We start from the raw sequence: 143,370 nt of genomic DNA on the forward strand, positions 1-143,370 counted from the left end.
AAAGTGGAGAGAGGGGTTTCCTGGGACGCGATATCACATAAATATTTTTAAGAGCCAGAAAGAAACGGACCGAAATAAGTTCAAAACACTCCTGTGTTCCACAATAACTCGTGTCGACGACTCAAATTCCACCTCCCTCCCGTTCCACACAAAACTTGGAAATGCAAATAAAAAACTACCCGTGTTCCGATTGTTATTGAGTGATCGCTCTAAAGTCGATATTTCTCAATAAAAATACAAACTCCGCTCAGTTTATCTGGAACGTAACCGGAAGGAGAGATTAAGGGTGTAGGAACGCTGCTTAGTGTTTGGCCTACATATCACTACAGCCGACCGTCGCGGCAGCCTTCTCCAGAAACCGGTGTTACTTTTAGTTTTGTCGCCAGCGCTTTCGTAGAAAACTCGCGCGAATGTTAACTTTTCACAAGATTTACTACCTCAATCATCAGCTAAAACGGGATCTTCTATCTGAACCATCATTCATATCACCTCGCACGGATCATCGCCACAAGGTACGCATTCCATACTGCCTAAGCAATGCATACTTTAACTCGTTTATACCCAAGACGGCGAGCGATTGGAACCACCTGCCCACCTTGGTTGCCGATATTTCTGACACCTGTTTATTTAAAAATGCCCCAGAAAACTATGTGTTTGACTAGACTGTTTTGTTACCTAATCTGATATCTATTTTGTTCAAGCTTACGTTTTTTCTTTCTTTGCTGTATTACATTACATTTTGCATTTACTTTTTGTTTTCATTTTGCTGCATTGTCTTTACTTTTTTATCCACTCCCTTCTGTAACGCCCCACTGTGGCCCTGAAGGTATTGTAATAAATAAGTAAATAAATAAATACATAAATAAATAAATAAATAAATAAATAATTAGTTTTGCCTAGTAACGTTCGCATTCAGATCAACCGCAACTACGTTCCACCCGTTCTACGTTTGAGAGCGCTCCTGTCCGGGTTTATTTTTTTCGCTCGTGATTCGCGGGTTTCATTTCTCCGCGGAAGGAAAGTAATCTAGACGGTATACAAAAATAACAATACGTGAATTAAAGATTTTAGCCGCTAGACAATTTCATAACTAATATTTAGCCAGAAATGCTTTCGCTACATTATTATTATTATTTCAGTTTACTTAAATACTGAACTGAACAAAATGTAAAAAATAGTCTGATTTAGTATAGAAAAAGGAGACCAGTATGGTGAAACTTGCGTTCATCTAACATACATCACTGTACTATTAAACCTTGGCCGCATGTAGCACCTTTGGTCAAAATTTGCCGTCTGTGTCACCCATCGTTGTAACATTTTCTACTATGTAACAAAATTCAGGAAGCTATGCATATATTTTCTTATTTTAAGAAATAAAGAGACCGCGTGCTTAGCTCATAAGCCGCGTTGTAGCACTCTGGTAAAATTTGTGGAGGTCCTACTTTTCGGTGGTGTGCAGACGATAGTTTGTCTCAACATGCGGAAAGATTTGCTTAGAGATTTGCTTGTGCTCATAACGAGCCATGCGCAATGGCTCAGAGGCAAACTCCTTGAGCTCTAAACTCTTGAAAAAGGCTGTTCTGTTATGGAGAAAAGTTTGCGGTTTCGTATTTGCGAAAAAGAGATATTCCTGCGTTGTCTCGGTAGCCAGTCAGATACGTGATGGAAGCCAACAGTCAGCGAAGCCCAGGAGCGTGGGGGAAATATTTTTGAAATTTGTAGTTCTCACCAATGGGAGATTTATAAAATCAGAAGAAATAACAAACACATTCAGCTCGACGCGAAATTCGACCTAAGAATTTCGCGTCCGCTACTATGGTGAAATGAAAAACTCCCTAGTATCGCGGTCAGCTACGGAAAGAAAAATGATAGAAGTAACGTCAAGAGACTGGAAGCGGCCAGAGTGGGTGAGGGAACGATCGCAGGTTGATGACATCCTGGTCGAAATCATGAGAAAGAAATGGGCTTGGGCAGGGGATGTAATGCGAAGGCATTACATAACCGCTGGTCCTTAAGTTTAACGGAGCATATTCCAAGAGAAATCAAGCGTAGCAGGAGGCGGCAGAAAGTTAGGTGGGCGGATGAGATTAAGAAGTTTGCGAGGATACGGTGACCGCAACTGGCAAATGAGAGGGTTAATTGGAGAGACATGGCTGAGACCTCGGCCCTTCAGTGGGCGTAGTCAGGCTGCTCCTGCTGCCGATAATGATGAGTAAGTCAAGCTGATGATGATGCTCTACCGACTGAGCTACTATGACGGCTGTGCCACGCAGGAACGTGGTCGAACGGTGAGGGTGGCCTGTGCTACCGCCTCTTATGCTACCTATGGCATGATGACTGCGAGGCCCTCGATAACTATTTAGCAGAGATGGGAATGGAAAGAGGTGCTCATTATGACATACATGACATAGATCCGTCATGTGTCTCGTAACGAACATCTCTTTCCATTACCATAGTATGCTGAATAGCTAGTCAGGTGTTTTTCTAGCAGATAGCGCGCGCATGTCTCCTAGCGCTTCCACACATTACGCTGACCGGCAAACCTAAAGCATGCCGCAGTCTTTTCTGCCAATAAGCATCCCACAATCTTTTGTGCTTGACTGTAGACACACCATAAACTTAACTTCTGACATATTTCCAAAAAGCCTATGGAGAAATCGGCATAAATAATGCAAAAAGCATATGCACGATAAGGGGGAAAATGTGAATGAACAAGACATGGAAGTTGAATTATTATTTGCTAATGTCTGGGCGCTACGTCTCTTTTGCGTACACATGCTTTGTTTGTTTCGTTCAACATTTCGTGGCACTGAGATCACTTTTTACTACGGAATACCCACGTGCCCAAACATGCATTCTTTTCTTTTGTGGCGCTCTTTAGTGCGTGCATGCGCTCGGAGTTATTTAATATTTACTGGCCCGCTATATTCCGAAAGGAGCGCCTTCACAAAGCCAGCTGAGAAGAGCCATCCGGCATTCCGCACGCACCAAGAAAGCGACGCTCTGGAGAGCACGGAAAGGCGGCTTTTATTACTCGGAGAGGATCGCAGCAATAGGGGCAATAAATCACATTCCTCCTAACAATGCGATGCGGACGCGGCACCCGTCAGCATGGAATTAAACTCCTGCGGGGGACCATATTACGCGACTGTCGGAGGCTCCTTAAGAAAAATTTTGTCATGCCCACTGTTTGCCGCACAATGTTTCGTCCTCCATCATTTCTTCAAGGGACGTGATCAGTGCATAATGTTCATCCAATGCAGAGGAAATCGCTGGTCTTCTGTACAAGATGCGCGTTGGACACAGGGGTTTCACAGCTTGGCTTGATTTCCTTCCTAAAAAAAGCTGTCTATATGTACAGATCGCGCTGAAAGTGCGGCCAGTTATCTCACAGCTGAATGGGCCTCTCGAACCTCTGAGCAGCAACTTAAGACGCCTCAGCTACGAGGGTGAATTGTGCTCCCTACACGATGAAAATGAACGGCAAGTGAGTTTTTAGAGACTTTTGTGATCGTCTGACAAACTTTATACCATCCGTTCATGCTCGCGGCTCCGTTAAAGGTTTGAACTCTGCAGCAAGAAAGCGGAAGTCCGACCGTGTTCAAAAACTCCATCAAGAATATCGCAACCGTGGCTCGTTTTGTGTTCGTTAAACTGCAGAGACCGATGAAAACCTCAGTAGGTGTGGGGTGTTGATCGACATAGCGCATGCACATGCTTTCCTGCTCAACACCCGCTACGTATAGCCTTCCGCCTCCAATTTTAGCCAGCTTCCGCTCCGTACGTACCTCCACAGTAAGCCAGGAAGAGCTGTAATATTCTAGCAGGCGAAGCCGGCAGTTTTGAGGTAGCTTTGCGAGAGCTTCATAGCTCATCTGATCATTTCCCGGCGACATTCTCTCGTTTGACTCAGCGATAGCCGTGTTTAGTTCTTTTATGGTGGACGCTTGGTCCATCGCAGGTGCGGTGGCCTGTGGGAGGTACGTTTAATTTATGTTTGGGGTCGACAGCTGTGAGCCCGCTGATTCCTGCAGTATTCCTCAGAAGCCACCTCCTCTGTGACTGCCCTCGTTTTGAGCGAGAGCGCGGTGTCCTAAGTGTTTCTCTGCTCCGCTTGGACTCGCGTCCTTTAACAGAGTCTAACGTTCTGGGGCCTTGGGCTCAACCTTCCAGACAACGGAAAGCGGTGAAAGCGCTCCTGACTTTCTTAAGGGACTCGGGGTTGCATTCCCGCCTATAATCTTTTAAGTTTTCAGTGCGCGCCCTCTGTCCCTGTGACATGGTGGTCGCTGGACACTTAGAAAACTCATTTCCTTGCCGCTCTTTTTCCTTTTTTCCCCTTTGTTCCCCTCCCCAAGTGTAGGGTAGCCAACTGGGCATCGCCTGGTTAACCTCCCTGCCTTTCCGTCCTTTTTTTCTCTCTCTCTCTCTCTCTCTCTCTCCTCCGGAGATTCTTTTAAGGATCTGCGTTCATGCAGATATAGTGCGGCAAAAGGGTGAATCTGGTGAGGAGGCGTGCGCAAGCTCGAACAGGTCGCCAAATTCTGGCAGCTGGTTTTCGCACATCCAATGTTGAGCAGAAGTCGCGCAACATTTGTCGACTAAGTTTGTGTAAGTAGCGCCCAGTGTCATTACGCCCGTCTTCAGGCCCCAAGATCATCAAGGGTTTCGTGCGCAAAGATTTCCTTTCGGCACGCCTGCGGATCGCACCCAGCCTTTCGCATTCCTCATCATTTAACGGTGCTCCGTCACTTTTGGCGGTAATTTGTGTGCTCGTTCCAGGCAATGAGCTAATGTGACGATTAATTCCGTGGTTTGTGTTGCAGCTGTAATTACCCTGCTCATTGCATTCCTGTAGGCATCCCACACTGTAGACTTCGTAGACTTGATAAGGTTCCTCCTTGCGGACGCCTGCGCATTACCAGCGCATATGAGAATTGGGTAATGATCACTGCCACATGTTTCTAAGTCACTACGCCAGGAAAAGTTTTGAGCAGCTGCACTTGTTTCGAAGGCCACATCAGTGCAGCTGGCAGTCGTCACACCTCGGAGGCAGGTTATGCTGCCGTCTTTTAGGGGCTCAACTGAATACTTTGCGAAAAGGTCGGCATGTTTCTCGCCTCGCGCATATGCGTGTGAGCTGCCCCAGATTTCACTGTGAGCGTTAAAGTCTCCACAAGTTATATGGGCCGAAGGAGTTGTCGATATTAAATGTTCAAGCCTTGATGTGGCTTGAGTGGCTCCAAATATACACAAGTGAGAGTGTAGACTTGCCTACCAATTATTTTCAGGGCACACACGCACTATTTGCTGCTGTGAGGCCGGACTTGAACCAAGGAAGCCGGAATATCCTGACGGAAGCTTATCAACAACATGCTGACGTCATCTGGTCGCTGCGAATGAAGGAGGTGGTAGCCGTTCAATTGGAACTGGTCTCCAACACGCGATTCTGATATCGCAATAAAAGGAAAGTAATACGCTCGCACCAGCTTTCGAAAGTCTGAAAGTTTCGACAGTAGACCACGTGCGTTCCATTGAAATATGGTGAGTTTGCGGAAGATGTTCTGAATGGTAAGATGAGGTGAGGTTGTTGTTGCAGAAGCCATGATCACTGCTGTGGTGAGAAGCGCACCTGTGGGCCGTAAGATGCTGACACCAATCGCTCCATTGCCAGAACAGCTTCTACCTCAGGGAGACTTCTTGACGAAGAGCTTGCGTGGACAAGAGCCTCGCTGAAAACTGCATACGTATCAGTAATCCCGAAATATCTTGTTCTGTGCCAATTTGTAGGTTTTGGTAGTTCATCCTGTCACCTTGCGTTGTCTTAGGTTTATGGCGGGAGTTGGCATTTATCGCGTCTTGTGTGGATACTAGGGTTGACTTCAAAATAGGCGAAGAGATCGAGGGCTCGCCACGCTTGTTCTTAGCAGCAGCTGCGTAGGAGCTTCCAGCTCTCTTGTCTTGTTGAGTTTGTTGATCTTGGTCTTGGATAGATGCAAAACCAAATCCAGGATTAGATGGTGGTATAAGCCGAAAGTTGGGCAAGTTAGATGACGTTCATGATGTAACAATAGCGCAAAAGGAACGCAAGGGACGGAAAAGAAACGACGCAGACAAGAACTATTTGCGTCGTTTCCTCTCCGTCCCTTGTGCTCCTTTGCGCTATTGTTACATCATGTTAGGTGGTGGTTCATGATGTTTGGAAGGTTTTCCCGGTACTTATTCCAATGGGCGTGCAAGCATAGCGGCTTTCTTTTCGGGACACCCTCCATATGATGCAGGGTGCGGGCCTTTGCAGTTTGTAAGTTATGTTTGCGCTCTCAACGCACATTGCTAGTGTGAGTGAGGGCCAGCGCATACTTTGCAGCGAAGGGGGCTGTGCAGTGTCTGGAGATGTGTCCATGTCTCTGGCATTTGTAACAGTGCGTTGCTGGTCCAGAATATTCAGTTACAGGTCGAAGTGCAAAAATCCACAGTAACCCGTTTAGGCAGCGGGGAATCTTTGGGGAATTCCAATTTTACGGAGCGGCGACGTATTTTTTTTTTTATGTTACCACCGTCTTCACGAATGATAGCGGCGAGTCTCCTTGCTGAGACAACGCCTTGCTCACGGAGGTACTCATGCAGGGTCTAGTTTGAGTAATTCAGAGGTACATTTTTAGTTTTCCCATAGCTTATCGTGTACGAGTATAAGACGGGGTCCTCTAGAGCAGATGGTTCGAGCAGATGGCGAGCAGATGGTTCGCGGCGGGCTGCGTAGATGCCGAGACCATCAAGCTTCCGTCCCTGTTGAGACGATGTCTAAACACCTTTTCTTGGACCGACATCACAACCGCCGATGATATGACGTTGGGGTTGGCTTTCCATAAGTGGCCTCCGTCTTTTGTGGGCCTGAACACGGCAGGAACTCCAGCAGCACGTTTTTTTTCTTTTAAGACATGACCGTAAGTGCGGTCTGGTCCATGTCCTCTGCAATTTCGCCCAAAGGATCGCCGGTTGCGTGATATGCTCGCGGTCTCATGTTTGCATCTTCATGGCCCAACAGTGGCCTCTGCTGCTGCTGCCACTTCTGCAGTGGACGCTGCGTTGTCATTTGCCAGAGTTGCCAAGGGGTGCATCATGGGGTGCAGCCGGTGACGGGGCGAGTATGGGCGGGTACAGCGCTAAGCGGTCAGGAGGCCGGCCGACTCGCTTCTTGCGGTGGACGAGGACCTCCAGATCGTCGCACGATGGATGCACAACACAGATTCACTCGTGTAGAGCACAGAAGCACAAACTGAAATTAGGGGCTCGGGTCACAGAGACTGGCCACTAATCATCCTCTTCCTGGTCTTCCCATCAGAAGGTCCTTTTACACATGTCGTCCCGCTACTCAAATAGGGTTGGTCACCCAGATCTTTCGCTGGGGAATCTCTGCACTTCCAGTCATGTGGTCACTCTTGATGATCAGGGCAGCCGCCGCCCCCCGTCCCCCCGCAGAAGACGGCACCATTGCCCTCTCGCAGTGGTCCTGGTGGCGAAGGCCCGCACTTCTGATGACGATGTCGATCCTGTCACCGTCTCTGCTTTGCTGGTGGTGGCGCAGCGAAATGCAGTACCGTGAGTAACCGGCCCTGGATGCATCGATAGTTGACTAGGGTTAACTGGAAGCACCGCGTCAGGCAAGGCCACCAGCTTCGAACCCCGGTGCTTCGTGGAAGTACAAATTACGGCCGCCGTTGTTGTCACATCAGGAAAAACAGACGGTTCGTTTCCAGACAGGTCGGATCGCGGTGGGAAAGTATTAGAGTTTTATAGCTTAGCGTGATCCGCGATCGGCTACTGTGATCCGCTTCCGCGAGGCGCTACAGAGCCACTGCGCAGAACGTCGCAAGTGCGCCAGATGGCTACACATGCCCGTCACATGCATGCGCTCCTGTCGCGACGAGGCCAGTCAGCGCGTACTCAGTCCGTCTGGAGGAGAAGGCTTCTTCCCCAAACGACGCAGTCAGCACCGAGCGGTCTCGCAACGCAGCGATAGCGTTGAAGTAGAGCATCCGCCTCGCGTGCAAGAGGTGCACGATTCGATTCCTGGTGCCGCCCAATTCTCCACCGGATTGAAAAAAAAAATCCACGAGTCGACGGAATTGCATAACCAGGCCTGGGGCGCGGCCTGAACTCAGTGACCAGAACCGACAACGAAAATCTCCCCACAGCAATATTTGGGCACTCTGGGGTACTACTTGGCGATAACCATCTCCGAACCAAACTTCAAAAGTATACAATAGCTGTATTTTACGGGCGCTCACCTATGCGGCAGAAATATGGAGGCTGACGAAGAGGGTTTAGCTTAATTTAAGGACTACATAGCGCGCTATGGAAAGAAAAATTATAGGGTATCGTTAAGAGAGCGGAAGCGCGCAGAATGGGAATCGGGATAGCTGGTGCAGGCATGTCATGTTCTGTCAAGCAGGAACGACAGGTACACAGAAAGGGACTGACAGGGTCGAGCGCTACTTCCATTTGATTATTTGCGTGAAAATCGCAGGTGCTTTATGCGTGTCCTCCAATACCAAAATGACAGCAGCCGCATGCATACATGTGCGAAACAGCAGTGCGATACTAAAATTATTTCGAAGCATTCTTATGTGTTGCTATGAGGACGTTAAGCCTCACCATTTGTTTAAAGAATTCTCCGTGACGGACTGAGGTTAGTTCTATCATCCGCAGTATTGTGCGATTTTCACTTCACGAAACTGAATGATTTGTCCACCATTTGTTATATTAAGCCGAAATTAAACTCACACTCTGTCACTGAAGAAAATACAACTTTCCACCCCTCTACACGAAACTGCGTGGTCAAACTAGAAATATTAAAGCTGGCACAGGCGCGAATATAAGTAAACGTAGCACGCGGATTGGTCGTATTGAAAATCACTCCTTTCATATCGCAATTGAAGAAACATGGCTCGCCCATGAGGAAGTGCGCCGGCGCCCCGTGCCACCATTCAAAAACCATAGCTGGCGATTTACATTAGGCAACGCGTGCAAAATGTAAGAACGCAACAGCGTGTTCCATTAACTTTTCTACGTGTCTGTATTATGCATGTGTTACGCTATTCATAATCGAGAATTAACGCAGAAGAGCGCCCGCCTCCGATTGCTGCGCATAGTAAACACTGGGGCACTGGCTCCCAGGACACCTTAATCGCACTTTCAGGTGCGTGGCGGTGACGTCGTGTTGCAAAAAGACTACTTTCGCGCAACATTTCGTTCTTAGCGATGCTAAACCTCTACCTATTTTTTTTTTCGTTGTATTAGTACAGAGTAGGTGGCGTCATTGTTACGAAGAGGACACTTCTGAACGTCATCCCTTCTTGTCATCTTTCGAAGCCGGCTCACGAAGAAAGAGCTTGTGCGTTCTGACGTCACAATATTTCATGACGACCGATGGACCAGTATCAGTGTGTTCTATCCTACCAAGCTGCGTGCGCGCAGCGACTGACGTCGCGCATCTGTGCGGCTTACAAGTTGACTATTTCAGTGTTTGCGTCGAATTGAAAACGATGGCTGCAGTCCATACACAATGTGCGGTGTTTTGACATGAATGTGTTGTCAGGTTAAAAGCCGCTGCAGCTGTTTTGAGCTCCTCAGCCGCCCCCCCCCCCCCACCCCCCCGTTTAAAAAGAAAATGAGCTAATTTCTCTTCATTACGGTGTCTCTCCTAGCCTGAGTCGCTTTGGGACGTTATACCCCATAGCATAAAACCAAATTAAGCCATCCATATATATTCATGCGCGGGCAGGTTGCCCACCACCCTTTAGGCAGGCGAGCACCCTGTCACGAAACAGGCTTCAGGCAGGCAACGGCTAAATTCGATGAGTGCGTGCTATAAGTGCAAGCGCACTTTTTCAAAAACAGTGAAGCAAGAAAGAGGATGTCGGATAACATAAAAACAAATTTATTTCATCTAATATTTCAAGTCTTGTGTTCATTTTAGTCTATAAAAATTCATTATTTTTTATCATTAGAAAAGCCGTTGCCTTGATCAACGGGGGATGTCAATGTCCTTCCACAGGTCCATAACATCGCTGCCGGCTGTCTTGACCCTTATACGCTCGAGGAGCCTTTGCACCTGCGCGGGAGACATGTGTGCCTTCCAGTCGCCCACGGCACCCTTTCGCACGAACTCGCCGGTCATCGGCGCCCGGACCAGCTCGTCCACGCTCAGGTCTTTCGGCGCTGCAGAGACGGGGTCTTTGCCGCTCGGCCCATTCTTCTGTAAAAGAGAGCGAAGGAAGGAAAATCAACAAGAACAGTGTTCAGCAAGAAACCAATAGCTACCCTCCTGGCGTTGCTAACGAAAATGCCCTGAGAAAATAAGACAGCTTTTTCACCCTCCTTAGCGTTGAAAAGTGAAAGCAGCTGTCCTAGCGCGACCTCTACCCAGGAGGGTGGCCATTTTGAAAACCAGTAGTACCATATGATTACAGACCATGGTAGAGGGAGGGCAGGCATATGGTTTTCTGACACACACACAAAGTGAACAATAGAAGGGAAAGACTCAAGGTGCTTGCCAACGTTTGGACAATGGATTGCCGAAACGTTGACTAGCAGGCTGAGGCTTCCCCCTCTCTTGTTCACTTTGTGTGCGTCCTATCGAAAAACCTCATGAAGAGGGGTTGCCTCTTCTGCGTGGTCGGCATCGCCGACTCCGAGCAAGGTTAAAAGAATGAAGTAAAGGCGTCCCATGCTGGACAAGCTCTCGGTTTTATTGTTTTTTAATTTACTCTTTAATTATTTTCATTTAATACCCAAAGCAAAAACATTAGTTTGCTTTTTACCCTCTTCCTTTACCCTCTTCCTTTGGCTCTCCCCACTGAGACCTGGCCTGTGCCATGCCACTGGGGCAACAACAGCCGTAGCAGTTGCTTAAGTCGACCGTTCTGCACTGCTCGCAACATCTTTGTGGAAGGTGCCGGGTATACAGGTCCACCGAAAACGCATCACCAGCTGCAACGTCACCGGAGTCGTAGCCTTGCTGGTCTACCGCCTTCTGTGCTCATGATGACTCTTGGACGGCGATGCGGCGAGGTGCGTGCCAAGTAGTTCGTGTTAGCTTAGCCACGGTCTTTAGCGGGCTCAACCAGCGAGGTCGTGGCTGAATGGTTTACCCACTACCAACGGGTGAGCCATTGCAATGAGTGGGACTCCTTCGCCCTGTTTGCCAATGACGTCTTTTCTCTAACCGACACGGCCCTAACGTGGTGTGACAACTACGAGGATTCTTTGACGATACGGGACCGTTTTGCAGAGGAGCTCAAGAAGTGCTTCGGCGACTCTGTCGCGAACAAGAAGCAGGCTTAACAAGCGCTTGCGCAAAAGAGCTCAGCTTCGCGGTGAGACATGTACGAAGTACATTGAGGAAATCATCAAGTTATGCAAGGTTGTCAGTCCTCGCATGACAGAATAGGACAAAGTTGGTCACTGGCTTAAAAGATTTGCCCAAGATATATACAATTTTCTTATTGGCAAAGCAAGTCGAGTCCGTGTCAGACGTTATCCTGCACTGCCGCCCGTTTGAGACATTGAAAATGCGTCGCATTACCCCGAGATTCGGACGTTTGGATGGCGTGACGACGGTGGCAGCTGTTGACGTAACATCGTCATGTGATCTGGCATCTACGATCCTCCAAATCTTTCGCGAAGAATTGACCAGGTCGCTGCAACTAACTTGGAGCTCCTCAGCGCTCCCTCCCGAATATCCTACGAGCCTTCTTCCACCGGCCGACGTTGACGCAGCGGACTATGAGGAGCACCGGGTACCACGAAGGCTGCAGCCGAGCAACATACCGCGACCACCCCCGGAGCACCCGACCCGCTTTTACCGGCATACGCCGACCACATATGACGAGAACGTCCAGTCCAATACTTCGTATGGTGCCTACTTTCCGGTGAAGCCTGTTTCTGGTCCCTGTCTTGTTTGTTACCGCTGTGGTCAGCCTGGTCACACCTCACAATTTTGTCCCCGCCGCCCCCCGTTACGGTTCATCAACCTATTTATTATCCATTGCCGGATTACCAACCTGTTCCTTAATGGCGCCCATCCTACCCGCCTGATTCCGGGGACCCATGCATGACCTACACAGTTGCAGGATCGTTCGCCAGCATCGGGTAGAAGTGTGACGCCACCTGAAGCTTCGCGCACGCGTCGACCTCCATCACCACAACACCGCTCCTTCTCGCCGCTGTCGGAAAACTAGTCGGCCCGACCGATGGGGCTGAGGTCGCTGGAAGTCAGCCGCCGGAAGTGATACCCCCGCCTGTAGTTATGTTACGGAACAAAGTGCCCGTGCTAGTGGATGGTGTACCTGTGATGGCTTTAGTGGATACCGGTGCTACTGTCTCCGTAGTGAGTGTTGCTTTGAAACGCCTCCTCGGACATATAAGAGTTTTATTTCAGTGGGACAAAAATGTCCAGCTTTGGGGTGTGAGCGGCGAAGCGTTGCCTGCGAATGGAATGTGCAGCGTTAAGGTTTCTTTGGAGGTGTAATGTTCAGCACGAGCACGGAAATGGCGGTGGCCGTCCGATCGACGCACGACGTCATTCTTGGGCTCGGCTTTTTGCAGATGTGTGGTGCTAACTTTGAATGTTACACCGGTGTGCTCAGCGTCGGCTAATGCCTAACCGCTGGCATTATGAACTAGTCGTGCAATGGTGAGAATGTGTTTGTTGTGTGTTTCCTGTGATACAATCGTGCCTTGTAGTGCCGGAGCTCCCATTTCGCTGGCTGGCCCCCCTGGAAACAAGCGCTGCGCGCTCGCCGACGCTCAAAGCAGGCCCAGACTTTCTCGGACAAGTCGCGACATGCAGCGTGACTCACCCCGACGCCGCGGCGCCGACACGGACCCTTCCTCCTCTCCTCCTCTCCGTCGGTGCGAACTCCTCCGCCGCTCGCCGGCTCTCGACCATTGGTCTAATTTGAACGGTGGCGAGTGATTGGAGGATTTGAACGGCTGGCGGCCGTAACCGTTACCAGCGGCTATAAAAACGGAGCCGCGCTGAACCCGAGCAGCAGACGGGCAGCAGAAGAGCCATCACGCCGGAGCTACGCTCGCCGCCGGGGCCGCCCTTCTTCTGTGTGCCTGCCCGTGGTGCTCTTGGCCTTGTATCATGTAAAAGCCCTTGTACATACTGTACATAAAGTTCATTTGACTCACCGTCGCCTCGACCGTTTCCTGGCTGGGATGCCCCAGTCCCAACAGGGATGGCAGCTGCGGGATCGACCGGCGTCAGCTACCTCGGCGCGGTGAGTGCCTGATGTTTTCCCCTCAATTCGCCAGACTGCTCTAGCACACGTGATTGTAGTCTAGAGTAGGGCTGTGTGTGTAGCACTGTGGAGAGCTTTGCTGTTTCGAGCCAAGTCGGAGCGCTTTGAAACGAAAGCTGGTGCAGAGGGAGTAAACGAGGCGTTGTTGGAAAGAATTACTTGCGCGTGTCGTACTAGTAGCGCTATAGTAGTGAACGGCAAGGGAATTCTAAGAAAAGGGCAAACTACAAGAGGTTATTGTGCGCGATGGAGAACTTCAAAGTGAAGGAACTCATCGAAATTTGTGAAGAGTTGGGCATTGATTTGGGCCCCGCAAAACGAAAGCATGCGATTCTTGAGATCATGCGGAAAGAGGAGGTAACGGCTGAGGAAGCCAATGAGGCCTGGGAAGAGATCACAGAACGCCGTGAGCACGAAGAGGCTGAAAAACAGAAGCAGCTTGAGCGCGAAGAGGCAGAAAAACGGAGGCAGCTTGAGATAAAACGGCATGCTCGCGCTAAGAAACTGATGGACCTGGAGCTTGAAGCACACGAGATCTTTTATGAGAGAGATAGAACATTGTTCGCTCTGCGTGAGACCAACGGTCATCAGCTGAGAGACAGGCCGCAGCCCTTCGTGATCGCCGAAGATATGGCGAAATATCTTGCGGAGTTCGAGCGCGTCTGCGAGAGAAAGCGCGTTGAGCGGAATGGTTGGGCGCAGAAGTTGGTAGCCCTGCTTTCCAGCGAAGCGTATGACGTTGTCAAGCGCCTGTTGGACGATGGCTTGGCGGACTACGATGAGCTGAAAAGCTTCTTACTGGCGAGATATAACGTGTCACCGCTGGACCTTCGCCAAAGGTACCTGCGAGAGAATAGCACCCCATCGTTTAACGATTTTCCGTACCAGTTTAAAGCCGACATTTTAGAGTGGCTCGAAAATGCTGAAGGGTCGGAAGGTCGTGACACAGAGGTAGAGTGCGTAGCTGTAGAGCAGAGCTGCCAGTGCGGCACAGAGGAACGTAGTCCGTACTTGGCAGATGTAACTGCTGCTGTAACAGTGGGAATTGTCCCGCATTCGCCAACCGAGAAAACCTCTATGCCATCGGATAAGGTAGTCACAGCATCGGACGATGCATTTACAGAGGTCTCGCCCATTGAAATTGTGGCGGAGTTACCGGAAAGCGAATCTCCTAGCGTGTCGAAAGCAGGAGAAGTTGCCGAACAGGACAGAGAGGACGTCCGTCTGGACATTAGTGAAAACACTAGCGCCGACGCAAGCGAAGTAGATGAGGACGGCACACCGTGTTGTTCAGCGCGTTCGGCAGAGATGCAGAAACCCGAAACTTACGATCAACGGAAGCAGGCGCATGGAGAGTTTGCGGACGCTGAGTTGTGCGTTAGTGTCTCTGGTGAGGAATGCAAAACGAGTCCCGTGCTTTCGCACTGCTCTGAGCTTTGCGACATTCCAGAAAGCAGCTGCAGTAGCGGGAACACCGCGACTGAGTGCACAGCCGACCCTCAACCGAAATTGGCTGAAACGCGTCAGGAGCATGACGAGAGCTGCGTGTCAGCAGTAATGTCGACAGAAAACACTGGTTCGTCTGCGCCTGAAGAAACTAAGGTGCTGGACGACAGTGGAGAACAGAACGTTCCAGACGACATAGGGGCGGTAGACGTCAGCCCGTCCGAGAAAGATGAGGACGAATGCGCACTCAGTGACGCTGACAAGGAAGAACGCAGTTTGGAGGAGGCTAGTAAAGGCGCCAACGACAGGCCTGATCTAGGCAGCACATATGAATCAGCTGACAATCAAAGCGACGTTGTCAGAGAGCAGAAACTTAGGCGACGGAAGCAGAATGTGCTTTCACAGGCGAAAGTGAAAGGAAAGCTCACGATAAAAGCTGCAACCGGAAGGAAAGGCACCGCCAGTTCAGGAATGTGAGCTATCGCCACAAGGTGATAGCGAAACAGGAGAAACAGTGCTGCCGTCGAAAGGAGAGGAAAGGCAAGCTCAAGAGAGAGAGCTGTCACCGAAAGACGATGGAAGGCAGGCAAAAGAAAGAGTGGTGCCGCCGAAAGATGAAAGGCAGGCATAAGAAAGACAGGCGCCGCCGAAAGGAGAGAAAGGGCAAACGCGCGAAAACGGGTTTCCACCATCGGAAGCGCCAGCGTCGCCGGCAAAATGACTTCAGTAAAGTCAGTCACGTTGTCAGCCCTGAAACTAGCGTCAGAACCAGAGCTAAAGAAATGTGCGAGGCATTACTATCGCGCAAAGCGAAGCGCATAAGTGTGTCGGGGCACATAGGTCTGGGCAGTAGGATAAACTGCAAAAAGAAATCGTGCAAACATTCGCGCGGAAAAGTGCACCAAGGCACCAAACCGAGATTTAAGAGAGCGCTGCCCGGGAGGCGAAAAATTAAGGAGCGGGATAAGTGCGAATCTTCCCGCCAGCACGGAGAGAGCAAGACGCGCAAAGGCGCGTACTCTCATGAAGACTCTCGCTTTCCGCTGCAGTCACGGGAGAAACCGCGCTCCCACAGAAAGCGGCACGCGCGCGCAAGGAAAACGCGAGTACGGCTCAAAGAGCGAAATATTGTACGAGGCCGCAGTGACAGGGGCAAGAAAATTGCCAAGAAGAAATCGTCTAAGCGCTCAGCCAAGCACAGTTATCGCGATAGAAAGCCGCGATTAGAAATGACGCCACTTAGTAGGCGTAAAATCAAAAGGCCGTGTAGAGGCGAACTACTCACCGAGCGGAAAGGCAAACGGATGCGCGAGAAAGTCAAGACTCGTGGAAGGTCTGACTTGCCCCCACGAACAGAGAGAAAGAAAGAACGGTCCCATCGGAAGCGTTGCTCACTCGCTATGGGACGTCGCGACTGGCGCGCGAAGCGCGAAGAAAGGGACAAGTTGCCAGTCTATGAAAGCGAATCGCTCTCGTACTGTAGCTCCCGTAGAAACTGGAAAGACAAGTACAGAGAGAAAGAAAAGCGCGTATACCGCGAAAGAGGCAGAGACATTTGCTACCGCGGTAGTAGAGAGAGAAAGAAAAGCGCGTCTACCGCGAAAGAGGCAGAGACGTTAGCTACCACGGTAGTAGAGAGAGAGAGAGAGAAAAGCGCAGCACAGCGAAAGAGGCAGAGTCACTAGTTTCCGCTGTAGCGGGTGTCGTTTACCGTCCGTTAGAAGCGAGGAAAACGCGAACGTAGACGCACTAAGCCGTGTGTTCTAAGCAAGGCTGGCTTCGCCTCCTCGTGACCTACATTTTGTCTCTTCGCGAACAGCTGTTAAGTTCGCTCGTAGATCGGGGAAAAATTTATGTCCTCATTTGTGGCCTCAGCTGAGTGCTCTTCAGGCCGAGTGATCTCAAGAGAGCAAATTTATTTTGCATTCATTTCATTCCGAGTGTTTCATGTGTTTGACACTTTGTTTCAGTTAATTACTTTAAAGTTCTTGTATCCCACATGTGTCTCTTGTAGAAGAGGAAACAAAAAGGGGACAGAAATATAGCCAGCAGAGTTTTGTGACTTTGAGTCTGGTGTATTGACGGGTGACAGAGGGCACTTGCTCGTGTTGGGCGTTGCCTGTTGTCGGTCGGTTCTTGGCAACATGCAGAACGATCAACGACCGATGCTGAGAAGCAAGCTCTTTCGAAGGACCGAGCGAAGCTGATCCAGTCACCTGGGCGACTAAGCTGCGGAGCAGTGATCCTGTACTGACGAGCCGGACCTGTTCATGGAAAGGAGCCTGAAGCTACCTGCGGCTGAACACCGGACGAGAACTTGGAGGAGCCTGGCGTACGAGCGCGCCCCGCATCCGAGCCACGCGGAAGTAGCTCGTCTTCGTGGCGCATTGTCTGGCGGCGGTGGTGCTGTAGTGCCGGAGCTCCCATTTCGCTGGCTGGCCCCCCTGGAAACAAGCGCTGCGCGCTCGCCGACGCTCAAAGCAGGCCCAGACTTTCTCGGACAAGTCGCGACATGCAGCGTGACTCACCCCGACGCCGCGGCGCCGACACGGACCCTTCCTCCTCTCCTCCTCTCCGTCGGTGCGAACTCCTCCGCCGCTCGCCGGCTCTCGACCATTGGTCTAATTTGAACGGTGGCGAGTGATTGGAGGATTTGAACGGCTGGCGGCCGTAACCGTTACCAGCGGCTATAAAAACGGAGCCGCGCTGAACCCGAGCAGCAGACGGGCAGCAGAAGAGCCATCACGCCGGAGCTACGCTCGCCGCCGGGGCCGCCCTTCTTCTGTGTGCCTGCCCGTGGTGCTCTTGCCCTTGTATCATGTAAAAGCCCTTGTACATACTGTACATAAACGTCCTTTTACTCACTGTCGCCTCGACCGTTTCCTGGCTCGGACTCCCAGTCCCAACAGCCTTCTTCATCAGCTGCTTGCGTACCGGTTTCCTGCCCCGATACTGCTCTCGGCATGTTTTATGCAACGGTGGAGCCCAGCCATTTGACCTACATGAAGAAGAATCTGTTGGTTCCTCATGCCATGATTTCTGTCACCACAGGTTGCACAAAACTGTGGACAGTGAATTGCTGGGCATAATCTGTAGTTATTCCCGAGGGTTTTGAAGCTTGCGTCGTACAGCCCCGACCCGCCAATGTCCGTTGCCTCGGTTACCGACGCCTTGGACGCGACAGTGCTAGAGTTTCGTGGTGAATCGCCGTTACTTCGCATTATTGAAAACTCGCTCTGAACTCAAGAGCGCTGTGCTCTGTTGGCTATCCTTCTGCGACACTCCTCTTTGTGACTTTTCACAGCCCGGTGGTTCATTTTCCATTTCCTCGAATCGTGCCCTCACAGGGTTGACACTGACGCCTCACCGAGTATGCCCGTCTAAACGGAAGGTGATCAATGACCAAGTTGAGATGTTAACCAAAGGTGTTATTCAAGAGTGGTCGAGTCCTAGGCTCCACCAATAATTCTTGTCCAAAATAAAGACGGATCATCGCGTCTTTGCGTTGATTATCGTCGCCTGAATGCCATCACTAGAAAAGCCGCATACCCCCTTCCTCCAATCGACGATGCCATTGAGTGCCTTTTTTAGGCGTCCTACTTCTCTTCTGTCGACTTTCGCTCGAGGTGTGGGCACATCCTTATGCATTCCGCCCACAAAGACAAAACTGCGTTTATTCCACTTGACGGCCTTTATGAATTTAATGTGATGCCGTTCAGCCTTTGCAATGCACCCGCCACCTTAGAGCGATTTATGGTTGATATACAACGCGGTTTGAAATGAGAAATATGCATGTGCTACCTGGATGATGTCATTTTCTAAAAGACGTTCAGTGAGCACAACAACCGTTTAGCTCTCGTCCTGGACTGTATGTGCAAAGCTGGCCTTGTTCTTAACTCCAAAAAGTGCCAGTTTGATGCATGTCAAGCGTTAGTGCTCGAACACTTCGTTCATAAAGACGGCGGCAGGCCTGATCCTGCCAAGACTATCTGCCGAGTCGTTCCAGCCATCCCAGTCTGTCAAGGAGCTGTGGATTTTCTTGGGCTTATGCTCTCATTTTCACCGCTTTATTCATTGCTTTGCGAACATCGTACACCCCCTAACAGGCCTCCTTCAGAACGATGTGACTACCGAGTGGACTCCTGAGTGCGACACCGCCTTCCGCGAACTAATATTGCTTCTCTCGTCACACTTAGATCGCCACTTAGATCCATCCACTCCCACAGAGATTTATACAGACGCAAGCGGTGTTCGAATCGAAGCGGTTCTCGCTCAGCACTTTGAATCAAGAGCACGTTATTGCGTATGCGAGTCGTTCCCTCAGTAAGCCGGAGCGCAATCACACGCGCACCAAGCAAGAATGCCTCGCTGTCGACTTCACCACGCTGTCTTTCCGTTCATATCTCAACGGTCGCCCGTTCATCATCGTTACCGACCATCATGCACACCGTTGACTCGTTAATCTGCGTGACCCGTGCGGGCGCCTTGCACCGTGGGCTGTCCGGTTGCAAGAGTAAAACTACACCGTCGCCTACAAGAGTGGTCAACGTCACGTTGACGCGGATTGTCTTTCGCTGTTTCACCTTACTGAGAGAGAGTCCGACATCGCTACTTTGGACCACTGCGTCGCGTCAGTGTCACCTGCTTTTCCTGATGTCGCAGCGTTCAAAGCGGAACAGCAGAAAGATTCAACCCTAAGGTCTTTCTTCGTGGACGCTGGAGACCTTTCCTGTGTAAACCACTTTCGTGCACGAGATGGTCTCTTATAGAAGAAAAACGATGCCTCTAGGGGGTCACCGCTTCCTGCTCGTAGATCCGAAGAGCCCGTACACGTCTGCCTTGGAGGCCATGCATGACGACCCTACATCTGGGCATCTGGGGTCGGCACGCATGCTCCACCGTGCCAGGCACGCTTCTATTGGCCAAAAATGCGTGCCACGACTGAGCGGTACGTCGCCAGCTGCACATAGTGTCAACGACGCAAGCGACGTACTATCGTTGCGTCCGGCCAGCTTCACCCAGTGATACCACCTGGAGCACCGTTCGAGCAAGTGGGCATAGATCTCCTGGGTCCATTTCCAAAATCTTACAATGGGAACCACTGTAATATGGATTGCGTGGATTATCTCACTCGGTACTGTGAAACTCCAGCCCTACCCTCGGCTACAGCGTATCATGTCTCCTCTGTTATACTTCGATCCATAGTTCTCCACTATGGACCTCCAAGGGCTATCATCAGTGACCGTGGTCGGCAGTTCACCGCCAACGCATTGGAGCAGCTTCTCCGTTCCTGCGCTTCACGTTTTCACAATTCATCGCCTTACCATACCCATACGAATGGGCTAACTGAGCGCACTAAACGAACGATCACTGACATGCTGTCAATGTAGTAAGTTGATTCCAAGGACAAGAATTGGGACAGCGTCCTGCCGTTCATCACTGACGAGTTAAATACTGCTCGCCATGAGACGACTGTCTCAACTCCCTTGCTCTTCTTGAACGGCAAACCGTTCAAGCTGGTATAAGTGGCCCATTCTGCTCTGAATAAACTCCTTCTCGAAGCAATACCATTACAGGTGGCACATTATAGCCAGACCTGCTTACTAGATTCGGCGCTGCCCCGGCCCGGATGCCCAGTATGCACGGCATATATCAGAGGTACGCTCTTTGAGCAGTAGGTGATGGTTGAATTCGTAAGTTAGAGATACTACCCCGGCGAGAGCGACGACGGCCGTACAGTTTAAAACAAGCGGTAATAGTCAGGTAACCTGAACTACGAAACTGCATGCGCTGTTTTTGTTGAGAGAAATGTGTTCACGAGAAATAACCGTGGTGTAAGAGGCGCTATTTAACTGTAACTTCACCGCCGCGACTGCGTGGCAGTAACCACGGATGTCCTTGCCATCGATGTTACGCGTTAGTGCAGCTGGCAGATAAGTATTTTTTTTTCTTCACCAGCGATGCGTTCCACCGCTTCATGTAGCTCGTTTATTCTTTGTACGTTTTACACACTTTTGCGCAATGATGGTCGTTTGCAGTGGTTTGAAACTCAGGTTAGTATTCTGTTACTGAAACTCTAGGTCCAAGCACGGAGACTGAAAGACAAGTCGGAGGTACGCATACACTGAAAATAAAAATCGCGATATATTTGGTTTAGGACCTCCATAAGCGAGAGCCTGGTCATTTTCTTATTAAAATAGAGGTTTTAGTTATGCAGTTCATGCATTGCCACAACTCTTAATGCCTTGTCATACGTATGTTCATACACAAGTGGTGGTTGCCTGTATAAGGTTCCCTAAACATCTTGCCTGGACGTTGCTCACAGTGCAATCCTTAAAGGGGTCCAAGCAGGCATAAGTATTCGATGAATATGAGGATCATTTATAATTTTAAGAAAACCGAAGTGACACCAATCACCGGAAAAAAAAGCCTTTTTATTTTTACTGAGGGCCACAGGCATGGCACAGAAATGTGCCATTGGGAAAACAATGCCCTAAACTGCGCCAAATACCTCTCTAAAACATTTCAGATTTCTCTCCAATGGGTCAGGCATTCGAGCTGAGAAGAGGTAAAAAGTCACATGATGCAACTTTGTTGCCTTTGGAGGATATGAAGTAGAACCAGTGCCTATCGCAAACAGACTAGCATTATCAAGGCGGATCGCTTGAAAAAAAAATTATTTTTCAATCTTGCGACAGCTGCTGGAGTTTTCGCCCAACTCTTTGCGGCGGTTGAGCGGCATTCGTTACTGCGCACGAAGCCGCAGGCTCATGGGCAACCACAGCGGTCGGACTTCGCGAGAGGATAAAGAAAGAACCCCAAATTAATGAGGTTCAGAGCCCGTCTAAGAACACCCAGCTAGTCGAAATTAAACCGGAGTTCTTCAATACGGAATACGTCACAGCCGAACTGCAGCTGTGAGATGTAAAAATGCATGTATTTTAAAACTATGCCTGAAACGTCTTTTATGTGCACGAGGTGGTCACGTGATCTTATTCGCTCGTTGTCGACGGCGATTGCTCGACGCATATGCGGAACTTCGCTACAACAGCTAGCGCTGTATGAAACTAAAGTACTTCCTTGGTTTCAAGACTGTTAGCTTCTTTAGCGTAGTTAGCCCAACGAGGCACTCAGCTCGTTATTCTTGTCTGCTCAAGTTGTAAAGAACGTTCCTTCTCATTTCTACAACTCCTGCTCTAGCGGTGGGACACTCAGATATATGTGTAAAATACCTCGTCTTTGGCGGCGAAGTCGCACGAGTTGAAAATCTTCTTCATATTGTTCAGTGCCGCTGCTTCCAGGATGCGGCCGACCAGCCCCGGTTCCCGGTGCAGCCTGTCTTTGTGCTCGTCGCCCAGGAAGGCGGCGATCTTGGCCACCGCTGCTGCAGTGTCCTTCTTGAGCTCCTCGTAGGTGAGGAATAGCACGTTGGGGTCCGCGCGGTGCGGGTACCACGAGAGCACGTGGTCGAAGTAGTCCCCGTACTCCAAGTCGCCCGTCACGAACAGCTCGAAGAACTCGTCGAATGTGCCGTGGCCGAAGCAGTAGCCGGGCAGATGCTTGGTGTGGTAGTAGTAGGAGACGCAGCAGTCGAACGGGTTGCGCGTGATGTACAGGTACCTGCGACGGAGAACCAGTTTTACGTGGATGTCTTGGGCTTCTGGAAAACGAAGATTGCTCCCAGTGCCCTCGAAAGCAACAGTAGTGATAAGACAGCCGCCCGCAGTGCTCAGTAGTTCTTGTTGTGCGACCGTGTGCAAGCATTCATCCGAGTCTCAAGACGCCCAAAGTGTGGACAAGCCCGCAAAGCCCACAAACAGCGGGTAATAAAATAATAAAGATACCGATTGCCCCATATCTGTTTTATTGGTTGAGAGTGAGCCCTTACAAAATTAAGACAAGCAAGAGCGAGACTACGAGCGCAGGCGTCCTATTCTTCATCCTTTGCCTCGTCTTCGCTGCGGCTCACTCTCATTAATCATGAACGCAACAACGAGCGCCGCAACATAGCTTAATAAGCGACGCATGTGGTTACCCTCTCTCCTCGGACGCGATATTTCAGGCAAACTTTCGCGAGAAGGGTTTTCGGTATCAGCATTCGGGGATCCACGTCCGGAAGCTGCACATGTGATACTAGGGGCACCGTATATATAGCAGAGGGCTCAAGATTAATTACGACTAGGTGGGGTTCTTTAACGTGCAATAACATCGCTCGATCAAGGGAGCTTCTCCATTTCACCTGCGTCGAACTGCCGCCGCCGGAACACAGGTTGTGAGCCTGTATCTTCTATATCTTAATGTTTCCCGCTGCTAACAATCTTCACCTGGGGAGTGTTCCGTGCTCACGTTTCTTCTGTCATATTACCGCTGTTTTTTTCCTTCCCGAGACTGTTTTGCTTTCCTCTCTCATTTTTTTTTTCAGCTGCTATCTCCCAGCTTTATTCTGTCACCTATCTACCTTGCCTGAGCTTCTGTGTCCTCATTCCTGTCTCTGTTTTTCTCCGTCTTTGTATCTTGGAACGACGGCGTGGCCAGTTTTGACTCTGGGCTCGTCTTTTGTAATGTCGTTTTTGTTCGCTTTTTACAGAAGTGTTTTCCATTTACATGACCTTTTTCAGCGTTTACCTACTATTAGATTATTATGACATAGCCCTTAGCCCTTCCAAATTCAGGTGGTCCAGGCTCCCTCTCATTTTTATCTTATGAGAGGACCAATAAACACGGAAAAAAAAATTCTCTACCGCGACCTTGGAATCTTCCGAACAACATAGCTAATGGACCATTGCGGCCAGTCGGAAATGGCCTTTGTTAGGGCCTGCCTATGCATGATAAATTCTGCGTAGTACCTGAGGGAACCTGCTTCAGTAAGAAGAACAGTGAGGAACAGTGAGGAACCTGCCTCAGTAAGCTAACGTGTGCACACCGTGCATCCATCATCATCATCAGCCTGACTACGCCTACTGCAGGGCAAAGGCCTCTCCCCTGTCTCTCCAATTAACCCTGTCCACACGATGCATTAGGAATCGGCAAACTAGGACAGATCTATTATACCAGTCTACGAAATTTTCGGTAAATTCAATGCCTATTTCCCGTACGTTTCAAGGTCTCTGGGACCTTTGGATTCATTGCGCATTTCACGTCCCAGTATGCTTCGATGTAATACTCCTTCAACTCTGTACTTACTTTAAAACCGAAGCAGATACGCAATAATACAATGCCACATCTGTCAAAATTTAACACTATATACCTCACTGAATGGGATACACATCCAAAAAGAATTTTCTGCGCGGAATCCATATAAGCAAGAGAACCAAAGTCTGGTCACAAAGGACTTCTCTGTTAGACCTGCCACAATAATGTTTGTACCAACTCGATGCAGCTCGTCTTCGCGCCGAATGCCGCTACTGAGCTATACTGACCTCTCGTTGCGTGCTCTTTCACCAGCTTTATTGTATGTTTTCTTCAGTTATACGCGCTGGTGTAAGGCAAAGATGGTCTATGCCCACGAAAGCGGAAACTGTGCTTAAGAGTGCGCTTTGGTTTAGTTTGAAGGTGAGTCCTACAGGACGAGGTATGTTTATTTCATCAGCCTGTAGGCTTTGTTCTGTTTTCGCAGCTTCAATTATTTTGTGCACATTTTACCTGCGTAACCACCGCATCCCACTAATATTATATAATATTTAAAAAAGTGCCTTTATTATGCGAATAAATACGGTAATGCGCTACCTTCAAGAAGCCTCCACCATCACCACCATTTCACTCATGGAGCTTTTCCCCTCGTCTTTATGAAGGTACTGGAAGCTCTAAATTTTCCCAGTGCTTAGTCCTAATACGAAGTCTCAAGTAATTTTAATATCTGTGTGCTGCCAATACAACAATATGCTGGCCCTTTAATGACTCACTTTTAACAACGCGGTAGCAATGCACTGGTTACGCGCTTTTCAAGTAAAAACTGCAACGACGTCACCTGATGGTCATAACTTATTCTCATGGCGCAATGTGCGCCACACGGTGATGCGACGAAGCATAACAAGGGCTGTGGCAAAGGTAAAGAAATGTTGACAACAAAAGTTTTATAATATAGACTAGGCATTACGCCTGTTTGGCGAGAAATGTGAGTATGAACGCGAGAGCGGGAGCAAGGCATTCTCGTACCTGGCCTGCGGATTGTACGGCTGCCTCGAGAAGGGCAGGTGAGTCTTGATTGCGCCAGGCTTGGTCCTCTCGATGGAGCGCTCTGCACCGCGCATTTCCAGGAACGGTGTGTTGTCCCAGAACTGCTCGCGGTCCCGGGGAGGCAGGCCGCCACTGAAAGGATCGGGAAGGCATACCACACGTGGGAGAAAGAAAGAGAATTTGAACGCTTTTCATCCGTTGCTAATCAATACAGTAACACAGCAATAAAATTCCAATAAGGAGAGGTGGCAGGCAGGGAGACACGATCTCGCCAATGCTATTCACCGCCTGCTTACAGGCGGTATTCCGGGGCCAGAAATGGGAAGAGTTGGGGATAAGAGTTAATGGAGAATGCCTGAGTAATTTGCGATTTGCTGATGACATTGCCTTGCTAAGCCACTAAGGACATGAACTGCAAAGCATGATCAATGAGTTAGACAGGAAGAGCAGCACGGTGGGGCTAAAAATTAACATGCAGAAAACCAAAGTAATGTTCAAAGGCCTAGCAAGGGAACAGCAGTTCGCAACTGGTAGCGAGGTGCTGGAAGCAGCAAGAGAATATGTCTACTTAGGGCAGGTAGTGACCGCTGATCCTGATCATGAAAGGAAAATAACGAGAAAAATAAGAATGGGGTGGAGCGCATATGGCAGGTTCCCTCAGATCATGAATGGCAGTTTACAAATATCCCTTAAGTTGGAAGTATGCAACCGCTATATCTTACCGGTACTCACCTATAGGGCAGAAACGTGGAGGCTAACAAAGAGGGTTCAGCTTAAGTTAAGGACAACGCAGCGACCTATGGGAAGAAAAATGTTAGGTGTAACATTAAGAGATCGGAAGAGGGTGGAGTGCGTGAGGGAACAAACGCGGGTTAATGACATCCTAGTTGAAATCAAGATGAAGAAATGGACTTGACCAGGGCATGTAATGCGAAGGCATGATAGCAGCTGGTCCTTAAAGGGTCAGTCTACTGAATTTTATCGGCCATATTTTCTTTGCGGCAACCGATACCTCTTTACTCAAATTACCGTTTAGCCAGCTGTGGTGCCAAGAAGTGCGGTAGAACATTTTAAAATAGAATTTATTGATGTGGAAACACATCTGTATGAGATGGTAGTCTCATCTGGCAAACAACTGGATTTCCGCCGCGCGGCGACAAACATGGCGGCGCCCGTCGAAGCTGGACCTCTCGCTTCGGACTGAATTCTCGTTGTTGCTACCTTTTTCAGTGCATTCACTGGACATAAATGGAGCGCCGGTCTTTCCCTTCGTCTCATCTCGCCAACAAGAAAACGTGTAAGTGAGAAATTCGCTTTATTTAAATAATTAGAGTGACTTCTAGGCTTAAGTGGAGAGTCGGCTTGTTTACAGCAATGGTTCCCGTCCTGACAACCAGATGGCACCACTATAGGCTGAGTTTATTATTGCTAGCATACGCTGAACTAAAAGTGGGAAAGTGCCTGCGTTTAGCGTACGTATAACTATAAATATTCATGTGATTTACAGAAAAAGCGAGCGGTGCGCCTTCTACAGTTTACTAGAACAAAACGTACGGTTCTGTGACATTGGGGCATACTAACGGTACATAGTATATTCACTTATGCTTCTACAAAAAAAGACTACCACTTGCTAGAACAAAATGAACGTTTGGGGTCGCCACCATGCATTTTTACGCGACTTTTAACGCCGAAATAAAATATAAATTCCTGCCTAAACCGGGTGCAGTTCCCTCGTTATTGACCTTATAGGGTGCCAACTACTAGAATATGCCGTTATTTATGCACTCATCTCGGTGAGTAGACTGACCCTTTAAAGGTGCACTGAAGAGGAATCTGAACTCGTCTTTTTGCCGCGGCAACTCGATCTTCACGTTCCCAGCATTCATAGAAACTGCGACTTATTGCCCTGTGTGGCCGATTTCCCTAATTAAATCGGATTAACATCCGGCTCCCGCCTTTATTTTTAGAATTCTCCCCGTACGATGGGCGGAGTCGACCAACGCGTGGAGTGCCTTTCAGCCAGCTTCGGGGAGGTTTTACTTTCACTTTGTTTTGTTTTTTAGGTTTCCGTGAATAAATAGTTTCATTCGCAGATAATATAGGCGCAAAATAAACCCGCAGAAATTAAAATACGCGCGGACTATTTGCTTCTACGGACTACTACGCATTACTCCGCCGATGGCAGAGCGGCAAGCCGCCACGGGACTGTGTGAAAAGCACTCCACGCGTTGGTCGACTCCGCCCATCGTACGGGGGAGAATTAAAAGAAAGGCGGGAGCCGGACGTCAATTCGATTTAATTAGGGAAATCGGCCACACAGGGCAATAAATCGAAGTTTCTAAGAATGCTCGGAACGTGTAGAATGAGTTCCCGCGGCAAAAAGACGAGTTCAGATTCCTCTTCACTGCACCTTTTAGGGTAACGGAGTGGATTCCAAGAGAAGGCAAACGTAGCATGGGAGATTAAGAAATTTGCGGGAATACGGTGGCCGCAACTGGTAAAGGACAGTAATAATTGGAGAGACTTGGGAGAGACCTTTGCCCTGCAGTGGGCGTAGTCAGGCTGATGATGATGATGACAGTAACACTGTTGCCTGCTTTGTCGCCGCACAGTCACCTGTAGATGTTGTAGACGAGGTACTGGAGCCAGGTGGTGCCGCACTTTGGGTAGCTGACGATGAACACGTCGTCCGGCCGCGCCTCGTACGCAAGAGCCGAGAGGACGCACTGCTCGGGGAAGTAGTGGCTCCACTTCATGCCCGCGATATCGCGGGTCAGCGGCCGAGCCATGACGTTGTGTACCTGCGTGTATTAAGGATGAAAATAGATTAATGACGGACTTGAGTGCTAGCATTGTTGCATAATTCGGTCTTGATATAACGGTCACATAATTTTGCATTTCACCACAAGCGCTTGCGTCAGCCTACAACCACAGCAGAACGAAATTCATATCTTGTCGCCTTTAAGAAGCCCTCTCCTGACCCTACAGCGGCAACCGCATGCCAGAAACCTTCCGAACCGCATCTGTTCTCCTCGCCTTTTTTGCTCCGTTGACGGCGCTTCCGTTGTCTTGGTTTACATTACATCACATTAGAAGGGCGCCGGACACCGCTGCATGCCTACAGAACACATTCAGTCCAAGCCTATTCACTTTTAACATCAACCAATCCGCTGCCGATGGTTGTGGTTAGCCCAGATCGACCGCAGTATGGCAAATTTGCCATTGGTCGGAGCAGGGCTTCTTTACGAGTAACGTGCTGTTTCAAACAAATCCGAGTAGGCTTCTAGCAACTTCGTCTACTGACCAAAACATATCTGTGGTGTAAGCAAGATGCGGTGGCGGTGTAATCGCCGGCTGGTGGTAAGAGTTAGAATTACGCCTCATGAAAAACACCAACAGAAGTTATCCACGCAGCTTTCCGCTTTCACATTGCACCTATGGCGTCGTCCTTTCTTGACAAAAAGCTGAGTACATCCTAGAGGAAAATTTAAAGGTATGAAACGTAATTAAAGACGATAAGTATTTCAAACCACCACGATACATATGTGCGGGAGCCACCACCAACTGAGATCACCTGCCTGGCAGGAGCGACACATGGAGAACCACATGCAAACTAAATTTTCCGAAATATTTCCCTCATTTCGCAGGGTACCCATGGAGGCTCCTGTTAGTCGATTGGTGGCGAGTACTTTGTGGAACAGTGTGACAAATTGTGAAAACACATTTCAAAGCTCATACCATGTTAAAACGCCTCGATAAATGTGTGTTATGCTGCACGACATACACCAACAGGCGCCCTATCACTAGGTGTCTCAACGAATCACGCAAGCTTCTCATGGAGTCAGACGTTCTGCCGTGCGCGCTAGATTTTTTCTGTATAACAACCGCTCATCATAAACATCATTGACAGCTGTACACAAATAAGCATTCTCAAACGCCATTACGGAAAGTTGCTGGGGAGTTGGTACATGATTTCAACGGAACGTAAACAGCGCGCGTAAGCCAGGGCCAAGCATAGGAGACACGCACACAAACAACGCTGACTAACAACTGAATTTTAATTGCATTGCTCGCAATAAATACTAGAAAAATGAAATAAAACGAGATCCCACTATCTTGCGGAGTGTAACAAGCAGGTCAAACAGGACACTGCGTCAACGACCGTCTAAGAGAACATGCCACTACTATCAAAACAGGATACGGCAGCACGCTGGAAAAATACATGACTGATTGTCAATGCATTCCACACCTTGGACCACGCCAGAGTCTGGGGTTATATTATCACCAACACAAGCGCAAGCTTTATGAAGCCTACGCAATAGAAAAGAAAGAAGCATCGTATCGTTAGCATCGTATCAGTGGCACTGAAAATAAAAAATATTGATTATCTTGGAAACCCATGACAACAAAAAATGACATACGTACTCGTCCTCGCCATTGTGTTGTTTTTTTTTACTTCATTCTTCCGGTATTTATTGTTGCGAGCATTGCAATGAACCTTCACCTGCTAGTAAGCGCTATGTGTGTTCGTGTCTCCTATTCTCGGTCCTGTCTCTCACGCGTTGTTTTCGTTGAAATCAAACGTGATGGTAAGCGAACGGAAACAAACCACACATTGGAGCAAGATGACGGCGCAGACGATACCCCCAGCTGTTTCCAGTAAGATCCTTTGGTGCCAGCGCCTCCTACTCTCCGGCGTCCGCAAGCGCCCCCTATGTCTGCAAACACTGTTGGCCTATATAATTTGACAAGCTTGTTCTTTAACGCTGCGAAGGGGCTGATTGGTTTTGGATAATTATGCAAACTAACAACTGAGGCCAATGAACCGGTATATGATGACGTTTGCAAGCGTTTTGAAGAAGACGCCGAGTTAAGGCGCTCGACTTGAGCTTACAAAGCGTGTCGCACCTAGCAGCTTCAAAGCGTCCGATTTCCTAAAACCTTCCTCAGAGATGGTTGGTTGGTTTACGGGGTTTAACGTCCCAAAGCGACTAAGGCTATAAGGGACGCCGTAGTGGAGGGCTCCGGAAATTTCGACCACCTGGGGTTCTTTAACGTGCACTGACATCGCACAGTACACGGGCCTCTAGAAGCCGCCGCGGTGGCTCAGTGGTTATGGTGCTCGGCTACTGACCCGAAAGACGCGGGTTCGATCCCGGCCGCGGCGGTTGAATTTCTTCAGGGGAGAAATTCTAGAGGTCCTATAGAGATGATTTGTTTCAACTGGATCCCCTTACGTCATTTATTTTCTTGTAAAACATAACCCGGAAAAGCTTGAAAGATAAGAACATGCTCATATCTTGCTCGTACATGTGCGCTACCTCTCGGACGCGACCTAGGTACAGGGTCTGTTCTGAAAGTACCGTATTTTCCGGTGTATAAGACGCGGCTTTTTTTCGAAAATCTTGCTGGTGCGTCCTATACAAGGGTGCGTCTTATATGCGAATTTCTCATCTTTTTTTTTTTTGAGAGTTCATCGATTACTCCGGTTCATGCTCAAGCTTTTTTCACCTACCAATATCACTACCAATAACGCGGTTGTAACACGGTTAATACTTATATACCGGGACCGCCATGCCCGACATTCTAGGTGATCTTTATCATGAAACGGCGGGGATGACAACTTCCGGGATCACAAACGCGCGGCTGTTTCGGAGGCCCCAAGCAAAAGTAATGAGAAGCCCCAAAAGATGGTGACAATCGCGCTTCTCGCCATTGTCAAGACAAGCCGGCGTTCTTTTTTTGTCACCCTTTGCAACTTTTTTTGCTCCATGTAAGTAGTGCATGTTTCAGCCGAGTTGCTTCCAGAAATGGGTGAACCTTTTGATAGCGCATCTGAAGATGAAGAGTTCGAAGGTTTCAAGTAGAAATAAATAATTGATATGGACATATGGGGAGCTGTATTGTTTTTTCTTTCTTTTTTGCTAAAACGTGGACGGGTATGGCGTGAGTGTTGCCTTTTTCGATCACTTAGCGTTGCTTAAGAATTGCTCACAAGTACGGTGCATTTCGCGATAGTCGCGCAAGCGTGTTTAATTAAGCCTCACTAGCCTAACTGGGTAAACTGGGGTGCGTCTTATACACAGGTGCGTCTTATATATGAACGTTTTCGGTGACAGCTTGCATATATGGCAGGTGCGTCTTATACAAGGGTGCGTCTTATACACCGGAAAATACGGTAGTAGGACTGGTTTTTTCCTGGGCGAACGGGCGGACGAGAGGTGGTCTGCGCGTGCAGGATCTTGAAGTGGAATATTGGGAATGCTGGGGAAAATCGGCAGTCGGCTCTCGGCCGTTGAAGAGAGAAGGTCGCTTGTACTGTGAACCCCTGTCGAAACGTCTCGTCACGCAGAATCGTCGAGCGTTTACTGGATCAGCGATACGCGATCAAATTTTGAGTAAATCTTGGTAAAACGGGCAAAGACACTCACAACATGATTAAGGAGGCCTACGGTGACGCTTCCATGGGTAGATCAGGTGTTTTTTGAGTGGCAGAAGCTTTTCCGAGAAGGTAAGGAAAGAGTGGAGGAAGACGACCGCTTCAGACGCCCTTCGACCAGCAAGACCAACGAAAATGTGCAGCGAGTGAAACATTTACTTAACAGTGATCGTAGAATGAGTATCAGAATGATTGCTGATAACTTGAGCATTCCTCAAACCCAAGTTTTTGAGATCGTGACAGAAAACTTATCCATAAGGAAAGCGTGCGCGAAGTTGGTGCCGGGAGTGTTGTCAAAGGAGCAAAAGGCCAACCGGTAGGATCTTCTTCCTCATGTGAATGAGGACCCCGATTTTTTGCCCAGCCCAAGGCGGCAACGCTGCCGCAGCACCCCTACAGCCTCGATTTGGCCCCGCCAGATTTTTTTCTATTTTTTCTATTCCCGAGAATGAAATCGACGCTCGAGGGGAAACATCTCGGATCGGTAGAGGTGGTTCAACAGGCCGTGACGAGGGAGCTAAACAGCATTCCGGTCCAGGCGTTCTTGGAGGCGTACGAAAACTGTAAAACTCATTGGTAGCAGCGTGTAGGTGCGGAAGTGTGCTACCTTGAAAAATTGTAATCGTTTGTACTATTCTCTTGAATAAATTTTGTTTAAAAAAAATGAGCCCTACTACTTTCAGAACAGACCATGCATGTTCAATTTCAGCGCGCATCAGGCGGTAATAATCACCCATCGAAAGGTGGGGAGCCGGAGGTTAGCATAAAAACTGAAAATTCATGAAACAAGGCAACAGGCGTTAGGCCGCTTCCTACCTTGGCCCGACGTGGCCTACAGGCCTACAGTTCGTGGCCGACAGTTGGTCGTTGTGTAGGAAAATCATAGCTCAAACAAAAAAACCCAACCTGGTAACCAACGCTTTTAATGCGAAAGCATTAAGTCACATTGTAAAATAGGGTGACGCCATCAATCGTCCGTATGACTTGTGAGCGTTGTCCTGTGTTCTTCTCCTGATGTGTCGTACTTTCGCTGGTGAAGTTATGTCTTAAATGCACCAACTAGCCCACATGGTTACCGTGTTTCAGATTTACAAAAGTAGAGCACCGCCTCTTCACACAATCCTATACATTTCGTTCGTTTATATATGCTCGCCAGTGGCTGACTTCCATGTGGCACCAGTTTCCCCGACTCTCCTAGCAAAACTGTGACGCAATAGTTTGTTGTACAACGTCCTGTGTGATGTCATGCGATTTCCCGTTGCATATAGCTTTACTAATGCTAGTCAAACTTGACGGAAGCCAACAGACACCGGAACCAGAGAGTATAGGGGAATCTTTTTTTAAATTTGTCAAGTTCCCGAGGACGCTGCTGTTCGGAGGTCAGCGGCGTTGCACAAACACCGTTACGGGCCACTATAATACGCGCGTTGCTTATACGGCCCACATACCAGGCCATGAGATAGCTTGTGCGATAACGACGTTTCGTCACGCTTCCTTTCAAGCCTGGTGCCAAACCTAACGAGCTCTTCTGACTACGGAAGAGTCCTTGTGTGAAAACTGTTTTTTTTTAAATGGGCCCAGAATTTACAGTACATAAGCTCACTGCCAGCAGCAGACAGATAAAAGAGACGAATCAAGTTTGATTGCAAGAGAGAGCAGATATATGTGTCTTGATCGAAATTAGTGAAAACTGTCGTATAAATGTTACCTGTAACTCTTTTTGGTTCTCATCGTCAGATACCCGCGAGGTAAACACCTGTGTACGACATAGATGGAGCATGTCTCTTGGTGTTCACCTCGCTATGGGTGATTTCGTCGCAAACTCCCGTACTCGTATCCCATAAGTGCGTGCGCACTGCCGATGGCCCCTTCACAGAAAAATGGCTGTGGCTTAGCTTGGTTAAGCCCGGTATTTGCGAAAGCAATATCCGTAGCTACTCCATGGTTCAGTTGGTAGTGTAGCTGGTGGTGGTGCTTGTGGTTATATTTGTGGTGATGCATCGGTTATACAATCCAATCCAATATGCTAATATGGTAGCTACCGGCCTCGCTACGCGACGGGTTGAAAGTGCAACTAGTATTGCTTTCGCAATAAAAACAGAATTTGCTCACAAGGGCTCTTCCGTAGACAAGAGCTCGTTAGTTTTGGCACCAGAGTTGAAGGAAGCCTGATCAAACGTAATTATTGCACAAGCTATCTCATGGCCTGGTATGTGGGCCTTATCAGCACCGCCCGTACTATAGTGGCCCGTAATGGCGTTTGTGGAACGCCGCTGGCCTTCATACAGCAGCGTCCACGGGAACCTTTTTGCTGGTTGTAGGTTATCTGCGGCGTCCCACAACACCAGTTTCAGTTGCGGCAAGTTTCAACGTGGCTCTCTTAAGGCGAAAGCCTGTAATGCCTCATCGTTGTCGACAGAAGGTTGTCAGCAGAATGTTGTCAGCAGAAGTGTCACGCTTTTGTAATCAGACCAGAAAAAATAAATAAAACCGAGTAGGAAATTGGTCGAGTTGGGGAATTGACCCAGGGTCTCTGGAGTGCGAGACGAGCACGCTAACCACGCCGCCATGCCAGCTCGAAGGTTTGGAATGAACAAAAGCGCGTCTAGTGAATACATTTTCTTCGTTCACTCCCATCTTCCTCCTTTCCCGTTACGGCGAAGTTCAGGTGTCCACCGAGATATGCGAGACAGATACATTTCCTTTCCTCAAAAACCAATTTACCGCGAGCAAGGCGCAGAGCCGAACGGGCGGTGGCGTTCTGTGGGCTCCCTGGCAGCGCGGCAAGGCGCTGCCGCGCTCCACTCTTAGAGGCGAAGCTTAACATCTTAACCACACCTCAGTGACAGAAGCAGCGTCACCGCGCTTATGGCTTTCGCCTCGCCGCACTTTAGGTCAGCAAAGTGCCCCCCTGAATTTTTTTGTCTTCGTGCTCTGGGAGACGAAAATTGGTCCTCATGTTTCCAAAAGTTTTTTTCTTTTTGGCAAGGAATGCTTTTAGTTCTCTTTCTCGGTAAAATCGGGCCATTATTGAGCTGAAGGAGAACATGGAGGCGAAAGAGAAGAATGAACTGAACCCGGACCTGGAGAAGAACTTGAAAGCGGACTTATTCGAAAAACTCCGAAATTTTCCGTTCGAATGTGAATGACCACAAGAAAGCTCACTATATAATTATAGTCACTAGAGGAATTCGAACCGCCGGCAGCCCAAAATGATCAAGTTCACATACCCGCTGCCTTTCAGAACAAACTAGAACTACAATAATTGGTCCAACATAATTGCGCTTTTGAAAAGACTGGACAAAACAGGGACGACACGAAATCTCGTGCGCAAACTGTCAACTGAAGTTTTTGCGATGAACACACATATACGAGGTCTGCTAGAAAAGTATCCGACTTTATTTTTTTTTGCGAACACCTGATGGATATGAGACAAGCGCGATTGCATCAGGCGACCTTGAACCTTCATGCGCATGCATGAATTTTTTCCCGCCTGCCGATAGCGTCAGTCGCTGGGAAGCAGCGTTTGAGTGAGGCAGTGTGCAGTGCTCTCGTCGGTTTTTTATTGCAAGGAAAATGGCGGAGTGAAAGGAGCAGCGCTACTGCAACAAATTTTGCCATAAACTTGGCGACAGCCGAGTGGCAACCATTCGAAATATTCAGAAGGCTTTCGGTGAAGATGCTATAAGCAGCACACAGTTTAAGCAGTGTTACAATTGTTTTAATGATGGCCGCACATCGGTGGAGAACGAGCCACGCTCCAATCGGCCATCAACATGCCAAAATGACCAGGTCATTGCCGAACTGAACGCTATGGTGATGCGGGACTGTCGCGTGAATATCCGAGAAATTGAGGAAGAGGTGGACATGAGCAATTTCTCCGCACATTCCATTATCACCGAAGATTTGGCCATGGAGAGAGTTGCGGCGAAATTCGTGCCGAAGCTGCTCACGGTGGAGCAAAAGCAGCTTCGTGTTGAAGTCTCACAGGACATGCTGGATTCCGCAAACAGTGACCCCGACTTCATCAACATCATAATCACTAGTGACGAGTCTTGGGTGTACAGGTACGACCCGGAAACCAGACCCAGTCGTCAGAGTGGAAGCATTCCACGTCACCAAGACTTAAGAAGGCCCGCCAATTGCGCAGCAATGTGAAAGTGATGCTGACTGCTTTCTTTGACACCCTCTGTGTGGCAGACCACGAGTACGCACTCTACAGGGTCAAACAATGACCAAAGAGTACTACAGGGATTTCCTCCGTTGCCTACGTGATGCTGTGCGGCGCAAGAACCCGGAGCTGAGGTCAACAGGAAATTGGCGCACCCATCGCGCCAATGCTCCTGCACATTCCTCGCACTCGAATCAGATTTTTTGGTGAAAAACCAAACTCCTGTAGTTCAACAGACTCCTTACTGTCCTGATATGGCCCCTGCGATTTCTGGCTGGTTCCCAAAATCAAAAGGCCATTGAAAGGAGCGCGATTTCAGACAAAGAAGAACATTATGGCTGCAACGACAGCTGAGCTAAACTCCATTCCGAAAAGGGCCTTTTCGGAATACTTCCCACAATGGCAGCACCGCTGGGAGAAGTGTGTGGAGTCCCAAGTAGACTACTTTAAAGATGACTAGGTTTGCAACGCTCCAGTTATGCAAGTTTTTTTTCAACGGCCAAAGGTCGGATACTTTCCTAACAGACCTCGTATAAGCTTCACGTCGTAACATAAATCACCAAAAAACGGAGTTAAGCAGCAGTTTTTCAATCATGTCAACAAGCATCAAAAAAAGATTTTGTCCCAGCTGATTGGATTACAATCGTTCACACTGATCCAAGAATTGCCTTTCTCTTTTGGAAAGCAAAACCGAGGGGTCACTTACACAGGTCCCTTTTGCCGATTTCATACAGTAAGCTTCCCACAGCTCCCTGTTTGCCCTGTCTCTGGATTTCAGCAGAACTGTGGTCTGTTGGAAGTGGGGTTTGCAGCTATCGCACCTGGCGCAGTGCGCCGCCAGATTTTCAGGTGAGTTAATCTAGCGACAGTTGCGGTTGTGCTCCCTTAGCCTTTTATTTAGGTATCTGCCCGTCTGGCCCAGATATGCTCGGCCGCAAGATAGCGGTATCTTGTAGGTCACCCCATCACAGCACTCGACGAACCTGTTTGTGTGCCTGACGCTTGTTGACATGATTGAAAAACTGCTGCTTAACTCCGTTTTTTGGTGATTTATGTTATGACGTGAAGCTTATATATGTGTGTTCATCGCAATAAAACTTCAATTGACAGTGCGCACGAGAGTTTGTGTCGTCCCTGTTTTGTCCCGTCTTTTCAAAAGCGCAATTATGTTTGACCATGTTAACTACCAACTAGCCCAATTAGAAACCCTCTTAATGTACAATCATTGGCTCATAATCAATCATACTTTCTAAACAAATACAAACTGAGCCAATTTTAGTTCCAAGGAGCTCAAGACTCAATTTGTGCAAATGTAACCAGCTAATATATCAGTACTAGTGTAACATGCACCTTTCTAATTTGCCTTACGTGTTGCTCTTATATTTTATGTCATAGTGTTAAAACGTGTTGATGTCTTCATTTTTATTTGCATTATAATGTAATATTGATATTCTATATCTGCTGTCAATACATTGTTTCTTTTTTAAGGTAAAGGAACTGTAATATGGATATCTTATTTTCACCGGAACAGCGCGCACTAAGACACGGACAAGAAGGGAGACACGACACACACGAGCGCTGTCGTGTCTCCCTTCTTGTCCGTGTCTTAGTGCGCGCTGTTCCGGTGAAAATGAGTTACCAACTTGCCCAAGCATCTGTTTTAACGGATATCTTATGTTGTTTGGTGTCGCTTTCATGTTTGTTGCAACTTGGTTTTCTTTCGTTCGCTACTGTCATGTGATGATACCCTGGGCCTTTGTTAAGCTGGATTAAGCTTAGGGCGACGAGCCAGATTTCTCTGGCAAATAAAATTGCCTTGGTTGACTGATTGATTTTTGATTAGTACACTCGTTCATTGCAACAACGTTTTTCTTTCTAGCATAAGAAAGCACTGAAAATAATTACAAGCTCATGCCTGACATAACTGAACCGCATAATGTGGCCCCGCAATACCTCCGCACTCTGCTACCAGTATTCAGATAAAAATACTTAGAAGCAGACCATCATGGGTCTCTTCCAGAGACTGAATACAATCTCCCGCAAAAATACACAGAACTACAGCAATAATCTCATTGGGTGCGATGTGAGCCCATGTTTTCGTTGAGAGTTCTATGTAGTAAGTCCCAAAAGAGCACAGCAACACGGCACTGAACAAAACAAGAACGAATGGTTTATGGTTGCCCATACAGGCGGAAATCGTCCGACCATGGCACAAACATTTCCTTAGCGTGCTGCCACGCCTTGACGGGCAAGGTCGAGGTCTGCAGCTTCAAGGGGAACGTGAATAGAAGAACTGACTGCTAGTCTTCTGTTTTACTGATCACGAAAAAGAGCGTGGCAATAGTAGTCCCGGGACCTTGGATCGCGTTCTGTTTACTAATGATCCTCTGGTGATAGCGGTGGGATGGGGCTCTAGCGAGGGTACAGTTAACGCTGTCGGTTATTGGCTTAATTTTTTTTTTATTTGGGCACAGCAGAACATGGAGACCACAAATTGATGTGGCGACATAATAGGCGGTTCTGAACGGAACAATGCACGTTTAAAAAATAACGGAGAGGACAGAATGAACACGTGAGACTATAGAGATCATGCGCATGCACAAAGATATTTGTATTCCGATAGCTCGGTACGCACCATCAAATCGATGAAGCGCGCTTCTAGGCCCCGCTCCCACTTATCTTTTTTACCTTTATCGAATATTTTTGCTTGCACGCTTATTACCTTTATTAGTGCTACCGTAATTTCGGCTATAGGGTTCGCACCCAGTGTATTATCTGCAGGGTTAAGCTTTGATTGAAAAAAAACATTGTTTACTAAATCATCGGCACCCAGTGCAATTCGTATAGGGAGGCAATGAAAAAAAAAAACATCCCGGGTGGTTTAGCTTGAGTTTATCATGAATTACCGTGCCCTAGCACGGTTAGCTCTGGTTTTGCGTGGTTTATGTTGACTTCTTATGATTAAGCTTGGTTTTAACTGGCTTATTGTGGTTGATAATATGAAAGTGATGTAAGTAATAATAAAAATAATGTAAGTTTGCGTTACGTTGCATCCTTCTAGACTTGTACTGTTGGTTATTCTCTAAATTCATAGATCCCTTAGAGTAGTCATTCCATTCCTTGCGCAGTGGTGCAGCGGTCAAGCGGCGTGCCATTGCCCTGCGATAGAAGGTGCTCTCATCGGTGGGGCATGTAAGACGCAGTTTGCTCTCGCCGAGGAATCACTCGCGATTACTATTAATTGAACTGCCACCAGCCACGGTGGGCGGGTTGTGATGACGTCACAAGGTAACGTGACCTAGGTGGGCCACCAGTCACCCAGGCGATTAACACCTAGCTCTTCCAGTCCGCGGAGGGACCAGACAGACAAACGGACAAGAGCTTTTCGGCGGAGTGGAAACCCTAGTTCCAGCGCACTAATGGTTAACCCCGTTTTACCTCGTTAAACTAAAGGCGACTTAAGCAGGCTAGCACAATATGTATGCATCCTTCTCATAAGTCACATATGACGGTTTTACGGACTGTGTAAGTGGCTAGCTGGCGTGAGGCGATTTAATCCTCTCCATTTGGCTGCGGCTAGCCATTTGGCTACTACACCAAACCCAAAATTTGAACCTCGCCAGTGAAACCCTCAAGGAGCCAGGACCTTCAGTCAATCTGTCACCACAACTTTCAGTTCCTACTCTTTCTTTGCAAGAAAAGAAATAAAATTTGAACTTTAATGTTTAAAAATATCTAGCCCATGGCCTCTATACTGGAATTTACGGCAGATCCGTGACAGATCACGGCCAACATTGGTTGCGGCAGGTACAGTCTCTGTCAGAAGTTTAAAACCCAGGGAGTTCACTTCTACGCCATGTTGTGGGGCGTCTGCAGCATTCATGGAAGTAGTACTGATTGCAGGGGACAAGACCAAAAATATTCTTCCCGTCAGGAGACTTTGATCATTAAGGATGCACTGCAAGCCACACGGTGAGGCTGAGAAGCAAACTTTTGATAAAGTGTGCACCTCTCAACGACGTAGGCTATAAATTTGTAGTATACAACGTCCCAGCGCGCCGCCTGCTACGTGGGCCACTTTCAGATACACGTCCACCAAAAGACGACGAAAGAGGTGTAGTGACACAAGCGCACAGCGATATGAAAGAGACGTTGGCCAGACGCCAACAACAAGTGCAAAGGAATGTTCACGTTCTCTTACGGCACTTGGCTGGAAGGCCCTCTCAGGGCTGAACGGTTGCCGCTGGTCAGGCGCATTTGCTTGGGTTTAATCTGCTGTCGCAGAACAAGTCAAAGGCGAGCGGAAACGCCGCGTTGCGATCGAGCCACGATTGTGCGCTTTCGCTACGTCGGCTCCTGCATTTGCGCCCTTGCCGCTTCGATTCAGCGGCGGACACGGCTACGCTTTCAACGCATGTTGGAACTGGGCTTGACGCAGAAAACATGCCGCCCTTTAGGAAAAAAAAAAAGAATCCGCCTATAAATGAGGCCCCCCGTTCCAGCCGCAGCTGTCTCTGAAGCAGCCTGCGATTTCCGAGGAAAATATTCACTACGTTTGCGCTGTGCTCTATAATGAGCTTAACTAAGCGATAGCAGATGTGTTCGCGCGTAGGGTGCTTTGGTTTGCTCCGCGGCGTTAAGACGTTTAGAAGCGGCAGACCGCTTTTCCTCGTCCTTGAAGTGCTTCGCCTTGTAGAGGTGCCTTGCCGCGCCACTCCAGTGCACAGCGGAGAATGCTCCACTGCCACAAAAATTTCCATTTTTTGTGGCAGTGGACCATTCTCTGCTGTGCACTGGTCTTAGAGGGGAAGTCGCTATTAGCGCTATTTGTTCGTCCCTTAAATATGCTTTTCCTTTTTGTGTTTCCTACATTTCCCTTTTGATCAGGGCGGCCATATAGAAACAAATACGTTTATGATCCCTCCTAGGTTGTACTTAAACTTTCCGGCCTTTTCATTTTTGTAAGCTTGCTATAGGTTGCCAGTGACATTAGGTAGTAGTCAATAATCATCTGCCTCATCCGGAATGCCCACGTGATTTTTTCCTTATATATCATTTCTTTAATTACAGCAACTAGGTTGCGCTGCTGACAGAGTTGTCGCAATAACTTCCCTTTACAATCTGTGTATACATTCAGAATCTCAGTGAGTCCTTTCTATTTCCTCAGTTGAATAATCTGTGTACCCTCTCAAGCTGTTTTATATCGTCATTGAGACATTTAACTAATGTGAGTACTAGAATGCTCAAGCACTTTTCATTGCATTGTAATATAGGATTATAATAACTTTATCCATCCTTCCACCTTAATCTACCCATTAATTAATCCACACTGATTACCCACTAAGCCACCAAAATTCGCCTACATTCCTCATTAAAAACATTAATCCACTTTCTGGGGTTGGCGGCTTCCAAATTTGGGGGGTCCTTTGGATTGTTTGGGGGAGGGCCAACTGATAAATGCTGCGCCATGAATTCCCGAGAACCGCCTGTTGTCTTTGCTGTGTTTTTTAGCGTGAATTTTTTTTGTACTGATCATACAGTTGTATGTTTCTGTTTTGTACAGTTGTATTATATACTATATCTGTAAGACACTCGTGCTTGGGCACTTAGCCTGCAGCATCCTGTAAGTAAATATACAAACAAACAAAAAGGCTAATGTACTGCCCGCCAGTCTCTAAGCGATCTCTGCTCGCAGACTTCCACTAAGAATAGTGTTCTTCCGGGTTACCTGGTGCTGTTACATTTCTGCGCCCATCTTGGTGAGTCTCCTTGCGTCCAACTGTTCGAACCATCCACTGAAATGGATTCCATCTCGTCCAAACTCTCTGGCAACGCTTGCTCCACGCACTTCTCTGTATATTTCTGCCACTTCAAAGCCTCTCTCCTGCTTTAACTTCCTTATTTCCCGTTTAACATTTACGACTTCCCTGTTAGCCTCTTCGTTCTGTATCAGCACTTCCGGCACTGCGAACACCACGACCTACACCTGCGGTGCTACTGCTCTTATGTCGTAAACACCCTGAGCTAACTTTAGCACAACCTGTCCTGCGGCACCACTGAAAGCATCATTCAGTCCTGTCGCTGCCATTTTCATTCATGAAGCAATAAGAGCGCCCCTGACCGATATTGATGAAAGCAGCGCGGCTTCGCCCTTTCAAGGAGGAAAAATCATAACTGCATGATGGGTTCACCGGACCCTCGCTGTTTGCACGCGCTTCCGCTGCTCGAGCGAACGCTGCAAGGAACAGGGGCCTTTCTTTGAACGGACAGCAACGCTGGGCGGGAGCGCCGGGAAAACCACGAGGGAAATAATCGAGGCTGGTGAAATTACAAAACTTAGAGACTTGCGCCAGAATGCCATCGGTGTTGTTAAGGGATAAGGAGCGCCTTCTCTTAGCCACAGTGACCCAGTAACGGTTGTTTAAAGGATCCCGGTTCGCGTGCTGACTTGGCGGCCGAGTCCGTTCGAAGTGGAGTATTGTTCTTAGTTTTTGTTTCGTTTTTGGCGCAGAATTGTTTCACATGAGATTCTTCGCCGCTATCGATGAGCAGCTTGATGTATCGCCTTGTTTTTGGGCGTTTTTTTTTTGCGGGCGCTTATGCATCAAATCAAATAATTGTAGGCACATTGGGTGACAAACTATTTAAGCGAGCGCTTTGCGCTCTCTACTCTGTCGATCGTAGTTCTTTTATCGCGGCTGTGATCAAATAGAAAAGATTGACAATATTATCGACAATAAAAACTTAATGTACATACCTTTCTCCAGAGCATAATAAAGGAATTCACATCTCGCTAGGTGGCTGAAGTTCGCGATGCACCTAAAGGTGGGCCAAGAAAATTCTGGAACCATATAAACAGTCTGTGTAAAGCGAATAAAAGTGAGAAGGAATAGATTTAAAAAGCATAGGGAACATGTCTAGAGGGACAAGAGACTATGAAATCCATTACATCAGTTATAGCTGAGTAATTCCGGAGCAATGGTTGGGTACCTCCTCGATTTCAACGGAGCACAGGGCAGCATAACGGAAAGGAGCTTAGAATAGACAGGTATTGACTGAAAAAAGGCGGAGGAAAATATTCCTAAATGCACCTCCGCAGGGATAGATGAAATCCCAATCAAGCTCATCACGGAGTCCGGTCTAAGAAGCAATGAAACCCCGTGCAAAGCATTGGAGACAGATATAACAATGAGCCAATTGCGGACAGCTGGCAAAAGAGTAGAATTAATTTGATTTATAAAGGGAAAGAAAATAGGGTGAAAACGAAATCCTTCACACCGGCTACGATAACACGTGTTATGTACAGGCTGCCACTGCAGGTGGGAAATTAAAAATGCAGTCACTGGTAGAAAGTAAGAAGGTTTTCGAAGAACTTCAGAACGGTTTCAGAAGGGGTAGGTCCTCAGACGAAAGCCATTTCGTGGTTACCCAATGCATAGAAATAATTGAGGCGGAGAACAGGCCTCTGTATATCGCCTTCCTGGAAATAAGTGGTGCGTACAACAACGTCAACAGGGAACTCCTGTGGAACGTACTGAAAGGTGAAGGTATCGGTCAAGAGATAATTGATTTCCTGAAGAAATGTAAAGTTGAAATTACATGGGAAGGAATAAGAAGTACGCAAATGATTAAGGCAGAGTTGACCTGTATCACTGCTGCTGTTCATGATTTATATGATAAATATGAAAAGAAGGCTATAGGAAAGTGATCTAGGTTATAATCTATCGTACGGATTAGGTGGAACGGTCGTACTGAGCAGTGGCTCTTGGGTTTAGTGTACGCGGAGGACATTGTACTATTAGCTAAGAGCCGGGAAGTTTGGAAGACTCGTTAACTCTTGTGGAGACAAAGCAGAAGCTCTCGGCTTCACGGTAGCGCATTTAAATAAGTCAGGTCTGTTGATTTCAACGCTACCACTGATCAGATGCTTAGAATAAAAGGCTATGAAATATCCAGACCTGCAGAATCTCATCGCAAAGGTAAACGAATGACAGACATACAGGAAAAGCATGGACAGAACGTTACAGCGAAAGGGGAAAGAGACTCCACGATAATGAAGCATGAGACATTATGGGGTTAGAGCAAGTTTGAGGTACTGGGAGGTATTTGGAAAGGAATAAAGAAGTATGACCTTAGTATCTGGAATGTGGTTCTGTGTTTAAGGGCCGAAGTTCAGTCCAGATTAGAAGCAAATAAGGGAGCTGTTGTTAGGTTAGCACTAGCTGCCCACGCCAGAACCACAAGCGAGGAAGTACACGGGGATGTGGGCTGGATATGTTTCGAGTAAACTACTATATGAGGAACGCCTGAGAAAACTGATCTATAAAAGGTTGGTTTGGTTGGTTGGTTTATGGGGTTTAACGTCCCAAAGCGACTAAGGCTATGAGAGACGCCGTAGTGGAGGGCTCCGGAAATTTCGACAACCTGGGGTTCTTTAACGTGCACTGACATCGCACAGTACACGGGCCTCGAATTTCTCCTCCAAAGAAATTCAGCCGCCGCGGCCGGGATCGAACCCGCGTCTTTCGGGCCAGCAGCCGAGCACCATAGCCACTGAGCCACCGCGGCGGCACTGATCTATAAAAGGTGTGCAGCTAAGGCGTTTAAGTACTTTTGCATTGACTGGGTTGGCTCAGAGTGGTGGAAAAGGACAAGGAAACTAACCACTAAGTATGCAGGAAACAACGGTGGAGAAATAAAGCTTTAAGCGAGAGGTAAAATACGCAAAGGTAAGAAACGGATTATTTCAGTGCAAAAGAAGCTGGCAGTAGAACTGCACAGAAATTGCAAAAGAAAAATCAGGAAGGAATCGTGTTATGATAATTCAACTGGAAGCATCCTATTCTTTGAAAATCATGTCATTGAACGCGAAACTACAAGAGAAATGTAACCGAGATGATGACATACGTGTAGAATGTGGAATATGAAGAAACATTTGAAAATTTTATACTAGAATGCGGAAGCATTCATCCTGAAGTAGATGCAGGCACAGTCACTTTCCCTAGGTTTAGAGGTATCAATGATCTTGAATCTGCGGTGGAAGTTTCGCAAAAAGCGTTGAAGATTAGTTTCTCAAACAGATTGAGAACGTACGGTCACAACTAACAACAACAAGTGCAAGACTAACAATTGTATTCGAACAAAAATGGAGAATTTATATAAAGTGCAGTTACGTTTGACGGATTTCGTAAAGAAAATAGAGGAAAAAATGCAGTGCAAGGTACCAACTGCCACCTGCACGTTTAAAAGGGGGCGCTTCTATCCGCATGTATTAATGGCTGGTTCGGATCCTCTCGAAAGTGTTGGCCTTTGTAATACGACTATTAACGCCAACATATGTGCATGGGCATGTGCTATATTTCCGCAATGTAAGTGTCCAGTTTTTTGCAGTGGTTTAGCAAGGCGAGGATAAGGGCATGAAAAAGATTCTGTGGTTACTGAAGCAGCACGCTTTCGAATTCGACCATGCTGGCATTAAGGCGAGCCTGAAAATTGCAAGTGCGGCCACTGGACCTTCGTGGTCTGCACGCGCTTCCGCTGATAGAACGCGCTGGGAATCGATGTGTCCACCGCTTGCATGTTCCTTTCTACTTTTCACGCACCTGTATGTTCAGGATGCTATGAAGGTACGCTCGCACAAACACCGTCAGCAACGAAAACCCATCCATTTACGCTACCCGAGCACTCCGGAAAACAAGCGGTTTGCTGAAATTGCAGTCGCAGGGAAGCGCGGTTCTTGCTGGTATTTTCCGTCCCCCAGGATTATCCCCCTGCGATTGCAACACGCTCGTTGCGAGGTCCGTCTTCTGGTGCAGTCGCTTTTAGCTGACCCGTTCTTTTATTATCTGGCAATCAACTTGCGCCTTGCCACTGAGTTATCTACTCCTCACAGGCCACTTTCCCGCCATGTCGAAAGTGAAAATCCTTGACCAACGGCACATCATGCAAGCGTACTGCAACACCTCTACGTTAACTCCACACCAAAAAGAAAAAAAAACGGAGATAAGTGTTCGGTTCAAACACGAGTCTGCAGACACTGAAAAGCAGCTAAGAATGCATCCGTTCCGAATGAAACGTTGCAGCCAAAAATTCAAGCGGGCAAATTGCATCGATAGATAGAAGAGGAAGGTCGAAGATTAGAAAGGTAGGTGCTTCAAAATTGTTGCGCGTGAACGTCACAGAAGCAGTATCTAACGAACGTTAACGTTGACTTTTTGATTTCTCGGTAGGCAGCAAAGTGGTCATAGCAACAACAAAAAAAGTGAACTGCCAATAAATGTTCAAGAATTCGTACACACTACCTCTGTGTCGGCATGCGAATTTAGGCGGTCGTTCGGTTGAATACCATTAAAAATCTCGGCGCAGCAGCAAAGTTTTTACCACCACCACCAACCCCGAAAATCTGGCCGCTGTTCTTCACTGAGCTGAAAGATGTGCCACATGGAGCAAAGAGGAACTACTGAAGTCATGCTGCAAATTCTTTTTACTTCAGCAGCTGCGGATGGTTAAGCTTACAGAATGCTGTTATGCATGCGCAGCTCGTTATTAACAATATAATGCTGATAGTTTTTAAACAGAGCCGAGTTACTCTGACAAATCTGCAACTTGCCCAGAAGGAATGACGCGTGCGTTTGCTTGCAACTGGCTTCGATACATCAGTGTCAAATTAGTAGCGTTCAGTGCAAAGTCGCCGCCGAAAGTATACTTGAGCATCGGTGTTCATTCTCCCTTTTCCATTTAGTGCCATCGTTAATAAATGAACCGGGAACTCCAGCTGACATATCTTCCATATTATGCGAAAGTTTCCACGGGCATTTTTGGCTGCCGTGAAAACTTCGACTGTTGGAAGTGCATATGGACATACTGCGTTGCCAAAAGAACCAAAAACACGCTGCTCTAAATTGCTGCATTCCTGAAGTCTGTGCATGCCTCATCAATAACGTAACGCCGCCCGATACGATATTATTCACATGCACTGGCAAATGACTCCGCGAATTTATAGTCATTACTTCAAAAAGCAGCCATCGATGCTGACTGCTGATACAACTCCCTGGCCCTTCCACCTCATAGCCCATATACTGTTGAGAAAAGCCTTCGACCTAAAACACGCACCAAGCAGTCGACATCGCCGCGAAGAAAGCGGAGCGACTTACGCTTTTCGCAGACTAGACTACGCGCACTCAGTGGATACGGGCTGCACTGTAGTGCGCGGAGCAGACGAGGAGAAGCTGGAGCCAAGCGCTTGTCCTTCGCTCGGCGAGACCCCACAGCGGCTGGGCGTACGCAGCGGAATCGATGTCGCAGCGGCACGCGTTTCTTGAGAAGCGGAGGAAGGGGGAACTGGTGCACTGCCGCGCCCCTCGCCGCGAACCGGAAAGACGGGCAGCGAAATTGGAAGGCCCCACCTTCTTCCCCCCGGTGCTCCGCTAGCGATTAAGGACGCGGCCAACAATAGTGGAAAGAGTGAAAGAAAGCGAAGCGAGCGCCTTCTCGCGGCGGAAGAGCGCCCCTGGCATAGATCCAGGTAGAAGGTAGAACGTCTTGCACTCGTCTCACGACCGCATGGAGAGAGGGCGCTACGCCAATCGGCGGGAAGATTCGGATTGTGCCCAGAACATCTGCGGTCATGCTTCACAACTATCACTTCAACACAATTACATTCCTTCTTTTGGAGCTATCTACAGTTTGCACTGCAAGCCCTTTCGTGCAAGAAAAATGATAAGGGCAGTGTACTTTATAAGAGGAAGGAATTACTGAAGAAAAGAAAACGGGATCCTATCGTGACTTAGTACAGTTTGCACTGCAAGCCTTTTCGTGCAAGGAAAATGGTAATGGTAGCTAGTATACTTTACTGTAGAAAAGAACTGTAGAAAAGAAGAAAGGCTTCTATCGCGACTCCTAAGGCTCTTCGGGAACACAATATAAACAAATGAATCTCATTAACTTGGACCCATTAAATTCCAGCCTTCAGTTCAGCGCTGTGTGGTTATTAAAAATGTACGAATAGCGACAGGAATATCCCCCTATTCGATGGCCAGGACGCGTCTAATAGGGCGTGTACCAAATTATTCTGAACTATTTGTTTCCTAGTGCATGAATAGTTTACAAATCACTCAAGTAAAAAACAAAAGCAGTCATTTGTGTCTGCGAGAGCTTTTAAAACGGTCCGCTCTGACGATTACTCCACGTGAGCAAGACGGTTCAGCCCGCGATGTTGTCCTTTGGTGCGGTAACGTTTACAGTGCTCAAACGTAGCCTCAGAGAGTCGCCGCCGCAGCAGGGTACCGTCATGTTGAACTAACCTAGTTAACTAACAATCACTGTTACCTCTCAGGCCATGGCTCATAGCTCGTATCCCTTTCATGTAACAGCTTGGCATAAGAGGGCCTTCGTGGACGCAGTGGCATAAAGCATGAAACATGATTGCCGAATCTACTAAGACGTGGAGCCAGGTTATTCGCTGTCGCCAGCAGCAAGAAAAGGCAAATTTTGAATGCGTACTACAAGGTGGGCATAGAGCATTATACCGACCTGTTCGTATCCCCCTATCAAAATCAGTGTTGCGTGTTTTTACAGTTAGAGGTATAATTCAATGAGTTATGGCCTTGTCCAGCACCACCACTGCTAACGTTTAGGCCGTTCACGGTCGGACACCACAAGTCGAATCGAATACACCTAGGTGTGATTATTCGATTAGGATTCGATTCGGTTGTTAACTACCCCAATCTTCTGACCAGTAGCGCAGCAAGACAAGGGACCGGTGAACGCAGTGTGTGTCTACTCGTTCGCCGATGCCTTGTTCTTGTTATGCTACTGGTCAGAAGTATTAATCAACAAGCCCACATTTAAACGTTAGATTCGGTTTTGAAAATGTACAATTTGCACGATCGTACTTTTCCTCACACTGCAGTTCCGGTGGCACCAAGAAACAGCCGCGTGATTCTAAACGCATGTACGCATGCAATGGTTCATTCGGACAAGCCGCGCAGACATGACAACGTCGGAGAACAAAGTTGCCCGGCAGGGTAGAACTATCTCTTCTCAGGGCGCTTTCCTTCACTACATGGTCATCATGTCGAGGGAGGTCTAGAACCGTCCCGAACACGGACCCGGTCATGGATCACCTCAAGAAATAAGTGTTGTCTTTTTCCGTCATTTTCAATACATGCTGCGGTCTCATGAGACAAGTCAGAAGGGGAAACTTCAGTTGTATAAACGTTTTATTCACTGCCAGTGGATGTGTACACGAAACCTTGGTGGGAGACAAATGGGCCAGACCTTGAATAACGTTGCACACTGTTCCACTACTTGGCTAGAGCACGGAAATAATTAATGCACTGGACAGAACGAAACTAGAAAGAGACAACACATCAATACGTCAGTGGGTACGGCAGAGTGTTTATACTAGCCTTTCTATACAGCTACAATATCGCGCGAACGGGTATTCTTGTTTGACGCCAAGGTTTTAGTCATTAATTTTTATTTATTGATTTACTGATATCGCTGTCTCTGCTGTTAGAGACATAGCACGGATGGGTTACGGGGCGTTTGAATACAAGGTCGTCCAAAGAAGTGGATGCGCAGCTCATTCTGAAATTGATTAGTCGGTAGTGAACACCTAGAATCATATAAGCGATTACATAATTGAACAGTCTGGGGAAGAAAAGAAAACTTCAGGCAATCTTAACAATGGAACAAAAAAATCTACCATGATTTGAATGGCTAACAACAACAACAAGAACAACAAAAAGTATGTTCAATGGGCGAGTCCGCCGGGCAACTCGCGTGCTAGGGGTCATCAGTGAGATAGGTGCTTGAATCTTAATCGACGAGTGCACGATTTTGTGCTGCATAATTAGGCAATACCACTTTCGTTTATACGACAACGTATCCAGTGATAAAGCGTGTGCATGAGATGGCGGGGAAAACTTGGGCTCGTAACGGCTGTAAATAAATCTGACGACCTTACTTTCAAATAATTATGATTTCGATATATGTTATTAAGTGTTAAATGTTAGGCTAGTTGGTGTTCAGACTTCACAGGCATATTTTAGCACAAAAGACGGGACGACAGAAAGAAAGCACGAACACGGGCGCTACTTACAGCTGCTTTATTGAAGCGAGAGCGAGGCATATAAATACGCTTCTGGCCTGCGCCAGCGCTTCCTACCAAGGAATTTGGAATCGACATAGGAAATCATATAAGACGCGATAGGAAATTTATCTCGGCATTATACAGAACGATATACGCGTCACTAATGCAGTGCTGTCCCCCTTTCCTGATAAAGAAAGCTTCCAAGGTTTCACGGGCAGTTTTTTGAGCACTTCTGCCAAGGATTGAAACGACAAGGAAACGGGGCTCACAATTGGTGCAAGCATTGCAGTGGTCAACCAGATTAGTACGTGCCTTATTGTAGATATCATTTGCATGCTCCCGGAGTCGATCGTTTATACAGCGCCCTGTCTGGCCGATGTACTCTTTGCCATATGACAGGGGAATCTTGTACACGATGTTCATAGCGCACTGCACAAAGCGTCGTCTCGTCTTTTGCGCTAAAATATGCCTGTGAAGTTATTAAGTGAGGTGACCGCATGGCAGACGCTTACTCGAAGCGAAGTAGAATTAGTGATTTAGGAGGCATTAACTTTCTCTCTAGCATTCAAGTCGCTCCAGCCCTTCAGAGCAGATTACATCGATGTGATTACCATGTGAGGTTACTCCTGAAGAAAGGCCAAGGTATTCGAATTTATTCACATGCATTAGAATGTACTTGTGAGTGTTATGCGTGAATTCAAGCGGCCGTTTCTTGCTAGTGGAAGTCATTGAAATATTTTTAGCGAAATTGATGGCGATGCCATGCGTTAACTCAGTCTGAAAACAAAATGAAAAGACTTCGTTGAGCACATAGTTGATCATGGAGAATGCTACAGTTGGATAGAGGTACGGTCAGTGGCGTCCACCGGTTTTCACGAAGCCACGGTTAATCCAATTAAGCAGTCGGTATTCCCCATTCACCTGCTGGCAGGTGAATGGGGAATGGTCAAGCAGGAGAAGGGAGAATCAGTCGACGCAATTGCCTGGAGGGGCTGTTTTGAGGATCATTTTCCGCTTCGTTCTTTAGTTGTATCAGAATATTTTGTTCAGAAATGGGCATCCTGAGGAGGGCGAGCCGCATGAAGACGTGGACAACCTTACCTTGAGTGGATTTCTCTCGGTAAGATGAGGGTAATGGAGGATTGGCTCGAAAAAATTTGTAAGGACGTGGGTGAGGGAGGGAAATATGCACGGGTTGTTGTTGGCGTTGTGTCACAATGTGCGCGCCTGCCCTGGCCTTGCTTTAAATTTCCCGTTCGGAGCGCAGAGTATTCAAGAAAAGGTGGGGACGCCGAGTAAAGGAAAGCAACTAAACAATTAAACTACAGTCCAAAGGCGAGAGCACAAACGTCTTTCTTAGGCGACCTTTCAGTTTGACCCACCCCGTAGACGGTCCTCCTTTTGCACAGGATTCTCACGAAAGGCTCTTGGAGGCCGCTCCCCGCTAACAATGTCCTCGTACAGGCGCCTGGCCGCGGGTACTGCTGCTCCCGTTGTCGACAGCAGCTCCAGGCAGCTGCATGGCGGCGACCGCTTCTAAGAACAGAATGTCAAACCCTGCGACACCCTGCTGGGTCACTGCTCATTAAGAGGGCCGGAGCTTTCTCTCAGTTTACTTCGCCAAATGTGCAGGGGCTGTTGTTGTGACTTGGGGCGCCCATTTATTTGCCGTTTCTTTTTGCGTTATTCAAGCAGATGACAAAGTACCTGTGCACTGAGCTTGAGCTCGATTGCCTTGCACCTTAACAGCGCATTCCCCGAATTGGAATTGTTCTTCATTGCTGAAACTCACAAACTGGATTTGTTCACTTCGCAAAATCGTGTTCAAAAATGGATCTGTGTTTAAAAACCAACCACATTTATTTTAAGTGGTTGATGAATTTTTATCAAGAGCTCTTTGCAGGTTAGAAGTTTTCTTGAGGGTCATACGTGGGTGGGATCCTTTAGTTAATAAATGCAAATGCAATGCAAATGCCTTCATTTAAACATCAGGTGTTGTTAGGAGGTGCACCCAAAAATCGCTAGATTGGCTTGACAAAAGGTGTGCACCCACTTCCTCCGTAAAACAATGGCAGCAACATTGTACAGACAGCAGACAGCAACAAAAGGTAAGAAAGATTACGGCAGAATTTGCTTTTAATACAAAGTCACAAGCATTTAGATGTCACAAATTATACACAAAATAGAACAACTTGAACATATATTTAGATCTAAGAGGAAGGAACCCACAATTTACAGAGATTACACTGTTGTCATATATGCAGACGTTTGCACGGTATTGATATCTAGCCAAAACTTAGAAGAAACAAAAGCAGATGCCAGTTTATTCTGTAACAATCTACAGGAATGGTGCCGAAAAAATAGCCTGATACTAAATGAATCCAAAACAAAATGTATTCTTTTTCGTGCGCCCGGAGTCCTACTTGGAATATCTCCCACCATTACTTTCGGTCCGTATACATTTGGGCTGGAAACGTGTGTGAAAACGCTTGGCGTGTTCTTTTCCGAGCACATGTCCTGGAACGAGCATGTTCAACATCTGTCGATAAAGCTAAGTAAGATTGTAGGCACAATAAACAAACACCGTCACACCCTCCCACTAGCAAAAAGAAAGCTCTTATACAATGCCCTTTTCTATCCACAACTCCGCTACTGTATACTGCTTTGGGGAAATACCACCCAGTCAAACATCAATAAACTTGCCTTAATACAAAAAAGGGCCATCCGCATTATTGAAAACACATCATTTTTAGAGCACACAGGACCCCTTTTTCTCAAACATTGCATTCTAAAAGTGGAAGATATGTACTCCTATAACCTGTTAAGTAAGTACAAGAATGCAATACAAGGAAATTCTGAGACATTTCTGACCTTAGCTAGACTACAAAAAACAACAAATACCTATTCATTTCGCTATCAGTCACCATGGCTCATTCCATTTTCCCGTACAATGTACGGAAAACAACGACTAAAACACGCCATACTGCATGCGCTCAATGAACTGGATGAAAAACAAATAGACATTCTGCAAATGTCGCACAAGGGAATTTTTAAAACTTTTGTTTAACCTGTACCGCGGATTTCTTTTTCTCTTTTTTTTCTTTTTTCTTAAAATCTTGTTTCAAGCGTCTATTTTTTTTTTCATTGTTCTGCACGTGACAATTGACTGCTCATTTCAGAGGACTGTTTTATCAATTTTTTTTAAACTATGTGCTGTGCAAGTGCTTGCTGTCTGGGTGGCGGGAGCTTTGTCAAGCTGCAACTAAGCAGCTTTTTCTTCCGTCACCTTGTTTGCTCAAGCAAAATAAAGAAACTTTTTCTTAAAAAAAATATAAGGAGCTACCTTTTACCTTCGTTCTAATTTCTCCGTTTGTTAAAGGGGCTTATTATTTGAGAGAAATGCAAGGCGTTTTAGGCCATGCATTGCCGCAGTTCTGTGTGACCTGTGTCTTGCGTCTAAGGAACAACGTCTCCTCCTGCTCTTAAAAGCTTTCGGAGCAGGCGTCATGACTTTCTGGTACGCCAATGATTACCTAGCCTTTTTGTATCATTCCCGTCACTACTGACGTATCTATGAGTTGCTACAGCGACTGCTCTGGTGAACGGGTGGTGCCAGGCTCGAACCTCGTACCAGGGCGAATTTTTCGTTAACTAAACGTTTCTCAGGAATCAATCTAGCTTTTCTTTGCTGCCTTATATGGCTGCGCTTGGGTAGATGAAATGAATTAATTACTTTCTTATCTATGTTCAAAAGGTTTTTTGTGGCGCTTTCGGCTCTCTCCAGGTGAGCAATGAATTCCTTTTAACAGGCTGTAACAAATTTCTTTACCTTAAGCTGGTTTTTTATTCCGCTCACGTTGCTAGGGCCCTTAACGAAGAGATGCGAAACTTATCCTGTTGTACCATTTGGCTCATTCAAAGCTCGTGGCAGGAAGCATCGTCACACTGCGCTTTCTCAATGCTCTCAGTCGGTAGTGCATCCAATCCCCGGAGTCTAGCTTACGGCAACAGTTTGAGCTACTCGCCGACGCTTGGTTCCCTCCTATGTCCTAACATCGGTTGCAGCGAAGCTGGCATTTCATTTGCTCCCTTGCAAGAATCAGGATCTCCACTGAAAAAAAGAGCAAAAAAAGAAGGCGCTCTGCCCTCCTTATATGTTTTCAGATTGCTTGGTTTTGCTGTTTCTTTTTTTCCCTGAAATAATTATTCGAATGCACAATATTTTGTGCTGTTCTTTGACCTTTGCACTGTTTGCATTGTAGCTAGTCTGTAAAGGCTCGCAGTATCTAATGTAATAAATAAATACATCCACCATTCCTCCCATCCCCTAAAAAGAATCGAGCAATGCGCCTACTTAAGCGTGATCTCCTCCGCCCTTAACAAGTTCCAGGAAGCCGTATGGCGGCGAACGGTTCAAAGAACAGAATGGCGAACCCTGCGACACCCTGCTGAGCTGGTGCTCATTAAGTGGGATGGAGCTTTCTTTCGGGTTCCTGTTGAAACGGAGGGGCTGTTGTGACTTGGAGGCTGCCCTTTCTCGTCAGCCTGCATAACACAGCGGGAAGCGCATCTATACCACGAACCGTAGGTCTCAGTTCGTGCCGTGTGGTGTCGCAGTTTAATCTATTCCCTTGTGCTGTGTCACGGTCTACATTGGCCCTACCGATGGCGAGTTAATGAACGTCCACGTGAGCACCTATATATCACTGAGAAAGTGATTGCTGCGCACTCTGGTGTCCACTGCAGAAGTTAAGTCTCCTTGCGTTCTTCGGAAATTGCTCCTTAATAAACAAAAAAGCGGGAACTGACTTAATGCGAAAGCATTTCTTGTCTATGTCGGCGGTTTCGTGTCCGCAAAACGTGTCCGCAACCCTTGCGTCGTTCGAGGATAAGTTAAGAGCAAAATAATGATTCTATATGATAGAGGATGATAAAATGTGGCTGCGCGTCGAATTTGGTTGACGTGGAGTAATTGCTTAGTTAATCAGAGACGAGAAAGTCGATTAGACGTCGAAATAGACACAGACGTCGATATAGTGGACGGATGTTAAAACAGCCATGTACGTCGAAATTGTGAGAAAATACGCAAGCCAAGCCGGTTGAACGTTTGAAATGGATTAAAAAGTGATCAATTGACATTTATTAATAGCAAAAAGCTTCGGTTCATGTGGTTTAATTAGTGGTAATAATAGCCAAGTGATACAATGGCTGAGAATGCGGTGGCGACACTTATCTCCACTAGGTGGCTGGATGCCGCATTCCCGCTTTCCGAAACCAGCGTCAGTGAAGCCACCGGAAGCTGGACGGCTTGTCCCGGAAGTCGGGTGTGTGCTATGTATTTCAATGCAAAAAGTCGCGTCTTTCGCTCTTTCGTTCTCAGTTTTTTGCGCTGTTCTGGTGTAATGTCTGCTGTTGTATGAAAGGTAACAAGTAAGCTGAACGCGAGAAATGCGAACATTGTGTGCAGAACCCTGTAATTTCTGAGAAACCGAAGAAAACAGGCATGCAGGTCTCACCCCGCCGCGCCAAAGGAGTACGCGCATTAAACACTGTGTTCTTATCTGGCTCTTTTCTTCAAAGCGTAATTAAATGAGAAATACTGGAATGACGATGAGGCTAGGTCATCTTATAACCAAATTTTCGTGTAGCAAAGAGAAGGCGAACGATGGCGCGGAAATCCTTACTCTCGAAGAGCCACTCGCTCTACAGCTGCCGCAGTTTCAGTTAAGAGTTTGCGGCGGACAATGACTCTTCTCATGATGGCAGGTGTTGTTTATCGCTTCAGGGTGTCATTTACCTTCCAGATATGCTTTTAACCAAAGCACAGACATGTTTCAGCTGCACAGCGGAAGAGAAATAGCCGACTGACAAGAAAGACGAAGGCTGCAGAGCGCGTGAGAAGCGTTGTTAGAAGCCAACTGCACCAAGCATCACGGATAAAATCCCATTCAGGCTTAAGTTGCTACAGTACGAAACATCACATAACACGCTCCGTCGAAAAAGCAGTACCACACCTTTTGGAGGCGCTAATGTGAACCAACCGAACATCGTCGACGCTTCACCAGATATTAGCCCAGCGCTCGCTCGGGTCCGGTCTGAACATATTTTGGAAAAATGGTCACCGCAAAGTCGGCTGCCTGGTGAAGGTTTCCGCCTATCCTTCCTTAAATTTTCCGCCCATTGATAGATTGATTTGGGCTTGAGCGCGAGAACGTGCATCACAGTAAAGAGCAGAGTTGGCGACGCTAGAGCAACGGGACGACACAAGAGTTGAGCGGACGAGGTTCCATACTTGCTGTGTGTAGCGACGTCCTGTCGTCTGCTAGTGTCGTCGCATTGCGATGCAATGAACCCTTATTTTTGAACATCTTTCCCGAAGACATTGCTGGTCTTCTCGCTCAGTTGACGGCGCAGCAGGTAGGCATTGCCATAGAAAAAGATGAGAACGATGAAAAGACGAAATGCTGAGTGGAAAACCAAACCTCGAAATGAAAAACCGTGCTGAGGTCCAATTTCATGCACTGCCAAAGGATGACTTCCGGGACAAGGCCACTTACTTCCGGTGGCTTCACTTTCGGGCGCCCGATGCGCCATCCAGCCCCCTAGTGGAGATCAGTGGGTGGCGACGAACCAACGCTAAAACATTAACAAGAAAAATGCTATCAGAGCGGGCAAAATCCCTCACAACCTGTAAATGAGGCCTACTGCGTTCAAAGATCACACCAGACATCAGCAGAACATCCTTGTGATAGGACAAGCCTTCCACAATTTTACAGTCGTAACCACTTTGTGATAGCTTTTGGTTAACAAACATAATATCTAGAATTTAGTCCTGGCGTATAATAGTATCAAAGACCTGCGTAAGGTCTTATGGCACTGCCATCCCAATAAGGGAGTCGCAATTGGTTTGTCGAGTTGATTTGAAGATAGCGCAATGCAATTAATACACGGGTATTTAAGTCACTGGCAAGTATTAATTAATTCACTGCGTGCGGCATGGCAGCTAGCGCTAAAAAACACAAGCGACCAAGAAAAGATACCGACAGGACACACACTGGCATGGGACAGGCATAGTCCTTGTTCCAATACTCTCAAGTTGGTTCAGAAGCATAGCAACCGAAGCGCCTACATCGGATGAAATGAAAGCTGAGCGCCTTGCCGATGTCGTGGTATAAAGTCCCTCGTCTAGTCTTCCCGCTGCTCTTTTCTATTGTGACGGCAATCTGAGCTGCTGTAACGGTGAGGCCAGAGGCATACCGCACTCGAGCGACTGTAGGGTAGCTGCATCGACGCACCGTACAGAGACTGCCGTATCTGCAGCTAAAACGTCGCATCGTTAAAAGCGAATTGCTCACAGGCGTTCCTGGCTGTTAGGAGGCTTCACCGATAAAGCTGTCCGGCCCGCCTATGGCCTTCGATACCTAAATGAGTGGCCAGCTAAAGGCAGTGACGGGAAGCATTCCTTTCAGTGGCCTGGGACACTTATCGCCAAAAGCATTAAGGCGTCATCTATTGCATAGACATTTCGTCCATTGATTTCCAGGATTCGCTACCCTTGGCCAGAGCAGGCACCCTATCCCAATGATATTTACCAGTGTAATCTTCTCACCTTCCCTTCACCTCCATCTGCTACGGTTTATATCTCTTGAACTCCACTCGTTATCAAATATTCTTTAATTTACGTCACGTAAGAAACAGACAGAGGGCGAAGAAAAAAATCCGCAATTTGGCTTCTTGACTCGTCAGTTGCCCCGCGTCAAAAGCGGTGCTTGGAGCACGGCAATAGATGGGGAGTAAACTATAAATAGAATAAAGAACTACATTGCTGCATAACAATACAAATGCTTTGCTGTTGGTGTAGGCGGCCCTAAGGGGGACGTTTCGGATGATTAATTCTGAAATTTTATTTCTGAACATGCGCCAGTTAGTTTCTATGGACCGATCCTGACATAGTGGCAAAAAAAAATCCAAAAATGAGCAGAGTTCTTTGTTGATGGCAGTGAAATCAGCTTTGTTACAATCGCGAATTTGCTCCGCCGTGGTGGCTCAGTGGTTACGGCGCTCGGCTGCTGGCCCGAAAGACTCAGCAGAAGTAAGGGTCTGGCCGCAGAAGGTTGGATAATGTTGTAATCTCTACCGAGGGTCTCAGGCAGGTTGCCCCAGTCGTGATGTGGCATGTGGCGGAGCACGGTAATGTACGGGAACGTATCACGGATGACGGGGTTACGAAATATGTGGGCGACGTGTGGTCACTTAGGAGACGCCGAGCGATCGGACGTGGGTGCAGAGTCGGCCACTTTTAGCCATGGAGCGGGTATCGCGTTAAAGTCAGGACAACAGAGTGATCGGTGTGCTTGGTGACGGAGGTAATCCAAGAGGTAAGAGAAGGATTAAGAATGTGAGCTAGGAGGGCTGCACACTATGAGTACAAACCAACTGGGGGTGTGTATAGGTAGTGGGAGCAGGATATCGTTGGTGTAAGACTGTTGACGGCCTGAGTCACGGGAGGATGCTTGCAGATGAGCACTTTACAGCGGCTCTTCACATATCAGCGAGAACTATCGTTGGCGGTCTGAGCACCGCCGTAAAGTGTTATGAGGGGCCAGCATATGAGACTAATTGATCAAACTGCGATGCGAGTTTTTCAAGCAATCTCGAGCGTGTTTACTAATTTTAGGTTTGTAAAAGTGAAGAGTGATAATATTTGTTGTTTTTAGCACCCAACCTTTCGAACAAAGTACCTCTTTACGTTTGAATAAGTCAGGACAGGAATCGTCAGCATTATTAATGTAAGCGCTGCAACTGGTACGTCCCACGCTGCAGTGTGGTTGCCGTAAGACGCGGTCGCGCGACTTTCTCTCCACCATCCTCGCCGTACCATCCGTCGTTTATGGGCATTGCGCGCATAACCAGAATCACATGAACAGCGCTTGCACATTCCCTAGAGTTCCCCACTCTACAGCACCTCTTTTTATTCATTCTGTTAGTGCCTGTTGTTTTTTAAGGGTGTTTCTAACATCGGCACTTCTAAGGCACTTCTAATGTCGCGAGCACTGTGCTGCGGTAGACAAAAATAATTGGGACAGACAGAGAGTCAGGGAGGGAATCAAAGTTAAGAGCCTTCATCTCTTCCCTGTAGGCGTGGATAAGGTGTCCACTGAGATTAAGAGGGTTAATGCGGCTCTCATATGCTAACGAATTTCCATTTTTGAAACTCTTTTAAAAGGCTGTTGGGGGCGAGAAAAACAGAAGACAGTATAGCGTGTACATGCTGTTCATTAATTTAAACTTGAGTTATATAGCATGGGTAAAGGTACTTGAGCCTTTCGATGTAGGCGAAACGCTACAGCCACCTATGTTCTCAGCAAAGTCACTATACTTTAAAAAGTTGTAGGGTTTTAATGTAGTCAACCGACGAGGCGTGCAAAAGCTTGTCTGGCCTGGATAGCTGATGGTTTTGCTTTGCTGGGTCGCTGGCACCGCTGGCGACGATATTATACTGAGGTTAAGCTGGGATCGAGTTTAAGCTTATCTGATCTGTTCACGTCTCAAATGTAAGTTGATGAAGACGGTGGGCAATGCAAAGCCCGAGAGTGTGTTGCGGCTTAACACGACGCGTCATCACATGCAGCAGCAGCACAGTGATCTCGTGCGGGTACCAAACCAGTCGGGTACCAAACCCGTGCGGGTACCAAACCCAGTCGCAGCAATACTTATTTTATATCTGCGCCCTCAAGGTCAGCGACCACACGAGATTATTGCTTGGGTTTTGCCCCGTGAAGTAGTGATTTCAGACTAAAAATCTGGTGGCAGAAATTGTTAATGCGGGTGCATTATGTGGGTCATGAGCCGGAAAACCCGGCTTTGTCGTTGCTCTCGCACGACAGTTCGAAAACCCACTTGACCTCATGAAGTCATCGGCAGCGCCTAAGCTGCCCGGAAAGATTGAAAAAGAAAATTTCTAAAATGAAATTTTTCCCGAAGTAGGTTTTGCACCAAGCCGGCGCGGAGATATGAGCCCCACTAGCAACTGCGTTAGTGTAATACGTAATCACCGCACTTTTTATTTCATGGTATTTATTCAACATGATTATGTGCAGAAAGGATATATATATACATATATATGTGTGTGTCTCACGTCTGGATGGTTACTTGCAAATCGGCGCAATGAAAGGAAAAGCTCGTGTCATGCGGTGAAGAGCCCCCGCTGTGTTGTTGTTGACCCGGAGCCGAAGGAGGTGAAGCTGAAGCTTTTGTGCCTTCCCGAGCGCTTGGAAGATTGCTTCATCCGTGAGGCACTCCAGGCGTACGAGAAGGTCACATCTATCTCGGAGGAAAATTGGAAAGTTCCAGACATGGCGCAGATGAGAACGCTAAGCCGTGATGTAGTCCTGTCTCTTGCTGAAAGAGTCGGTGTTAGTGACGTTCCACATCAGCTGTACGTCTGCGGCATACAGAGCCTTGTTCTGATTCGATTCCGGGCAGACCGCATCTGTGTCTGCATTGCAACCGCGTTGGACACATTCGTCGGCACTTTCGTACGCCCGCGGTGTGACGACTGCCGTCGTTTCGGCCAAACAACTGAGGAGTTCGTCGTGACGTATGCCGACAAGCTGCGGCACCGCGTGCGGCTCCTTGACGACGCTCTACAGGAGCACATCATGGACGCTACGGAAGTTCTTCACATGACTGGGGACTTGCCAGTCTCTGCTGTGGCTGAGCCTTCGAGTGTCAGTGCGCCGGTTGTTCCCCTAAGTGTTGCCGCAGAGTGTAAAGAACCGGCGGATGACCATGCAGCGCCGCCTCCGTGTGAGCCGCCGAGTTCTGCTGCTGGTGGGAACCATTCGTCGTCCTTGAAACCCCTACAGATACCACGGCGGACACTTCGCCTCCTGCTGTTATTACTGGCCAGCAGGTTACGGGTCAGGTCCTTCTTCCAGCGGATGAGGAACCTGGTTCCGCAGACAAGCCGCTTCAGAAGCGCCGTTCGTCCTGCGCTTCCGAAACGAGGGACGATGAGGACCCAGTGCGCAGCACTCATCGCCGTCGGCGTCGAGCATCGAGGCGCAGGGGGGAGGGAGTGCCCATGTCGGCGGTCCAGGAGGCCTGGCGGTGGTTCTAAGGCGGCTTCGCCGTCTACCGACAGGAACAGGGCACTGTAGGCATAATTAGTTACAGTCATCATGGCTGATTCCGCAGAGTTAGTATTCGCAACACTGAATGTACTTACGTGGCCTTAGGTCTCGCCAGAGGCAGGTGCAACTTCGCCGACTCTTCTGCGGCAGGCACCTTGATGTTATCGCCGTCCAGGAGACGAAAATTGAAAGGGAGGAGGATAGCGAGGTGGCCCTGCAGCCCTTTTTATCAGAATATAATGTCCTCGTGACGCATGCTGTGGGCTTGGTGGGTTGCTGTTTGTTCTGCGCAAGACACTTCCTTGTTTGGGCTTGACCTATAATGTCGATAATGAGGGCAGGTTGATATGCTGCGATTTTGCCTTATATGGAAAGCCATGGCGACTAATTAATGTCTCTGCATTTAATACTGCACCGCATCAGTCTTTTTGAAAGCATATCCAGCTTACTGGACTGTGACCGGCATGTTGTGCTAATGGGTGGCTTTAATTGTGTGTCCGACCCAGTTGATCGTACGACCCTGATACACCCAGGGATAGGATCTGTGAAGTTTTGTCACTTGTTACAGAAGATGCAGTGCTCATTGATACCGGAGTTTCATGTCCTGGTTCTCTCTTATTCGCACGCATTCAGGGCCATTCTCACCCTCACCTAGATCCAATTTATGCATCTTTCGCACTTGTCTACCGAAGACTGGTCTGTGACACTGTACCAGTTTCATTCTCTGAACACTGTATGGTGGTTTCTCGCCTCGGAGGCAGTGCTTGTTCAAAAGTTAGGCCGAAATGGGCGTTTTGGAACTTGAACTCATCAGTAATTAATGATGAAGATGTTGTCATTCGTGTCCGCTCGCAACTAGAATCCTGTTTCTCGTGCAAGATGCCGTTGATCGCTGCTCGGAAAATGTTTAAGCAGGACGTGCGTGCTACAGCTATAGAAATTGGTTCCGTGAGGTCGTTTTACAGGAATTATCAGGAGCAGACACTTAGGAAAAATTTGTACAACCTGTATGAATTGGAGTGCGAAGCACCTGTCATATATGGATGAATTTGCTAGTCTCAAAAGTGAGTTATTAAGATTTGCTACAGGTGTGCCCGCGTTCGATCTCGTACCAAGCGTGATTTTCAATGTGAACATCCGAAACTACAGGCTTTGCTTGATGAGCGCCGTCATGCGACTGAAAAGTTCATTTCGGGGATGACGTAATCAGCGCAGCACAACATCCCACGCCCTCAAATGCGAGCCTCTCCCGCCCGCTTGTTTGGTATCGTCGTCTTCATCAACTTCCGTTCGGGCAGGGCAAACAGGTCAGCCTCGTTGGCCACTGAATTTGAGTAGTGCGGCATCGCCCCAGCTATACACACTGCTTCCATGCTTTCGCATTCACAGCACGTAAGTAGCCTTCAGTGCCCTGCGCATTTTTTTCTGGAGTACTCTACTGCGGCACCTTGTTCTCCGTTCTTTCATTGCCTCCTTCATCCCTTCCCTCACGGCACGGTTTAATGACGCACCGAAATGTGAGACAGTTACTCTTCTTTTCCTTGCATTTGAAAGTATTCTTTAATTAACCTACACTGAGCTACACTTCGTGCAAGCTCGTGCCGGCGAGTGGCGGGCGGGGCTAAAGCTATGACGTAAAGGCGCTGCACGAGCGTCAGCTCATAGCGTGATATTGTAGTATCGATGCGTTGTCATCGTCGGGAGGAGACCACAAGCTCTTAACTTTTGAGCCGGCGTAATATATTATAAGATGAAATGAAGAACCATATACTGTATTTTTGCGCGGCAAAGAAATGCGAAGCACATTTTTCTTTCTCTCAAATATAGCGCAACACGCCGTATTGTATCATCTCCGCAGTGGATATGCATGGAGCATATCACGAAATTCCCGCTAACTTTCTTGCACAGGTTCATCGGCAGAATAAGGATCGATGACGAGTTCTTCGTGCGAAGTACAAAGCGTCCATGTTTCTGTCGTGCTCGCGCTCTGCGCCGCGTTTAAACCGGCGTTCGCGGAATATGGGATGCGACTTTCGATGGCTGTTTCTCGGCTCTCGGCCAGCAGGCTAACTGATCACTTTGTGACTGAGACGCAACCGCATGAATACACAGACGTGGGAGACGACACTGGAAGCGTAGGGAGCTTCGCACTAACATACCTAAATACGTGGATGCCTACGTATGCAAAATACATTTTTTCACGTCCATCGCCAAGCGCTGATACCAACCGAACTAACGCGGCTTACCTAACGCGAAATAGTGTTCAACATCTTCGTAGAAGGCAAGGTTGCCACTGTCTTCGACGCGTGGTTGCACCACCATAATGCCGCCGCCGTCCAGGCGGACGAACTTCGCAGACTAGTGAGGCAGCGCTGCAAACGGTCGCGGCATTTACCGTCACAAAATGGCGTTGTGCGTTTAAAACGCGCGCCTTCTTTTTTTCGTCCGCTAGCCTACACCTCCAAAGAAAGCGGTGTAGAAAGTGTACTTCTCTTCCTACACTAAGCATAAAAGAAGTGCGTTTGTGTAGGTGGTCGGAGCTACACTTTTTCTACACTGGAAAAAAAAATGGAGCCATGCTACACTGGCTACCCTAATGTTGCCAATGTAGTTAAAAAAATGGCCCTAATGTACCTCAGCTGAAATATTGCCTGTGGTTTGACCAATGGCCATCCCAAGTAAAATTGCGCAAGCAACGGCGGGGCAATCGCAGCGGCGGGGCAATCGCAGCGGCGGAGGGATCTCAGGGGGCACTTTGTCGAACGTACCATCGGGGACAAAAGTAGCGGGAGCCGGAGCAACGGAAAACAGCGACATTCTGGAGAGCATTAAAACATTAAAACGAGCCAAGCGACATGCCTGCTCATAATAAAGGTCACGCATTGGCTGGCTCGATCCCAGATGCCGCCTGTAGATGGCGTTGCAACGCAGTTTTGTGTTAGTCCGCTTCCCGCCTCGTGGAGTATACCACTTTTGTTCCCGATAGTACATAGAGGCGAAAGCGTTTTCAGCACCTCTCTGACTGCCTCTGTTGCACTGGTGATGTCACCGCTGGGTGACGTCACACATAATTGAGTAGCTATTACTTATTAATGAAAATTTGCTAATTAATGGTTGATTACTGATTATGACTAAATAGTAATTAACTGCTAATTAATGACGTTTAAGCTTCGACTTTAGGAGTGGAATGCGACAGCGTGTTGTTGCGTTGCCAGGCAGTCCACGGAACGCCACCACCCGTTCGGCGCGATGCCTCGCCCTTTGAACGGAACGCTTTTTGAGAAAAGGTAATGGTGCAGTTATTTTCTGTCATCTGGGTGGACACCTGAACCGCACCGTACAGGAAGGTAGGAAGTGGCAGGGAAAGAAGAAAGAGAAAGAGGAGCCGTAATGAAGAAAATGAAAATTGTACTGTATTTGAGAAATGTAAATTACGCAGTATCTTTCTCACATAAATCGGTGGACACCCGTCAACCGTTTGTAGAGCAAGGGAGGAAGTTTGTGTGAAAGACGAAAGAGGGGCTGTAATGAAGAAAGTGAAAATTGTATTTGAGGGAAGCAAATTACGTACTAACTCACACTCGCTCCTCGCGCATGTACAGTCGGGGCGCTCCGGTGGTGGTGAGAAACATTTTTAATGCTCAGAGAGAGTTTGGGGATCAGAAGACCCCGCTACATGTTCGGTATCCATAGTCCGGGGCACCGCACGACGAGGCCCCGTCTCGCGCCCGCTTTAGTAGAGCCTTTGGGACTCCAGTGTGGAGCAGTTGAGGAGGGCAGTCTCCCATGCCTCTCGGGTGGGGGAGGGGGAAGGGGAAGGTGAGGATTCTGATTACATGCCCACACCATGTGAAGGATATCGCAGATATCTCGACAGTGTAGGCAGCGCCCATCTGTGTTCAGATCGAAGTGTTTGGAGATGGCAGGACAGAGAAGAGTGGCTCTGCGGCGAAATCGCTCGCACGTAGCGCAGCGTTCCTTCCGCAATAATCACTTAATCACTTTTGAGATACCTGGCGTTCGTGAGAAAAAAAATGGCTGTGGTTTTACTCTGGTTAAACCTGGAGGATTGCGAAAGCAACATCTGCGCGTAGCCATATATTCTTGCGTGAGCTACATTGCCCACCGTCTCGCCGTTTCACGTGATCTTGCACGACCATACTGCGCATGCGCGAGGAGCAAGTGACGTCACTGCGCACAGCTGGCGTGCCTCGCCGCGCGCGCTCGCCTTCCTTTCCTTAAAATGATCGGAGTGTAAACCGTTAACGCCCTCGCCAATGAACACAATGGACGCCGATGGCCTATGGCTTCAGCGCCGCGTTTCTGGCTCTACCCGCTCTCTCATCACTCGACGTACCTATTAGCACGATTCAGGTGTCCACTGACCCCGTGAGCTATTATCCGCACGTCCTTTCCTTAAAATGATCGGAGTGTAAAACGTGGTCAACGCCAACGCCAATGATCACAATGAACGCCCCTAGCCTATGGCTGCAGCGCCGCGTTTCTGGCTCTACCCGCTCTCTCATCACTCGACGTACCTATAAGCACGATTCAGGTGTCCACTGACCCCGTGAGCCATTATCCGCACGTCCTTTCCTTAAAATGTTCGGAGTGTAAAACGTGGTCAACGCCAACGCCAATGATCACAATGAACGCCCCTAGCCTATGGCTTCAGCGCCGCGTTTCTGGCTCTACCCGCTCTCTCATCACTCGACGTACCTATAAGCACGATTCAGGTGTCCACTGACCCCGTGAGCCATTATCCGCACGACCTTTCCTTAAAATGATCGGAGTGTAAAACGTGGTCAACGCCAACGCCAATGATCACAATGAACGCCCCTAGCCTATGGCTGCAGCGCCGCGTTTCTGGCTCTACCCGCTCTCTCATCACTCGACGTACCTATAAGCACGATTCAGGTGTCCACTGACCCCGTGAGCCATTATCCGCACGACCTTTCCTTAAAATGATCGGAGTGTAAAACGTGGTCAACGCCAACGCCAATGATCACAATGAACGCCCCTAGCCTATGGCTTCAGCGCCGCGTTTCTGGCTCTACCCGCTCTCTCATCACTCGACGTACCTATAAGCACGATTCAGGTGTCCACTGACCCCGTGAGCCATTATCCGCACGTCCTTTCCTTAAAATGATCGGAGTGTAAAACGTGGTGAATGCCAACGCCAATGATCACAATGAACGCCCCTAGCCTATGGCTTCAGCGCCGCGTTTCTGGCTCTACCCGCTCTCTCATCACTCGACGTACCTATAAGCACGATTCAGGTGTCCACTGACCCCGTGAGCTATTATCCGCACGTCCTTTCCTTAAAATGATCGGAGTGTAAAACGTGGTCAACGCCAACGCCAATGATCACAATGAACGCCCCTAGCCTATGGCTTCAGCGCCGCGTTTCTGGCTCTACCCGCTCTCTCATCACTCGACGTACCTATAAGCACGATTCAGGTGTCCACTGACCCCGTGAGCTATTATCCGCACGTCCTTTCCTTAAAATGATCGGAGTGTAAAACGTGGTCAACGCCAACGCCAATGATCACAATGAACGCCCCTAGCCTATGGCTTCAGCGCCGCGTTTCTGGCTCTACCCGCTCTCTCATCACTCGACGTACCTATAAGCACGATTCAGGTGTCCACTGACCCCGTGAGCCATTATCCGCACGTCCTTTCCTTAAAATGATCGGAGTGTAAAACGTGGTGAATGCCAACGCCAATGATCACAATGAACGCCCCTAGCCTATGGCTGCAGCGCCACGTTTCTGGCACCACCTTGTCAATGCCAGTAGCTCACATCTCTCTCTCATCACCCCACCTACCTATAAGGACGATTCAGGCGTCCACTGATCCAGAGGGCCATTATGCGCACTTCCTTTCCTTAAAATGATCGGAGTGTAAAGCGTGGTCAACATCAAAACACAACGAACGCCGACGGCCTATGGCTTCAGGGCCGCGTTTCTGTCACAACGTCGTCAATGCCAACCATGCAGCGCACACCTGTCACTACCGCCACTTAGCTTAAAGCATGGTTGGGGTATCCACAGTTCAGGAGGGCAGTTATGCGCCTTCCTTCTTGTTCAGGTGTCCACCGAGATGTGGACAACTCGCCCTCACCTCACGATTCGTATATCCTGGCATAGCAGAGCTAACCCACTGCCAATTTTACATACACCACAAACCACGCAGATGGCGATGCGCAACCGCTACTGCACATCAGAGAGAGAGAGAGGGGGAGAGGGAGACTGTAGGCGAGGCGATGGAGAGCGCGCGGCGGCGGAGAGCAAGCTGAAGTAACGCGACGCCATAGCAACGGAGAGGCTAACGTCACACGATCAGTTAGGCGCGGTGGCGGCTCCTCGAGGAGGAGGGGGTCCGTGGACCACGCGACGAGTGGTTAGACCTGGCGTAGTATTACTTTCGCAATAAAAATTTCGCAGTGGCAGAAAAGCTAGGCTTTGAACCTCGAGCGCGGCTCAAACACACGGAGAATATCCCAACAGACATAAGGAACAAAATCAGAATCCCACCACTCCCAAGGAATATGCATCCGGTACACCATGAGGGTCGGCGAAAGGACAGAGCGAAAGCTCTGCAGAAAAAATTAGCCAGTAGACAGGACGTGGTTTACACGGACGCGGCAGAATATGAAGGCAGAACGGGTTTCGTAGCCCTAGCGACCAGGGAGGGCGGAGACCGAGTCTCGTGCTGCAGCACCCAACAGAGAGATGCAACAGCGGCTGAGGAGGTAGCCATTTGCGCTGGCTTTAACTCAACGGAATGTCAGGGTGATTATAACAGATTCAAAGTCGCCTATCCGCAACTACAACGCAGGCAGGGTATCTGTCGAAGCAGTCAAAAATTCAGAGGCACTTTGACTGTCTAAAGTGCGTAGAGGCGAAAGCGTTTTCCGCACCACTTTGACTGCTTCTGTGGCACTGGTGGCGTCACATGTAATTGAGTACTAATTACTAAGTGATGACAAATCACTAATTAGTGGTTAATTACTAATTAATGCCTGAATACTAAGTAACTCCTGATTGATGACGCTTAAGCTTCGCCTTTAGGAGTGGATCGCGACAGCGTGTTGTAGCGCTGCCAGGGAGTTCACGGAACCCCACCACCCGTTCGGCGCGATGCCGTGCCGTTTGAACGCAACGGTTTTTGAGGAAAGGAAATGGAGCAGTAATTCTCTGTCATCTCGGTGTACACCTGAACCGCACCGTAGAGGAAGGGAGGAAGTGGGAGTGAAAGAAGAAAGCCAAAGATGGTCCGTAATGAAAGAAATTAAAATTGTATTTGAGAAAAGAAAATTACGCAGAAACTGTCTCACATATCTCGGTGGACACCCGCCAAAATTCAGGGGGAGGGGGGTGCACTTTTTTGACCTAAAGTGCGGTCACTGATGTGTGGTTAAGATGTTAAGCTTCGCCTCTAAGAGTGGAACGCGACAGCGTCTTGCAACGCTGCCAGGGAGTCCATAGAACGCTATCGCCCATTCGGTTTTACACCTCGCTCGTCGGTAAATTGGTTTTTGAGGAAAAGAAATGTATTTGTCTCTCATATCTCGGAAGACACCTAAACCTCGCTGGAAGGGAAGGGAGGAGGATGGCAGTGAGCGAAGACACCGTATTCACTAGACATTCTTTTGTTCATTCCAAACCATTGAGCTGGCATGGCGGAGTGGATAGCATGCTCGTCTCGCACTCCGAAGACCGGGGTTCGATTCCCGAGCTCGACCAATTTCTTACTCGGTTTTATTTATTTATATGGCCTGACTAGAAAAGTTAATTCGGCTAATTGGGTAGTTAAGCAATCAATTAAGCTCAGTCCCACTTGCTTGGAGCATCACTATATGATCCCTTCAACTGGTTGCATGGTTACTAGCCAAAGTACAATTGGCCCCGTTTGAAATTGGCGCACTGTGACGTCACGACCGTTTTGACCAACTGAAAAGCGTGAAATTTCTGTCGACAACTGCTGCTTACAACGATGAGGCATTAAAGGCTTTCGCCTTAAAATTCTGACAGCCGGCCCGACACCGGCAGAACTAATTAACCTTGTTTGGACTCCGGCCCACGAGGGCCTCCGGGCAAACGAGACAGCGCACGCATTGGCCAGAGGACTCACACACCGGGACCACAATGCGGTCTCGTCGAGCAGAGAGCCCCTTCAGAGGGACGAGGAGCTGAACACGTACCAAGATATTCTTAGCCATTACAGATTAGGAAGACAGACACTACCTGGAGGATGCAAGGGCCTCAGCAAAAAGGAAGAGGTCATATGGAGAAAGTTACAGGCAAGAGTTTTTCCGAACCCACTCGCACTAAGCAGATGGCATCCGGCGATCCAAGACCCGAGGTGTAAACAGTGTAATGAAATAGCAGACATGATCCACATGGTGTGGACATGCCCTAGCCACAACGAACCGGACAGGAATATAGAGTCCTGGGAGGCTTTAGTGCCCAGCCAGCCAGAAAGAAGAAGAACAAAAAGAAGTCATCCGTCTGGCCCTGGACACCACTGAATCCCAAAGGATCCCAGTCTGCTGAAAGGGGAGGAAGATGACGGCGGTCAAGACTCGTCTTTTTCGCCCTCTGATTCCTTGACGGGCGCAAATAAAGTTATTTCATCATAATCAGTGGCAGGATGGATGGATGGATGAAAACAACTTTATTACACAAAAAAAATCTTCCACGGTGGTCCCCTACTGGTCCAGGAGTCCACGGGCTTGTGCGTCACGTAAAGCCCGATCCACCAGCCATTTCTGGCAGGCGGGCTGAGCGCTCCGTAAAGCAGCCTATACGTAGTGAAATCAAGCATGCGGCACAGCTGGCGAACAGAGCGGAGGCGAGCGCAACGACGAGGCCAGCGGTGTGACGTCATACCAAAAGGGCGGCGTCGGCTATTCAATTTCGATCATTCCAGTTAACTGTGAGATTAACAATACCGCGTTTGACTATGAATAGAGTGCCGCTGTTTGAAAATAAGATGGTTCATTTGCATACTTATGAGATCTAAATGTAGGGATACTGTCTTAGCCGTCACCACCATTAGCGCTGAATTAAAGCATGAGTGAAGCAGCTGCAGCTTTATACCGTATATGTCAACCCCGGCTGTTGTGTTCCGTTTTGCCTCCCCGGCGTGCTTCCTCGCTTATGGAGAGAGAGAGAGAGAGAGAAAAAACTTTATTTACACAGGAATTCGGGGCACGCCCCAGGGTCCCCGCACGACCCCACTGCACTCAAGTGTTTATGTTCCTAAGGTCCATAACACTGGCAGCCCGGCCGGTGGCGATGGTCTGCACGGCAGGGTCCTCCGAGCGCAGCAAGGTCTCCCAGTCCTCCCATGTCTTGAGGTTCCCTAGGTCCCGCGGGGGAGGGTCCGCCGGGCTGAGGGAAAGGATGTGGAGGGAAGAAGCGAAGGGTTCTGGGCATAGGGCACATGTGGGAGTGGGAAAGGATGGATGATAGTGGACTAGGTTAAGGGGTGAGCGGAGAGTGTGTGTCTGTACTCTGCGCCAGAGTGTTGCTTGTTTGTTATCAAGGGAGGAGAGGGGCGGGGGGAGAGCTGGCGTGAGGCTCTGTGGGACTTCGTCAGCTCGATGAATGAGTGCATGCACTCCTTCGTGAATCCTGGTTCCGAGGCCACCTGAGCCTCGGATCGAGGTTGGCGGCCTCGTTTTCGGGATTCCCGGTGTGCGCAAGAGCCCTTATCAGCTCCACTTGGCGGGGTGGGGGTGCATCGTTCGAGTCCAGTACGCCAAAAGCATGGACATGGACTCGGCCTCGAGCAAAATTTAGACTCGCAGTTTTCGAGTCACTTAAAATGTACCGGGCTTCCGTGCGGGTGATAGGAAGTGCAATGGCGGCTTCCTCTGCAGCCTCTGGGGAGGTGTCTAAAGGGAGAGGTAGTGTGAGGAGGGCGGATAAGGAGCAGCCCGAAACAGCTGCTGTCGCTTCATCGCCCGTGCAGGTAGCGTCCACCCATACGGCGTCCGGCTCGGACTCGTACGCTCGATGGAGTAGCTTCGCACGGGCTCTGCGGCGCTGCCCATGGTGGGACGGGTGCATATTCCACGATAGTGGCCTGATGAGGAGCTCCCGGTGAAGGGGTCGTGGGATGGCGAGGAGGGTTGGGTCGTTGACCGGTATTCTGATTCCGAGCGAGTCCAGGATATACCGACGTGTGGAGGTTTGTGTGAGCCTGATGTATTGGGCCTGTCGGTGGGCATCCACCAGTTCCCCGATCGTGTTGTGTAGGCCCAAACCTAGTAATCTGTCTGTGGGTGTTTTGAGGGGAAGATGAAGAGCTACCTTGAATGCCTTGCGAATCAAACCATCCAAAGCGTTTATGTCATGTTTGGATTGTTGTAAGTATGACGTAGTGTACAGCACACGGCTGAGGACAAAGGCATGAATAAGGCGACATAGGTCGCGCTCTTTCATGACTCTATGATGTCGCGAAACCGTGCGGATGAGGTGCGATATTGCGCCTGCAACCTGCTTGAGTTTCTTGAGGGTGGTGGTGTTTTTCCATCGTTCTGGATGTGCAGGCCCAATACACGGAGGGTGCCAACCTCAGGTACCAGGTGTCACAAAATTCGGCGCATTTTTCAAACAAAGAAAGAAAAACAACGCCGCGCGCACGGCGTCTCACTGGCGCGAGCCGAACGGGGAAGAAGGAAAACCCCCGCTGAGCGCGTGGCTCTCTCTCCACTCCTCCACCGCTCACCGAGAGAGAGAGAGAGAGAAACAACTTTATTGCTATAGATTGGTGGAATTTGGTGCAGGTGGGCTTGTTGAGGCCCCCAGGTGGGGGCGACTTCCTGGGCCCACGAAATGAGTGCCAGTTGGATGCTCTTGTCTGGCCTTTAGAGGAGTTGGTTCCATCCTTCTTCGGAGGATGATGATGATGAAAAGCCTTTATTTAATAAAAGAGGTGAGGCTTTCTTAAAGAGCTCCGCAATGGGTGGAGTCCCTATTCCGGGACCCCATTGGTCGAAGCCGCCAGCTTAGCCCTCTTGACCAAAGCCTTTTGGTCCTGAAGGTCCGAGCAGCCAAGCAGGGCCGCCTCCCATTCCTCTCTGGTAGGGTTGGGGTGGGGGGAGAGAGCTGAGTTGCGCTGGCAAGCCCAAACCATGTGGTAGGTGTCAGCCACCTCGCCACAGTGTTTGCACCTGCCAGTGAACGCGAAGCTGGCAGTAAGGTTCGAGGGGCCGGATTTCCCGCGCAACCCCAGAGGATGTGTGCCTGGGTGGCGATTTCTCCGTGGTAACAATTTTGGCAGACGGGGTCGTATTCCCCGTCTGTGATGAGTGAAAGTCAAGAATGGCTAAGGATGGAGTGCGTCTGCAACCTGCGGAGCAAGCTCGCTTCCGCTCGATTCAAGTCGGGGTGTGGAGGCGGGAACTGGCGTCTCATCTCTCTGTGGAAGTTGGTAATTTCGGCAAAGGCCTGGGGAGCCTCGGCAAGAGCGTCTGGGTCCGTGGGGCCGGCCGCCCGGTTGGTTAGTCCTCGGGCTAGTCGGACGACCCCTTCGTTTCCAGAGTTTCCCGCGTGGGCGGGTACCAATACCAGGTTGATCTTATGGTCGAGAGTGCAGCCGCGAAGGATGCGTGCAGCGGGGTGGCAGATAAAACCTGCCGAGTAATTTTGTATCGCTTTTTTGGAGTCGCTTAGGACTGTGCGCGTACGTGGGTCAGCGGTGGCCAGCGCGATGGCGGTTTCTTCTGCCGCTGTCGGAGAGTGAGCTACTACTGTGGCGGCGGTGACGAGAGTAGAATGTGGCGTGGTTGCACAAGCCACGTATGTGTTTGCACTTTGCCGTGCAGCATCTACGTATATTGCGTGTTCGTCGGCAAGGTATGTGGCATCTAGTGCTTGGGCTTTCAGCTGACGGCGCGTATCACCGACGCGGCGTGCGCCGAGGGAATGAGTCATCCATGCCGAAGATTTCTCTCGAACATCCGAGTCGCTTCTACCGCTGACGGGAGGAAAAGGGCGTAACCTTGCGTGCATTAAAACACGTCCCCCTCGCCCGTCGGCGGTGGCGCCACGCCAGAACTAACCCCAACCTTCGCGAAACGTCTCCTGACTTTAACCAATGAGGACGCGTGGCCGGCGAGAGAAAGGAAGGGAAATTACACGGGAGATGCTGCGTGTATGTGCGCGCCTACTTTGGCGCGTAGAACAAACAGACGTGAGAGCGAGCCTATAAAAGAAGGACGTTGACCGCTGTCAAGTCAGTCCGAGCTGCACGCCTTCTTTCCATCTTTTAGCGCAACTTTTCAAAGCAGATCTATCCAGGAAAACTGGTCGATATTTAAACAAAAGCTTAACTCTGGCAGATAAATACATCCAGAAGACTACTTTTCATGACACTCGAAAGCAGCCTTGGTTCACGAAGTCATCGAAGCTTCATCGAAGCGCACCCGTTCGACTCCCGGGAAAACACCAGTCGGCCAGCATCGGACCAACGAGGAAAAGTTCGCCAGTCTGCGGGACGGCATCGTCGTGGAACTCTGGTCGTCGGACGGCCGCAGTGCCCGGTGAACAAATTGTGTTTTGTTTGTTTACCTCTCTCTCGTGTGTTAGTGCACTTTAGGCGCAATATTGCCTTTGTATTGCATTCTCTCTCGAGTTTAACTCTGCACGAGTTGCATTGTTCTGTTAATCACTTTGTATGTGTCTGTGCTATGATTGTGAAAATCTCTGTATCGTATCAATTGCTCTATAAACTTTGTTTTGTTTGTGAACCTTTGGCTCCGACCCATTCTCTGGCTTGCGACCGGCGAAAGCTGGGCACCAAACGCCCAAAAACCTCTTGTCACTTGATAGCTGGTCTCCGCTGAGTTTGCCACGCTGAGTCGAGGGCATCTCCTTTGAGTCCGAGACCGCTACCCCCCCACGCTCTAAGGGTGTCTGGGAGCTTCACGCTGTAAAAGTGGCGGGAAGTTGGGTGACACCGGGTCACCATTCAGTTCAATGGCAATGGGGGAGCGGGGTCTGCCTGACGGTTCCAGGAGTAGCAGTGCGACTGTCATCTCTGACGCCTTTACACGTCACTTTTCGCAACTCTGTTTCTGGAGCCGGACGGCGGGGCTCAGCCTCCTTCGCTGACGCCGGTCGTAGTTTTTGCAGACAGCTGCTACAGGTGCCGACTGACCTTGGCACACAGCTTAGCGCCCCTGTTAGCTCCGAGGAGCTCTTAGAGACAGTCGGAGGCATGAACACCGCCTCAGCTACAGGCCCTGACGGCATTCCCACTACCTTGTATGCCAGGTTTACACACCGTCCTGGAGGAACACCTCCTCTGGATGGTGGACGCCTTTGTCAGGGTCGGCGAGAGGCCGGAGTCTTTTATTGCGAAAGCAATACTGCTCGCAGTTTGAGCCCTTCAGCGTCGTCTCGGCGGTGTAATCACGTTTGACCTTTAGCATGACCTTCGCTGTGACGTCACGCCAGACGGAGAGAGACAGAGTCCCAACTCGTCTCGTCGCGGTCGTCCCAGCGTAACCACAGTGCGCTGAGCAGCAGCTGCGCGCCGCTGCCGCGAGGAGGCGCTTGCTGTGATGACGTCACGCCAGACAGAGCGAGACAGAGCCCCAACTCGTCTCGTCGCGGTCGTCCCAGCGTAACCACGGTGCGCCGAGCAGCAGCTGCGCGCCGCTGCCGCGAGGAGGCGCTCGCTATGAAGAAGTCACGCCAGACGGGGATATATCGAGCTCCGACGTGGCTCGTCGCAGTCATCCCGGCGCAGTGATGCCAACCCTAGGGATTTATCCCTAGATCTAGGGGTTTTTTCTTTTCTTCAGGGATCTAGCGTCTTTTTGTGAAATCTAGGGATTTTGAGAAGCCGTAGAATTGCTACTCTAAGTGGCTTAATGGCAGGTGTATCTGATTATTTTGCGCTTGGAAGAGAAAAAACTATGAAAAATGCTAATTACTACTCCTTTATTTTTAGTATTCTGCCGAGCCGAGAGAGGGTGGAAGCAGTTCTGCAACGCGAAATTATCGACTGCTGCACAAGGAGGAAAACGAAACCATGTGAATTTCAAACTGTTTAACGTGCGTGCCATCTCTGGCGCTTCGAGTGACTGCTCCTCTACAAAAGACGAAGTTGAATTTTGACTTGTTGTGCCTGGATCAACGCGCTACGTTTACGCTCGCCGCTTACCTTTACCAAAAAGTGCCACAATTGTTCGCATTCTCCACGTATGCTAGACGACTTGATTTAAACGTGCTGTTCAACCAAAAAACACATTCAAAGTTGTAAGGAATCACTTTCTGATTTTGTAATTACCAATATTACGTCTGTATCATTGCTGTGTAACTATAATAAGATTACATTGTTGGTTATGTCAGTTTCTCGGGACGTCAATCCTTAGTAGCTCCAAAACTATTTGAAGGTCTTTGATTGCGACTATGATTAATAAATAACTGTGCGTTGAGATACGCCATTTCACCGCTTCTTAATGCTCTCTATGAGGCGAGAAGACGTCTTTCATTAATTCAAACATTTTCGTCTTTCTGTGTGCCTCTTAAAACAATCCTAAAAACAACCCTTAATGGTGTCTGAATAAAATACTTTCATGTGTGGACGGGGCTTAGCAGAAAATGCCAGCTCTTTCAACTTGGTATCAACTGCATTTATTTTTCAAAGGGCTGCATAGGTTCTTTGCGCGTAAAGATAAGCCGGCTGAAGGAGCAGCTCAAAAGCCGATTCCCCGCCGCGGTGGCTCAGTGGTTACGGCGCTCGGCTGCTGACACGAAAGACGTGGGTTCGATCCCGGCCGCGGCGGCTGAATTTCGATGAAGGTGAAATTCTAGAGGCCCGTGTGCTGTGCGATGTCAGTGCACGTTAAAGAACCCCAGGTGGTCGAAATTTCCGGAGCCCTTCACTACCAACGTTAATGGAACTAAACTAAGTTGCCAAACTCTCCGCCTTCTCCATGCGGCTGAAGCGGCTCGCAAATTTTAGCGCGAGGGGGCGCTGCCGTCGAAACAGGCTCCCGCTGGCCGCCGCTAGCAGACGCCGCAGGCCCGGCCGCCCAGCGTCGTAGCATGCAGCCTTCAGGAATGTTGAGCAACTGGCGTCCCAAATATCGCACTTACCGATGTTTATCGTAAAGACACCAGTCAGTTCTGAACCCTGTGCGGCGAGTATGCCACATATCTTTGCTGCAGCAACTGGAGTGATAAATCATCGCTGCCTAGCCAATGCCACCGTTGGCCGAAACTGCGGGTGGTCATGATTTTTGAAAGGAGCGTGGTTATTAGAGTTTCTTCACCAAAGTAGCATATTAGACATCTACTTTAAAGGTGGAGATCAGATCATCGCAAGGCTCATCGTAAGTTCACCTAACAGCTTATCTAAACGCGAATCCTGCTACTGTGCGCGCATGTCGTAGAGTGCTTTCGCGACGCGATTGCTGCTGTGATCGTTGTCTCTGTGCTACGTGCGCTTGCATGCAGAGTTTCAGGTGCTGTATCTGCCATGCCGACGTGCTGTGCGCCGGGCTGCACGAGCGGCTACAGAAAAAACAAGACTGCGAGGAATTTTTTCGCGGCTCCTCGTGACGCGGATCTCCGTGCGGCATGGGATCGAGCCATTGCCCCGTGTTGTAAGAAAACTCTCCGAAAAATCACGGGTGTGCGACCTTCATTTTCACGAAGAAGACATACTGAAGACGTACACCCATGTTATTAATGGGGAAGCAGCAAAAATCGAGAGGAGTAAGTGGAGCCTCGTCGAGGGGTGCGTGCGCAAAATGTGTTGGGAACAAAATGTAAAAGTATTTCTGTATTTGTGTCCACCTGTAGTGCACTGCGTGAAGGATCGAAAAATATTGTTGGAACGGTAGCGCACGCTAGGATCAATACACGGAGAGCGGTAAACTCAAAATACTGAAATTGCTTTTCTGGAGTTGGCGTCAGGCATCCTCGCTGTTGCAGGGAAAGAGAAACTGACGACTCAGGAACCCGAGGAAGTTTTCGCAGCTCGGGTTGTGAGCAGCGCGCGGAGTCATTCACGAAGTGAACGCTGTGCGTAAAATCTGCTTATTTCGGAAAACTGCACCACATAAATCGTAGGTACTTGTGGTCTGCTTTCGAGTGCCATAAATGCGGGGCTTTGCGCTCTAAAGCTATTGTTAATTTATGTTTAAAACACACTGCACCAATGTCTGCCAGGCATTCGCGTTTAGATAAGCTGGTAAGTGAACTTACGATGAGCCTTGCGATGATCTGATCTCCACCTTTAAAGAATTGTCTAATATGCTTCTTTGGTGAAGAAACTCATATAACCACGCTCCTTTCAAAATGGAAATAAGATCGCACACGCGTGATTTGTCGGATAGTTTTCTGTCAACACGGAATGGCTCGATCCCATGCCGCACGGAGATCCGCGAAAAAATGCCTCGCAGTCGTGTTGTTTCTGTAACCGCTCGTGCAGCCCGGCGCACAGCATGTCGGCATGGCAGATACAGCACCTGAAACTCTGCATGCAAGCTCACGAAACACAAAGACAACGATCACAGCAGCAATCGCGTCGCGAAAGCACTCTACGACATGCGCGCAGTACAGCAACTGATCGGACCGGCTGAAGCCTCGTACGACTGCAGCGCCACTCAAAGCAGCCAGTGGTGGCGGCGCCGCGAAACCGCTCTCGGTTTGGCAACTGAGTTTAGTTCCATGAACGTTGTTCACTACGGCGTCTCTCATAGCCTGAGTTGCTTTGGGACGTTAAACCCCAACAAACCAAACAAACCAAAAGCCGATTCGGTGAAACGGGAGTCGTCTGCTCGTGAGCGTCGTTACTCACTGCCTTTCTCTCCAGTGACCACACGTCTCTGTAAAAGCTGGCGCCATCTGTGGGCCCTCTATGTAAGGTAAATCTACAAAAGAACAAAAAAAGGTACAATTGTGGCAACACGCTTTTATTTATGTCTGACAAAATGTATAACTAATGGACGAAACAGTGAACTGCGGTGAGACTTTGTTGAAGCTCAAATGGTCACATTAAAAATTAAAACCATTATAGGCTAGGGATTTTTGTTCAATCTAGGGAATTTTGGGGGTTCAATCTAGGGAGAAAACGTTGACCTGAGTTGGCATCACTGTCCCGGCGTAACCACGCTGAGCGTTCCAGCCAGGCCATGTCGTCCGACATGCACAAGGCACAATATCGCTCAAGCTTGGAAACGACGGCGGGGTGAAGAAACGGATGAAGTTGCTTTTGAAATTTCCGGGCTTAAGCAAGCTGAGCCTCTGCCAATTTTTTAGAGACAGCCGTGTGTCCAGGCGGGTGTCCATCTGATCCGCAGGCGTGGCGCCCGATCACTCTGCTTAATGCAGGTTACAAGATCGCGGCGTCGCTCCTGGCCAAAAGGTTGAGCAAGGTTTTAGCGGTGCTCGTAAGTCCTGCGCAGACCTGCAGCGTGCCCGGACGCTCGGTTTTCTCGTCTCTCACTCTAACGCGTGACTTGTTCAGGTTCACTTCGAGAACCGGAATACCGGGTTATTTCGTCTCACTCGATCAGGCGAAAGCCTTTGATCGTGTCGAGCACCGGTACCTTTTCGGCGTCCTCGGGGCTTTCGGCTTTCCGCCGGAGTTCGTGGACCGTATAGAACAACTGTGCTCTGGACTTACAATTCCTTTGCTGTTTAACGGCTCTTTGAGCGACCCCTTTGGCATAGAACGCGGCATTAGACAGGGCTGGCCCCTGTCGCCAATGTTCGTTTTAAGTTTAGACCCGCTCCTGCGTCGCATAACAGTTAGTCCATCGGTGCGCGGTTTCGCTTTGCCGGGTCAAGGTGAGGTGAAGGCGTCCGCGTACGCTGATGACGTGTCCCTGTTTTTGCGGGACGAGTACAGTTACGTAGCGTTCTTACGGCTTTTTTTTTCGAATTACAGCGAGCTGTCCGGCACCCTGCTTAACAGGGGCAAGAGCCAAGCCCTGCGCTTCGGGGCTGTTTCGTCAGACCTGCTTGGCGATGTAGAGTGGGTCTTGGCGGTTAAGGTCCTAGGAGTAGTGTTCCTCTCCTCAGGGGAGGTAGCCCGCGAAACGTGGACAGAATTGAGAGCGACCGCAGAGCAGCGTCTGGCAGTAGCAGCACGTTTTTTCCTGTCGCTGTTGGAGCGGGCATTTATCATCAGATCTTCCGCGTGCGCGTCGCTCCATTACATCCCTCGCGTCGCATACCCGCCTCGCACTTCAGCGCGTCGCTTGGCCACACTTTGTGGCACTTTTTTCTGGGCGGAAAAGACGGAGACCGTCGCTCGCGCGCTCCTCCGCCTTCCCACACGCATGGGCGTGTTTAGCCTGCCCAACCTGCGCACAATGTGCAGCGTTCTCGCTGTACTAGGCGTCCGCGACCTGGTCAACGCCACTGACTACCCAGGGAGAGGTCTTCTCGCCTACCTCATCGGGACGTCGCGGCGCCTCTTTTTTGGTCACCTTGTTGGTCCTTCAGCCGAACAGCAGGGGGGGTTCTTCCGGTATGTCTGCCGGACGGCCGAGTCTCTCACCGCTACCCTGCCCGAGGTCGACGTCTCTCAGACGCAGGCTTCCCGCGTTTGCGAGCTCCTTTCCATCCAGGAGGCTACACCTGAAGAGCTAGAGCGGAGCAGGCGGGTGCGGTGGCGAGATTTGACGTCTCACACGCTTCCACCAAACGTCCGCGACTTCGGCTGGCTGCGAGGCTGGAGGGTCTTTCCTACGGGAGTCCGCGTCGCAACGTGGGGCATCGCACCCTCTTCGCGGTGTCCGCAGTGCGGCGAGACCGAGATTCTCGAGCACGGCATGTTTGAGTGTGTAGTGGCAAGAACGTTTTGGCGACTTCTGCCGCGTATGTTTTTTGTTTCTCTGTTTCCCTGTTTCTCTGTTTGTTTTGTTTCGCGCACCAGGCCGTGCGATACGCTTGTGCGGCTATTACTCTGTGTAGGCGCCTTTGTTTTGTGACGCCAGAAAGGCGCCGCTTCCTTACAGGGCTGACTCCAGCGGGCCATGTTCCCGATGTTGCAGCGAGTGCGAGCACGCCTGTTCTAGCAGGCGTACTTAGACAAGGTGACGCTGCCGGAAGAAGAGTTCCCACGACGATGGAGCACCCGCTTCATCGTCGCAAGCAGGGGCCACGTGACGGTGCGGCTCCTGTCATATTGAGTGTCGCGCGGCAGTGTAGTGCGCGATGTTTGTGCGCGGAATTGGTTTCCTCCCGCGTGCTTCCCCCGCGCGTATGGACCCTCTTGAACTCTTCTACTTTGAACACTTTGTGTTTTGGACACTTACGTTGCTTGTGGTTGTATGTGTGCGCATCGGGCGACGTCTGTCGCCGTAATGTGTTTTTTTTTTTCTGTTCTGTAGAGGGACGGCTGTCCCTTTTATGCTCCTGGGTCCAAATAAACTTCTCTTCAGTGCTTTGTACTTGCGTATTATTCTCGTGTTCTCCGAGATGATTTTGTCGTTTACCTTTTTCAACGTTAAATGAACTTTTGCTAACCGCTAGCGTGTCTATGCGCCACTGCGTTGAGGTTTTGGCGCGTTTCTACAGCCATATTTACGACCGGTAATGTCAGGCGTTTTAGCGAAGACCACCATAAATATATTTCCACGTCTGCGCGTCGTTTATTTTAATTTTTTTGACCGAATTCAGTACATCTACACGTACGATTGGGTATATCACGCGTTTTAGCGAAAACACTATATGTGGATTGCCTACCCTGTCGGCGGGCATCGTGTTGACCTCGGCAATGGCGCATTTCACGTTGCGCAAAGCACACTTACAGGGTTAGATCTGAGGCGATTACGCCGCAGTCCCAGGTAACAGCATGCATGAACGCACAACCACTTGCCCGTAGACGCGATGTATACGTCGACATTCGGTCCGCCATGTCTGCTACCCACGTTCAGTATCTTTGGAGGCACCTACTTCCTGCTGAAGGACAAAGGTTTTCCCATACAGGGCGACACCAATGAAGAACACTTACATTGGTTTGGAGTTCGTGTGCCAGTAAAGGCACATCGCGCTTGTATCACACTTTCATTGTATCACACCGAGGAGCTTATGTCCCTTCTTACGGATCACAAATACTTAAGAGAAAATCCGCCGCGGTGGCTCAGTGGTTATGGCACTCGGCTGCTGAACAGAAAGACGCGGGTTCGATCCCGACCGCGGCGGTCGAATTTCGATGGAGGCGCAATTCTAGAGACCCGTGGTCTGTGCGAAGTCAATGGATGTCAAATAATCTAAGTTGATCGCAATTTCCGGAGCCCTTCACTACGGGGTCTCTCATAGCCTGGGTTGAATTTGGACGGTAAACTCCATAAACCAAAGCAAACCTATACTTAGGACGAAGGGATGCATGTGTTGAAACCAAGAGCGCTGTGTGCTTCCGTGAGCAATGCACGAGGCAGCACCCATGATGCATCCCAGCTAAACTTCTTTGCTTTGAAGAGCTGGCATAAATGCTACGTAACGCCATCAGGACCCCAAGTAAATATTCCAAGGGATCGGCCACCATGTCCCCTACAATGTATGTGAATAAAAATTCACTGATATCTAGAGCAAAAGTCGTACAGGTGGGTGCTCCTTTCAAAGCTTTATCTTCATGGCGTGGTCCCGGTGCTCACCTACTAAGAGAAAGTTACCACGCGTTTCTTTTGCTTAAAACGACTTCTAACTGCTACGAGTTCTGTGATTGGGCCGCTCACTGCTGATCCAATGGACCGGAGTTCGATCCCGCTGCTCGAGGCCGCGTTTCGATGGCGGAGAAACGTGAGCGATCCATGTGTGCTGTGCGATATTAATACAGGTTGAAGATTCCCAGGCACCTTAACTTATTCTGGAGCCCTACATTGCGGAACCTCTTGCTTTGTGCCTCATTTCATTCCCTCTTTGATCCATTTTCTCACGATTTGGTAGAGATGTGCAGTTAGAAAAAGCCACTCTAATACCCCTGTCCCACTAGCAAATTTAATGTCATCCGAACCTAATGGCATTCGATGCATCGAATGTCATTTGGTCTCTTTCGGTGCTACACGGTGCGGTGCGGTGAGGCGAGAGCCTTACAGTGCTGTGAGGCGAGAGCCTTAGGCGCGGTGTTGCTGCTTGTGCCACTGATGTGTTAAGATGTAAAGCTTCGCCTCTAAGAGTGAAACGCGACAGCGTCGTGCAACGCTGCCAGGGAGTCCATAGAACGACATCGCCCGTTCGGTTCTACGCCTTGCTCGTAGGCAAATTGGTTTTTGAGGAAAGGAAATGTGTCTGTCTTTCATATCTCGATGGACACCAAAACCTCGCCGTAACGGGCAGGGAGGAAGATGGGAGTGAACGACGACAGCGTATTCACTATACGCGCCTTTGTTCATTTGAAACCATCGATCTGGCATGCCACAAGGTTCGCCATATACGCCGTCATTGCCGCACTTCTCGGTGTGATGATTGTCAGCGTTTCGGCCATACTACAGAGGAGTGCGTAGTGTCGTATGCTGATAAGCTACGCGGTGGCAGCCGTGCCATGGACGACGCATTGTAGGAGCACTTGATGAACGCAAGACAAGTTTTGGATCTGCTGGTGGCACGCCAGCCGTTGCGCCCATTGACTCAGCGACTACTGACCCGCTGTCTGGCCCCGTTCCTAGCTGCTGTGCAGCAGGAACCTACCCAGCCTTCACAGATGGAGCGCCTGTCTGCAGATGATGAGCGTCGATGCCTGGCGGAGCAGGCTCCAGCTATATGCAGTGTCAGTGATGGCACTCTTGGCGCACGGGCCTGTGCTGTGCGTGGGCCAGAGGAAGACAAGGACGACGGTGTGGCTCCGGCGCCGGGTGCCTGCACTGCTACATCTTCTGAGGCTCCTGCCGGATGTGCCACACAGGTAACAGAGTGCCAACCTGGCACTTCACTCCCCGACGGCAACTGTGATGCCGATGAGCAAATTTTAAGTGTGGCCTCGAAGCGCGGTGTGTCTCCGAGTTCAGCCTCCTCTGAGGAGGACAGCGTCCCCGCCAAGCACAAGTCCCGCCGTCGAAAGTCAACGAATAAGAAACCTCCTCGGCGCTCCAGATCAAGGAGAAAGGGCGTCAACTCTAGGGAGGTCTCACCAGCCGGAGTGATGCCCCCAGACATCGTGGATGCCTGATTGAAGCTCAAGTTAGCCACCATGGCGTCTAACCAGCAGTTGACTGTCGCAACAATCAACATATGTGGACTCCGTTCAAGGCAGAAACAGGTACAGTCACGCCGATTGCTTTGGGGCAATCGGCTAGACATTCTCGCTATTCAAGAAAGTAAGATAGAAAGTGAAGTGGATACAGAGATAGCCCTGCGACCTTTCCTAGCAGATTACAACGTCTGTGTGTCGCACTCAGTGGGTCTTTCGGCAGGTTGCTTTCTTTTCTTAAAGAAGAGTCTACCTATTTCTGACTTTAAGTACCAGGTTGACAAAGAAGGGCGTCTGAGATGTTGTGACTTTCGACTGCATGGCGAGTCGTGGAGGGTTATAAATGTGTATGCTTCAAATAATCCGGTGCAACGAGCAGTTTTTTTTCATGTAATTGCAACTCTCCTAGGATGTGATCGTTATGTCGTTTTCATATGTGACTTCAACTGTGTGGCGACCCACGCGATCGCACAGGTCCTAACCAAAACGCCGATAAGAGCTCTGGTATATTATTGTCTATTACCGAAAACGCAGGTTTAATCCGCCTTCACATACATCACAGGAGCCTCACATTCACGCCTTGATCGCATTTACGTTTCCGTAGATCTCCTTAAACGGCATATTTCATGTGATGTCAAGCCTGTTTCTTTCTCAGATCATGCTATGGTCATTGCGTGGATTGGAGAATGCGCCCGTCCCAAATTTCAGCCGCAGTGGGAACTGTGGAGGCTTAATTCCGAGCTTCAAAATGATGAGCATTTTCAGCAGCGAGTGATGACAGCTTTGGAATCTTGCTTGGTCATGGATGTCCCATTATTTGCAGCTTGGGAGATGTTTGAGCTAGAACTTCGTAGCATAGCTATTGAGATCGGCTCCGTGAAGTCTTATTTAAGCATGGTGAGGAGAAACGGTTACTTCAGAGTCTTTATAATCTGCATGCGCTTGAATGTGAGGCTCCTGGCTTGTACACAGAGGAAATTGGTGCTGTTAAGTGCAACCTTCAGAAGTTTGATGCAGAACGCTATCGTGCGGCCCGTGTACGATCCCGCATCAACCGTGCTCTGCACTCTGAGGAGCCTACTAGACAGGCCTTGCTAGATGAGCGTCGTCATGTGGCTGCCAAGCGAATTTCTGAGCTCTACTGTGGTGGTGCCCTAGTCACAAGTAGACATGTCATAGTTACCGAGTTTGAAAACCACTATAGCTCTCTGTTTGCTGCCACGTCTAGCACTGCTGATGATGATCATATAGCGCGATTGGTGTCCATGATTAACCCACTCAATGAGGATGAGTGCAAGGCAATAAGTGGCTCTTTAAGCTTGGGTGAATTGCAAGATGCAATTGACCAATTTCTGCTTTCGAAAACCCCGGGGCCTGACGGCCTCTCAGCAGAATTTTACAAGACATTTAAATCCGTTCTAGCCCCTGTCCTGCTCCAAATTTTTGAGACAAGTATTGCTGTTGAATTTCTGCCTCAGTCATTTACGAAAAGTCATATTGTCTTTATACCAAAGACCTAGGATAAGGAAAAACTTCGATTTGTAGATGGCAACAGACCAATCACGCTTTCTAATGTAGATTATAAGATTTTTGCTAAAGTACTCTCAAATCGGCTGCAGCTTGCAATGTCTACTTTGATTGGGCCTCATCAAACATGTGGCTTGCGGGGACGATCAATACAATCTAACCTACATGTAGCGCGTACGGTGTTGCAGTATTGCAGTGACGCTCAAGAACAATTAGCAATGCTGCAAATTGACCTGGAAAAGGCATTTGATCGAGTGTGCAATTCATTTCTTTTTGCACTTTTAAATCACGTCAATCTCGGTTCAATACTTTCTACTGGCATATGCCTTTGTTACAAATCCTGTACCACGCGCTTGATTGTTAATGGCTGTCTCTCGCAACTAGTCCCAATTCAGTCTTCGGTGAAACAGGGGTGCCCACTGGTGCCCACTGTCTCCGCTCCTGTTCGCATTATGCTTGGAGCCACTTTGCATAAGTGTTATAAACAGTAGAGCTGTCAATGATTTCCGAATAATGGGCAACGAACTGAAGTTATTGGCTTATGCAGATGACCTTGCGTTTTTTTGTACTGATAAGCCAAGCATCGATGAGGTTATTCGTTTAACGGAGGACTTTGGTTCGGTGTCAGGAAGTCGGATTAATCGCTCTAAGAGTTGCGGTCTTTGGTTTGGTAGCTGGGGTACGACACCTGCTGAATATGCTGGTATAACATGGACATGCAGGCCACCAATGTACCTTGACGTCCCTTTGAGTGCCTATAAGGATAGCGCACATTATTGCAAAGACCGCGTGTCAACTCTTCAGCGCTATGCTCAAACGTTTGTCCCCCATGGCCTCTCAATTTTTGGCAGGGCGACCGCCTGTAATCTGTTTCTCGCCACTAAAATATATTATGTACTGCAAATTATTCATTACGCAAGACTTCCTATCCAGCGTTTTCACAGGGTTTTCGCTACTTTTGTGTGGGATTCGTCTTTTGAATCGATCAGGCGTGATAATCTTTTTCGGCCTGTAAGCGCTGGTGGCCTTGGTCTAGTTCACCTGTATGTCCGACAGATAGTGTCACGGTTCATGTTTTTCCTTGGCACTACACACCCAATAGTACGTTCATCCCTGCAAACAAATTTAGTTCATGTTTTACCCAACCTCACTGTGTCTTCCAATGTTTGTGACCGTCCGTGTTTGTGGGGCATAATGCAAGAGGTGTATTTGGCTGTCCGTTTCCTACTTGTTCGTTTTTCTCCCGAGTTACTTTTTTTAGTGTCGAGGAAAAAGTTGTATAAGGATTTGATTAGTATGCTCTTCCCTCCGCCCATGTACCGCTCTCTGTATTTTGGTTTACCTGGGCATGACGTACTCAAAAGAGTACGTAAGATGCCAGCCTCGCCGTGTTCAAAGACCTTTTTCTTTAAGTTAAACACCGGTACGTTGCCCGTTAGAACATGGTTAGAGAAAAAGGGCATTTTTGTGTCTACCGTTAATTGCCGCCTTTGTGATGATCCAGAAAAAATTGAGCATTGTTTCACCAGTTGCAAAGATGCAGTACTCTTGGGATATCCTGCTACGCACATTTAAAGAAAGAATTCACCTGACTCCACATTCTGTTCGCTATCTCACTGCGCTGCCATTTGTTGATGAACCCCTGGACATGTTCTTTCTGATTGGACTGCACAGCCTCTGGAAACCCGCATGATGGACAGACACTGTGAACCTGTTGTGTCTACAAAGGATCACTTCAGTCGAGTGGTTGTTCATCTGAGACGTGTATGCCCAGACTGAGTACGAACCGGAGTGGCACTCACTATTAGTGATGTGCTCTGCATTGCCCCTTTTCTAGTGCATGATCTTTTCAATATGTATTGTTTAACACTGTTTTCATAATAGCTTGTATATAGTTCATGTACATAGAACATTACATCACTGTAATAAATACCATGTTGAAGAAAAAAAAATCTGGCATGGCGAAGTGGTTAGCATGCTCGACTCACACTCCGGAGACCTGGGTTCGATTTCCGAACTCGACCAATTTCCTTAGCGGTTTTATTTATTTATCTGACCAGACTAGAAAGGTTAATTAGGCTAAATGGGTAATTTAGCAATGTAGTAAACTCATTCCCATTTGGAGCATCACTATACGTTCCCTTTAATTGGTTGCATGGTTACTAGCCAAAGTACAATTGGCCCCGTTTGAAATTCGCGCACTGTGACGTCACGACCGTTTAGACCAATTGAAAAGCGTGACATTTCTGTCGACAACTTCTGGTTACAACGATGAGGCATTAAGGGCATCCGCCTTAAAATAATGTCATTCGAAAATGATGGCATCGACGATTAGTGGGAAAAAAAATAGTCCAACTGAACGACATCAGCGCACATAAAAGATGCTTGAAATTGTTGTGCAGTGTTTCAAAAGCGGGTGAAAACATTTGTGTTCCGTATTATAAGCTTAAAATATTATTTTCGACCATTCTGTACCACTTTAGCCATCAGAAGCCAAGCCAAGTACAAAGTCAACTACAAAGCCGATAAATGTTAACTAGTGTACACTCTAATGTAAACAAACAAAATGGCTGACATGGCGGCGTGCGGACACGCGCGTAGCTTGAAAATGACTTCCAAAAGGTTAACTGCTCAGTTACGTCTTTAAGTACCTTCGAGCTTAACGAACATGGTGCGCCAACCAGCAAGAACACGCATCCAAAAATGACCGACGGTCGCGGGAAAGACGCTGCTTCACGCTGGGCCGCTGCTGTAGGCTGCTGAGACCGAGAGTAATAGCTATCCACGACTATAGTGTGAACAGATTCACTCCAACATTAACTTTTTTTTAGCAGAACTAAATAAATGCACTTTCTAGGTTTGGCAGTGTGCAGGCAGATTATTTTTTCGCGTCGCTTGTTCCTGCTGCGTATCTGGTGTCCAGAGCATGCAATCGGTTCGAGATCGAATGTGAATGAGTTCCCCTAACTCATTCGATGGCGAATGTCATTCGAACCTAATGACATTACCTGTTCCCGTGTAGCAGTCGATTAATGACATTAGGTGCCAATGTCATTCGATTCGAATAGCATTAAAATTGCTAGTCCATGGTAGAGAGAGGGTGTGGTAGATGGTCCTTGGCGATCACATAATGAACAAGGGAGGGGAAAACCTCAGGTTGCTTGAGCCAACGTTTCGACAAGGGGACTTGTCTTCGGCTGGGCAAAGCGTTCATCATTGGCAGGGATTAAATAGGGCCTTCGCTCCGAGGAGGAAGGCCCCGGGGGCAGGGAAGGAAAGTGGTGTGAGAGGGGATGCGTGTCAGGAAGGATGGGGAGGTGAATCTTGATTCGTTAAGCTGCAATAGTGGAAAAACTTATATCCGGGGGGGGGGGGGGGGGGTGTAATGAACAAAGGCTTTGAAGGGGCTGCGACGGGATGCAGGCGCTGGGTGAACCTGTAAAACTCAGATAAGAGGATTAGTCAGCGTGGCACAGGGAAATGAGAACAAGGCAAACAAAATAGGCTGGCACTGGAAGGAGAAAGAAAGGGGGGGCATTTCCAAGGAAGGACAAGGCAGGGGGAGGGGGGGGGGAATGGCTCGAGTTCAGAGAAAGCCAAAAGGCGGGGGCGGAGGGGGTAACAGGAATGCCATGGTTTCCGAGAACTGATAGTAGGGGATTAGGAGAGAAAACAAAAAAAAGGTGACCAAAGGGAGAGGGTGAGAAGGCCGGAAATGTGGTGGAAGATATGACGTGGTGGTGGTGGTGAAAATTTTTTATTACTGAAATAGAGTTTGGGAGCCACAGAGTGGCCCCGCTACATGGTCGGCGTTTCTAGTCCGGGACACCGCAGGACAATGCCCCGTCTCTCGCCCGTTTCACCAGAGCCCTTTGGGACTCAAGCGAGGAGCAGTTGAGGAGGGCAGTCTCCCATGCCTCTCTGGAAGGAATAGGGGAAGGGGGGAGGTCGGGAATTTGAGTACATGCCCACACCATGTGGAAGATATCACAGGTCTCCCCACAGTGCGGGCATCGCCCATCCATGTTAGGATCGTAATGCTTTAAGATTACAGGACAGAGTAGAGTACCTGTCTGCAGGCGCCTTAAAGTTCACTCCTCCGTCTTACTCAGCCCCTTTGCAGGGGCCGGGAAAAGGCGGTAGATGTCGCTATAATGCGTTATAATTTCCCTGAATCGCAGCAGCGGCTGGTTAGTCTCCGAGGGAAGGGTGCAAAGAGCGATAATATACTTATGCGAGGTTCTAGGAAATGGTCTGACCACGTGGAAGACATTTGTTAATTTAAAATTATGCTAGCCCTGGAATGAACCTGAGAGATTCCAGGTTTCCTCTGGACATGTTAATCCCTGTTGGTTGCAGTGTTTTAAATTTGTGGATTAGGAATGCTTCTCTGTATTTTCTGTCCCTAGTCGATTTGAAGCCTGACTGAAGAATGAACAATTTGAGTTCGTCGAATTCGTGGTGGCGTTGATTAAAATGGGTGAACACTGCCTTCTGTTCATTCCGTGTTGTGCCAGCCCGGTGCCCGTTTAATCTGGCGCTCATTGTTTGCCCGGTTTCTCCGATATATTGTTTCTGGCAATAGGAGCACTGGAGCATGTAGATAATATTGGACGATTTGCAGTCAAAACTGGTCTTTATATCGAAACTGAAATCGCTTGCTGTACTTTTAACCGTAGTGTCCCTTTGTAAATGTTTGCATGTCTCGCATCTAGGTCGAGCGCATGAAGTTACTGTCGGTGGTGGTTTCTTACCGAGCCTAGCATGCACCAGGATGTCCTTCAGGTTTGTGTTGCGTCTGTATGTTACCCTTGGTGCGTCGGGAAATATTTTCTTGAAACGGTCGTTACCAGTTAAAATGGGGTGTTATTTCCGCAGGATATTGTTCATGTTTGGAAGCGCGTTTGAGTATTTCGTCATAAGCGGCAGGAGGTCATTGACTGTTAGCTTTTGTTCGTTTTTTAAGAACTACATCTCGTTTCAAAGTGGTTGCTCGTTGGAACGCATTATTAAGGGTTGTCTGTGGATGGTTTCTGGTGATCAGTGTGTTTTTTAGCGAGTGGAGGTGTTTCAGGTAGTCGTCGTCGTCGCTACATATTCTTCTTAGTCTCGCTGCCTGTCCTACGAATATACCTTGTTTGCAGTGTCTTGGATGATGGCTAGTGAAATCTAGGTATTGTTGTCGGTCAGTAGGCTTCCTGTAAAGTGTGGTTTTGAGCTAGCTATTTTCTAAATGGACGGTGGTGTCAAGGAAATTGACTTGCGTTTTCGAGGAGTTGAAGGTGAATTTAATGCTGGAGTGGCATGAATTGAAACGTGTGACGAATGCCTTCAGGGTCTCAGCCCCATGCTCCCATATCATGAAAATGTCGTCTATGTAGCACAGGTATATAAGTGTTTTTTTAGAAATGAATTTAGGAGTTTAGGTTCTAGTAGCCCCTTAAAAATGTTCGCGTGGGTGGGTGCGAAGGGAGTGTCCATGCTTTTACAAATACTTTGGTAAGGTCAAAATAGGCAAGAACAGTAACATACGTATTGCTGCCGCAATCGAATCTCGCAAATACAAGCACAATCACCAACACACTGAAAAAATAACTGAACTCTGGGGACTAAAAATCTGCATGAAAATTACTCATGTGAATATTTCAATCAGTTTTGTTTCAAAAGCTCCTAGTGAATCTTTATCTAAAATAAATTAAAAAAAGGAGAAACAAATTTTGTAAGCCGAACAAAATCTATACTTGGCGGCACGGCTGGCGGCCAGCTTCATGTCGTTACATTTCGGCACACCTGGCGGCCGGCTCTATTTCGCTATATTTCAGAACATCGCGGCTAAGCCAGCTTTGCAAGGCCAAGTGGTTTCTTTTTCGACTCTGCTGAAGTTACAAGTGCGAAGCACCTGAAAAAATCTCAATGCCCCTTTTCGGTGTACTCGTATGCAGGTTCTGAGAACGCAGGGCTAGATCAAAAGTTCCAGCTTCACGACCTCAAAGCGTTCCTGGCCAAAATGAAACAATGGACAGCCCCGGGCAGGGACAAGGTGACTGTGGAAGTTCTCGGTAACCTCCTTGAACCTGTCTACGAGCGGCTGCTTGAATATTTCGTCACCATCTGGGCAGGAGTTAAGCCTCTCCTGGTGGATTGGAAGACGGCCCTCGTCACATTCACACCGAAACCAGGCAAAGCTCTCCACACCGACAACCTCCGGCCCATATCTCTAACTTCTTTTGTGGAGAAGTTGATGGAGACCATGGTCCGTGATAGACTGTCTACTTACCTGCAAACGCACAACGCCCTTGCAGACACCATGCACAGGTTCCGCTCACACCGGCCCGCACAAGATGTGTTGGTGCAAACTCATAACGAGATCTTTGATCCTGTCGAGGACCCTAGCGACGACAAGGTGCTCCTCGCAATGGATTTGCACGTTGTTTTCAATAATGTGACGCAGGATATCATCTCCCACATGTCCCAAGTGGACGGCGGGTACAACACATTAAAATACATTAAGTAAATCCTCACACATCGGCAATCATATTTCTGACTTTAAGACACTGAACTTCGCCCGTACCAACATGGCACGCGAGGGACTCCGCAGGGAGCAGTCCTCTCGCCTGTTCTGTTTAATCTGGCCATGATAAAGCCTCCTACCCTTCTGGGTGAGCTCCCTGGTGTGCATCAAGCCCTGTACGCGGACGACATCACCCTGTGGGCAACACACGAATCGGCTGGAGAAATCAAGGCCAACCTGCAGCAAATGGCGGCTATTGTGGACGATTATGCACACCGCTGCAGCCTTGAGTGCTCCCCGAGAAAATCTGAATTCTTAGATACATGTTCCAGTCTAAAGTGAACAACCAAAATCACCCTCTCCCCTGCTTAAGGGCCCGATATCTGAACACGAGGAAATCAGAGTATTGGGACCCCCTGCACACACAGGAACCGCAAGATTAACAAGACGCTGGAAGAACTCCGCAAGGTATGGGTCCAGAACCCTGGTTCCATTCCCCAACTCGGCCAATTTCCTACTCGGTTTTATTTATTTATTTATCTTACTTGTAGCATCAATATATCATCCCTTTAATTGGTTGCATGGTTACTAGCCAAATTACAATTGGCCCTGTTTGAAATTTGCGCACTGTGACGTCACAGCTGTTTCCACCAATTGAAAAGCATGACATTTCTGTCGACAAGTCGTGCTTTCAACGATGCGGCATTAAAGTCTTCCGCTTTAAAAAGAAGAAATGGGCAACCAACTGTCTCACATACAGGTGTTTTAGGCCCAGTCCCCCTGCATAAACAGGCGTGAAAAGTTCATCACGCGGCATGGGCTCAAATGGGCTCAACGCCGCAAATATACGATGGAAACGCTGTATTTGATGTCTGGCGCAGTAAAAGACGTGGAGCACGAAATAAATAGTTGTTACCAGAAAAATGTTGCCCGCATGTGCTCGACCAAATATTGAAAGCCGATGCGGGACAAAAGTGTGAGCATAACGCTCAACAGCCGCTACCCGCTCTCTCCAGTAATGCGCACTTGATTTCAAGGCTTGAAGTGGAACACCTAGATATTTAGGAGGCACACAAGACCATTTTATTCCAGCGTACAGGGATGGAGTTGTGCCCTATGAACAAAACCATGGGCCAGAACTTTTGGAGCGATTCACTTGAACACCAGAAACGATCCCAAACTGATCTATCGTGGACAACGCATCGTCAATGCTGGGCTTGTCAATGCAGAAAAATACAAGATCGTCAGCATATGCTTGCAATTTGTCTTTATTACCCAAGACAGGGAACCCGTGGATTTTTATTTATTTACATATACTGCAGGCCAAGTTTTGGCCCAAGCAGGATGGCCATACAAATTTAGAACACAAGAAGAACATATACAATGCGAGAAAGAACGCATGGGAAACAACACATTTCTTAAAAGAACAATTATATGATAAAACTAATATTGGGAAATAAATGGCAACAACACATCTCATGTATGATAAGAATGCCAAATCCATGACAAATAACTCTTCTGGAAGGAAAACAGGATATGTTAAGTATGCAAAATATGGCTTTCTAGTCCTTTCACAAAGTCTTTGCTTTTAAAAATGTTGCGTGGTAACAAATTCCATTCAGTGATCGTGCGGGGGAAAAAACTATATTTAAATGTGTTAGTGCGAGCGAAGATTGGGGCTAAGGATTGTTCGCGATTATGCCGCGTTGTCCTTGTACTAGCATGTTTAACAGATTCTGGTATGGGTAACTTGATCTTTCCGGAAAGACCGTTATAAAGAAATGCAAGACGGCTAACTTGCCTTCGTGCTGTTAATGTAGGGATATTATTGAGCTTCATTAAATTACTGTTAAGCAAAACACTCAAACAAAGCGGTTCCAGGCAAAAGAGCAAAAAGCAGAGAAGACATCGGACAGCATTGCTTCACGGAAGAGCGGATTGGCGCGGGGTTCGAGAGCTGGCCATTAATAATTCATCGCGTTGAACAGTTGCTGTAACAAAGTTGTACCCCCTTAATTACAGTAGACGCCACGTTTGCTCGCTCTAGAAGTGAAAACAGAAATGAATGGCGGCACAGTCAAACGCTTTCGCAAAGTATATCTGAAGCAGAGCAAGCTACTTATGAGAGCTGGAGGAATATTCAAGAATTGTACGCGCAGTGTGAAACTTACATGGAATGGAGCGGCCTATCAAACCGCACGTGTGATGAGATCCAGTGAGTATCGACGTTGCGAATTGCAGTCGATTTGATAACACTTTCGCAAAAATTTTGTAATCCACATTTGCCAAAGTATTGTGCCTATAACCTTCTATGGACCGCAGTTTTCCTTCATCAGTAGTATTCGGAATTAGCACTGTGTGGCTTTTTGTAAAAGACTCATGAAGGCCTCCTATATCGAACCCCAGCATGGAGACCTGCAGCAGGACAGGATTGAGAATAGATTTAAAATCCCTGTAAAATTCAGCCGAAATTCCGTCAGGAGCAGCCAGTTTTCAGACAGATAACTGATCAATTGCATGTTCTACGTCTTCCTGTGTGAAAGAGCCGCTAATAATAGAACAATCGTCTCCTGGTAATGGGGCTTACTCAGGTGCTGAAATGCGCCAAAATTTCCGAAGTATGCGCATCATGAGAAGCGAGATTAGATTAGATTATGGGGTTTAACGTCCCAAAGCGACTAAGGCTATGAGAGACGCCGTAGTGGAGGGCTCCGGAAATTTCGACCACCTGGGGTTCTTTAACGTGCACTGACATCGCACAGTACACGGGCCTCTAGAATTTCTCCTGCAAAGAAATTCTAGCCGCCGCGGCCGGGATCGAACCCGAAGCACTGAACAAGTTTATAACTATACACAAATACGGACATCACCTCATTTGTACTGGTCACTAGTTTTTGATGGGTCATCATCCCGGAAATAAACTTTGCAGTCGCTTGGCGGCGCTCATCAAGCAAAGCCTGTAGTGTCGGATGCTCACATTGCAAATCACGCTTGGTACGAGATCGAACACGGGCGCCCCTGCAGCGTTCTGCATGAAATCTTTGTAACTGACTTTTCAGACTAGCAAATTCATGCGTATATAAGACAGGTGCTTCGCATTACATTTCATACACGTTGTAGAAATTTTTCCTGAGTGTCTGCTCCTGATATTTCTTGTAAAACGACCTCACTGAACCACGGAACTAGGCTATCACCGCATCCAACACGACTCATGTTGACCTGCAGCACATTCTGGCGCTGTGCATTGGAGAGCGTCGTATTCATCAACTTCCGTCTCCTCCGTCCCGCAGCACTGCCTGCTCACCGTCGTCTTCCATGTAGCACGAATCCGTGCTTGTGCTCCGATTCGAATGTAGTAAACATTCAGCGTAGTTTTTTTCAGGGGGTGTTATACGCCACTGGTAAAATATAAAAAGAACGAGAGCCTGCGCCCTAACAATGAAGAGGTGGTGACGAGTGCGGCTACGGCCGCTTATCTGTTTTTATTGCGAAAGCAATACTGCTCACAGTTTGAGCCCTTCAGCGTCGTCCCGGCGGTGGAACGACGTTTGACCTTTAGCATGGCCTCCACTGTGACGTCACGCCATACGGAGAGAGACAGAGCCCCAACTCGTCTCGTCGCGGTCGTCCCAGCGTAACCACGGTGCGCCGAGCAGCAGCTGCGCGGCGCCGCCGCGAGGAGGCGCTCGCTATGATGACGTCACTCCAGACGGAAGAAACAGAGCCCCAAATCGTCTCGTCGTGGTCGTCCCAGTGTAATTAGAGTGTACTAGATACACTCTAGCTGCGTTGACTGCTATGAATGAAACGGAGTATATAGATCGGGACACCTTCGGCAAACAGGAGAATAACAATGGGCTTGAGTGGACTTGATAGGCACCCACAGACCATGAACAGCAGCTTACCGGTACTCATGAAAAGGGGAGCTGAAGAGGAAAGATTTAAGTGGGGCTGTATCTTGCCATTACTCACCTGTGGAAAGAAGCATGGAGGCTAAAGGAGATCGCAGCCGGCTATGGAAAGGAATAACATAGAGGAAATAAGTGGCAGAGAGATCCGAGTGGCCAAGGGGGCAGATGCGTGTTAATGATACCCTAGATGACATCAATAGGCAGTGGGCATGGGAAAGCATCTCGTACGGAAAGCTAGAATTCCGACGTGCCCTTAGTGTGACAGAGTGGATTCCAAGAGAAGACGAACGTAGCTCGATCTGGCACAGCAGTGCACACAGATAAGATTAGGAAGTTTACGGGGCTCAAGACGGGGTTAATTCTAGAATGTGAGAGGCCGTTGTCCTCAAGTGGTCGTTGCTGGGGGATGGTAGCGATGATGACTTCACGGCTGCCACTGAAACACTGCAGGGCTTTGACTGATATACGCCTGTTGTTTCAGGGGAAACAGTTAGGAATTCTGATGTAAAAGTATAGTTTTTTCAGCTCGGTTTTACCAGTGTTGGCGGACACCAGTAATCCTGCGAATCAGTTTAGCTAGTTAGGTAGTTAACAAATCTACGCCTGTGCGGGGTAGCCAACCGGTATACTTTCTGGTTAACATCGCTGCCTTTCCCCTCTCTGTATCTATCTGCCTATGTGTCTAAAATTCGATCAACCTAAGTGCTGTGGCTCGACAAAATTTGAGTTTTTTTATTACTTACGTGCACTGGAAAGGTTGCTTTGCCTGCATACTTTTCGAAAGCGCATGTAGTTTTGAGCGATGTAGCCAAAATTTTATAGAGCCACAGCGCAAAGGACAATCGCGTTTTTGAAATCTAAAAACTGTTAAGGCTATTACTAACGACTGGCTAGAAATATTTAATTGAAACCAGTTGGCTAGCTGCGATAGCTAAAAAGTTAATTATCATAGATTAGTTATCCAGCTTATAACTTAGGACAATTCACCATCTTTCCGGCGACCGCCAGTACTGGTAATACAATTCCGTAAAAGTGATATTTTTACCCCAAAAAGAATATTTTTGAAAATTGCTTAGTCTTCCCAGAAACGTCTGTTATACAGACAACAAAAAGTAAAATTTGCTGACCGACCTCGCCTATTGCGTTCATTTTACTTATCGCCATGGTGGCACTGGCTTTAGAAAAGGTGACGGAGTTGAAACCCAAGGCTAGATGCTATGAGTTGGCAAAAAAATGCCATGCAGGGAAATTGAACACCATAATCATGGAATACAGACTGTGTTGGCAGTCCTATAGGGTTGTCTTGTGTTCGGCACAGCGGTAGCACATGTCCCAGCTCCTCTTCTCTAGAGCGTCTCACTTGGCTTGTTGAACTGGAAGGCAGTAGGAACACGAAGGCAAAAGATATACAAAATCCAAGCAGTTTCACACAGCTCTTTATTGCGCTTCAGGAGCATATGTTCTATCAGTGGCCCTTTATATCTGACGTCAGCTAAAGTGCGCACTCAACAGAAGGCACTGACCGGCAGTTCGCGCGAAGAAGCTGCGTCTTGCAAACACGACCTAGCCATTTCTCCGCATCTCTTGTCGGATTACCCTTCGTTCAGCGCTGCAAAGGGTAATACGCACACTTTGTTGGGGTATGGTCACTGCTGTCATGCTGGTCTCGCACTGCCGTGCATTGGGCGAGCAGATTGCTTATTTTTATCAGAATTTCTTGTGGGGCACCAGTAGGGTAGAAGGTTAGTCAGTTATGATGAAGCAAAACAAGTTAATATCAGACCTAAAATGGAAGGTAACGTAGTTTTAATTGGTTTTAACGAAGACGAAGGGACCCTGCGATTTCTTCGCTGAAGTCGCTGTTTCGTTATAACCGTAGGTGACCTGGGCTGCAAATACCGCGTGCCAACGGGCTTTATCATTTAGAGAAAGGACAACATAGGTGGGGTTTAGTCTGCCACCTATGTGTGCTGACATTGTTGTGTCCTGCGTGCTCGTCTGTCCTTCGGTGAAACAATCCAAAACGGTTACTGGCAATGGAGTCGCCGCTGCCTGCCTGCTATTACCGCGGCCCGTGTCAGCCTTCGACACTTGGAAAACGGGGCTAAATAATTCTAATCGGCGTCTCCCCGTCGCCTACGGCACTAATACTCCATGATTCGTTTTCTGGGTGCTGAAGTCTGTGGGGGCCGCCAAATAAACGCCGACCCGCTGGCTAGGCTAACCTGTTCGGTGTGCTAACCCGTATTTGGAAGTGTCGGGGGCGCACTGTGCATTCATTTAAGGCTCTCTTGGGGAAATAAGATTGCAGACAGCAGGGAGATGTGTCTCCCGCATTTAACACGACAGCGCTAACGCTCCCGTTGTGCAGAAAATACGTCGTCGCCGAAAAATCCCCGCCTAGGGGAGAAGCAACCTCGGTGGGTAACCTTGGTCACGTGACCTTGCAGCGTCCTCACAACCTCCTCACCCGTTTGTGAGCGAACTGAGCATCGTGGCAGGGGCCAGGTAAATTAATGATGGATCGCGGGAAGTTGCCCAGGAGGAGCAACCTGGGTCGCACAAGCCGCACCGATCGCAGCACCTGCCATCGCGGGGTCATGGCTTAACCGCTGCACTACTGCGCCAGGGGCGGTACGAGGACTCCCAGGGATGTATGAATGTAAAGACGACAATGACAACTTCTGCATATATGGGCGTTTTTCCACCAAAGTTATGGCGTCATACCCTTGAGGCCGAGCTTGAGTGCCCCCTCAAATTTACCGGATATTTGTCTCAGCGCTGAGGCCGATACGGGCTGTGGTAAAAAGGTAAAAACGGGCGAGCTGGGTGTCCCTTTCATCGTTTGTACCCACTTTTTAATGGCTTCCCGGCATGATGCAAGAACGCGGATCACAACAGCACCACTACACACGGCTTCAGCACATGATAGAACTGTCTTGTGGGGGTAAAATAGTGCACCACAGTGAATGCTACTCTCCACCACATAGGGAAACGAAACTAAACTGCTCATCGCACCAGACCACGCACGGCGCGATGTCAGAGGCCCGAGTGCAAGAAGGTTGACGAACGTATAAATCCAGGTAGTTCTGAAGAACTTCTTCGTTGGCACGTTTGTGCAAGGCTACAGTTAAGAAAGAGTTGAGAGCACATAAAAGATGAACACAGGAACGACGTTGAGGACTGAAAGAGCGCTGACGATGAATACGGAAAGAGCGCGAACTGTCAGCCCTCTTTTAGTCTCCATCGTCTTTCCTGTGTCGTCTTGTATGTGTGGGCAACTCCTTGTTAACAATAGGCATAAATCCAATGACCTTGGTAAATCATTCGAGCACAGCGCGCCATGTACACCACTCGCCATCCAATAGTTTAGCGGGCCTCGTACCCGAATTACCAGATGCTCGGTGAAGATGGACGTGCTTTAGCCGAAGTTGGATTTGCTTGAGGCTCATCGTATTCCTCTTAAGTAAATTTTAATCAGGTAACTAGATTTCAGTACATGGGCTTCTATAGCTTCTATCCATTGTATTGTAATAGCGAGATCTGCCTGCCGGTACATTCGCAAAGACCGTACGCATGGCACTTCTCTACATGCGCCGCCACATTCACATACACTGAATCTTGGGTGCTCGTTCCCTCAACTGAATACCTGGCGCTCAAGGTGCCTCTCTCCAGACACCCACCCTCTCCTCCCGCGTCTCCTCTTTGCTTCTACGTTTTGGAAAAACTTGGAGGATGCTTAAGCTTCGCCTTTGAGAGTAGAACCAGATAGCTTTATCGAACCCCCGCTGATCATGTGCAGCCGCCCGGGGGGGGGGGGGGGGTGGGGGGGAGCGGATGGTTTCGCTTTGTCCCCAGACGAGCGGGATCGCAGCGCCACTCAGCGGACCCAGCGACGGATGGATACCTTCCGCCTGTCAAACGAGACCCAATGTCAAACTAGTATCGCATCAACACGTGGCGCCACACTAGGTGGCACCGCGGTGGTTTTTGCTCTCTTTACCCGATTAGTGATATGCGATTCACACCTTACACATCGATATACATCACACAAACACGCATCTAACAGTTGAAGTACATTGAACCATATCAGAAATCGAATTAATCTGATTGAATTGCCTAACCACGAATTAGAACAGTCATAATTAACAATGCACGCGCCAGTACATGTCCTTAAGAGACCACAGCAATTCAAAGACCACAACACATTCACCAGGTACACCTCCACCGCCTCAAACCGAATAGCTTTTGCAACCCATGGGTACAGTGCCCGTTTCTCATTATAAGAGTAGTGTGTTCGAATCGCACCTAATTCACCCCAATTTAGTTTTCATTGCGATAACATTACTTATCGACTAAACCGAGCACGCTAGCACCAATCTATCTTTCACATTGCCGGTTCCACGCGTTGACAGAGCAAGATATATAGGAAGCAAGAGTATTAACGCACGAGTTCGTTCATGAAAAGGAGGCTTCATTCACTAAAAATTAGCTAAAAATTAAAGATTTGCTATGCAACGTCTAGAAATGAAACAGAAGTGTCGCCATCCGCGGTCATTTTCGCAAGCAATGTATGATACCGGGGGCGCTCTTATTTATGGCGGTTCTTGAGGAGAGGCAACACTGCTATTTGCTCTGAAACGGGGATCACGGAGTCAATTTCGGTATATTGATTCGAGCGGTGTGAAATTTATTTTTCGATCAGATTTCCTCGACTATAAATGTGTATTGCGCAGTGCAAAGATCAACATATACAGGAAGAGCCACAAGATCGGTCTTCACTCAGAACAAAAATTGGATGGAGTTGTCTTGAGTGCCTGTTTAAATTACTAAGAGTTTACGCAAGCACCTTTAAATATGCCACGGATCCCCAGCGAAAGGGCCAGTGAAAATAAAATTTCCTCAGGTTGGGAAACATTTATCTGCATCGCCTACTCTTTTTTGAGAGTTGTCTCGTTTTTGTAAACCTACGACATGGCTCCAAGCAGCGCCTGTTTTTCACAAAAGTTATTTAACGGCGACGTAAAGTATCGGGGAAAGTAACCCCAACATGCAAAGCAGAGACCGAGCTCGTATACCTGCGAACACTTTCCTTTCTTTTGGGCGCTGAGTGCAAAAGCAAAAACTGCGACTGCAGAAACCTCTTCCTTTGTCGCATTACCATGGAGTGTCACTGCAGGAGCAGGCGGCATTTCTGAGGGTGTGTCACTCTGAACGGAACTGTACCGCCATGCCTCGCTTTGTGTGACGGCGCATGGACCACAGCGGTCACTGGGAAACGATTTGCTGTGTTGAACTCATTTCTTAGTGACCGCTGCATGTCTCCCTGGTTGATTCACCACCCTCATTCCCTCTTCTCTCGACTACGCACGCTGCTGCCGCTCATGTTGGCGGGCATCCTGCTCCTGCTGCGAGAGCTCTGAACAGCGCGGTGGAAGCCAGCGGATGTTTCGATTTTATTCTTTAAAATATTTTTTCGTTTTTACCGAACTGGACACACTTAACAAAAGTGTTATAATTTATAAATCAACATTACCCAATAACCGTCTCCTCATTCCTTTAGCAACATTGAAGCGCTCAGTGAGCGTTTGTCCATCTGTTCACTGAGGGGTTGTTAACTCTTCGGGAGCTGGTAAAGCATGAGAGAACTGCACTGAAAATGTTTTCAGGAACTATAAGAAATGCTGAGTCCGTATCGCACAATCTGGACAAAGTATTCAATGGAAGCGAGTTCAGAGGAGGCAGAGTCATTACTACCAAATTAGCTGCAGCACCTACTGCTAGGCAATGTAACCATAGGTGGTTCGCTCTTAGCATCGCCGTCTTCACGCTAAAACTCCCCTCTAGGGGAGGTCCACCGTGAGAGCACGTTGTCCCTCAGCAAGGGAGTGCGGGAGTGCAGTTTTCGCTTAGGGCATGCTATGCTAACGGCACTAACTAGTCCTGGTTTGCTGTTGGCACTTGTGGAGTGAAATATAAACTACATATGAGACAATTGACTCCGCGTGTGAATGCAACTCTGCTGGAATGCCGCACCGAGCTACATAACGCGCCTCCTAACGCGATTGCCTAAGGACAGCGGCCGAAATTACGCGGCGTTGCTGAGACATTTATTGGCAAAGCTCTCGAATTTAGGGGAGAAACAACTGCTGCCGTTGAGGCGTAGAAACGACCCATTACGTTTAGAACCTATCATTAGTACTGTCATCCACGGGCTCGAAATTCTATACTGATTGTAGTATTGAGTGCGCGTTGCAGAAGTCTGTCGAGCCATTCTATAGTGCCACCTGAAATCCCAAGTCCATATGTAACGACAGTATGCAGCCCACAATGTGAGGGAAGATGCCAGTGAAGCATGCAATTACAGTAAATACAAGAGTGCTGAACCCATGTGCAGTACACTTTTCAGAGAGAGAGTGCAGATTTTCGTGTGCTACTCGGGCCGGTTTTTCCCGCAGCGGAAGCATTTTTTGTCTCCATTGAATTCTAACCGGACTAAAATGTGAACGCTCCTTAAACGGTTTACTTCGAGTATATTCAGAGTAGTCTAACAACCTTGAAGTTAAAGGGCATAAAAGGTGAAATAAACCTATGTGTAAGGCAATCGAACCGTTGGATATTCTTCTCGTTTAGTATCCCGATAGGCTCAATCACAAAGGCTGTTTCTGAAGCATGTTTCTCTACAAGCTCCCTAAAGGGCTGTCACCGAAAGATTTAATCTTGCAAGCCTAAATTTGCTGTAGAGGAGTTGCTAGGCTGTAGAGCGCGCGATGACTGCGCACCCTCATTCAAACTGTACGATCGATGAGGTCGAATAAAGTTTATTTATTTTCTGCGCTTTTGTGTTGTTTCTTCTCTTCTTCTGTGGTGTCCAGTCCCGTTCCGCGTAGTTTGTTCACCAAGGCATAGGCCTAGCGGCCAGGGAGGGCGGAGACTGAGTCTCGTGCTGCAGCATCCGACAGAGAGATGCAACAGCGGCTGAGGAGGTAGCCATTGCGCTGGCCCTGACTCAGCGGAATGTCGGGGTGATTTTAACAGATTCCAAATCGGCTATCCGCAACTACAACGCAGGCAGGGTATCTGTCGAAGCAGTCAAAATTCTGACTCCCGGCCCGACACCCGCAGAACTAATTAACCCAGTTTGGACTCCGGCCCACGAGGGCCTCCGGGGAAAAGAGACAGCGCACGCATTGGCCCGAGGACTCACACACCGGGACCCCAATGCGGTCTCGTCGAGCAGAGAGCCCCTTCAGAGGGACGAGGAGCTGAACACGTACCAAGATATTCTTAGCCATTACAGATTAGGAAGACAGACACTACCTGGAGCATACAAGGGCCTCAGCAACAAGGAAGAGGTCATATGGAGAAAGTTACAGGCGGGAGTTTTTCCGAACCCACTCGCACTAAGCAGATGACATCTGGCGGTCCAAGACCAGAGGTGTACACAGTGTGATGAAATAGCAGACTTGATCCACATGGTGTGGACATGCCCTAGCCATAACGAACCAGACAGGAATGTAGAGTCCGGGGAGGCTTTAATGGCCAGACAGAAAGAAGAAGAACAAAAAGAAGTCATCCGTGTGGCCCTGGACACCGCTGAATCCCAAGGGATTCCATCCTGCTGAAAGAGGAGGACGATGACGGCGGTCAAGACTCAAGTCTTCATCGCCCTCTGATTCCTTTAAGGGTGCAAATAAAGTTATTTCTCTCTCTTCATCATGGATTTAATAAAATCATGACTTCGTGATCTCAAAACGGTTACGTGAGCAGTATTCATTTCGATACCAGGGGAAAACAGGTCGACCGCTGAAATATCCCGCCACGGCGGGTTCAGGAGGGTTGAAGCACCTGGCTGAGGATTTCACGAGTGGGGTTAGTGGCCTTCATTACTCAATTCTGAAAGGGGTTTGTTCCGACCTTTGTACCCTCCGACAAGGCGGCTGGTCGGCGCTCCTGAAATCCAAGAAAAGTAATGATCCCCTCACTGGCGTCGCTGTGCTCCATGTCGGATAAAGACATGGATAGATGCCTATTGCCGCCCGACGAGGTTGCTGGCCACCGCAACCGCACGTGAAGGGCACAGCCGCCACCGTCGTCGCCGCGCAGGCGCGAAGGCAAGACAACGGTGGTGGCACAACAGGACCACGATACCTCGACGATCCATACGAATCGTACTAGTGTATCCAAGCTGAAAAACGTAGAATTTTGTGAAATAAAGCAGCCGCTAACGCGGTGAACGTACAAAATAGGAGACTACTTGACGCATCACAGGCGAAAAAAGCTCTCCAGTTAAATCACATCTCGCCCTATGATAGCCCCGAAAACGGACGTTAGGCAAGATGTGCAAAACCTTTTGGGGGCGAGACAACAACCCCCCCCCCCCGCCCCCGCCCCTTAAGGTCAGCCACCGTGAATAGCAGTGGTGCGTGCGCTACTCAGACCTGCGATTTCTGTGTGGCGCTTGTGGAGCACACGAATTCCTTGCGTTGCAGCGCCTACGAGAATCACCTTTCCGAAAATCTAGACAGTGATATAACTGTCTAATGGTTGGCTATAGAAACCTCTGAATACACTGAGGAGCCAACCTTGAATACTCAGGAAGTAGGTAACCATATTAAACGCTAACACGTCTTAGTGTGATGTGCACACCACATTGTCGAGGGACTTTTGGAACGCGGCAGTGGTGCTTCGGACAGCGGAGCGCCGTGTGTGCCAGCCCCGCGTTGCGCGTGTGCGCGTGCCTAGGGTGTGCGCGAGGCAGGCACGAGGAGCGGAGAGCTACGTCTCAGCAAACCGAGGTGTTGAGGAAGACACCGCAGGAGAAGTCTGGTCGTTCAAGCGTGGAAGTGGCAGCGGTCGGACGTTGGGTTCGAGCTGCCAGTGGCTTCCCTTGGATCACCGACGCAAGACCATTAAGCCTCATTCAAACGTGGAGGTGGCAGCCGTCAGACTTCGGGTCTGTGCTGCCGTCGACTTCCCCTGAATCTACGACGCAGGCCTACTGCTATCGCCACTTTGCTGCCACGGCTTCCTTGGATGGCCTGCATAGGCCTACGGTGTTTTGTGGAACGCCGTCGTCAGGACCTGGCTACAGTTTTCGAGCTGCAGCTGCCCAGTTCTTGGGAGCAACTGACAGGAGTTCATCAGTGTCTTCCGTATCCATCTCCGTTCCTTATCTCCTGGCTCTCTACCATCGCCTCCCTAAACGCAACGCCAGCGACGCATCGCAACTCGCCAGCCCGCGTCTGTGCTACCTGCAAGGCATTCCCGCACCACCTGGGACGCTTTGTAGCCGGGGAGCTCTCTCCTTTTATGCGTAGCATATTGCAATCACTCAGTTCAGCCCTTGGGCACGGCCGGGCAGCCACCAAACCACGTGACGTGACGTCACGACAGCCGGAGGAAAAGCTGGGCCCCAACTCGCGCGGTCGCGCGCGGCCGCAGCCACCACCTGGCTCCCGCTAAAACAAAACAAAAAAATTAAAATAAAAAAGAAACAAAAGAAAATAAAAAAGAAAAGAGAGAGGAAAAAGACAAAAAAAACGGCTGAGCATGGTGGCGGTTCCCACCGGCCCGTTTCAAAGGGGGCGCTCCTATCCATCCATCCATACGTCACGGAGGAAAAGCTGCTGAGAAAATCGACTGCCGCCAAGCAATACCTCGCGCAAAAAGACCGCGCAATATGCAACGCATTCTTGGCTTAATAAAGCTAAGCCTGGGCATCTTTTTTATATATTTATATATATTTATATATTTATATATTTATATTTATATAAACACGGCTTCGTTTTGTTTTGTTTGATTTCTTTGTTCTTTTCTACGAACCTGCACGCGAAAGCGTTCCCCTTCACCAGTCGGGGACGCGTCCACCCGATTCGCGACACAGCTGTTCGTCGATATCCCCCACAGGCAACAATTAAGAGAGCATGTCATTGAGTTCAAGAGATCAATATTAAGGCGGAAGCCTTTAATGCCTCATCGTTGTAAGCCGCAGTTGTCGACAGAAATGTCACGCTTTTCAATTGGTCGAAATGGTCGTGACGTCACAGTGCGCGAATTTCAAACGGGGCCAATTGTACTTTGGCTAGTAACCATGCAACCAGTTGAAGGGATCGTATACTGATGCTCCAAGTAAGTGGGACTGAGCTCAGTCAATTGTTTAATTGCCCAATTAACCTAATTAACTTTTCTAGTCAGGCCATATAAATAAATAAAACCGAGTAGGAAAGTGGCCGAGTTCAGGAATCGAACCACGGTCTCTGGAGTGCGAGACGAGCGTGCTAACCACTCCGCCATGCCAGTTTTTCTTTTATTTATTGCCTGGCGTTGGCTCATGACATTGCACAACAAAAATAAACATAACGCTATATACATACGACACTCTCGTGGTCAGCCAGCACGAGACTGGCTTCGTTAGCTTCAAATTCCCGCAACATACACAACGGCTCTAGTCTTGAGAGCCAATCGGGAGGCTCCGCAGCTGCTTTTTGGATTGCAAGAAACCAGTCCATGCTTTCCCGAAAATAAATTCGGGCCGGTCGTGCGTCTTTGTCACAATGGTAGCCTGCCATTCTGGAGCGCCATATACAGTGGAGGCCCAAGAGCATTATGAGATCAAAAGGTCCCCCATCCTCATTATCAGTGCTTAAATAGCGAATTCCGTGCGCGTCAAGTGGTAGCTCTTTCTTTATGGTCCTTTGTAACACGTCCCAAAAATAAACCCCTTCCCAGCAATGCAAAAAAAAAAAACATGGTCTATTGTTTCAGGCTGTTTACAAATTAAGCAGTTCGATCCCCACGGTTAAAAGAAATCCTTTCCCTCTAGAAACTTTTTAACTGGTAACTTCCCGGTGTGTAACTTAAAAAAGAAAGTGTTTACTCCTGGTGGCACCTGCATTTTCTTCACCCTTTTTAAAACATCCCCTCCCGGGCCTCCACTGTACAAGGCCCTGTACATGGGCTCTGGGAAAACAATATCACAAAGATCATTGTACAACTTTTTCCTTTTACTTTTCCACAAATAATCGGTGGAAAAACGTGCCGAAAGAAACCGAACGCTTGCTACAATCTCTTTGTAGTAACCAAAAGTTCCACCAGAGAGCTCTTCTGTGGATACCGCAAACTCCGGCAGCAATCGCCGCAGCTTCACTTGGCACACGGTGCGCAAGAACGGGTCTGTGACGTCGCGAAAAAACAAAAAACGGTTCACCAGCTGCCTTAAAAAGAGGTGCCCTAGCCCTAGCCCCCCGTCTTTTACCCCCCGGAACAGGTTCGTTCTGCTACAACGTTCCCATTCGGACGCCCATATGAAAACTGCAAAAATCCTGTGTAGCTTCTGAACGTTCACACGCGAGCAATGCAAAACCCGCATCACATACCAAAGTTTGCTAATAAAAAAAAGATTGCAGACTGTAGCTCTGGCGAAAATTGAAAGGCTGGTGCCTTTTCATTTCCCAGCTCGGTCACGTGCGTCTTTAGTTTGCTCTTTCCAATACTCCTCGCTATCGCGATAAGCATCAAGCGGAACGCCCAAATACTTGCCCGGGGTCGGCGCCCACGGTACGTTGGCGAAATGGTCCGGGCGGGATGGCCACCATCCATGCCAGAGCCCAAGGCACTTGGACCAGTTAACCCCGCTACCTGTGACTTCGAGCTCCACCATGCCAGCTCGACGGTTTGGAATGAACAAAGGCGCGTCTAGTGAATATGGTGTCTTCGCTCACTCTCATTCTTCTCCCTTCCCTTCCGGCGAGGCTTAGATGTCCGCCGAGATATGAGAGACAGATATATTTTCCTTTCCTCAAAAATCAATTTACCGACGAGCGAGCCGTATAACCGAATGGGCGATGGCGTTCTATGGACTCCCTGGCAGCGTTGCAAGAAGCTGTCGCGTTCAACTCTCAGAGGCGAAGCTTAACGTCTTAACCACACATCAGTGACCGCACTTTAGGTCAATAAAGTGCCCTCCTGAATTTAGACGGGTGTCCACCGGGATATGTGATACAGTTGCTGCGTGATTTCCTTTCCTCAAATACAATTTTCATTTTCTTCATTACGGGCCCTCTTTGTCTTCTTTCACTCACACTTCCTCCCTTCCTCTACGGTGCGGTTCAGGTGTCCACCGAGATGACAGAGAATTACAGCGCCATCTCCTTTCCTCAAAAAGCGTTGCGTTCAAAGGTCAAGGCATCGCGCCGAACGTGTGGTGGCGTTCCGTGGACTCCCTGGCAGCGCTACAACACGCTGTCGCGTTCCACTCCTAAAGGCGAAGCTTAAGCGTCAGTTGATTAGTATTCAGGCATTAATCAGTAATTAACCATTAAGTAGGGTTTTGTCATCACTTATTAATTACTACTCAATTACATGTGACGCCACCAGTGCCACAGAAGCAGCGAAAGTGGTGCGGAAAACGCTTCCGCCTCTACGCACTTTAGACAGTCAAAGTGCCCCCTGAATTTTTTTAAATACTGCTGATGCAGCCCGTATAGCATCCAACCATTGCATCCGGGAAAGTCACAACAGATGGCGCCATATGCTAAGAAGAAGACGAAAGCGCTGGACGCTCTCGTGTTCCCCTTCGAGGCTCGAGTCCCCCCTTCCTTCTGCCATGGAAACCCACTCAGCTGTAGCTGCAACACATCACAATCGGTTGTGGACTGTTCCGGGTGAGCGGCTACCAATGCGTCAAGCGAAGCTTCCTGAAGGGCTTCCTCACCTCCCAGTGAACGCAGCGTTCTGGAACATGTCGCCTCAAGAGCTAGAGAATTTCGTTAGTGGGTCACGTCAGCCACTGTGTCCCGAGAACTATGTGGAGAAGCTTCAGCTCCTGCTGCACCTGGAAGAGGTGCATCTGTGCCGCGAGCACGAGGAGCGGGTCCTGTACCCTGCCCTGCTGAAACTCGAGGGCCACTTCGTGCGGCTCAGCCTGACCTCGTGGCTGGAGGAGGCCCAGTTCCCACCTCGGGTCGGCGACCGAGTGGTGGTGCGCCTTGCCGGCGCAGTATCCAACGAGCCGCTCAGTTACAAAGGCTTCGTGCACCAGGTCATGTCTGCCTTCAACGCCTTGCCTTGCCTTCAACGAAGAACTCTTGAAGAGCCCCGGTCAAGCTTGGCAGTTGTTCTTCCAGCTGAACCGCACAACGTTGTGACGCTGCCATCTAGCTGTGCGCCTGCATTGCCCTCTTCTTCGTTCGGTGCTGTTTCCAAGAGCTGGAGCAGCACAGTCGCCGATGTCGGTGAAGCCGCTGAAGCTAGTCAACGAGCAGCTGAATGAGCTGCAGCGCGAGGCAGTGCATCATATCCTGGCAGGCAGCAGAGGTCATCTGTCTTACGTCGCTTGGGGCCCTCCTGGAACCGGCAAGACTGTCACCCTCATTGAGGCCATCCTGCAGGTGTTCCTGAGCATAAAGCATAGCCGACTGATTGCCTGCACGCCTTCAAACAGTGGAGCTGACCTTTTGACCGAAAAACTGTGTTCGTCTGGTAAGCTGGTGTCCTCGGATATTGTGCGGCTGCTAGGTTACCAGAGGAAGGCCTACCATCAGACACCTGTGCATGAATACGGGAGTAGTGAAGAAAGCAGCCCGGCACCGTATCGTTGTGTCCACTGTGATCACAGTTGGTACACTCTACAGCCTAGGCCTTCCACCCGACCACTTCACCCATGCCTTCATGGACGAGGCGGGGCAAGCAACGGAGCCGGATACGCTGGTGGTGATGGGGATGGTGTGCCTGGCTGGAGGGAGCCTTGTCCTGGGTGGAGACCCCTTGCAGCTGGGCCCCGTAGTGCGGTCTCGGCTGGCGATCAAGGGCGGCCTGGGCGAGTCCCTCCTCCACCGCCTGCTCCTGGGCGGTGGCAGCAGTGGGGATTCCATGCCACCACATCTGCCCTTCACGTGGCTCAGGAACAGCTACCGTTGTGTGCAGACACTGCTGGAGCCGTACTCCAGGCTCTTCTACGAGAGCCAGCTTCTGAGCGTCGTGGGCACTCGGGAACGGGGGAATCTGCCAGACTTCCCAGTGTTTTTTCATTGTGTTCGTGGCTGTGCCCAGAGGGAAGGTTCGTGCCCTTCATGGTTCTACCAATCGGAGGTTGTACACGTGACGCGATACCTCTAGCGCGCGTTTGGGCCTTGGGGCCTGCTGCCCGAGCAGGTGGGCGTAGTGACCCCCTACCGCAAGCAGGTTCAGAAGCTGCGCTGCTACATGGATTCCCTCGACCTGCCACACTGCAAGCTGGGCTCGGCCGAGGAGCTCCAGGGCCAGGAGCGCAGTCTCATTGTTGTCTCGACGGTGCGAGGGATTGAAGCCATGTCTGGAGATGGTGGCGGTCGAGGCCTAGACTTCATCTTCTGCCCCACGCGCTTCAATGTCGCCATCAGCCGAGCCAGTTCCATGCTGGTGGTCGTGGGCAACCCCGACGTGCTCATCCTGGACACCAATTGGAAGTCTCTTATAGACTACTGCATGGAAAATATGACCTCTTATGGCCTGAGTGCTGATGTAGTAGTGCCACTGCCCCGCTAGGGCTCTTTTCACGCTCTTTTCAGACCGCCTTTTCTCGCCCGTCTGGCAGTCCACATAAGACATTTTGTGTTTTACACTGCGGTCATTGCGTTTCTTCTTGGTGGAAGTTTCGCCAATTCTCGCACATAGGCAGCTGAGTTTACAGGGCGCAGAAAACACCAGCCGGACGCCGTGTTTATTCCCTACTTTTTTCAAGTTGTGAGCAGTCTTGTTGGCATAGGGGACTGCGACTAGCATGTTTGTAATGTTATCCGTATCTTTTATTCAGGGCGCGCCTTTAACTCCTTTACCATCCTTTTAAGCACTGCCTTTAAGACTTCGTCAGGGAAGCCAGCTTCCTTCAACCTTGATATCTGCTGGTAGAAGCTTGACTGCATGGCATGTGTGCAAGATTTCCCTAGCGCCTTTGGACTGATTTGTGTAGGACTTTGTGTGATTTGTGAGTAATTTGTGTAGACTCCCTAGCCACCATAAAAGAAATGAAAAGAATGAAAAAGGCATGATGTGTAACGCAGGAAATCCATGCACTCAATAAGAAAACAAAGATACATATCCATATACACTGTACAAAAATCAGGGGGGCACTTTGTTGACCTAAAGTGCGGTGAGGCGAAAGCCTTAAGCACAGTGTTACTGCTTGTGTCACTGATGTGTGGTTAAGATGTTAAGCTTCGCCTCTAAGAGCGGAACGCGATAACGTCATGCAACGCTGCCAGAGAGTCCATAGAACGCCATCGCCCGTTCGGTTCTACGTCTTGCTTGTCCGTAAATTGGTTTTTGAGGAAAGGAAATGTATATGTCTCTCATCTCTCGGTGGACACCTAAACCTCGCCATAACGGGAAGGGAGGAAGATGGGAGTGAACGAAGACACCGTATTCACTTGACGCGCCTTTGTTCATTCCAAACCGTCGAGCTGGCATGGCGGAGTGGTAGCGTGCTCGTCTCGCACTGCGGAGACCGGGGTTCGATTGCCAAGCTCGGCCAATTTCCTACTCGGTTTTATTTATTTATCTGGTCTGACTAGAAAGGTTAATTTGGCTAATTAGTTAGGTAAGCAATTAACTAAACCCAGTCCCACTTACTTGGAGCATCACAATAAGATCCCTTTAATTGGTTGCATGGTTGCCAAAGTACAATCGGCCCCGTTTGAAATTCGCGCACTGTGACGTCACGACAGTTTCGACCAATTGAAAAGCGTGGCATGTCTGTCGACAACTGCTGCTTACAACGATGAGGCATTAAAGGCTTCCGCCTTAAAAGACGATGCCGAGAACACTGAGCAGAGTAATGCAGACAATCACACACGAAGTTCCAAAAGCCAATGCATCCCCAACCAGGCTCCCTATTCGACGCCCGTTCCCCTGTCCCCATGCTAGCATCCTCTTTAAGGACTTTAAGGACTTTAGCATCATCTTTAAGTACTGCTGCTCCGCGCGCAGTACTTTTATTCGTGGTTTCGGTCCCGGCGGGCGGCCCGCCCGGATCCCGCCTAGCGACCCCGGAGGGCGTGCTGTTCATTCCCCGGCGCCAGGCCTGCTGCCGTGGTGTCCAGGGCTTCGCAACATGGCCCTCCCGCCTCCCGAGATGCGCCCCACGAAGGCGCAATGTTTTTACTTTACAGTGCCGGAGCCTGTTCCGGCCGACGACCTAACTGACTCCATAGAGGCGGTCGTCGGTGTCGGGGGGCTGCAGTACCTGCAGCACCTCGGCGGAACGAAGTTCTTTTGTGCTGTGAGCTCCATGGCTCAAGCGACGAAGATGGTAGCGGCGGGGAGCCTCCTCGTCGTTGGAAAACCTGTACCACTGGCGCAAATGGCGGCACCAATGGTTTATGTGACGGTGTTCCGGATGCCGCCCACCGTCTCGGACGACGCGCTCGCTGCTGCCCTGTGCGCCTACGGAAAGGTGCGAGCAGTGTCAGAGCCCGTTTTCAAGAGCCGCGGAGACATCAGGAACGGCTTCCGCACCGTCAAACTCGAAATGCAGCGGGCACCCCCGAACTTCCTGACCGTCGCGGGCCACCGCGCAATGTTGGAATACCGGGGCATGAAGAGGGTGTGTTCGAGGTGCGGCGGCGGGGGCCACCTGGGTGCCGCCTGCACTGCCACGCGGTGTGGGCGTTGTGGCGCGTACGGCCACGAGACGGCGACCTGCCAGGCAGCGTGCAAGCGCTGCGGGGAGCAGCACGCGACCGCGGACTGCGTGCAGCCCCGCTCGTACGCTGCCGCAGCGGCCGCCGGTTCCAACAAGGCGGCAGTCGACGCACCTGCGAGCGACAACCAGCCCGCTACCCTGTGGGACGAGGCCGCGTCAAGCTCCGCCCAAGAGCACGCGGAGGAGTCGTCTGACTCCTCCACGGACCGTACCGAGGAGGACCAGCCCGAGGGCGTCTTCGACGCCGAGAAGTCCGCCTCGACAGAATCCGACGCGTCGCTGCTCGGATCGCCCCTATCGGAGCCTCCGAGCCTGGAGGCGTCCCTTTTTGACGCGCCGACGGCGGCGCAACTGCAGGACGCCGAGCCGGGCACCGAGTCGCCCGCGACGTCCTCCTCCGGCGCTGCGCTGCACACGCCCGTCAAGGACAGCGACACCAGTGATAGCGACAGCGCGAGCGGGCCGCGCCCGCAGAGGGCGCATATCCCGGTGGCTCCCGATCCGCACCATCCGTGCGCCGCGATGGTGGTCCTGGCTGGCGTGCGCAAGGCCCTGGAGCAGGACGACCCCAAGCGCCAGCACTCGTCGTCCGAGGGCAGCGGCCCGTCGCTGCTCGACCTCGCACCTAAGAAGAAGGTGTGGGCGGCAGACGAGGAGAACGCCGCCATGGACTTCTCCGAAGACATCTAGTCTTCGCGATGGCGCCCTCTCTCAGGACTTCGCACCGTGACGGCCCCTTTCCCTCTCCCCTGCTCGGCAGTGGCTCGAGCGCCGTCGTTTCGGCGCTCAGCTGGCGCCGCTATCCTATCGGCGCGCTGGCTCCGTCGGCGCGTCAGGCGAGCGATGCACGGAGTTTGTGCGGTGTTGTGTGTTGGTGCGTGTGTGACTGTGTGTTTGTGCCGCAGCCGCGCGCATCGGCCGGACCTTACCACCGCGCAGCCGTTAGCACCGCTTGGTATCGTCGCCCCGTCGCCGCGCGGCCGCCAGTCAGGACGCCAGCAGGGACCCGCGTCGCCTCCCCAGCGCCTTGACACCCCCCCCCCCCCCCCCCCCAGCGCCGGTGTGTCTACGCACCCACAGACTTTGCCCGCAGAACTGTGCCGTGAGTACGTCGCCGTTTTGTTTTGTTCGCTTGTTTCGTTGTTTTGCTTTGTTGTATTGTTCTCCGCTTTATTTTTATGATGGCTGTTTTTTGGTTCGCTTCTTTTAACGCGCAGGGGTTTCGCTCTCCCGATACGCAGCGCGAGGGGCTTCACCTTGCGCGTTCGTTTTGTATCGATGTTTTGTTTTTGCAGGAGTGCAACTTTCGCACTCCCGCCGACGTTATTTCTTTTAAGTCACGTGTCCGTATCGACGCGTTGTTTAGTTCAAGGGACTCACGGTGTTGCGGCGTGGGTGTGGTTTTCCTGAACCCGGCATTTAGATCAAGTGCTCACTGCACGTTCGGTCTGGACGGACGCTTCATTGTGGTCGACCTATTCCTTAATGATCGCAAGACCCGCTTTTTAAATGTGTACGCGCCAGTCACGCGCAGTTTGACAGGCAAATTTTTCATATCGATAGCGTCCTTTCTTCTTGAGGATATCCCTCATGTCCTGCTGGGGGACTTTAATTGTGTGCTTGACACGAACCGCGACATCGGGGGGCCTGGACAGTGAGCCTCAGCTTACCACGCGAAAGAGATTGAAAAGCTCGTTCGGTCCCTGGGTTTAGAGGCCGCGTGGGTTAACCTATTTGGCGACCTTTTTGTCCCGACACGCGTTCGAGGCCAGAGTGCGAGGCGGCTTGACCGGGTTTACCTCCCCTCCATTCTGGTCCCTCTCCTACTTGAATGCGCGGTACACCCCTCCTGCCTGCCGTGTGTAACCTCAGCGACCATTTTCCGGTCGTAGTGGCCCTACGGGCATCGCCTGGTCGGTCCTACAGCCCCCTGATGTGGCGCATGGATGGAGCGGGGGCTGAACGATGATGTCTGTCTCGCAGAGATTCCTGATCTACGGAGTGTTTCGGTCTCTGAAGTGTCTGTTTTTACTCCTGCTGTGTGGGACACCTTGAAGTCCCGTTGGCGCGATGTCCTGGTTCGCGCGGGCAAAGCGCGGCGCGTCCGCGTAACCTCTGCGCTAAACGACTTTTTGCGGCGCATGCGCATCGTCCGAAATGGCGGTCAGCTTACTTTCGCGATGCGCGACTACCTAGATGTTCTTCGCGTCCGTTACCATCAGATCCTTGAGGACAGCTCGCGTGCGTCGCGCCACTCAGCGGACTGGCGCATGCCCCTCGACGACAAGGCAGACCTCGGATACGCGAGATCCCTGGGTCGCAACAGAGGTCGTGTAACACGCGTAGAAGAGGTCTTGGTGAACGATGACACGCTCTCCTCAGACCAGGCAGTGATCCGGCAGACTTCCTGCGCACACTTCGCGGCTCTCTTCTCTTCCCGGGGCCAGGACGAGAGAGAAGGGTTTGAGGAAGCAGTCGGCTTCTTTTGCGGGCATCTTCCTCAGCTCCCGGACGATGCACACGCGGCTCTCACCGCGCCAGCGACTAACGAGGAAGTCAGGGAAGCACTGAGTTCGATGAACCAGTCGACGGCGCCCGGTCCTGACGGGCTGTTGGCGGGATTTTACCCCGCCTTTTTCGGCATAGTCGGCGGGTTACTTGTCCAGCTCATCAAACATTTTTCGCCAGCGGGAAAAAACCTCCTTCATTCAGCCTCGGTCGCATTGTTCTTTTACCAAAGGAGGGTATGACACCGTCGAGCCCTTCGTCGTGGCGGCCGATTACCCTCCTCAACACGGATTATAAACTGGTAGCTACACTGCTTGTACGGCGCCTTTGATGCTACCTGCAGGATTTGGTGAGCCCGTACCAGTCTTGCGCTGTGCCGGGCAGGTCGGTGTTCGCTTCGTTGACGCTTACGAGGGACGTCTTCGAATACGCGTGTGCGAAGGGAGTCAATGGCGCCTTCGTAGCGCTCGACCAGGCCAAAGCGTTCGATAGTGTCAGCCACAGCTATCTTTTCGCTGTGCTGCGCTGCTTTGGCCTCCCAACGGACTTAGTCGACCTGCTCCGCTCTCTTTACAACGGGCTGGAAAGAGAGCTCGTTCTCAACGGCTCCATCGCAGGCAGCTTTCAGGTCACGCGGGGAGTACGACAGGGGTGCCCGCTATCACCGGCCCTCCTCGTGCTCGCACTCGACCCGCTTTTGCGCACAGTGTCAGCAGAGAAACGCATCCGAGGCTTTCCAATGGTTGGGCAGGAGACGCTGGTTGTCTCCGCGAACGTGGATGACAACTCCGTTTTCGTACGCGACGGTGACAGTTTCCGCGTCTTCCTGTCGATCTTCGCCGAATATGCGTCTTTGTCGGGCGCGCACCTCAACACGCCACGCGCTGCGCTTCGGTTCCTTTGTGGGCCCGCTTCCTGATGACCTAAACTTTGTTCGCGCTGTACGCGTGCTTGGAGTGCTCTTTGAGCCGAGCGACGTCTCGCCTCGCGCTTGGGACGAGGCAGTGTCACGGGCCACTTCGGTCTTTACAGATGCGGCCGCGTTCCGCCTCTCTTTGATGGCGAAGGTCGGGGTTGTCAAGACCCGCGCCTACGCCTTTGCACTTTGTCTCGCGCGTCGCGATTATCCCGCGCCGCACCGCCGGTCGTCTAGCCTCTCTCGTAGGCACTTTTGTGTGAGACGGCGGCACACCCCTCGTTGCCCGCCACTTATTGTCCCTACCAACGAACAGCGGAGGCCTTGGTCTTCCCTGTATTCAGAGAGTGTCGAGAGTGTGTGCAGCCAGGCTCTTGAACTCACTCCTATTACAGGATTGGTATCCAGGGCGGTCCTTCTTGGCCTATTGGCTCGGCACAGGTCGGCGCGCGTTCGGCCTTGACAGGTACCTCTGACCGCAGGCCGAGAGACCGTCCGGTTTCTACCGCGCCGTTGAAGGCTTCAAGCGAGAACAGGATGCCGACCTTCCCCAGGTCGAGCTTTCAGATACGGCTCCAATTACTGTAAGCCAGCAGATCGCGTGCGCCCGCCAATCTGAGGATGACGCGCGTAGGACAGCCGCGTCTGAGTGGGCCGATTGGGCGACCGGTCGCTTGCCCAGTGAGGTGGCGGACTTTGGGTGGCATAGGCGCTGGGGCGTCCTTCCCACGCGCCAGCGCCTATCTGCCTGGAGAATTGTCCCTGACGACCAATGCGCTAACTGCGGGTCGTCGGAAACTATTGAACATGTCTTTCTTGGTTGTGTTGTTGCGCGCACCATGTGGCGCTTGGTACACCGTATGTACGGCGTGAGACCCGCTTCTTGTTCGCGGCGCCGACAGGGTTTGTTTGTCAAAGTGGTCGTGGCGACCACCATGTTCGTCTTGTGGCGGCGTCGCTGCCTCGCCGAGGCGCGCCGTACTCCGGCACGCGCAATGTACCCGGCGCTGCAGAACCTCCGCCTCGCCATATGGAAGTATCTGTCTGACCAGCTAGACCGAGATGGCGAGGCGAGGTTCCTGCGGCGTTGGCACACAAGGTTATTTGTGGTACGGGGGGGCAGGCTTGCGATGCCGGTTCTCCGGTACTAGCCACCCTCCACCCCCCCTCCTCTCCCCTTTGCTGTTAAAAGTGCATTTTAGTGCTCTCTTTCGTGTGTATCACTACACATGGTGGCTAATGTTATGCCACCCACTGTGCCCTTAATGGTTCTTCTTTTGTAGTGGGACATGTTCCTGCCCACAAGGGCAATTGTATCCAACCGTCAAGTGCAGGCTTGTTGTTTTGACTGTGTATACTTTTGTGCGGAGCCGGCTCCTTAGTGTGTATACGTATTTAATATGTACTGTACTGCTCTGTTTCGTACACAATAAATTCTCTTTGTGTAATGCCCTTTTTCTCTTCATCATGTTATTTGCTCCTTTCAAAAGTGCGATGGAAGCTGTTTGAAGTAATGACTGGTAGATTATGGTCACGGGCTGTTCCACATTTCTGCGAAAGTAGCACACAGAATATTAAGGCGAAAGCCTTTAATGCCTCATCGTTGTAAGCAGCAGTTGTCGACAGAAAATGTCACGCTTTTCAATTGGTCGAAACGGCCGTGACGTCACAGTGCGCGAATTTCAAACGGGGCCAATTGTACTTTGCCTAGTAACCATGCAACCAATTGAAGGGATCGTATAGTGATGCTCCAAGTAAGTGGGACTGAGCTTAGTTAATTGCTTACTTAACCAATTAGCCTAATTAACCTTTCTAGTCAGACCAGATAAACAAATAAAAACGAGTAGGAAATTGGTCGAGCTCAGGAATCGAACCCCGGTCTTCAGCGTGCGAGACGAGCATGCTATCCACTCCGCCAAGCCAGCTCGATGGTTTGGAATGAACTAAGGCGCGTCTAGTGAATACGGTGTCTTCGCTCACTCTCGTCCTCCTCCTTTCCCTTCCGGCGAGATTTAGGTGTCCACCGAGATATGAGAGAGATACATTTCCTTTCCTCAAAAACCAATTTACCGACGAGCGAGGCGTAGAACCGAATGCGCGATGGCGTTCTATGGACTCCCTGGGAGCGTTGCAAGACGCTGTCGCGTTCCACTCTTAGAGGCGAAGCTTAACATCTTAACCACACATCAGTGACCACACTTACGGCAAAAAAAGTGCCCCCTAGAATTTTGACGGGTGTCCACCGAGATATGTGAGACAGTCCTTTCCTCTAATACAATTTCCATTTCCTTCATTACGGGCCCTCTTTGTCTTCTTTCACTCCCACTTCCTCCCTTCCTCTACGGTGCTGTTCAGGTGTCCACCGAGATGACACAATTTCTGCGCCGTTTCCTTTCCTCAAAAAGCGTTGCGTTCAAAGGGCAAGGCATCGCGCCGAACAGGTGGTGGTGTTCCGTGGACTCCCTGCCAGCGCTACAACACGCTGTCGCGTTCCACACCTAAAGGCGAAGCTTAAGCGTCATTAATTAGCACTTAATTAGTATTCAGGCATTAAACAGTAATTAACCATTAATTAGTGATTTGTCATCACAGCAATTAGTACTGAATTATATGTGACGCCACCAGTTCCACTGAAGCAGTCAAAGTGGTGCGGAAAACGATTTCGCCTCTACGCACTTTAGACAGCCAAAGTGCCCCCTGAATTTTTTCTAATGGATATTTGTATTATGTGCAAGAGAGCTTCAATGGTGCGGTTTCTGTGTGATGGTAAAGAGCCGGAGAAAAATAGAGTTCACGACTTTCTTTTTTTTTTTGCCAGAACGTTGGTTCCTATATGCATCATAAACCATTTAAAAATGCATCATAAATTCCCCATGTATACAAAAGAAATTCACCCCCTTCCCCCCGTGTAGGGTAGCAAACCGATTATTATTTCGGTTAACCTCCCTGCCTTTCCTCTTCTATATCCTCCTCCATGAGAATCTCAACAGAAAAACACACATCACGTCTTAATCAGAAAATCGGCGGCCAATTTTCATCACCATTTCATCAGAAACTCAAGTGAGAAGTCATCTGAAGTTAGACTGATTATACTGATTATACTTGAAATTATACAGATTATACTGGGAACCAGACTGTCTAATTAGCTTCGTACAAGCGGGCGCTGCACTAAGGCGGGAAAAATTCACGAAAGGGGCAGTCCATGATACAGAACAACGATATATGAATAAGGACCACTATCTAACGACCTCAGGGCGCAGCGCTAGGTCAATGCCGCGTTTTAAAGCGAAATGTGATCAAACTGGCCTGCATCTGCTTGTGCTGTCGGTGAAGCATACCTTGACCTACACGTCTTTTTTTTCTAATATACAACTAGGCAGATGCATTTCGCCGCTTTATCCTTTGTGGGAAAGCAGTGTTTTCAGGTAGGTTCCACGGTGAAAACTCTACGAGTAGCGATTATGGGCTAAAAAAATTCTCAGTATTTAAAAAATGTGTAATGAAACAAATAGCGGCAACTCTTTCCTCATTTGGGCTCAAGCTGTGCACTGTGGGTTGTAGCAGGCTCGCTAGTCTACTGCGGACCGTAGCACGTAGAAAATGTTCGTTCAATATTACCACATTAGATACTAAAAGAAGCTCGAGACACTACAGCCTAATCGCTAGCCGGTAGTTCCTAAAATAACGGAACGATGACTGTAGGACTGACGTCATACGGCAGAAAGTTTGGACCTCCGGCTTGAGGGCGGTAGCCTTGAGGCAACATTAGCAGCTTACTGTGAGTCTGTAGACGCGTTCGTAGAGCGAGAATTCCTCTGGTAACTCAGTTTTCCACAAGAGGCAGCAATTCGGACGCAGGTTTACAGGTCAGCTGCGAACTTAATTCATATTCGGTGGTTAGGATATTAGCATGGTGATTAGCATATGCGAATGTATACCCATCTGTACAGATGGACATGCATCGAAAATGTAGAAGTAACCATAAAAAAAGATTATATCAATACAACGGTGCATGAACACATGAACAACGCAAACAGTCATTGAAAGGAAAGTATTGTAGAATGTTCCTTTCTTTGATTGCTGTTCCATCAGTGGGTTATTAGAGCAACCGTTTTTTTGCCTGAAATATAATTGGTTAGAAGGTAGACGAAAAAAGAACTCCATGGCTACCGGTGGGACTCGAACCCACGGCCTCCGCCTGTGGCATGTGGTGTTCTACAAACTGAGATATGACAGCGTCTGTCCGATCTTCTCCCTTCTTGGGTGCTTATGTTTCAGTATAACCTAACCTTGATGGAATTTTCACGGGTGTGGCCGTCGGCCTTGCATCCGCGAAAGTATTTATTCATTACCATTACTCTTGTTCTGGAGATAGACCACAGCGTTTGCTTCTCGCATATTTCGCATTTTAATCGAAATAATTTGTGCAATCACGACAGTGTTCAAAATCTTATTCTGAGTCCGCAGACTATTATAATAGTAACGGGATAATATAATTAAGTGCACTTAGCGGTGTCTTTGAATCATCCTTCAGCGCTTCCTTTAGGCCGGTTGTAAATTTCACCGCATCCACTAGCATAGCTTTCGTTACTCACAAATTCTATGTGCATACACCTCCTTATCATCACGTCATTGCTGACCCACATATTACGCCCGAATTTTTTAGAGCGCAGCTCTTTGGCGTCCGTTCCTGGGTTTCGCGTCGTCGTCGGCCTCGTAACCAGCTCCGCCCCCAATGTCACGCTTTTCAATTGGTCGAAATGCTCGTGACGTCACAGTGCGCGAATTTCAAATGGGGCCAATTGTACTTTGGCTAGTAACCATGCAACCAATCAAACCCTATCAAAAAATCCAACAGTCTCTCCTTGGTGGCCCTTGAATGGCAAACAGGAATTGCTATTGGCACTCTGTTTGTCAAACAAGCCAATAAGCCAACACCAACAGATTCCTTATTGGGCCGTGTTGGCGGAACGCGAAATTATGCCAACACCAACTGAGTGGCTTGAATTGGAAAGAAAATCCTGACTGGTACAGCTGTTGGCCAAAGACGCCAGTAAGCCAACACCAATAAGTGGCTTGAATCGCAAGCAGGAAACTTGTTGGGTGAACACGCCATGTAGCCAATAGCAACGTGCAAACAGGTAAATTTGTATGCGCAGCAAAATATTGACACTGTATGCCATGAAGATAACCCGTACGGTTATTCAGTCAGCATGCTTTGCTTCGGATGGTCTCCTTCCGTGTCATAGGTAATTTTCTGTGCACTAATAGAAAAGAATCGCGGCTCGATTCGATTCGAAGGAAATGGAAGAGGATAGCCAGGAGATGCGGTATGCTCTCCGGACCGACCTACGCACCGAGCCACATTCACGTGAGCGCCACTCGAGGCAGGCGATGCGGTGTGCACTCTGGACCGACCGGCGAACCGAGACAGATTCACGTGAGCCTCTTGAGTCGAGGGGACGACTGCCGCCATCTCGACGGGAGTAGGCGCCGATGAGAAATTGCGTCGTACGATCGCTTACAGGTGGCACTATATTTTGCTGCGCATGATGCATGAAAGCCTATGCACGCCTTATAGTTTTGTCCGCGTAGTTGAGATGCGTCCATTGCCAAATCAAGGCGCGTCGCGTTGCAAACTTAGTGGGCATTTGCGGTTCGTTTTAATTGTTCCCGAAATGTTCGTCTACTGTGAGTACGTGTGTGATCATACAACTGCTGTTGTTGAACACACTAAAGTTCAGTCATTTGAACCAAAGAACGTCGCGGATTTCGATCCGGGAAAAAACTACAGCGTCTACTGGTGCGGCGACGACTTCACCGCTGGCGGTTACTACGATGCCAGAATCATACACATGACAGGTAAGTCGCCAAAAGGTCATCCATTGTATTTCTTTTTCTGCGGCTGAACAACTTTTTGCGGTATTAGGAAGGTGTATATACAAGCGCGTGCCCTAAGTATGCATGACTTCCGCACCTGTGCGCGCGCTGCTCTACGCAACGACACAACCGTCTTGAGAGCTCAAAATGGAGCACTTTCGGGGATCCATTGGCTATATTATAGATATTTGTCGCTTCGTCAAGGGCTCGTGAAAATATTTTGAGGCATGACAAGTAAACCACGCAAAGCGCGCAAGTTGAGGTCGCGGGAAGCGGCGAATGGAAAACATGTGCTCTAAAGTTTCGATTTCTCTTTTTTTTTTTTGTAATTCTCGTGTCTTCACCTGTCTTCTAGCAAATAATTATAACGAAAGGTTGCGAAGTTCATAAAATGACTTGTTTTCTCATGCGTAGTTGTCTAACATTGTCAACGAATTGCGCTTCTGATACCCCGCCGGTGCCTCCCGGTGCCGGTGCCGCCGGTTCCGCGGGTCGCGGTGCCTCGTGTATTTCGCGGGTTTCTGCTCGTGTTTTTAATTTTATTTCAGTGAGTATTGGGCTTCATGTATAAGAAAAAAATGGCTTTATTGCACACAACAAGGCTTTGTGTTCTACTAATTATACACTTGTATACTTCCTTCTTAACTATTGATGACCTGGGGAGGACTATATGAGGGTATTAGTTTTAATGACTCAGTAACTGTTGCAGCTAGCGGAGCGTAAAATCCAAATGTGAAATCATCATACAAAGTTTTATGTAGTATGTATGTATACACGTATATATATTAAATTAAGGTATATTTTATAAATAATGGTAATAGTTTTAACTGCCATCCCTGCTGAAAAAAGTTCTATGTTGCAATAAACTCATACAGTTTATCATACAAATATCATAGACTTATACAAATCATAGAAAATTATCATAGAAATGTCATACATTTCTATAAATCATAGTCATCATAGAGATGTCATAGAATATCATACAAATTGTATGATATATCATTCAGATTGCATGATATTCTATGATGAAGCCTCTATGAGGTTATTGCATCATAGAAGTTTTTTTCAGCAGGGATGCCCTCCTTGAGGCAAAACGCTGTGGGGTACATGTTGCTATAGTGGCTCAGCAGAGCATGTGTTTCTCTGTTTTTAGTGTTTTATAATTTATTACCCTACAGAGTTCTTGCCCTCAAGGCAGGACAAAAGGAGGGGATATGTGCTCAACCTCAAACACTAAAATGAAGTGTGTATGTGCTTAGAAATTGTAATCAAGCTTTTACTGCTTAAGACGTTAATTAATGTGTCTTCAACTAATTCTTGCTCAACAAAGGACATACGAATGCAGCGTGAAGTACCGCAGCTGTGCCCTCTTGGTTTGAGCATCCACCTTGCGTGCAAGCGGTGTTGGGTTCAATCCCCATACAGTGCCCCCAGGTACTCAGAGATCATGCAGTGTGTGCAAGGTTTCCCTTGGCCTGGTGTTTGGCATATGTGCGGTAAAATGCTCGAAAAATGTGTCTCTAATTTCACCTTGAGTAGACGAAAATTCCTTGTGCCATGGTGCTCTTTGGACAAAGCTGCCTTTAAACCAGTAAGATCTGCAATCATCATCATCTGGTAAGCTGCATACAGTATGATTGCAGTAGACGGAGAGGAACTTGTACACAGAATTCGCGGATGCAGGTTTGTTCCATTACAATACAAAAAAATTGAACATTTTGTAAAGGTTGTGTGCATATCAGATTGGAAAAATTCAAAATAATATGCGGTGCAGCTCCATGATACATTCTTAACCTTTTATCAATGCACATTGCTTCTAACTTTCTATGTGCTGTGCAGAATCAAAGGAGGAAATGGACATCTACAATGAAAAACGACACCGAAGACCTCTTATACCACCCGAAGGGAAGAAAAGGACAAAAGGAAAGGTAAAGTCATAGCTTTTAAAGGCTGGTAATATTACTTTCAAATGTGCAGTTTTGCACTGTAAAAGTGTGTGTCTACTTGATGAACAGCTCACAAGGTGGGGCTTGTGACTGGCCTTGAAGACAGATCATTGACTCCAGATATCCACTTCTATTTCAAGCTGTAAAATATTTGATCCTAAGTAGGTTGTCGGGCAGGTGAGTTACATTTATTGAAAGCAGTGTTAAAAAATATGGACATGGGAAGAAGGTGTACACACGAAGATGAACGGACAGCTAATCTATATTCAGGGACTGCTCCACATTAAATACACTGCCTACTAGGATGCCGTGCTGACATTTAGTATGCTCCTTTCCCCACACACTCTTCCACGTGATTCCTGGCTTAACTTGGATCAGCTTGCAAGGTCAGCTGACCTTTGTGCACCAGGCTAGCAGCCTTCTTAGGGGTTGACTCTGAGTGACCAAACACAGTTCTACTGGGTCATTCCATGCCAAACACCCCAGACGTTGCACACAGCCATCTACAGTTTGTTCAAAAATATTCATGGCAAGTTATGCCAATGTGCCTAATCAAAGCCTGAAACATTTTCGTTGAAAAAATTTATTTGTGAGGTCAGTGCAGCTTGAACATTTAGAGAAGGTTTTAATAAAAACACTTATAGTCGGATACAACTTAAGTCTGCAGTGAAGCTCCGCCCATATATTTAGCCTCCGCGCAAGAATTCCTCCACGACGAAAAAGTAGTCCGTTGCTTAAACATACCTTGTTACCTATAAACAAGCTTACTGCAAGAAAAAAAATTATGAGCTTTTGAATTTTGATATGGGGATTGTTTGATAAAATCAAACATTCAAGCTGAATTCGTTTACTGTTCCGTTTATAAAAGTCAGGCTGATTTTGTTTCTGTTCCAGTTGGAAAGCGGCGACTGCGGTCCAGTGTTAGCAACTGCTGTTTTTTTAAGTTGTATTCTACTATAATATTAACATTTGGAAAATAATAACATTTAGAAAAGATTAAAAATCATCATCAGCCTGCCTACGCCCACTGCAGAGCAAAGGCCTCTCCCATGTCTCCCCCCACAAAAAAAATACTCTGCCTGTCGATGGAACTGCATAACCAGGCCTGAAGTGCGGCCTGATCTCGGTGACCAGAACCGACAACGCACTTCCTCACCAGAGCAGGATTTGGCCACCCTGGTGTAGTACTTGGCCACAACCTTCTGTGAACAAACCAATTAAGAGAAAAGATTAATGAAAAACAAATTTTTAGAAAACACTCCACAATTTTTTCAGTGACATTTGCGCAGATTCTGGCTTTCGACATAAATCAGAGCGTATAGGTTTTTACGGCTCAAATCTTTTTTTTTAATTAAAGAAAATATGAAAATGCACCATTTCTGCTGTTTTTTTATACCAACTTGCTCTCGCATATTCATAAATAGCCGTTTGGCTTCTCTAGACGTCTAGAACTTATAACCAATGTTACAGGTGATGAAACTGTGTACATTGAAGTAAGAAAAATACTAAGGTTGCAAAAAAGTGCATTTTGAGCCAAAAACACTGGTTAATTTCACCCTGAGGTGATCCAAGTAAAAATACAAACAATGACAGGTTACATAGAACAATTTATTGCCTTTCATTTCTTACATTTTAATCGAGGTAATTTTTGTTTAAAGGGAGAAAAGAATTTTTGAAGCTGAGCTCTTGCGTCGGAAGTTGCAAGTTGCAGATATAGGAGAACTGCGACCTGCACTTGGACCTGTGAAGAGCCACATGTAGCTCGCGACCTACAGTTTGCCCCCCCCCCCTCCTCCTCCCCCCTGTACTAGTGCATTGCACAACTTTCCCCATTATGCTGTGGCGTGCTGCTGTCAGGATTAATCCTGATGGATTGCATATTTTGGTGTGTTCAACAGTTCAGTAGGAAATTTTAATTGCGCCTATTCAGTTGCAGGTGACAAAGTCAGCAAAAAAGCTACGGCTTGATGTGCAGCGCCAACAGGAGCTGCAGTTGATTGAGGAGGCAGTGGTGGATGGAGCCGTCGACATGGTTCCTGTTGGATTGCACAACGAGCTGAAGCGCAAAACAGAGGCCTTGGAGATTGAACTGGCTGCGTTGAAGCAAGCAAGGGGTGACCAGTCAGCTACAGCTGAATTTGAAGCTCTTAAGGACGAAGTTGGACAGCTCCGTATTCTGAATATGGAACTGCAGCGCAGCCTTACTTCCAAGCTCTTCGATGCTGGTAAATCCTCTTGAAAAGTTAGCTTCTTTGGAGCTGTTATGTCTTGATGCAGAGCATACTTTCAGATCCATCTACAGAATCATGTGTAGTGTGAAACAATTTTTTTGTTTCCCCCACACAGACACACACTTGTAAATGTGTTGTGAAGATGGTGGGGAACAGGTACTTCTAAACTTCTGAAATCCATCATAGCTGTGTGGAGGGGTGCTTGTTGCTGTCGTGATTGCTTCCTCAAATTTCCAGTTAACTCGCTGGCTATAAGTTTCCAAAAAGACAGGAAGAGGATAGGCAGCTGGTCTGTGCAAAGAACCCTCGGTGTATCATGTGCCTTTTAACTCAATGGGAGATCATTAAGCATTAAAAAAGAATTTAAAATCTTTTTTTTCTTTTTTGAGGCAGGCCAGGCTTTTTCATTTATCGGAAATTTTTGTTTCTGCATGTGCTCATCGCGTTCAGAATATATATCAGTGCATGCTCTGCATATTCATTCATTCAATATCTTAGCTAGCGGAAGCTTCCTTAATTTCTTAGCTTTCATTTTCACTGCACATTAAAAAAACAGGGTGGCATATGCATGACTTTGGTAGCGCACATTAATGGCATGCCAGCACACAGTTCGGCACTGCTTATGTCAACAAAAGTTGGAAAGGAGGCTAGTTGATGGTGGACGCGCATTGCTAAGTGGCCAAGTGAAATCTTAGTGCATTATGAAACAGTAATCTGCAGATTTTTGTTGGGAGCTCAGAAGAAAGAGCATGTTTCGCTTCTATTTAGGCCATTATAAGCTGATGAGCTGCATTACAGAAATGATCTAGTGTTTTATGTAGCCCTTCGTGCTGAGTACCAGATTTCCATTGGGTATAAAGAACAATTGCATTGTTTTCAGTGAAAATTGAATCTTAGCCTCTTCACTGGTATGTTGTTGTTAATTTGGCAGCAAAGGACATAATTATTGCTAGTAAAATCAGATTGGAAATCTTTCCACTGGCTGATTCAAACTTTTGAAGTCTTTGCTGAAAAGGACAGGTTGCCACCGTTTTGAAGTTAATGATGGTCTAGCATATCCTCTGAGATGCGCGCAATAAAATTGATGTTGATACACATGCTTCATTCATGAGAACGGCCAGTGATGGCTACACCTGTATTTCGTTTCTAGGTTCTAGCTTATGAAAGCTTTGTTTTCAGTTTGTTTTGAACACGCTACCGTACTGATACAGGTGAACTTAAATTTTTGTTTTGCGTCCCTTTAACATATTCCTCATAGATATTTCTTTGCTTCTAATTTAGGAAGACTACAAAAAAAAATGAAACTAACATGTATAAGTGCTGAATATTGTTCCTCGTTCATGCATTATAATTGCAGTGCAGTAGAATAAACAAGGTGTAAGCATTCTATAGTGCTGTTATTTGGAAGATGCAGTGTGCCCACAACCAGGCATTGCCGGCACCAAAAGAAATGTTCTAAAATAGGCTAGCTGCGGCTGTCACAGGACTGAGCTGATTAGAAATCAGTGAAAAAGGTCTGATTTTTCCATGCACATAGCTAGGCTTTTGATCATAAACAGGAAGCCTGAGTATGTCATAGAAGTTGCCAGACTGAAGCAGGAAGGTTAGCATTGTATTGAACAAATAACCCAGCCACAGGACGAAGGACAGGGAAGAGACAAGGTGCACACTGCGACTGAAACTAACAACTGTGCAGCAAGTTTTCTTGGGAGATGGATGTGCTTCATTAGAACACTGTTGTTAGTTCCAGTTGCAGTGTGCGCCTCGTCCCTTCCTTGTCCTTCAGCGTTTGCTTGGGTTATTTGTTCAATACAGTGCACCAGCTGACCCAGATCGCAACTTTTCTGCTAAAGTATGTACCAGTACTGCAGCCTGTGAACCATGGAATTATCCCTCCTGCGGCCTCAGTGTTGCAGAGTAGGCAAGGCAGATTTCGTTTGCAAACAGTATCCAACATCAGGAGTTCAGTTTCATGACACGCAGGTACTGCTTGCAACTATAGCAGAGATTTGGATAGCATGGTGGAAGGCGACAAGCTGGATAACGTGGAAGTAAACTCTTGTATACAGGTAAAAAAAAGAGTTGTATGAAGAAACCTAGCAAAGATTATCGGTAGCGTTGCATTGCTGTTTGTAAAGCCGATACAATTTCTTCCAGTGTCGTGGCACTGGTGAACATTGCCATAGGGGACAATAAATTTTTACCTTTTCTCTAAACTCTACTTCAGAGAAAATTTATTGTTCGATCCGGCAATGTTTACTCAATTATGACATTGGAAGTAATTGTATGGGCTTTCCAGATAACAAGATAATGCTATCAGTAATCTTTTCTCGGTATTAAGTTGCGCTGTGAGCAAAATCATTAAGTGCCAACTCACTGGCCTGTGTTTGATGAATTTATGTGATACCTGATTGGCACTAATATCCTCAGGTATAGGAAGCTGGAGTAATGAATTAACAGAAGTGTTTTAGGCAACTAAACTTATGTACTTAAAAACCGAATTATTCACTCTTATGTGCTATGATATGTAAGGGGGAAAGAAGGGATTACTTTTAAATTTATTTTTCTTTTTCAGAAGTGAGGCTGATATATGCAGCTGCCTCTGATCTTCCACTGAATATTGTGTATCAGCCCGCACTAGATAGTATGGAGAAGAATGGTAAGTAATTATTTGTCCACTTGCATTCTTTTACTTTTCTAAACTGATTTGAATGCCTCTGAAGCTCTTTACTTGTAATATCTGCAGGACAAGCCTCGGCGAGCGTTGCATCCCCACAGTGCCAAGTTCAGCATGGTAAGGTGTATACATTCTAAACACGTATTGGTTTGTTGACATGGGGTTTGCTGGTGGCAGTTTCATGACATTTCAGGACGTGTGTTTGTAAGCAGAATCTGTAAACTTCTTGAACCTAGGGAGAGAACACTGTTTAGTTGAACCGGGTCAATTTGAGAGTTATCAGAATGATAGAGCACCGTTGCATTACCATGTAGACTGACACAGATGCTATGCTTAACTCCTTGAAAGTGAGGCTAAAATGAAAGTGGTGACGTAAGTATACCTTTCACTGGCAAGACTTTGCACGGCTGCTTTGTCTGATGTGGCCGTGCAACAGTCGGAAGTACTGGCATGCCTTACTGCAAATAATTATGGAAGAGAAATTCCTCTGCAGCTCCTTATAACTTGCTGTTCCTACAGGACAAGCCTCGGCGAGCACTGCTTCCCTGGAGAGCCCAGGTCTGCTTGGTAAGATACACTTTCATGTTTTGGGTTTAGTGATCTGACAGTTTAGTGCTGTTTTGGATCGTAGTCGTATTTTGGGAGAAAAAAGCCTCGGTAGTTGGCTAACTTATTACTTGCTGCACCTACAGGACAAGCTTCAACGAGCACTGCTTCCCAGAGCCCAGGTCTGCTTGGTAAGATACTCTTTCATGTTTTGGGTTTAGTGATCTGACAGTTTAGCGCTGTTTTGGATCGTAGTCGTATGTTGGGAGAAAAAAGCCTCGGTAGTTGGCTAACTTATTACTTGCTGCACCTACAGGACAAGCTTCAACGAGCACTGCTTCCCAGAGCCCAGGTCTGCTTGGTAAGATACTCTTTCATGTTTTGGGTTTAGTGATCTGACAGTTTAGCGCTGTTTTCGATCGTAGTCGTATGTTGGGAGAAAAAAGCCTCGGTAGTTGGCTAACTTATTACTTGCTGTACCTGCAGGACAAGCCTTGACGAGCCCAGGTCTGCTTGGTAAGATTCTCATTGTACTCCCGTGTTGGTTTGGTGATCTGAAAATTTTGATCTGCTTCAAAATATAGTGTTCATAAGCTGAAGCCGACTCGCCTGGGAAAGTTTGCTTAATGCTTGAAAGCCAATGAGCATCAGACCAATTTGATGTTGCTGAGAATTACTTAGCACCATTGCACGGCCCATGCAGTACGAAAAGAATGCCATGATTAATTCTTTGAAAGCAACAATACATGAAAGCACTTTCTGAAGACTACCTGTTCGTCTTACTGCCAAGGCTTTGCACGGCTTCTTTGCCTGCATTAGCCATGCAACAGTCTGGAGTGCCTGCGTGCCTTATTGCAGGTAATAGTGGAAGAATAACACATCTGGAACTCCTTTTTACTCACTCCATCCGCAGGACAAGCCTCGACAAGTGCTGGTCCCCTGGAGAGCCCAGGTCTACGTGGTAAGATTACTCGATTGTTGGTTTGGTGATTTGACAATTTTGATCCACTTCAAAATATAGTGTTTATAAGCTGAAGCTGACTTGCCTGGGAGAGTTTGCTTAATGCTTAAAAGCTAATGAGTGTCAAATAATTTTGGTATTTCTCAGTTATTTAGCACCATTGCATTCTCCATACAGTGCGAAAAAATGCTATAACTCCTTTAGAGTGAGAATAAATGGAACGCTTTCAGAAGATTACCATTTCCTCGAATGACTTTCCATGGTTGTTTTGCCTAATATAGCCACGCAACTGTCTAGATTATCTGCACACCTTAGTGCAAGCTTTAACTGAAGAGCGACGCCTCTACAACTACTTTTTACTTGTGTACCTGTGGTACAAGCCACGACGAGCACTGCTTTTTTTATATCAGTTTCGGAGTAGAGGTACCACATGCAGTGTTTGAATATTCCAGCCCCCATGAAAAAGTTAAGTATATAAGAAGCTATGTTAATTGATCATTTTATGGTTTGATCATCCCTGTGCATGCACATTTTATACTTTTTTTGGTGTCCAAAACAAAAAGTCAATTTTTGTCTTTGTGCAGGAGAAGGAGGCCATGGCCACTGCCCTATCACTGAAGCTGACATACAAGTGGGCTCTACCAGGGATGATGGAAAAGTAATCACCTTTCTTTTTTACAAGCAAGCATGTAAACATCTGGTGGAGATGGTGTTCCATGGCTCCCAGTTTTACTGTAAGGACTGTGCTTTAAAATATAAAATATCTTGTCAGCTTAAATGGGACGACAAATTTCTTATGGTCTAAAGTAGGCTTTTTGAATTATTATAGATAGATGTGAACAGGTAAGCAGACAGCTACAGTATTCATTTTAAATGAGCCTCAGGGGAGCATTTATGGAGGGAGGTGGTGGGGCATTGGTAAATTTCATTTAAGGAAAACATGCAGAACACCATTTTTTTTTAACAAAAGGCGAAGAAATACATGGCTAAAATGTGACTGCTGCCCCAAGAGAGTGCCGTATATCCGACCCTATGTTAAATTAAGCCTACTCAATAACATTTTGAGTCTGCTTAATTTTTTGTTTAGTTTTAAGATTGCATAGGTCAGGAAGATAGCACCTCTAAGGGAATAACCTGTAGCACAAGCATATTAATTGCTGCTTTTCGATGTGGCAGAAGACTTCAAGCTGCTAATTGGGTGCTTGCAAGGAGAGTTAATTTGTCATACTGAACTGCTGTTTCATGTGAGCAGTAAATTTACAAAAGCCTCTCCTGCATTTCTAACCTGCTGTCAGGCACTTTAGTTGTGCAGCTGGTAAGCCTGTTCGCAACACAGGTGCATTGATCATGCTTAAACTGCTAACAATGTCCAATGTATTGAACAAGTTGCATAAGCCCATGTTATCATCAGTGGTGTATTAGCTTTGAATATTTTGGGGCCAGATGTAGAATCCACTTTCTCCTTAACTATATTGCTCAAAGACAAATTTAGGCAGTCGTTTTTGCATTCATGTCTAAACTGGAACACTATTTTTGTAAAGAACCCGTAGTAGCTTTTTCTGATTGACAGCTCAAGCTTTTGTGGAGTATGGAATTTGGAGCAATGTTTTGTCATATTACGCGTTGCTGTTGTTATTGGAGTTTGAAGTCTTATGTGGGCAATACACTAATGTGACGCTTGAAAAAAGTGACAATGCAACACTCTAAAAACTCATAAGGTGTGGTAGAACTGCTTTCATATGGATACTATTGTGATATTCATGACTTCTGCATTTTTTGTGCTCCATACCATGAGACTCAGGAGAAAACAGTTGCCCAGCCTGTCATATTGGCTTTGAGGGGACTATACAAAAAGTGCTAAATAGCGTGACAGTTTTTGTTTTGCGTCAATGTCAAGTGACCTTAAGTCGCCATCATGTGCTAGAGTACTATGTAATGCTTGATGGTGCTACTGAAAGCTCCTCTGTCAAGGTACTTATAGCCTCAGAGCGCAGAAAGAGGTCTGAAAAAAATAGGCCGCAGGAAAGTATTAACAGCTGTGTGCACATATTTTGCAGGTCTATGCTGGAAGCGGTGCCTGGGTGGAGCCACAGGTGTGGACTAGGCTCTTCCAGGCGCCATCCGACTCGATGTTCTGCCGGATGGCGGCTCAAGTGTACTGGAGCACAGAAGAGTTAAAAAACAGGAGTGTGACTGGAACGCTTTCAAACAGAAGCCTGTCTCTGGGCAAGACAGAGCCAAAGCCTGCATTGACGCCGCAGAAGCTGACTTCTCTGAAAGGTGTGTTGACCCTTTGGTGACTCTTTTGCTTTATGTCTAGCGTTGCTCAGTTAGTAAATGGCGACGTAACAATAATTTGGAACCTAAACTTCTCATCATACCTTGTGGGCTGTGAGTTTTGGTACAGAAGGAAAAATGTTTCAATGACTGCACTTCAGGATACAACTTGTCCACAGGTTATTTACAAACACTAGACAAGCAGGAAGCTGTTTGCTGGAACTGGTCACATTAAATGCATCATCATTTGCATCATCGTGTACGTGCAAAGTATGTTAATAAAACTGGAATTAAACAAATTTAGGAAGTCATGACAGACCCATTGTTCAAGGAATTTTCACCACCGGACAACACTGCTTATAGTTCACAGATCCAGAGCTGTGTCCTGTAATTAATGGCAGCTCACTCACTTTTAAAGTTATCATGTGTGCATTTTTTTCAATGCAGAACACTGCGCTATACCACAGCAGTTAATGAAGCTGGTTCTGCAGCAAGCTGTATTACTTAAACTTGTTCTTCTGCTCTTAACTAAGAATTCATTGTATTCTGCCCATAGTTATTATTGAAGCGTTAAATGTTTGTCCGTGGCAGAGCTTACAGAGATACGGAGGAGAAATTGAAGTTGGCCTAGCTGGATTTAGCTCAGCAGTTTGAGATTGAGTTCATATATTTTAAGAAGGCTTCTCATAAATTTGTTGTGGTGTGTGGAATTTAACGTCCCAAGGTTACTCAGCCTATGAGGGATGCTGTAGTAGAGTGTTCTGGAATAATTTTACATCACCAGAAGTGTTAAACCTTTACTGACATCGTCCAGCACATGGACGCCTTTTGCATTTTGCCTTCATCGAAATTGGGTGGCCGCGACTGGGTTCGAGCCTGAATACTCAGGCTCGGTTTCTGAAATCCTAACCACTAAGCAACTACAGCTAGTCCTTCTCATGAATATGTCGCAGTCTGCACTGACTACCTAAAAGCTCTTGACCGCGTCGAATCATCTCAGAAAAAAGTTTCTACCTTGCAGAGTAACATGATGGTGCTTTTATGCTGCCACTATTTTGTCAGTTTATTGTGTAAAATGTATGTTGCCAAAGGCAAAGTGCTACAATGCACTTGTATGAACCACCAGTGGCTATTGTGTTCCAGATTGGGCTGGCCCTTAGTCACAAAGCAATTTTTCATTTGGCTATATATAATGCACTATATGCAACTTTTGAAACTGCAGTCCTTGACTGCATTGGGTTTCTTTGCTTTACTTCTTCTTTTGAGAGTTGCTTGTGGAAATTTTTGTGTAATGCCCCTCAATCCATACATTGCCCTTAATATTTATTCTTTCTGCAGCTTTGTTCCGCCTCTACATGGAGGACACAAGCCCAGAGGAGTCTGCAAAACGGCTGAAAGCGGTGCGCAAGCATCTTGCTCAGAAACTGGGTGATGTACAGCGCAAATAGTGCGCAACATAATAAAGGTGTTCTGTGAAATTTTTTGTGACTGTTATCTAGAGACACACATTTTGCTAAAAAAGTTATTGCACCATTTATTTGCAGCATGCAGAAATAATTTTCCAGTTTATCCAAGTTCTTCTTTTCAAGTATTCAGATAATCGTTTTAAGCTTGTCCAAAGATACCAGCAGGATTGTGTGTTGAAACAATGTGAAGGTGCCATGGTCATGTGTCTGCGTGAGCTTCATGCTCACGGGCCAACAGGCCTTCAGGCATGCACAAAAGCAGGCCAATACCAGTAGGCCGACACCACCAGGCCAATACCAGTAGGCCGACACCATTAGGTCCAACACCAATAGGCCCGACAGCAATACACCCAACACCAATAGGCCCAACACCAATAGGCCCAACACCAGCAGGCCCGACACCAGCAGGGTCCCAATTTACGGATTGCCAACAGACCTACAGCCTGTTGGATTTTCTGATAGGGAAGGGATCGTATAGTGATGCTGCAACTAAGTTGGACTGAGTTTAGTTAATTGCTTAATTAATCAATTAGCCTAACTAATGTAGAGGAGAATGAAGAGGTCAGAGGAAAAGAAAAGAAAGAAAGACGCGCGCCGCAGCGACAACAGCGTCCGCGGAAGGAGACGCTTAAGTACGAAGCCGCGTTCCCTCCACCACCACGCACTTCCCCACTCAGTAAGACGTTGCTCGTTTCATATACGTTGTGTCGAACATCCTAGACAGTTCCAACAATTGACAGGTTAATGACAGAACACGATGGATAGAAATACAATAATATAAATATGAAATAGCCTAATTAACCTTTCTAGTTAGACCGCATAAATCAATAAAACCGAGAACGAAATTGGTCGAGTTGGGGAATCGAACCAGGGTCTCCGGAGTGCGATACGAGCACGCTAGCCACTCCGTAATGCCAGCTGAATGGTTTGGAATGAACAAAGGCGCGTCTAGCTAATACGGCGTCTTCGATCACTCCCATCTTCCCCCTTTCCCTTACGGCGAGGTGCAGGTGTCCACCCAGATATGCAAGAGAGATACATTTCCTTTCCTCAAAAAATAAATTTACCGTCCAGCAAGGCGTACAGCCGAATTGGCGATGGCGTTCTGTGGACTCCCTGGCAGCGTTGCAAGACGCTGTCGCGTTCCACTCTTACAGGCGAAGCTTAACATGTTAACCACACATCAGTAACACACGCAGACAGCCAATGGACGCGTCATTCGCTGGCAGCACTTGATTCATCATTCACAACCACATTCTTAACGTACGCTCCCTTGCCGCACATGCCAAGGACGTACACCACGATCACATTCTGCGCCATTCTTCTGTACTTTGCTTTGCTGAAACCTGGACGGATCCCGAAGAGCCTCTCGAAATCATAGATTTCCTATACTGCTGTGGTGCTCGCAGAGACCACAACAGAGCGGCGGGAGTCGCTATCTACTTGTGCACAGGTCTCTCTGCAATACCAGTCGAAATGTTTGGCACGTCACATGAAGTTGGCGAACTGTGCGCCGCAAAGTTGCCCAACGGCTTGCTGGTAGTAGCTGCCTACTTCGCCCCTACCGCACTCACGAAAGACGTCGTGCACTTCCTGCAACTCGCATTAACCGTCCATCGATCCACACCGATGTTAGTAGTGGGGGACTTTAATGTTGACATAAAGACAAACAGCAATTTCCTAACACTTATGCGGGAGAACATCCCGTTCCTCTCGCTCGTAACGCGTCCCACGGCTGTGACAACCTCGCGAGGCACTTGTATAGATCTCGTCTTTGAGAATCAAGCATTGCTGTACCAAGTCGAACATATATCAGTCTATTTCTCCGACAACAAAGCTTCCTTCATGACTGTCAAGAACTGTTAGTGGAGTCTTTGTTAAAGGAATACGTGTGAAAAATAAAAAAAAAATTCTGTGATAGCGCATACATGTGTTGCTCGATTTCTTTGCCTCAATCTATCGAAAAGGTGAAACAGCTTATTTGCTGCGCTCAAATTTCGCATTAGGAAGTAACGTAATCGTCGGTAATTTTTTGTGTGTGTGTGCACAAACCGGCATTCATGGGGTCTTTTTGTTTAAGTGAATATAGTTCTATACGTCTTCTCGGGCACTGCTAGCGTCGCAGACCTCGCAAATCGTGGCGGGCACTCCTTGGGCGGCAGCCAAAAGTGCCGTCGCCTTCCCCATGACGGCTGAGCTGTTGACCTTAGGAGGGCGCCTTGCCAATGGAGGGCTGCCGCTCCTGTCTGCCGCTGCCGTAAGTTGCGCCTCACAGAAGCCGGCTTACTGGTCCCCGTTGAGGCGTTCCGCGCACAATCGTGCATAAAAATTCAGGGGGCACTTTGACTGTCTAAAGTGCGTAGAGGCGAAAGCGTTTTCCGCACCACTTTGACTGCTTCTGTGGCACTGGTGGCGTCACATGTAATTGAGTACTAATTGCTAAGTGACGACAAATCACTAATTAATGGTTAATTACTGATATGTGCCTGAATACTAATTGACTGCTAATTAATGCCGCTTAAGCTTCGCCTTTAGGAGTGGAGCGCGACAGCGTGTTGTAGCGCTGCCAGGGTGTCCACGGAACGCCACCACCCATTCGGCGCGATGCCTTGCCCTTTGAACGCTTTTTGAGGAAAGGAAATGGTGCAGTAATTCTCTGTCATCTCGGCGGACACCTGAACCGCACCGTAGAGGAAGGGAGGAAGTGGGAGTGGAAGAAGAAAGACAAAGATGGCCCGTAAGGAAAAAAATGAAAATTGTATTTGAGGGAAGGAAATTACGCAGCAACTGTCTCACATATCTCGGTGGACACCCGTCAAAATTCAAGGGGGCACTTTTTTCATCTAAAGTGCGGTCACTCAGATGTTGGGCTTCGCTTCTAAGAGTGGAACGTGACAGCGTCTTGCAACGCTTCCAGGAGTCTATAGAACGCCATCGCCCATTCGGTTGCATGCCGCGTTCGCCGGTAAATTGGTTTTTGAGGAAAGGAAATGTATCTCTCTCATATCTCGGTGGACACCTAAACCTCGCCGGAAGGGAAGGGAGGAGGATGGGATTGAGCGAAGGCACCGTATTCACTAGACGCACCTTTGTTCTTCCCAAACCATCGAGCTGGCATGGCGGAGTGGATAGCACGCTCGTCTCACACTCCGAAGACCGGGGTTCGATTCCCGAGATCGACCAATTTCTTACTCGGTTTTATTTATTTATATGGCCTGACTAGAAAAGTTAATTAGGCTAACTGAGTAATTAAGCAACTAACTAAGCTCAGTCCCACTTACTTTAGCCATCACTATACGATCCCTTCAATTGGTTGCCTGGTTACTAGCCAAAGTACAATTGGCTCCGCTAGAAATTCGCGCACTGTGACGTCACGACCGTTTCGACCAACTGAAAAGCGTGACATTTCTGTCGACAACTGCTGCTTACAACGATGAGACATTAAAGGCTTTCGCCTTAAAATTCGCCACCTGAAGCAAACGATAGCCGAGTGCTGTGCAGCTCCAATGTCTGTGGAGGCACGCCTGGCTTCGTGACAACACAATGGGGGGAGAGCGTTGCACTTCTACTTCCACGCAGGGTGCTCGCGATCTGATAGCAAATAACCTAGCCACATGTCAAAGGATGAAGGTGTATACTTAAGGGCACTGGTATACGTGCAGTATACATTACGACCAGGGGAAAAGCCTATACTGCGTTTCATACATAGCAGTCAACGCTGCCAAAGGTACGAAAGTAGTCCGCTGCAAAAAACAAGCGAAATGTATCCGTCCGGCTCGAGTCGGGGCTGAGTGGCACGAAGCGCGCGTCTGTCTGTTAATTTTATAAGGGGCCAAGGTTCGAATCCCGGCTTGGCTGATTTTCTTATTTATTTTTATGCGAACCATATTACTAGAGCTACACTACAGCCCGTTGAGCGCGGCAGTGGAGCTACCATTTACCTTTAGCGTGACCACGTGACACCACGTGACAACATGACGTCACAGCAGAGGAGGGATGGGCTGCCGGCTCGCGCGGTCGGCCGCGGCGGTGGAGGCTCCACATCAGAGGCGCGGCGGCTGCCCACGTGACAACATGACGTCCCAGCAGAGGAGAGATGGGCTGCCGGCTCGCGCGGTCGGCCGCGGCGGTGGAGGCTCCACATCAGAGGCGCTGTAGCTGACCACGTGACGCTACAGCAGCGGTATAAAGCTGAGCTTGCCTCGCTCTCCGGGTACAATCTGATCTCGCTTCGGCGAGCGCGGCTTCGGTCGCTTATCTGATTTTTTCAGCAGCGTCCGCTCCGGCGGACGCAGTTGTTGCTGCGACGCGCGTCTTTTCTTGCCTTTTTCTCTTTCCTCTGATCTCTTACCTCTCCTCTATCTGCACGTTGGCAGCGGTGGTGGCTTGGCTAGAGCCAGTAGCAGGCCCGTGCAATTTCCTTTTCATCCTTCTCTCAGTCACAACAACAACAACTCTCCGGGTACCGAGTATCTGTTCTCGCTTCGGCGAGCGTGGCTTCGGCCGCTTATCTGTTTTTTGAGCAGCGTCCGCTCCGGCGGACGCAGTTGTTCATGGAGGAAAAAAAACTGAGGAGGGAGCATGACGTCACGCGGCCAGCGTTCGCAAGCCGAGTGTTTTGAAGTCGTTTTCTCCCTCAGTTTTTCGCTCTCCGAGCCGGTCCTTTATGTTTTAATTCCGGTATGTTTTAGTACGCGCGAATGCGCGACCCGCGGCACGGGCGTCTACAGCAAGGAAGTTGATCTACAGTTAGTCTGCCGCGCTAATCGGCGCATGCGCGCGCGCAGCGGGGCTAGACTTTACCGCACGCTATCACGTGGTGCGATCACGGGGGGACGCACTGTCTTTTTTTTGCTATATCTTTACTTGTTAAGACTAGGCTTCAAGGTTGTCGCCGGACGCTCCCTCCTCAGTTTTTTTTCCTCCTTGCAGTTGTTGCTGCGGCGCGCGTCTTTTCTTTCCTTTTTCTCTCTTTCCTCTGATCTTTTCACTCTCCTCTGTCTGCACGAGGTAGCGGTGGTGGCTCTGCTGGAGCCAGTAGGCAGGCCCGTGCAATTTCCTTTTCATCCTTCTCTCAGTCACAACAACAACAACAACTCTCCGGGCACTTACGAGGCGGCCAGGTGTTGGGATGCCGCCTAGAAGCAGGGCTGATTTGAACGAGGAGCGAAAGCTTCAGCGTGCCACAGATACCGATGAAGAGCGGGATGAACGTCTGGCTAAGCGGCGTGCTACACTTCTAGTGGTTGTATTAAAATGACCAAGTATTCAACCAAGGAAAGCCATGTATTACCAAGCCTAGCCATCAATATGCTTCGCATCTGACTAGGCTTAACCTTAGCTAAGCCTCAGCCATTTTTTATTTTTCTTAAAAGATTGATTAGGTAGAAACTTGAAACTGTCAAACTCTAATACCTACTTTGAAAAACGCAGCGCTCTTTACTTGTTTCGAAGGAAAAAGTCAATGTAGTGTGTGTTAGGTGACGGGCCTGTCTTTGCTTGTACGGTACTGTAACGGAGAGGATGTAATGATCGCTTCCTAATGTATGACGCGTTGTGGCCCACGTAATACCAACAAGGTTGCGGCTCAGTGTCAAATCCGGGCTGGTGTCCGCGCTGACACTGTTACCAATCCTCGTGGGGGTGTTAAAGTTGTTGTGTATTGTGAGGCGGAGCTCTTGTACCAAGGACCAGAGACGCCGGCATCACCAACTGGGATGCTGTACGCTCCGCACGGGCGGCCCTCCCTGACGCTTCCATTATAGACATCGACCAGTGGGTGGCATCACTCATGAACGATGTCTCCACACACACGCGAACCCTTGTCACAACAACAGATACGCCCACCCTCGACACTCGCCTGGCCCACCTTTGGGAGGCCCACCATAGCATCCTAGAGCTCTGGAAGGGGCAAAAGCTCAATCGGACCCTTAAAAAGCGGCTGGCCGCGCTGCAAACACAAATTACTGAGCACGCTGAGGAGCTCTGCCGATAAAACTGGGGTCAGATTTGCGACAGTTTGGCTGGCAATCTGTCCTCCAAACGTAGCTGGCAACTCCTCCGTCACCTAATTGACCCCACGCAATCCAAAACAGCCACACAACACCACGTCACACGCCTTATACACAAGACCGGCCTTTCTCCTAACGCACTCATTAATATACTTAGAAACACACATACAACTCCCGGTACCTCAAACCCCCTGCCCCCCTATACAGGCGCCCCGAATGCCAACCTCGACGCAGAGATCACGGAGACAGAAGTCAGAGCGGCCCTCCTGACTCTCCGTTCTAACTCCACCCCAGGAGTTGACCGGATCTCTAATGCCATGCTCCGCAATTTGGACGATCAATCGATCGTCCAGCTCACGGAGTACTTCAACAAATGCTGGCAGGAGGGCACTCTTCCCCAATCATGGCGTCACGCCAAAATCATATTCATACCAAAGCCCCACAAACCACTTACACCCTCAAATCTCCGTCCCATTTCACTAACCTCATGCCTAGGCAAGCTTTTCGAACACGTCGCACTCGCTCGACTCACCCAACACATGGCGGAGCAAGACCTCTACCCGCACAGCATGGTGGGCTTCCGTCCCCATCTGTCAGCACAGGACGCCATGCTCCAACTCACGCAGGACATTTTCGACCCCCTCATTCCGGGTCACACAAAAGCTGTCTTAGCCTTGGATCTCTCCAAGGCCTTTGATCGCCTGGACCATCAAGCGATCATGGCGGCTCTCTCCCCCTTGAACATAGGTGAACGTGTGTACACCTATATTCAAACATTCCTTACTAACCGCACGGCCAAAATTCACTTCGGTCCCCACATCTCCCCCCCATACACCCTTAGTGGGGTCGGAACCCCCCAGGGGTCCGTCCTCTCCCCTTTCCTCTTCAATGTCACTCTCATTCCCCTTGCCCACAAGCTACAAACCATCCCTCACCTTCGGCATACACTCTATGCCGATGATATCACGCTATGGACCACCCATGGCAGTGATGGAGACATAGAGAACACCCTACAGTCCGCGGCTATCCTCACCCAAACGCATGCGCGGAGTATCGGACTCTCCTGCTCACCGGAGAAGTCGGAGCTCCTCATAATCCGCCCCACAACACGAAACTGTCCCACAGCCCCCATCACCGTGACACTGGAAAACCGGCCCATCCCGGAGGTAAACACTCTCCGGGTACTTGGCCTCCACATCCAGAACAACGGGAAAAACACACTCACCATACGGAAACTCAAGCAGACAACTGTGTCGATATCACACCTAATCCGCCGCGTTTCTGCACACCACCGGGGCATGAAGGAGCATGACCTATGTCGTCTCATTCATGCCTTCGTCCTCAGCCGCTTTATCTTCACGCTCCCCTACCTGAAACTCCAGGCTAGGGAAATCTCCACCCTGGATGCCATGATTCGAACAGCATTTAAGACAGCATTACACCTACCCCAAAATACCTCAACCGAAAAACTCTTTCAACTAGGCCTGCACAATACGATAGGGGAGCTTATTGAGGCCCACCGACAGACACAATACATACGTCTCGCGAGAACCACCACCGGGAGACACATCCTACACACCCTCGGTATACGCCTACCAGTTACCGATCCCACACAGCTCCAGGTACCCCGCCTCATTCACCGCGATTTATTTATTAAACCTCCCCCCAAAAACATGCATCCCACCTACCACGAACACCGCCGCAGAGCTCGCGCACGGGCACTCCACAAATACTATGGCACGGAACCGTATGCCGTTTGGGTGGATGCCGCATGCACGGGCGAGGACGCGGTTGTCGCCATCACGAACCCCTCCCTCCAACCCATTGCCACACTTCACATAACCCCTACTGCCACTTCGGAGGAGGCCGAAGAGGCCGCCATTGCCCTGGCCATCACCCGCACGGAGGCGCGATATATACTGTCAGATTCCAAAACTGCCATACTAAATTTTGCTCGCGGGAGAGTTCACGTCCCTGCATTTCGCATACTGGACTCCCTCGCCGCGCACCCGCCCCGCCATGTGGAGCTGATATGGGTGCCTGCCCACTCCGGGAATCCCGGAAACGAGGCCGCCAACGCTTTAGCCCGAGCTTCTCTCAACCGGGCACCGGCGGCCTCCGACCTGGGGTTCTCGCGGGAGCGCATGCACTCATTCAGTGAAATGACGCAGGCCTACAAACCCGAGCGTCGGCTCTACCCCCCACCTCATCCTTCCCTCGACAATTACCATCAGACACTTTGGAGGCGGCTCCAAACACGCACTTTGCCCTCCCCTTATATACGCTCGCGATATCACCCAGTCCACACGAACCCTTCCTGTACCCTCTGCCACCACCCCAAAGCCACCCTCGACCATATTCTTTTCCTCTGCCCGGCGGATCCTCCCCCGCGGGGCCTGGAGCACCTTACCTCATGGGAGGCTTGGGAGACCCTACTGCGCTCCGAGGACCCGGCCAAGCAAGCCATCGCCACCGGCCGGGCTGCCAGCGTCATGAGCCTCCGGGACATGAACGTTTGAGTGCAGTGGGGCCGTGCGGGGGCCCAAGGACCGACGTGTCCAAAACTCCCTTGTTATAAATAAAGTTTTCATCATCATCATCAATGTAGTGTACGGCATACGTACGATGTAACTTGAGTCGGATGGCATTGAGTGCAAAGATGTCATATTTAACACTGCAAGAGCTAGATATTGTCCCCTTGCTAGGTCGTTTTTGCGGTGATATTATTCCAGTAGAGATACCTTCTTTCTTGAAGCTCGCAACTGTCCGAGGGCTCACCCCGGTCATCTCGCCCACAGTTTCGAGAACTTCACGCACAGTCCTCTTTGGGAAGCGCTTCCTTACGCTAAAGTAACGTTGACAATCACCTGCTTGCAGTCTTTCGAAATTTTCGGAGACTTCAGCTTAGAGAATAGGCGAGCAGAGGTTTTTGAAGCCGCAGTGGGCGAAGAAAACAAGCGAGTAGGAGATAGCGGTGCCATTTTGGGAGACTAGGAAACCGAAAGACGAAAGCAGACGACATCACCGGCCGGCCTAGCTGCGAAAACGTGATACAGGAGGAGCCGGAAAACACCAGAAAACTAAGGCACTCTGTTTTGAAGAACATAAAAGAAAAAGCAATCTTTTTGCTAAATAAAACATATTTATTATTATACTACAATATCGACCAACATTTACTTTAATTTTAAGTTTATTACTCTTTTCACTTTCGATGCACTACATTACGATGCGGACGAGGAGCGCGAACAGGCGCCGCAGCCTTCGCTGCGTTAGAGTGTACTACCTATTCTAGTAGACTCTCGCGTAACCACGGTGCGCCTAGTAGCAGATGCGCGGCACTGCCGCGAGGAGGCGCTCGCTGTGATGACGTCACGCCAGACGGAGTGCGCACCTGTCACTGTGCGCGCCTCATTGCGCACACTGTAAATGCACTCCCTTGCTAGAAAACACCAAGGTAATAGGTAGGGCTAGAAATAGACGGGAACGAGAAATTATCGAAGCTTTCGCAATGCACGTTGCTCCCGATAAGCAATGCGTCAGCTCCCATTCGGCAATGTTAGGGGGTCTGAATTAACCTACCTCAAGAATAGTAATCTTCGGCTGTTGTAAGCGCGCGTAGTTTTTACCTGCTTTTCCTTCATTCTTGTTTTTTTTCCTTCATTCTTGTCAGCGCGTGCGTTCCTCCCTCATGATGTAAAAAATAGCGCACAGGGAACACACGGGACGGAAAGTAAACGACGCAGACAAGCGCTACTCGCAACTGAGGTTTATTGCTGACGCGCGCAATATAAGGTAGTCACTTTAAAAACATAAAACAAAAACAACCACAAACAGTCCCTCCTGGAAAGACCAAGTCAGAGGAAAAAATTGAAATTGAAGCATCAGGCGCCACTCATCGCTGTGGAAGATCAGTTAAAGAAACCGTTATCAAAAAAGGAATTCAATGCAACGCTGAGGCTAAAAAATCGATTTCACAGTCTGCCAAGTTAACAGAGGGCTCACTGATACACGGATTCCGACATTTTCTAATATGGTATGCCTCCATTATCTCGCGTACACGCTGATCTCGATGTCTGAAAAGTATGACGGTACTAGAAAAAATCGGTTTACAAGTTTTCCCCTTCTGCTCTTCTTTTTTGCTACATTCCCGGCAATGCTCAGGAAGATTGCCATAATGATCTTTTAGGGAGTTACGGTGTTCACCAAGCCTAACGTTGAGGCATCGCCCCGTTTGTCCTACATAGACAGCTCCGCAGGACAACGGTAGTTTGTACACTACACCCAAGCTGCAGGGAACAAACGGGGCGCGGTGCCTGACGGTGCATCCGCGCTTTTTTCGCTTATCTCCAACACCTTCTTGCCTGTTCCGTATCTGAGAG

At 48.6% G+C, this 143,370-nt stretch overlaps 4 protein-coding genes, 1 long non-coding RNA gene and 1 pseudogene across 6 annotated transcripts; 5 read left to right on the plus strand and 1 right to left on the minus strand.

Moving 5' to 3' along the window:
- Positions 1-9,924: 9,924 nt before the first annotated feature.
- Positions 9,925-46,953, minus strand: LOC149333439 (sulfotransferase ssu-1-like). Of its 2 annotated transcripts, none has more exons than XM_089558682.1 (5): positions 46,696-46,953; positions 27,549-27,733; positions 24,912-25,064; positions 21,989-22,376; positions 9,925-10,258 (listed from the first exon to the last, which is right to left on the minus strand). In XM_089558682.1, the coding sequence occupies exons 2-5, from the start codon at positions 27,719-27,721 to the stop codon at positions 10,028-10,030; spliced, it is 945 nt and encodes a 314-aa protein (XP_089414808.1). In that variant the 5' UTR covers positions 27,722-27,733; positions 46,696-46,953; the 3' UTR covers positions 9,925-10,027. The 2 variants fall into 2 exon arrangements, with proteins under 2 accessions (XP_089414808.1, XP_089414807.1); XM_089558681.1 differs by lacking the exon at positions 46,696-46,953 and adding an exon at positions 42,300-42,383.
- LOC149333440 (uncharacterized) lies at positions 23,831-91,353 on the plus strand. The gene is made up of 2 exons (XM_089558683.1): positions 23,831-26,229; positions 90,412-91,353. Exons 1-2 carry the CDS (start codon positions 26,181-26,183, stop codon positions 90,981-90,983), a joined length of 621 nt encoding a protein of 206 aa, XP_089414809.1. The 5' UTR covers positions 23,831-26,180; the 3' UTR covers positions 90,984-91,353.
- Positions 91,354-107,460: 16,107 nt separating this feature from the next.
- Positions 107,461-109,872, plus strand: LOC149333441 (RNA helicase MOV-10-like; annotated as a pseudogene).
- Positions 109,873-110,981: 1,109 nt separating this feature from the next.
- On the plus strand, positions 110,982-112,262 carry LOC149333442 (uncharacterized). The gene has a single exon (XM_089557721.1). It carries the CDS (start codon positions 110,982-110,984, stop codon positions 112,260-112,262), a length of 1,281 nt encoding a protein of 426 aa, XP_089413847.1.
- An 8,361-nt stretch (positions 112,263-120,623) lies between these two features.
- LOC149333443 (uncharacterized) lies at positions 120,624-128,505 on the plus strand. The gene is made up of 7 exons (XM_089557722.1): positions 120,624-120,858; positions 122,716-122,804; positions 124,753-125,047; positions 127,629-127,712; positions 127,800-127,847; positions 128,250-128,297; positions 128,423-128,505. Exons 1-7 carry the CDS (start codon positions 120,675-120,677, stop codon positions 128,503-128,505), a joined length of 831 nt encoding a protein of 276 aa, XP_089413848.1. The 5' UTR covers positions 120,624-120,674.
- Positions 128,506-128,783: 278 nt separating this feature from the next.
- LOC149333444 (uncharacterized) lies at positions 128,784-131,825 on the plus strand. Its single transcript, XR_016285312.1, has 3 exons — positions 128,784-129,237; positions 129,822-129,895; positions 131,295-131,825. It is a non-coding gene; the product is annotated as an uncharacterized LOC149333444 (long non-coding RNA).
- The last annotated feature ends 11,545 nt before the right edge of the window (positions 131,826-143,370 follow it).

This window comes from Amblyomma mixtum, chromosome 8 (assembly GCF_055824585.1).
Source record: "Amblyomma mixtum isolate Tamu chromosome 8, ASM5582458v1, whole genome shotgun sequence".
In the NCBI taxonomy this organism is placed as follows: domain Eukaryota; kingdom Metazoa; phylum Arthropoda; class Arachnida; order Ixodida; family Ixodidae; genus Amblyomma; species Amblyomma mixtum.

What these genes read in the sequence shown, in the direction of transcription:
- LOC149333440 (XM_089558683.1), top strand. Translation starts at nt 26,181, where the DNA reads ATGGAGCGCCGGTCTTTCCCTTCGTCTCATCTCGCCAACAAGAAAACG. An exon ending in TCTCGCCAACAAGAAAACGT is followed by an intron (nt 26,230 to 90,411) that starts GTAAGTGAGAAA and finishes ACTCGTATGCAG; the next exon opens with GTTCTGAGAACGCAGGGCTA.
- LOC149333439 (XM_089558681.1), bottom strand. An exon ending in CTCGTCTACAACATCTACAG is followed by an intron (nt 25,065 to 27,548) that starts GTGACTGTGCGG and finishes CGATCCTTTCAG; the next exon opens with TGGCGGCCTGCCTCCCCGGG. An exon ending in ACTTCGCCGCCAAAGACGAG is followed by an intron (nt 10,259 to 21,988) that starts GTATTTTACACA and finishes TCTCTTTTACAG; the next exon opens with AAGAATGGGCCGAGCGGCAA.
- LOC149333442 (XM_089557721.1), top strand. Translation starts at nt 110,982, where the DNA reads ATGGCCCTCCCGCCTCCCGAGATGCGCCCCACGAAGGCGCAATGTTTT.
- LOC149333443 (XM_089557722.1), top strand. Translation starts at nt 120,675, where the DNA reads ATGTTCGTCTACTGTGAGTACGTGTGTGATCATACAACTGCTGTTGTT. An exon ending in AGAAAAGGACAAAAGGAAAG is followed by an intron (nt 122,805 to 124,752) that starts GTAAAGTCATAG and finishes GCGCCTATTCAG; the next exon opens with TTGCAGGTGACAAAGTCAGC. An exon ending in ACAGTGCCAAGTTCAGCATG is followed by an intron (nt 127,848 to 128,249) that starts GTAAGGTGTATA and finishes CTGTTCCTACAG; the next exon opens with GACAAGCCTCGGCGAGCACT.